Below are 144,179 nucleotides of genomic sequence, written 5' to 3'. Positions count from 1 at the left end.
ATGGACTACCCGTTGCATTATTGTAATGTCGAGTATCCCTGGGACGGTTCTACCTCCTGGATATTCATTGAGATTATTTATTCTCAAGCCCTTTATGTGGTGTCGCCCAGACGCCCGACTGTGGCATTTCTTTTAAAGCCCTTTATGTGGTGTCGCTCAGACGCCCGACTGTGGCATTTCTTTTAAAGCCCTTTATGTGGTGTCGCTCAGACGCCCGACTGTGGCATTTCTTTTAAAGCCCTTTATGTGGTGTTGCTCAGACACCCGACTGTGGCATTTCTTTTAAAGCCCTTTATGTGGTGTCGCTCAGACGCCCGACTGTGGCATTTCTTTTAAAGCCCTTTATGTGGTGTCGCTCAGACGCCCGACTGCGGTATTTTATTCCCACTCTATTATTGCTTATTCATGCTGCATGAAAATAACCTGCTTGCATGCATAAAAGATATTTTATTTATGACTGACGATGTGATCATAGAATTTTTCCGTGCATGATTATCAATTATATTATACCTGTGTTCCTAATGTTTGCGAGTACATTCAAAGTACTCACTGGCTTGTCCCTGGCTATTGTCTTGGCCAGATTTCTTGCTTGGAGAGGAGCGTGGCGATTGACAGCCTCGAGAACTGAGCAACTGTGATAGCAGCCTCGCGAAGATAGGAGTTAACCTGGTCAGCTGTTCCCGTGGGAAATGGAGTCCCATACACTGATGATTCACAAACCGCTTCCGCCATCGACCACTAGAAAACCATTTGTTGTACTCACAGGCCAGAACGGTCTTGTGCTACATATGTTGTACTTTGCTTGGAATTTCTGTATCAAGTGGAGCCTCATCAGCTAACAGTAATCCTGGGGCTGATGAGCACAACGGTCTTTTTTCTGGAAATTTATGTCCGGAGAACCGGTCGTGACACGCGGTCGGGGTGACGGCCGATCCTTCCTTCTCGCATGGCTAAGAGCTCTTGACATTCGTTGGTGTTGTGGGTGCGGAGGTCATGGTACACACAGTATCGACTGCCCTTGGGAGGTTCGGGCAGATCTCTGCCCCGCTTGGTGTCTGGTTCTGCCGCGAGCACGGCAGCCCCCTTGCGCTTCACATCATTGCCTTGGACTTCTTCTCTTCTGGGTCTGTGGCAGGCAGCTCAAGGAGGGAGAGACGCCCTTCCTCAACCCTGGGGCACTTGGTTGCCAAGTTGAACAGCTCCAAGGAAGTGCACAAGTCTTCATGCATCGCCAGCTCCTCCTTCATCTTGACATTGCGCACGCAGTCGGAGAAGGCTGAGATGATAGCCTCCTCAGTCACCTTGGGAATCTTGAGGCGTGCGTTGTTGAAGCGCTGGATGTACTTCTGCAGGGTCTCCCCGGGTTGTTGCTTGATGTGGCGCATGTCGCTCACGGTGGGTGGCCCGTCGCGAGTACCTTGGAAGTTGGCGATGAAGCGGGTGCGCATCTCGTCCTAGGAGGAGATCGTGCCTGGGGCCAGGTTCAGGAGCCAGGTGCAGGCCCTGTCCTTGAGCGCCATGGGAAACCAGTTCGCCATGACCTTCCCATATCTGTTGGCAGCTTCGATGCCCAGCTCATAGAGCTGGAGGAACTCCGCAGGGTCGGCCGTGCCGTCGTAACGAGGAGGCAGGTCTGGTTTGAACTTGCCGGGCCACGCGACGCTGCGTAGCTCGGTGGTGAAGGCACGGCAGCCTGCTGTGGCCACGGGAGGCCTTGGGTGACGGAGAGCTTGGTCTTGCATGTCCCCACGCGCTGCAGTTGGGAGCAGCCCGGGGTCTTGACATGCGGGAGCAGGAGCATGGTCGCGACGTGCTGGAGCAGGGAGCGCCCGGGCAGCTTCTTGTGGGTGAGGGACTTCTTGGCAGCTCTGCTCTTGCCGCACTGGCACCTGACGGAGTGGGTTCCGCCCTGGGGCCACGCGCCTTGGAGCCATGGCACCTTCTTGAGGTGGAGGCGGCCGGGGCGCCGCCGGAGCTTCGTCGCCCGCGCGGGGCGGGGTGCGGTGCAGCGGAACGGACGGCGCAGGAGAGCCCCCTGCGGCGCGGACGAGCTCGGCCACGCGGTCGAGCCATTCTTCGTAGACGTCGTCGACGGGACGGTAGCGCAGGAGCTCGTTTGCCGCGATGAGCGCAGCTCGAGCCTCCATGGGCGCGCGGAGCGCGCTGGACGAAGAACCAGCTGGGGTGAGCGAGGGAGTAGCGGTGCGGCCGTCTTGCCGCACTGACGGATGCTGAGACGATGCTTGCTGCTCGTCCCCCGCCGGGCCGGTGGCGGCGTTGATGGCAGGTGACGGGGAACGGCGAGGACGCCCGCCGACAGGAGCCGTCTGGGCGACGCGGGAAGCGAGAGCGGCCCGGCGCTCGGCGCGGGCCCGACGAGCATCAGACATGGGCGCGATGGTCGGAGGAGAACGGGGTGGTGGAAGACGAATTCTGGCACACCCCTGCCTGGCGCGCCAAATGTCGGATTTTGGGTTCCGGCAGACCCTTGAGGTTCGAACACTGGGGTGCGCGCGGAGATTTCTCCTCCTACCTACCTGCACCCCTCCGCCTCGATAAGATCTAAGCTAAGGAAAGAACAACACAAGAGACACGGGGTTTATACTGGTTCGGGCCACCGTTGTGGTGTAATACCCTACTCTAGTGTGTGGTGTGGTGGATTGCCTCTTAGGCTGATGATGATGAACAATACAAGGAAGAACAGCCTCGCGAGGGTCTGTTCTTTGCTAGGGGGGACGAACTGCTAGGAGGAGTTCAGTCACCCTTCTCTCTCTGATTTCGATCCGATCCTTGATCCTCGATCTCGATCTCCAACCTTCACCTCCACCCCCTGTGGGTGGCTGGTCCTATTTATAGGCAATGGCCCTGGGCCTCTTCATAAATATTGAGCGGGAAGGGTGCCAACAATTGGCCATTTTGAAGGGGAACATCTAGTACACTTATCCAGACTAAAGTTGGTCCTCGCCTGCACAAAGCTCTGGTGGTGATGCCGTCTTGGGCTCCACGATGACCTCCGTCTTGCAGTCCTCCTCGTCTTGGTCTTGTTGCACCGAAATGGCAACCTTTGCCTGATGCCTCGGTACTCCGGGGCTACGCTTGCCCCTTTTGCACCAAAGGGGAAAGGAGGACACTGCGCGGGCTGGCGCCCGCCTGGCGCCCTTGCTCGTCATGGCTTGCGTCACGGGCACCTCGTGAGGTACCCCGCCTTGATCTCTTCGCCTCTTCGCAAGCCAGCCTGGTGAGGCCGTGCCTGAGGAGGCTCCATGTCGTCCGCCCCGCGAGGCTAGGCCCCTCGCGAGGGTCTTGGGTCTGTGTTGATGAAGATGGGCCATGCTGGGCCCCCCTTTGAGCCACGCCGCAGGCCGCAGGCAGGCAAGTCTGGGGACCCCTGTTCCCAGAACGCCGACACGGAGGCATCGGTTAGTCCATTATAAAAGATATCAAGTATTTCATTTTTCTTAAGAGGATGATCAGGCAAAGCATTTAGTAATTGGAGAAGCCTCCCCCAAGCTTGTGGGAGACTCTTTTCTTCAATTTGCACAAAATTATATATATATATATATCCCTTAAAGCAGCTTGTTTCTTATGAGCAGGGAAATATTTAGCAGAGAAGTAATAAATCATATCATGGGGACTACGCACACAACCAGGATCAAGAGAATTAAACCATATCTTAGCATCACCCTTTAATGAGAACGGAAATATTTTAAGGATGTAAAAGTAATGAGTTCTCGCATCTTTAGTGAACAGGGTGGCTATATCATTCAATTTAGGAAGATGTGCCACAACAGTTTCAGATTCATAACCATGAAAAGGATCAGATTCAACCAAAGTAATTATATCAGGATCAACAGAGAATTCATAATCCTTATCAGTAACACAGATAGCTGAAGTAGCAAAAGCAGGGTTAGGTTTCATTCTAGCACTTAGAGATTTCTTACTCCATTTAGCTAATAACCTTTTGAGTTCATTTCTATTTTTGCAAGCTAAAATAGCAAAAGAAGCTTCTTGACCAAAAACATAACCCTTAGGAATAACAAGTGATTCTTCATCATCACTTTCATCAGTATCATCAGATTCAATATTTTCAATTTCTCTAGCCCTAGCAATTTGTTCATCAAGAAAATCAGTAAGTGGCACAGTAGTATCAGGCATAGAGGTAGTTTCATCATAAGTATCATGCATAGCAGAAGTGGCATCATCAATAACATGCGACATATCAGAACGAATTGCAGAAACAGGTGGAGGTGTCGCAAACTTACTCATAACAGAAGGTGAATCAAGTGCAGAGCTAGATGGCAGTTCCTTACCTCCCCTCGTAGTTGGGGGATAGATCTTGGTTTTTGGATCTCTCAAGTTCTTCATAATGATAAGCAGATATATATCCCAAGTGACTCAAAGAATAGAGCTATGCTCCCCGGCAACGGCGCCAGAAAATAGTCTTGATAACCCACAAGTATAGGGGATCGCAACAGTTTTCGAGGGTAAAGTATTCAACCCAAATTTATTGATTCGACACAAGGGGAGCCAAAGAATACTCTCAAGTATTAGCAGCTGAGTTGTGAATTCAACCACACATAGAAACTTAGTATCTGCAGCAAAGTGTTTAGTAGCAAAGTAATATGATAGTAGTGATAAAGGTAACAATAGTAAAAGTAATGTTTTTGGTATTTTGTAGTGATGATAGCAATAGCAACGGAAAAGTAAATAAGCGGAGAGCAATATAAGGAAAGCTCGTAGGCAATGGATCAGTGATGAAGAATTATGCCGGATGCGGTTCATCATGTAACAATCATAACCTAGGGTGACACAGAACTAGCTCCAGTTCATTGATATAATGTAGGCATGTATTCCGAATATAGTCATACGTGATTATGGAAAAGAACTTGCATGACATCTTTTGTCCTACCCTCCCATGGTAGCGGGGTCCTTATGGAAACTAAGGGATATTAAGGCCTCCTTTTAATAGAGAACCGGAACAAAGCATTAACACATAGTGAATACATGAACTCCTCAAACTACGGTCATCACAGGTAAGTATCCCGATTATTATCACTTCGGGGTTAACGGATCATAACACATAATAGGTGACTATAGACTTGCAAGATAGGATCAAGAACACTCATATATTGATGAAAACATAATAGGTTCAAATCTGAAATCATGGCACTCGGGTCCTAGTGACAAGCACTAAGCATAGCAAAGTCATAGCAACATCAATCTCAGAACATAGTGGACACTAGGGATCAGACCCTAACAAAACTAACTCGATTACATGATAGATCCCATCCAACCCATCACCGTCCAGCAAGCCTACGATGATGAAATTGGTGATGGAGGATGGTTGATGATGACGATGGCGACGGATTCCCCTCTCCGGAGCCTCGAACGGACTCCAGATCAGCCCTCCCGAGAGGTTTTAGGGCTTGGCGGCAGCTCCGTATCGTAAAACACGATGATTTCTTCTCTCTGATTTTTTTTCTCCCCAAAACACAATATATGGAGTTGGAGTTGGAGTCGGAGAGGCAACAGGGGGCCCACGAGGTAGGGGGCGCGCCCCCCACTCTCGTGGAGAGGTGGTGGGCCCCCTGGCCTTCATCTTTTGCAGGTATTTTTCGTATTTTCTGAAAAGTGGCTCCATGATGTTTTAGGTCATTCCGAGAACGTTTGCTCTTGCACATAAATAACACCATGGTAATTTTGCTGAAAACAGCATCAGTCCGGGTTAGTTCCATTCAAATCATGCAAGTTAGAGTCCAAAACAAGGGCAAAAGTGTTTGGAAAAGTACATACGTTGGAGACGTATCATTCCATTGTGTCGTCGACAAAAGGTTCGATGGCCCTGATCAATCGTCAATAATGACGTTACCCGAGGAGGAACCTTCCTCCACGGACTGATCCTCGTATTCAGCGGCTTCGTACTGTGGGCCAATTTGCTTGGCCATCTGGAGCAGATTGACATCTACACCCCTGGCCATCAGGTCGGATTCGAAAGCTTGAACCACGCCGCGGATGTCCGTGGAGACTTGATCTTCATGGGACTTGAGCCCGCGGCGATCGCTCCCCCTCATCCCGATGAACGTGACTTAAATCTGTCATCGGATCACACCTAGGAGATAGTTCCTGCGGCTGCAACGACCTTAGAGCCGAAGTAGATCGAGCCATCCGAGGCCTCAGAGTCCGCGATGTTGGAGCCGCACATGGACTTGACGCCCTGCAATATTCGCTTTAACAGAACTTCGGACTCATCTCCGGCTATACGTTCCGGACTGTGTACACCCGCGGACACCGAGCTAGATCGGTTACTGATCTTCGAGTTCAGCACAGCTGATGTTTTCCAACACTCGCCTTTGGGTGACGTGCTAAAATCTTTAAAGAATCTATCCTTGGAGAAGGACTCCCAGCCGAACTATGTCCGGTTCGAGCTAGAGACGGATGATGAGGAATTTTGCTTCCCACCCGCCACCCACTTCATAGCCACCGTCGATGACTTAACCGACGTGCTTGACTATGGCTCCAAAGACATCGACGGCATGGATGAGGATGCCGACAAAGAGCAAGGCCAAGACCCACCATTCACTAGACGTTGGACGGCTACCTCTTCGTACAATGTGTACATGGTTGATACAGCTAAAGGATCTGGCGACGACAAAGAAGAGCCAGACGTGAACAAAACCTCCGAGACACAATCCAAGCGCCGGCGGCCCCAACGCCGCCCTAAGCCCTGTCACTCAAAGGACGGCAACACTAGCACCGCACAAAATAGTACTCCGGGCGACGCCGAAAACAGTGAAGACCCCGCTGGGGCTACATCCGAACAGGAACACGACAGCAGGCAGGACAACACTGACGAACAGGCCATAGAAGATGACCCGGGGGATGATAGTTACCGTCCACCCTCCGAGGAGGAGAAAAGCCTTTGCAACGAAGACTTCATCGTGCCTGAGGATCCTCTCGAGCAAGAGCGCTTCAAGCTTTAGCTCATAGCCACTTCAAGGAGCTTGAAAAGGAAACAACAGCATCTTCAAGCTGAACAAGACCTGCTCGTCGATAGATGGACTACGTCCTAATAGCCGAGGAATATGTCCTCAACCGCGCAGCCAAGAGCTACCCGAATCGCAGACTGCTACCTCAATTCGGTGAGGAGGCGCTGGAGCATATATCTCCCTCGCGCAATGCGGATCGACCCCCACGTGGTCAGGACAGGGCGGCGGAACGGCCAACCCACAGTCGAGATAAAGCAGCAACTCAGGCCAAATAGCAAACCACCCCACCACCCTATCAAAATAGGGACGGAAGAGTCCGGGGCCATACGTATGACTTCCGACAGACCCTGGATAGTAGAGCAGGACACACAAGATCGATCTACGGATCACGAGGACGTGTCTCAAGGCGCGACAACGGCTACGTATTCAGACGTGACAAACCTAACCAAGCTCGAGCCGAATGCCGCAGACGGACTCCTTCAAAGCTCCGCCACGATGCAACCCGATATAGAGGCGCCGCACACCTGCTCTGCTTCACAGATGAAGTACTGGATCATGAATTCCCCGAGTGGTTCAAGCCCGTCAATATTGAATCATACAACAGCACAACTGATCATGTAGCATGGATCGAGGATTTCATTCTCCACATCCACATGGCCCAAGGAGACGACCTCCAAGCCATCAAATACCTCCCATTAAAACTCAAAAGACCAGCTCGGCACAGGTTAAATAGCCTGCCTGAGAACTCAATCGGCAGCTGGGAGAACTTGGAAGAGGCTTTTCTCGACAACTTCCAAGGAACTTATGTCCGGCCACCAGATGCCGATGACCTAAGACACATAGTCCAACAACCCGGAGAATCGGCCAGAAAATTTTGGACTAGGTTCCTAACCAAAAAGAACCAGATCGTCGACTGTCCGGACGCCGAGGCTCTAGCATCCTTCAAACACAGCATCTGGGATGAATGGCTAGCACGCCATCTCGGACAAGAAAAGCCGATGTCAATGGGAGCCCTTATGGCACTCATGACCCGCTTTTGCGCAGGAGAGGACAGCTCGCTGGCTCGTAGCAAAACCACCGCCAGCGAGGCAGGCCCTATAGAGGCCAAGAACAGCACCGGCAAGCTCTGGCGCAATAGACACAAACGTAGAAGCAATGGAGACAACACCGAAGACACCACAGTCAACGCCGGATTCAGTGGCTCCATGTCCGTCCAACGGAAGAAACCCTACAAAAGAAACAACAATGGACCTTCCAGCTTGGACCGCATACTCGACCGCCCGTGCCAAATTCACGGCTCCCCGGATAAACAAGCCAATCACACCAACAGGGATTGGTGGGTCTTCAAGCAAGCTGGCAAGTTAAATGCCGAAAACAAAGAAAAGGGATCACAAAGCGAGGATGAGGATGAAGAGCCCCGGCAGCCGAACATCGGGGGATAGAAGAAATCCCCCCCCAAGTCAAAACGGTGAACATGATATATGCCACGCACATCCCCAGAAAGGAGCGCAAACGAGCACTCAGGGACGTCTACGCAGTAGAGCCAGTCGCCCAAAGTTCAATCCATGGTCATCATTTCCGATCACCTTCGATCGACGAGATCATCCGACTAGTATCCTCCATGGCGGTTCGGCCAGACTAGTCCTGGACCCAATCATCGACGAATTCCACCTAACACGAGTCCTGATGGATGGGGGAACCAGCCTCAACCTGCTGTATTAGGATACAGTACAGAAGATGGGCATTAATCCCTCGCGAATTAAACCAAGAAAGACTACCTTTAAAGGAGTCATACCAGATGTAGAGGCCTGCTGTACGGGCTCAATCACGCTGGAGGTGGTCTTCGGTTCTCTGGACAACTTCCGAAGCGAAGAGTTAATCTTTGATATCGTCCCCTTCCGTAGCGGCTACCATGCACTGCTCGGACGAACTGCGTTTGCTAGATTTAACGTAGTGCCACACTATGCTTATCTCAAGCTCAAGATGCCTGGTCCACGCGGTGTCATAACAGTCAATGGCAATACGGAACGCTCCCTCCGAACAAAGGAGCAGACCGCCACCCTAGCACCTGAAGCACAGAGCGGCCTTCTCATGTAGCATTATAACCCAGCTGCCGAGCCCCCGGACACCATCAAGCGGGTCCGGACTACACTGCAACAGTACAGCGCAGCTCGTGAAGAGCTCGATTTGCAATTCGGCCTCCGTCCCAGCCCCAACAAGGTAGTGGCATTCGTACCATGCGTACAAAATTACGCACTCAAAATTCCATGGACATCGATAGAGGCACAAGATAACTCGGGGTTTACAATCCAGCCAGACCGATCCCGGACACACATACTTCTACTTCTTTTTCTTGTTTCTGGCACCCTTTTCCGCGGGCCTGATGTCAAGTCCTTTAGAAGGACTGAAATACAACGGAGGCAGGCAACACAGGTGTGTGGGGTAACCTTTATACGTTCTTCTTGACGGTATTCATACTTATTTCTCAGGACCCGCACGTTGCGCCCTATTGATGTCGGCATGTTAAATGGCCGGATACTTCTCGCACCATCTGTATAAGATACGCCTTGACGTATCCATCCAGTTATAATAAAATGGTTCGTGGCCCAGTTCCTGTGGTTTTCTCTTCTTACTTCGTTTTTATTTTCGATCTGCTTATTTGCTGCATTGGTTGACGACGTGGGTCACTGTGGAGTAGTTGGGTGTCGGTGCAACAGACCTTGGGTCCATTGCCCAGACTGTGCATAGGCACAAGAGCAGAATTGAAGCCTCGGCTTGAGTCAGAGATTGAAGGACCAAGAGATTTGAAGAACCAACATGCAGCTCAGAGTGATCAAGGTCAAACCAGAGGAGTAGTATATCGGCAAGAGAAGGGCCTCCCTTGCTGGGCAGGCAAGCCCAACAAGGGGCAGAGCCACCGCCAGAAGAAAGCAACTAAGGCGCCCCAGCAGGGCCTGCCGGGGCTCGTGGGGGCAAAACCACCCCACCAACCACTCAAGCATGACCCATGTCGTCAATTAGTGCGGTGTCAAGCCGCAAGGTGATTAAGTGGCAGCCATTCGCCACATGGCGGCTGTTTCCTACAGAAGGAAGATACAGATGACACCCATGCCACGATGTGTCAAAAGAACAAGCGTGGAGCAGGCGAGATAGCCCGGCAAGCCTTGCCGGGCAACCAGTGATGTGACACTAAGCGGTGCATTTAATTCACCCTGTCAGCCCACAGAGTTAGCTATGATAGCACTATTTGATATCATATCAGTGGATAATGACCACTTTGCCATTGTGGTGACCCCTTAATCCATAAAAGGAGGCCCATGGCACCCGTAGGAGGGGTTGGAAGTTGAGGAACCTGCACCCCCTGCCCGGCAAGGGAGGCCCTTCTCTTGCCGATATACTGCTCCTCTCGTTTGACCTTGATCCCTCTGAGCTGCATGTTGGTTCTTCAAATCTCTTGGTCCTTGAATCTCTGACTAAACCTGAGGCTTCAATTCTACTCTTGTGCCTGTGCCCAGTCTGGGCAATGGACCCAGGGTCTGTTGCACCGACAGAAGCCCCGGGGCCTGCCCCGAACGCGCTGCTGAGCGTCGTCCGAGTAGGGCCTAATAAGTGCGCATGCATGGTTGCTGAAGGGGTTGGCCCCTTGAGATTTCAATTGATGCTTCATTAGCCTTGATTTCAGGACAGTTTTCGGGTTCCCTGCGTGTGGCATAAAGCCGATGGTGGTGGGGCCGCTCTAGTAATGGCCCGTGAATGACTTTATCGCACGGGGTAGAAACTGCCAATTTACTCTTCCCACTGCCCACTCTTATCCTTGGCCACGTATGCTGCATGCATCACACGGGGTATGTAACGGAGGCGCGGGGCGCGGGAGAGCATCCTGGAGAGGGCCCGCCCGCCTTGAATTGGTGGAGGAGGACAGTGGCCGCCCCTTGATGGAGGAGCTGCCCTCCTCCGCCCGGCCTATAAAAGGGAGGGGCGGAGGAGGCCGAAGTCATCCACCTTCACATTCCTCCTCTTCTTCCTTTGTTTTCTACTTCTGCCGGTGATGCCGAAGAGAAGAGCCCGGGGCCACCCCTAGGCTCCTGCTTGGGGCTATTATTGCCCCATGCTGGTGCTGATGCTTGGGGAGTGAGCCTGGTCCTTGGTGTGGCGAATCTCTTGATATCTTCAAGGCTCGGCCAGGACGGGGGGCTGGAGATCAATAGAAATCCCAGCATTGCCTTTCCGGAAGTCTCAAGGTTGTTGCCGACGAGAGGCATGCCTTCATGCTCGCCAAGGTGGCGCGCAGCGTACCTAGAGCCTTCTGGCCGCTCTGGCCGCTCACTGTCTTCATGAGGGGGTGCTGGACTGGAGCCTCCACTTTCCTCCGGGATGGTGTGGATGGAGATAAATCCTGGGGGGAAGGAGAAGACAAAAGGCAGGCCGTCTAGTAGGAGTACGACCGCATAGACACGTTCATCTCATGTTGGCGACCTGTTGCCCGTCTGCCTGGCTCTTCCCCCTTTTTCCCGGCACCGTCATCACCGTTTCTTCTGGCTGCCGGGAAAAATCTTGTCCCCCTGGTGCTTCCGCTTCCATTTGGGGCCTTCTGGCAGAGCTTCGGTGCCTTCCTCTGTCGGTGCTTGTGATGGAGCTCCCCTTTCGGTCCTGGGGGCGGTAACTAGGGGGTCGTCGTGGTGCTCCGCACTTGGCAGCCTCGCCACTCTCGATCTTTTCAGGCTGGGGTTGCTAGTTCCTGACAAGGATCATGGTGGCGTTGAGCCGGTGCGGTGCCCGTCATTTCCTCTTCCCAGCGCAATATCTGGGATAAGAGGAACAGGGAGAGGAGTTTACAGAGCACTTATCTTTTTTCAATCTTAAATTGTTAGGCAATCGCCAAATTTTAATCCAAATAATGTAATCTCTCGAGTCCATCTTTGTGTTCTGTAATGCTTGTACTTGTATCAGCATATGAATGAAAAAGAAAAACTCTGCCAGGAACCCGTGCATGTGTATGACCATGCAGAGGTGGAATGCCTCTTTAATGTAAATAAACGAGTTTTCCCCGGCAGGATTGAGGGAGTCCTGGACTAACGGGTCCTCGGGTGTCCAGGCTGTTTGATATGGGCCGGACTGATGGTCCATGAAAGTACAAGGCAGAAGACCTTCCCCCGTGTCCAGATGGAACTCTCCTTTGCATGGAAGGCAAGCTTAGCATCCGGATGTATAATTTCGTTTTTATGTAAACCGACTCTGTACAACCCTAGACCCCTCTAGTGTCTATATAAACCAGAGGGTTTATTCTGTAGAGGCTATCAGAATTCTTACAGGCTAGACATCTATGGTTTAGCCATTATGATCTCGAGGTAGATCAACTCTTGTAACCCTTATACTCATCAAATACAATCAAGCAGGACATAGGGTTTTACATCCATTAAGAGGGCCCGAACCTAGGTAAACATTGTGTCCCCCTTGTCTCCTGTTACCTTCGATCCTCAGGCGCACAGTTCGGGACCCCCTACACAAGATCGCTCAGTTTTGACACCGACATTGGTGCTTTCATTGAGAGTTTCACTGTGCTGTCGACAGAAGGTTCGATGGCTCGTTTGATCATCAACAATGATGCCATTTCCGGGGAAACTTTCCTCCTCGGCCAGATTATGTTTGGCGGCTTTGTTCTGCGTGCCAACTCGATTGGCCACCTCGAACAGATTGACAACTACGCCCCTAGTCATCAGATCAGTTTCAGGTACCTAAATTATGTCGCTGATATCCGAGGAGATTTGATCTTCGAAGGATTCGCGGCCTCGACCACTGCTCTGGCCTTAGATCTGGAGCAAACTGCTGGATCCAAAGATGGGAGTTTGAAGCCCACCGGACTCTCAGCTACAAAACTCATAATCGGGGATCCGGAGGCGATTTTGTCTTCGGCCAGTCCGGAGACTAACTGGGTTCCCCCTATCATGGAAAGGTCAGACTCGCCCCAGGACTCTACCTCCGAACTCTTGAAGCCCGCGCCCAGCAAGCAAGGCCAAGAGGCCTTTGCCCTGGCCAGCCCTGCGGACTCTCATTTCCCCGTCCACCCCTCGCTGTTAAACGAGGCTCTAGACTTGATGCGGTCCCTCGCCATTATAGAGTAATTGCCTCCAAACTATGCCCAACCCGGACTAGGGGCTAAGAACAGGGAATCTTACGCCACCCACCACCCACTTCATAGCCACCATCGAGGACTTCACCGACATGCTGGATTACACCTCTGAAGACATTGACGGCATGGACGACAATGCAGGAGAAGCACAAGGCCAAGACCTACCGTTTACCGGACATTGGACGACCACCTCCACATACGACGTGTATATGGTGGATACACCCAAAGAGGATAACGGTGCAGAAAGGAAGGATCCGGTGGAGTACAAACCTGATGAGGCACCGCCGAAGCGTCGACGCCAGCGACGCCGCTCAAAATTGCGTCATGGCAAAGACAGTAATACGGGCACCAGAGACAATAAAACTCTAGAGGACGCCGAAGACCCCGAAGCCCCCATCGAGCCCACATCCGAACAGGACGATGTGATGGAGGGGCAAGTTAACCCCGACGATCCGGTCGGGAACGAGGACTCGGAAGATACTAACTATCTACCACTCTTCGAGGATGATGTCAGCCTCGGCAACGAAGATTTCATTGTGCCAGAGCAACCCCTCAAGCAGGAGCGCTTTAAGCGCCAACTAATCGCCACTCTAAGAAGCCTTAAAAAGCAGCAACAATGGCTCCAAGCCGAACAGGTCCTAGCTGCCGAAGAATATGGCCTACAACACCCTATAAAGATTTATCCACAGCGTCGGCTACTGCCACAATTCGACGACGAGGCCTGCGAGACAAACCCGTCGAAATGTGACCGCGCTGATGAACTAGACCGGCCACCACGTGGGCGAGATAAAGCGGCCACCTATGCCGAACACCAACCCGCACCCCTTCGCTGTAAGGGTAGAGAGACAACGGCTCTAGGATACACCTACGATTTACGACAAGACCTGAGCAATAGAGGAGGCCAAACAAGATCAATCTATGGATAAAGGGGGCATGCCCCAACACGAGAAGACGACCGTCAAGCTTGGCGCGACATGCATAACCTCACCAGGGCCGAAAACCTCATACGGATGTCATCCAACTCCGTCGTGACGTTGCCCGATACAGAGGCGCCACACACCCCTTATGGTTTACCGATGAGGTAATGCAGCACTAGTTCCTAGAAGGGTTTAAACCCGTAAACATCGAATCATACAACGGCACGATAGATCCCGCAGTATGTATTGAAGATTTCCTTCTCCATAACCACATGGCCCGCGGTGACAATCTCCACGCTATCGAATACCTTCCCTTAAAACTGAAAGGACCAGCAGGGTACTAGCTAAATAGCCTCCCAGAGAACTCTATTGGTAGCTGGGAAGTTTTGGAGGATGCCTTTAGAGACAACTTCCAAGGTACCTATGTCCGGCCTCCAGACGCCGATGACCTCAGTCACATAGTCCAGCAACCCGGATAGTCAGCCCGCAAACTCTGCACTAGGTTCTTAATTAAAAAGAACCAAATCATCGATTGTCCGGATGCTGAAGCCCTCGCAGCCTTTAAGCACAGCGTTCGTGATGAGTGGCTCGCCCGACACCTTGGCCAAGAAAAGTCGAAGTCCACGGCAGCTCTCACCAGACTCATGACCCGCTTTTGCATGGCAGAAGATAGTTGGTTAGCTCGTAGAAGCAACAGCACCAGCGACCCTGGCACCTTCGAAGCCAGAGATGGCAATGGCAGGCCATGACACAACAAACACAAGCGTCGAAGCAACAATGAAGATACCGAAGACATGGCGGTCAACGCCGGATTCAGTGGCTCTAATCCCGGTATGCGGAAGAAGCCATTCGAAGGAAACAAAGACGGTCCATCCAGTTTGGACAGAATACTAGATCGGCCTTGCCAGATTCATGGCACCCCTGACAAGCCTGCCAATCATACCAATAGAAATTGTTGGGTCATTAAACATGCCGGTAAGATAAACACCGAACATAAGGGGAAAAGGCCGCCTAGTGAGGATGACGATGAGCCTCCCCCAACAAACACAGGGGGCAAAAGAAATTTCCCCCCGAGGTAAAAAGAGTGAACATGATCTATGTCACTCATATCCCCAAGCGGGAGCGCAAGCGCGTAATAAGGGACGTTTACGCCATAGAGCCAGTCGCCCCAAAATTCAACCCATGGTCAGCCTTTCCGATCACTTTTGACCGCAGAGACCATCCGACCAGTATTCATCATGGAGGTTCGGTAGCATTGGTCCTCGATCAAATCATTGACGGATTCCATATCACACGAGTCCTCATGGATGGCAGCAGCAGTCTTAACCTACTTTATCAGGACACTGTCCACAAAATGGGCATTGATCCGTCAAGAATCAAGCCCACTAAAAACACCTTTAAAGGAGTAATATCTGGCATAGAGTCCTGCTGCACAAGGTCAATAACGCTGGAGGTAGTCTTCGCCTCACCGGATAACTTACGAAGCGAAGATTTAATCTTCGACATCGTCCTGTTCCACGGTGGTTATCATGCACTGCTCGGACAAACCGCTTTCGCCCGCTCAAATGTAGTCCTGCACCATGCCTATCTAAAGCTCAAGATGCCCGGACCACACGGTGTTATAACAGTCAATGGAAAGATGGAGCGCTCCCTTCGTACTGAGGAGCATACCGCGGCTGCCGTCAATACCCCACTTAATCGCGGCATACGCACCACGCATACTTAACTACACACTAAAAATACTATGGGCAAGGACGGAGGCAGACTAAGGACAAGGTCCACAATACGGATCGACCCTATTCGGACCTTCATTTTTTTCCTTTATTTTCCTTTTTTCCTTTTTATTTTTTAGGTTCTTCAAAACCCAGATCACATTTTGATGGTACCAAGAGCCCTTTTCCAGGTCCCTTTTCCAGGTTCCCAGGTTCTTCAAAGGATCCTACATCAAGGTGAAAAGCAGCGCAGATGTGCGGTAGGGTGTCCAAAGGAACTTCAAGGCCACCCTTTCTTTTTTAGGACCTGTATACAACTTTCCCTTGTTCTCAAATTCTTGGCTTGTAAAATAGCCTTGATGATTTTGGCATTCTCTGTAAGAGCACGTTTGACGTATCAATCAGAATATAGCGGAAACGGTTTTGTCCAACCTTATTCGGTATTGGCCTATTTCATAATCTGTATTCCGTCTTCACAACAAATTGACATACACACCCCAACATAAATTGTCAGGGGCTCTATTTGGCCACATATATTTTTCAAAAAAAAGTCCGAACACTTTTGCAGTACATTTCAGCATCCCAAATACCGCATTATATGCATCGGCTCCGAATCATGTCTTTGGTCAATAGTTGGGTTGCTCGGCTCCTGTGGCTACCACCTTACGTTCTGCTTGTTCGGCTAATGTGGTAAAGGGAGAACTACTGCAATTGTGTTTCTGGTTCGTCCGGTCACACACCTCAGTAGAGAAAGCCGAAAACTGATTGTCATGATACATCGAGAACTGGTCAGCGGTTCGGTGACTTACTAAATATTTTGCGATTTTTTCCGTATTGCACAAAGGACTGGCATCACCCGGTCAAGCGCCTAAAGCATCAAACTTCGGAAAGTCACACGCGCACTAGGGGCTAGCTCATAGTCCCTTTGTTAAACTCCTATGGCTAAGTGAGAGTGATAAAGCCGCATAGTCTGATTGCCTAGTTCCCCGCATAATCACCTCCTTTACGGACCAAGACGTAGGGTCAAGAGAGGCCAAGTGCTATTCTGAACACCCCCGTAGTATCTATGTGGGGGCTGAAGCCGACGACTGGCAAACTTTCAGATATAAAAACGGCCGCATTGGAGGGAAATAATTTTAGATAAAAGCACAAGTATACTATACAAGCATTGTTTCATAACATAAAAGTCTGGGCAGCCCGGATACATTCATTCAAACATAAGATCCTTCGAGCATTGACCCTCTATTAAACAGGCACCCTCTAGGACGTCTTAAAAATAACGCTCTGGCTTGCGATAGTCCTTGCCTTCGGTTGGGCCCTCAACCACTACGACGGCAGCCTTCATCTTTGCCCACTACATCTTGACATGGCCAAACGCCATCCAGGCACCCTCAATACACGAGGAGAGCTTAACAACTTCAATTCAGGGTAGGGAGTCGGTGAGCCACTTGACTAGGCCAATGTAGTTGTTAGGAATAGGTTCGGTCGGCCATAACTGGACTACGATGTCCTTTGGACAGTCCGGACATCCTATGCAGCTCCGCCAGTTGCATCATCTGGTTGTTCAATAGCGCTGGACGCTCCGGCGCCAGGTACTATGACCAAAAGAATTTCTCCGTCGTGTTCCCCTCTTGGGCCCGGAAAAACTTCGCAGCATTGGCGGTGCTCTTCGGAAGATCCGCAAACGCATCTGGAGAACTCCATAATCGAGTAAGCGGGGCATATTCTTGACTGCCAAATTTACTCTGCATATTCTTAACGTCCTTATCCATGATGGAGGAGGCCACCCACTTGCCCCGAGAGCCTGATCCAGACATGGTTGCAAGGATTGGGCGGTGGGAAAGGTGGAAACTTGGGCACTGGAGCTCGAAGATCGGAAGGCTGAGGAAGGAAGAAGGAGTGGGGTAAAAAGATGGATCTTTATCCGCTTATATAGGCAGTGAATACCAAACATCCCCTCCGCTAACTAGCCTTAAAACTCGCCTATTCCCAAGGGGTCGTATTGATGAAAATCTCGCAATAAGGGGGCACGATCGCTACTTTGACAAGACGTGTCAATAGAGGTTGCCCCTCGAAGCATGAAGCGGGAGGCCAAAAAATGGTTCAAAATAATAAAAAGTCCAGATGTGACGTTTCCCTGAAAAAGCTGTCAGTAGATATGCCTTATTATGTATTATACCCTTGTGGTTGAGGCTTGTGACTATTATATAGGGCCGAATATAGTTCTTTTGCTCAGGCATCTGCTTTGTATGCAGAAAAGGAACCCGCCTTGCAATGCCGAAGACAATCTATGTGCCAAACACATCGTCATTGAAGACTGGTTCAGGTGCTACTAAGGGAGTCCTGGACCAAGGGGTCCTCGGGTGTCCGGGCTGTCTGATATGGACCGGACTGATGGGCCATGAAAGTACAAGGCCCCGTGTCCGGATGGGACTCTCCTTTGCGTGGATGGGAAGCTTAGCATCCAGATGTATAATTTCCTTTCTCTGTAAACCGACTCTATACAACCCTAGGCCCCTCCGGTGTCTATATAAACCGGAGGGTTTAGTCCGTAGCGGCTATCAGAATTCATACAGGCTAGACATCTAGGGTTTAGCCATTACGATCTCGAGGTAGATCAACTCTTGTAATGTAACGCCCCGGATACAACTTTCCATATTTGTAACTCTGACTCTTGCCATTTTCGACTTTATGTTATGAGATTCCCTTCGTGGTTGGGTTTTTGTCTTTCGTTTCGCATTTTGTTCATGTGTATCTCATTTGCATACGTTTTCGTCTCATGCATCCGGTCATTTTCCCCGTTGTCCGTTTCGCAATCCAACACTCCCACATGCACCCGGCGCACCCCTCTTGTCTCTTTTCGTGAGCGGGAGAAAAACATTCTCAAAATGGGTCGAGATTTGTCAAGTGGCCTTGGTACACCACCGGTAGACCGCCAGTCAAATTTCGTTTCATTTGGAGGTCGTTTGATGCCCCAACGGTTTACCGGGTAACTGCAAAAGCCTCTTTTGTGTTGCAGCGCAACACCCCTCCAAAACAGCCCAATAACCCATCTAAACCACGTCCATGTTCTCTGTCGTCGGATCACGATCGTGTGGGCGAAAACTGCACCTCGTTTGGACACTCCTACCTCCTTCTACCTACAAATATGTGCCCCTCTCCGAAAATTCGCGGATGAAACCCTAGATCCACTCCTTCATTGCACATCCGGACGCGTCCGCGCCGTGCCGGACCCGTCCATCGCCGCACACGTCGCCCAGCCGATACGAGGCCGCCACGTCAGCTCCAACCGCCCCCGCATGCAACCCCGCCGTGCCACGTGTTCACCCGCGCGCCACTTTGCTGCCGGGCCGCGGAGCCCATCTATGGCCCACTCCGGGCCGCGGCGGGCCTGATCCGCCCGAGCGCCCGTGCCTCCACTCGCCCGCCTCGCGCCGCCGCCTCCCATGCACCGGCCGCCACCGCTACCTTCACCGCCGCCTTGCCCCATGCTGGCCGCCGCCTCGCCGGCGTGCGCCACCGCCCCGCTGCCGCCGACCCTCCGCGCCGCCGCCCCGCGAGTCGCCGCCCGCCTCCGCGCGCTCGCAGCCGCCGCCGCCTGCTCCGCCGCACCACCCGCGCCACCTCTCATCGCCGCCTACCACCGGCGTGCTCCACCAACGGAGCTCCGTCGCACCCCTGCGCCTCGCGTCGTCGTCCGACGACCGGATCCGGCCGTTCCCGATGTGCCCCGGCCCTGCTCCGGCCTCCCTCGACGCCTCTCCTCGCGTGCTCCGGTGACATCTCCGGCGGTCCTCGAAAAGCGTGCAAACCCTATATCTGTTTTCTAGGAGGTGAATTTTTCCACTACGTCTTTCCCCTGATATTTTTATGCCCTGTTAAACATGTCATATCTACACGCTCGTTGATCGTAATCATGTATATGATATGTCAAAATGTTAGTCTTATTGAGGTCTTCATGGTAGCAGCATTTCCATGCATTTTACTGTCCATTATGATTCCACTTTCATTGTTGCAAGAGTGCTATAAAATGTTAACTGCTGGTTCTTAACAGAACATGGTGATTTGTCATTTTTGTTGCATTTGATGTGTGCATTCTATGAGCATGAGTTCTACATGTGTTTTGAACTACAACATGTCATCTTTCAGGGGTGCAAGTATTGTATTTTTGTGATCTATGTGGTGACTAGAACAAGCATGGAAAGTAGGCTTCATAATATTGATGTTTTCAGGGACTTAGGATTTTGCTAAGTCCTGTTCCTGCTGTTATTTTGATGTTATGTAAACATGATGCTACCATGAGGTCCATGCTTATTTTGGTATACTTCAGTAAGGATGTTTTAAAAAAGTGGTTATGATCTATCCATTCAATCCCCTGGTTGAAATTATGGAGTGTTGTAGCATGTCATTTTCTTGATCTACTCTTGCTATAAAATGTTCCTGGCAGATTGTTAACATGTTAATCAATATTTCCATGGTTGTTGCTAGTGATCCATCCATCCTATTAACATTTTCTTGCCATGTTTAGCTTCATGAAGATGTCGTCATACTATTTGTATGCTTGTGTTGTCATGCAATTCTTTGTGGTGAGTGGCATGAGCTTGCAAAATTGCTATCATGAATCTTTTTATGCCATGCTCTGTTTTTGTTCTAAGTCTGAATCTATTAACAAAACTTGCTATGTTTACATGGGTGCCATCATATCTTCTGTGCCTTTTAGGCTCATGTTGAGTAAGGGTCATTTGATCTATGATTTTAGTAGAATCATGTCATGTCTTTGTTTACTTTGTTATGTTCCTGTAGCATGTTGTTTGCTTGCTCTGAATAGTGCTTACTAATGTTGTTTTTGACATGTTAGTATTTTCACCAAGTCTGTGAAGCTGATATCTTTTGCACTTTTGCCATGCTTGTTTGAACCTATTCTATTGTGGTTTAGCCATAGCTCATTGTTCATGTTTTGTGAAGCATCTCTTGTACATCACTTCCATATGCCTTGTTGATATGTTGGAGTGCAGTAGCTTAGTTTCTTGTTGCATTCTAAGTGTTATCATGTTGTTAATCGCAGTTTTGCGTCATTCTTGTGTTGCTTGTCATTTGCAAACCGCGCATCCGTTTCCAGTGATCCTTATATCGATTTCGACCGAAATCATCTCATCTTTCTAGTGGCATACTTGGTTTGTCAAGTTGTTGCCTTGGTCATTCTTTCCCTTCCGGAGCACGCATATGCATTGCATATCATATCTTGCATATCATGACATGTATTACATCATGTTGCATGTGCATTGCACCACAATTGATTGTTGTTCCATTGCTTGTGTTCTTGCCTTGGGTAGAGCCGGGAGACGAGTACGTGACTGAGGAACATGTTAAGTACGCTAACGAGGATCAAACTTTCGACAAATCTGAGAACTTTGCACGCAAGATGACCATACCCTCGAAATCACTTCTATCTTTGCTTGCTAGTTGTTCGCTCTATCGCTATGTCACGCTACCTACTAGTTTTTATATCATGCCTCCCATATTGCCATGTCAAGCCTCTAACCCACCTTCCGAGCAAACCGTTGTTTGGCTATGTTACCGCTTTTGCTTAGCCCCTCTTATAGCATTGCTAGTTGCAGGTGAAGCTGAAGTTTGTTCCATGTTGGAACATGGTTATGTTGGGATATCACAATATCTCTTATTTAATTAATGCATATATATACTTGGTAAAGGGTGGAATGCTCGGCCTTATGCCAGGTGTTTTGTTCCACTGTTGCCGCCCTAGTTTCCGTCATACCGTTGTTATGTTCCTTGATTTTGTGTTCCTTACGCGGTTGGGTGTTATGGGAACCCCTTGACAGTTCGCTTTGAATAAAACTCCTCCAGGAAGGCCCAACCTTGGTTTTAACATTTTCCACCACCACCTATTACTTTTCCCTTGGGAGTCGCGCTCCTGAGGGTCATCTTTATTTGAACCCCCCTGGGCCAGTGCTTCTCTAAATGTTTGTCCGAACCGGGCAACCTACGGGGCCACCTCGGGGCAACTTGAGGGCTGGTTTTACTCGTAGCTCGACCTATCCGGTGTGCCCTCAGAATGAGATACGTGCGAATCCTATCGGCACTGTTGGCACATCAGGCGGCTTTGCTGGTCTTGTTTTACCATTGTCAAAATGTCTTGTAACCGGGATTCCGGGACTGATCGGGTATTTCCGGGAGAAGGAATATACTTCATTGACCGTGAGAGCTTGTGATGGGATAAGTTGGGACACCCCTGCAGGGTATAACCTTTCGAGAGCCGTGCCCGCGGTTATGTGGCAGATGGGAATTTTTTAATGTACGGTTGTAGAGAACTTGACACTTCACTTAATTAAAATGCATCAACCGCATGTGTAGCCATGATGGTCTCTTTTCGGCGGAGTCTGGGAAGTGAACACAGTTCTTTTGTTATGGTTGTGCGTAAGTAGTTTCAGGATCACTTCTTGATCACTTCTAGCTTCACGACCATTGCCTTGCTTCTCTTCTCGCTCTTATTTACGTATGTTAGCCACCATACTTGCTTAGCGCTTGCTGCAGCTCCACCTCATTACCTTACCCTACCCATAAGCTTAAATAGTCTTGATCTCGCGGGTGTGAGATTGCTGAGTCCTCGTGACTCACATATACTTCCAAAAAGTTGCAGGTGTCGATGATACTAGTGCAGGTGATGCAACCGAGCTCAAGGGGGAGCTCGATAAATATCTTGATCGTTGTTTTGTGTCTGTTCCGGTTGATCAGTAGTGGTGCCCAGTCGGGACGATCGGGGATCTAGAATTTGGGGTTGTCTTCTTTTATTTTGGTTCCGTAGTAGGACCTTGATTGTACTCCGGATGATGTATGTTTAACTATGTTATTTGTGTGAAGTGGCGATTGTAAGCCAACTCTTTACCCCTTTCTTATTCAGTACATGGGATTGAGTGAAGATTACCCCTCTTGCGACAAAACTACCATGTGGTTATGCCTCTAAGTCGTGCCCCTGACACATGGGAGATATAGCCGCATTGTGAGTGTTACATGTAACCCCTATACTCATCAAACACAATCAAGGAGGACGTAGGGTTTTACCTCCATTAAGAGGGTCGGGACCTGGGTAAAAATCGTGTCCCCCTTGTTTCGTGTTACCTTCGATCCTCAGACGCACAGTTCGGGACCCCCTACCCGAGATCGGTCGGTTTTGACACCGACAAGGATGTCCCGCCGGCACCCTCTTTGTCTGCCGAAGAGCTATGTTTGCCAGGGAAAAGACAAAGGGGCTAGCCCCCCGCCAGCTCCCTTTTTACCAGAGGCTACTGCGACCATCCTAACTGAAGCAATGTTCGAGTCATCGATGGGATCACCTATGTTTCAAAAGAGGGGCGAGGTTTTCTCATGCAAAGTTATAGCTTTACAGAACACTAATGGACAAGAGATAAAACTTATATGTTTGGCTTGCCGGGGATCACCGTGCCGTACAATCTTTTTGCCCTTTGTCGAAGCCAAGTTCACGGCAGGAACCTGAAACTTCATATATATGAGAATGAATGCAGGATGCAATCCTATCTATATGCATATGCAAATGCTCATGAGATGCTTATGCAGTGATCTTGGTGTGCTCATGCATGCATGCAATCATAGTTGGGGGCCCCCGCTACAGCGCTTCTTTATTTTCTCTTGCACGGGGTCATCGCCCCGACTTTGTACAAGGGGTTACATGCAGCTGAGGCAAGGCCTGTATAGAAGGGTTGCTGCCGGGCAGTGCCTAGCAGCCTCGCGCCTAACAGGTAGTACTTGCGGAGATGCTCAATATTTCATGAGTTTTGCAACTAAGTGCCATCTCCGGTCTCTAGATGGACTGCGTCGGGTCTGTTGACTCGTACCACCCAATAAGGGCCTTCCCACTTTGGTGACAACTTGTTTGTACCCTTGGCGGAATGAACGGGCCTAAGGACAAGGATACCTTCATCAAAACACCGGGCATGAACGCTGCAGCTGTGATAGCGATGCAGGGCTTTCTGGTGCAGCACACGTAGCAGCCCAGAGACGGTTCTCCTTGAGTAACACAGCATCGTCGCACTGGTGCTGATCTAGCACTACTTCATCGTAGGCAAGCACTGGAGGAGACCTGTAAATGAGTTCTGCCTCATAGACTAGGGAGAAGTGAGTCTGCATAGTAGCTCGATTAGGTGTCATTCCGAGGGACCAGAGAACTACCGGCAGCTCCTCGATCCAGTGCCTGTCGTGCTTCTGCAGCGTATCGAAAGTTCTTGTCTTGATCCCACGCAACACTTCAGCGTTCGCCCTCTCAGCTTGTCCATTGCTCCGGGGGTGTGCCACAGAGGCGAACGAGATCTTGCATCCGACGGTACGAACATATTGCATGATGGCGTGGCTCATGAATTGGGTGCCATTGTCGGTGATGATCCTCGCCGGAACTCCAAAACAACACACCAATTCTTTCAAGAACTTGATAGATGACTGAGCAGTCACCTTTCTCACGGCAGTCAATTCTGGCCACTTTATAAACTTTTTGATAGCGATGAACAAGAATTCAAAGCCCCCGATTGCTCGAGAGAAGGGGCCGAGGATATTGAGCCCCCATACCGAAAATGGCCATAATAAAGGGATTGTCTGAAGAGCTTGGGCAGGCAGGTGTGTTCTCTTGGAATGGAACTGGCAGGCTTCACATGTCGTGATGAGCTCGACCCCATCTTGGAGGGTTGTGGACCAAAAGAACACTTGCCGGAATGCTTTCCCAACTAATGCCCTTGATCCCATGTGTGAGCCGCACATTCCTATATGAATCTCAGCCAACAGTTCCTTTCCATCTTCCTGGCAGACACACTTCAATTTCACACAGTTGGGCCTCCTTCTGTATAGAGTGTCGTCGACAAACTGATACATACTGGCCCTCCGGGCTACTTTCTCAGCTTCATCTTGGTCGTCGGGAAGCTCTTCGGTCAGGAGGAAGTGGACGATGTTCCTTGCCCAAGTCGGAGCCTGGGGTTCAACAACAAGGACTAGGGAACCTCCTCGGTTGCGGGAGCACCAGCCTCATTCGCGGGTCCATTGGCCCGGCTTGAGGGGGTGGTCCGGCAGGCTGTGAGGTGTTTTTTCCAGCAGGGTCTCTGCCGAGAGTGGATGGCTAGATCAGGAGAGGCTTACCATAGTCCATCTTTCTCCTTTTCCGGGCCATTGTGGTTGGTGATACGGAGGGTTGATAGAGACGAGTGTCAGTGTCAAAACCGGCAGATCTCGGGTAGGGGCTCCTGAACTGTGCGTCTAAGGATCAAGGATTACAGGAGGCAGGAGACACAATGTTTACCCAGGTTCGGGCCCTCTTGATGGAGGTAAAACCATATGTCCTACTTGATGAGTATAGGGGTTACAAGAGGTGATCTAGCACGAGATCGTAATGGCTAAACCCTAGATGTCTAGACTGTATTATTATGACTGCCTCCATGGACTAAACCCTTTGGTTTATATAGACACCGGAGGGGGCTAGGGTTATACAAAGTCAGTTTACAGAGAAAAGAATCTTCATATCCGAATGCCAAGCTTGCCATCCACGCAAAGGAGAGTCCCACCCGGACACGGGAGAAAGTCTTCTATCTTGTATCTTCGCAGCCCATTTGTCCGGCCCATGTTACATAGCCCGGACGCCCTAGGACCCCCTAATCTAGGACTCACTCAATAGACCCTGAACTAGGCTTCAATGACGATGTATCTGACGTGCAACTTGCCTTCGGCATTGCAAGGTGGGTTCCTTCTCCGAATACTCCAAAGTAGTTGACTGACAAGAAACTTTGTCCGGATCTATTTTAACAGGTTAACCCTCCAACCATAAAAGCATAATACTTAAAATAAGATATATCCATCGACAGCTTTTTCCAGCGAAATGTTCACGCTTAGCTTTGCTATCATTTCGATCCATTTTTGGGACTCCCGTCTCGCGTTTTAACACGCAACTCCTATCGACACGTCATGTCAAAGCAGAGATCGTGTCCCCTTATTGTGGGATTCTCATCAATACGAGTTTTGGTAATCTAACCATGCCATTCGCACGACCCCTTGGGAACAGGCGAGTTTTCGGGCTCAAGGGAGGGGGGACGCTTGATATTCACAGTCCATATAAGTGGTTAGAATCCAACTCTTCCGTCCCACATCTCATTCTCTCTCTCTCTCTGCCTACAATCTTCGAGCTCCAACACCCAAGTTCCAAGCTTTTCCCCCCTCCACAACTCCTCCGGCCATGGCTGGTTCTCAGGGCAATTGGATGGCTTCCTCCGTCACGGAGGAGAATATCAAGGAGCTGTGGGAGGCGTGGTATCTAACCGCGGGAATCAAGCATAGGCTTCCCGATCCAGCTCAGGTCATCCCCACTCCGAAGCCTGGCGAGAGGGTGGTGTTCATCCCCCAGTTCCTTCGCTGACTCAAATTCACCCTCCACCCCTTTGTGAGCGGTCTCATGTTCTACTATGGGCTAGATTTTCATGATCTGGCCCCAAATTCATTCCTCCACATCTCGGCATTCATCTCATGTGTGAGGCCTTCCTCCACGTCCCTCCACACTTCGGCTTATGGCTCCAGATTTTCTACGTGAAGCTGAATGTGGTCGACGGGCAACACGCGGACTGCGGCCACGCCATGGTGAGCAAGCTCCCCAAAGTCAACTGGCCAAAGGGAGTCTTTGTAGACACCGTCCGGATATGGAAATAGGAATGGTTCTATATGACAGAACCCCGTGGCTCTAAGTGGGTAGCTGCACTAGCCTTCAGATCCAGACCCCCGCTAAGGCTCACATCCTGGACCGACAAGGGTCTGGATTGGGGGTCGGTCAATGATGTGCTGCTGCTGCATAAGCGCGTCCAAGGCATGATAGTGAAGGACATTACCCTCGCTGATGTGATCCAAGTGATGTTTATCCACCGAGCACTTCCCTGGCAGCGGTGATCCCTTAGGATGTGGGAGTTCAATCCGGACGGGCCACAGATCCTACAACGGTTCTACATCACAATCCATAAGGGGATCTGGAAGATGCTTTTCAACGACACCGGCCTCGACTACAATCATCCAGCCCACGAGGTAAATTTTAAAACCTCCGTACACCAATTAGTGCGTCTATCCTAGGGAGAAGTATTGAATAGTCCATCTCCAAAACAGGTCTGGATTAAAAAGGCAGCGCAGAACTGGTGTCCGGCTCTGCTCCCCAAAAACCCAGCTGATCATGTACTAATGAGGATGCTGGTCCTGGCGCCATACCAGGCACCAGTAAAGAAGGACAAGAATAAGAAGAAGAAAGAGGAGGGCGCTCCGGACGAAGTGTCCAGAGAAGCTGATGCCCAGTCCTCCCATGAGGGCAATGACGACGACGACGAGGAGGAGGAGGAAGAAGATGATCCTCCCCCCAAGGGCAAGAAGAGCGCGGCCTCTGAAGACCTGGAGGCCGAAGCATCCAAGAGGGACAAGATTACCCTCTCCAATGACTCGGAATCAGACGCTGAGGCCATCCTGAAACACCGTCGCCGGACCCAGCCCCAAGCCGACTCGTAAGTAGTCCGGATTTTTTCTTCACATACATCCAATCTCTGTGGACTGTTATGATAACTCTAAGTTCTATTTTTTCAGTCCGGCCCGCAGTCTCCCCCAGCAATCCTCATCCTCGAGGGATCTGCCGCCGGAGATGACGGAGAGCGAACCGCCCCCTAGCCTCCACACGCGCCTAGGGCAGATGACACCAATGTGTTATCGCATAGGCCCTTCCCGGGCCTCGAATAGATGCGCGCGGGGGGGGGGGGGGGGGGGGCTTAACGGCCCCAGAGGGAAACACCTCGGCTGCCGAAGGACTGGGGGGTATGGCCCCCAGAGAGACCGGCGACAGGGGCCCCGGTCAATCCGACCCACAGCCGCATACTACTACGAAGACCCAAATGGCTCTGTAGTCTAGTGAGCGACTCCCTGCAGGGGAAGGGGGAGCGGTGTCCTCTGTTAATCCAGAGGCGCCGAATACCACGGAGGACGTACTACAGTCTACAAAGTGCATCCGTCCTGGATGAGCACCGTATCTTGATGGGTACGGTGGTTGAGAAGATTCAGTCCGCCAAGAGCGGGCAGAACGAAGCCTTCTCCAGCCTGTTAGCAGGCTTTGAGGTACGCAATGTAATATTTTTGGCCATTTTTTCGATGAGGTGTGCGGCTTGACAAGGCCACTTTGCATTTCGGCCGCAATGGCCGCGGTATGCTCCTAAGTACGGAGGGAGTGTTCCATGTTTCCGTTGATTGTAATGATGCCACGTGGACTGGGCATCTTAAGCTTTAGATAGGCATAGTGCGGGACCACATTGAAGTGGGCGAAAATGGTTCGTCCGAGCAGTGCGTGATAGCCGCTGCGGAACAGGACGATGTCGAAGGTCAAGTCTTCACTTCGGAAGTTCTCCGGCCAACCGAAGATGACTTCCAGCGTGATTGAGCCTGTGCAGCAGGCCTCTACGCCAGGTATTACTCCTTTAAAGGTAGTTTTAGCGGGCTTGATTCTTGACGGATCGATGCCCATTTTGCGGACAGTGTCTTGATAAAGTAGATTGAGACTGCTGGCGCCATTCATGAGGACTCGCGTGAGATGGAATCCATGAATGATTGGTTCAAGGACCAGAGCTGCAGAACCTCCATGACGGATACTAGTTTGGTCGTCCTTTCGATCGAAGGTGATCGGGCAAGCTGACCATGGGTTGAATTTTGGGGCGACCGGCTCTATGGCGTAGACGTCTTGTAATGCGCACTTGCACTCCCTCATAGGGCTATGATATATGGTGTGACATATATCATATTCACTATTTTTACCTCAGGGATGAGGGAGTCCTGGACTAAGGGGTCCTCGGGCGTCCGTCCTGTTATCTATGGGCCGGACTGATGGGCTGTGAAGACATGAAGGCCGAAGACTGCACCGTGTCCGGATTGGACTCTACTTGGCGTGGAAGGCAAGCTTGGCGACCAAATATTCCTTCATATGTAATCGACTCCATGTAAACCCTACATCCCTTCGGTGTCTATATAAACCGAAGGGGATAGTCCAGAAAGGACAACACATATACTCATTACCATACTCACATAGGCTAGACTTCTAGGGTTTAGCCATCACGATCTTGTGGTAGATCTACTCTTGTAACACTGATCTTCATCAATATCAATCAAGCAGGACATAGGGTTTTACCTCCATATAGAGGGCCCGAACCTGGGTAAACATTGTGTCCCCCGTCTCCTATTACCATCGATCCTAGACGCATAGTTCTAGACCCCCTACCCGAGATCCGCCATTGTTGACTCCGACATTGGTGCTTTCATTGTGAGTTCCACTGTGTCGTCGACAAAAGGTTCGATGGCCCCATCAATTGTCAATAATGACGCTACCCGAGGAGGAACCTTCCTCCTTGGACAGATCCTCGTATTCAGCGGCTTCGTACTGCGGGCCAACTCGCTTGGCCATCTGGAGCAGATCGACATCTACGGCCCTGGCCATCAGGTCGGATTCGAAAGCTTGAACCACACCGCGGATGTCCGTGGAGACTTGATCTTCAAGGGACTTAAGCCCGCGGTGATCGCTCCCTTCTCATCCCGATGGACGTGACTTAAATCTGTCATCGGATCACACCCATGAGATGGTTCCTGCGGCTGCAACGACCTTAGAACCGAAGCGGATCGAGCCATCCGAGGCCTCAGAGTCCGTGGCGTTGGATTCGCACATGGACTCGACGCCCTGCAATATTCGCTTTAACGGAACTTCGGACTCGTCTCCGGCTACATGTTCTCGACTGTGTACGCTTGCGGACACCGAGCTAGATCGGTTATTGATCTTCAGTTCAGCACCGCTGACGTTTTCCAACACTCGCCTTTGGGTGACGTGCTAAAATCTTTAAAGAATCTGTCCTTGGAGAAGGACTCCTAGCCGAACTATGTCTTGTTTGAGCTAGAGACGGATGATGATAAATTTTGCTTCCCACCCGCCACCCACTTCATAGCCACCATCGATGACTTAACCGACGTGCTTGACTATGGCTCCAAAGACATTGACGGCATGGACGAGGATGCTGACAAGGAGCAAGGCCAAGACCCACCATTCACTGGACGTTGGACAACTACCTCTTCGTACGATCTGTACATGGTTGATACACCTAAAGGATCTGGCGACAACAAAGAAGAGCCGGATGCGAACAAAACCTCCGAGACACGGTCCAAGTGCCAGCGGCCCAAACGCCGCCCTAAGCCCCGTCGCTCAAAGGATGGCATCACTAGCACCGGAGAAAATAGTACTCCAGGCGACGCTGAAAATGATGAAGACCCCGCCGGGGCTACATCTGAAGAGGAACACGACAGCAGGCAGGACAACACTGACGAATAGGCCATAGAAGATAACCCAGGGGATGATAGTTACCATCCACCCTCCGAGGAGGAGACAAGCCTTGGCAACGAAGACTTCACCGTGCCTGAGGATCCTCTCGAGCAGGAGCGCTTCAAGCTCAGCTCATAGCCACTGCAAGGAGCCTGAAAAAGAAACAACAGCACCTTCAAGCTGAACAAGACCTGCTCGTCGACAGATGGACTGACGTCCTGACAGCCAAGGAATACGGCCTCAACCGCGTAGCCAAGAGCTACCCGAAACGCAGACTGCTACCTCAATTCGAGGAGGAGGCGTCGGAGCATATATCTCCCTCGCGCAATGCGGATCGACCACCACGTGGTCGGGACAGGGTGGCGGAACAGCCAACCCGCAGTCGAGATAAAGCGGCAACTCAGGCCGAATTGCAGACCGCCCCACCACCCAATCAAAATAGGGACGGAAGAGTCCGGGGCCATACGTACGACATCCGACAGACCCTGGATAGTAGAGCAGGACACACAAGATCGATCTATGGATCACGAGGACGTGCCTCGAGGCGCGACGATGGCTACATATTCGGACGTGACAAACCTAACCACGCTCGAGCCGAATGCCGCAGACGGACTCCTTCAGAGCTCCGCCATGATGCGGCCCGATATAGAGGCGCCGCACACCCGCTCTGCTTCACAGATGAAGTACTGGATCATGAATTCCCCGAGGGGTTCAAGCCCTTCAATATCGAATCATACAACGGCACAACCGATCCTGCAGTATGGATCGAGGATTTCATTCTCCACATCCACATGGCCCGAGGAGACGACCTCCACACCATCAAATACCTCCCACTACAACTCAAAGGACCAGCTTGGCACTGGTTAAATAGCCTGCCTGAGAACTCAATCGGCAGCTGGGAGAACTTGGAAGAGGCTTTCCTCGACAACTTCCAAGGAACTTATGTCCAGCCACCAGATGCCGATGACCTAAGCCACATAGTCCAACAACCCGGAGAATTGGCCAGAAAATTCTGGACTAGGTTCCTAACCAAAAAGAACCAGATCGTCGACTGTCCGGACGCCGAGGCTCTAGCAGCCTTCAAACACATCATCCGAGACGAATGGCTAGCACACCATCTCGGACAAGAAAAGCCGAAGTCAATGGGAGCCCATACGGCACTCATGATCCGCTTTTGCGCAGGCGAGGACAGCTGGCTGGCTCGTAGCAAAACCACAGCCAGCGAGGCAGGCCCTACAGAGGCCAAGAACAGCACTAGCAAGCTCTGGCGCAATAGACACAAACGCAGAAGAAATGGCGACAACACAGAAGACACCACATTCAACACCGGATTCAGTGGCTCTAAGTCCGGCCAACGGAAGAAACCCTACAAAAGAAACAACAATGGACCTTCCAGCCTGGACCGCATACTCGACCGCCCGTGCCAAATTCACGGCACCCCAGATAAACAAGCCAATCACACCAACAGGGATTGTTGGGTCTTCAAGTAGGCTGGCAAGTTAAATGCCGAAAACAAAGAAAAGGGATCACAAAGCGAGGACGAGGATGAAGAGCCCCAACAGCCAAACACCGGGGGACAGAAAAATCCCCCCCCCCAAGTCAAAACGGTGAACATGATATAGGCCACGCACATCCCCAGAAAGGAGCGCAAACGAGCACTCAGGGACGTCTACGTAGTAGAGCCAGTCGCCCCAAAGTTCAATCCGTGGTCATCATTTTTTATCACCTTCGATCAACGAGATCATCCGACTAGTATCCGCCATGGCGGTTCGGCCGCACTAGTCCTGGACCCAATCATTGATGGATTCCACCTAACACGAGTCCTGATGGATGGCGGAAGCAGCCTCAACCTGCTGTATCAGGATACAATACAGAAGATGGGCATTAATCCCTCGCGAACCAAACCAAGAAAGACTACCTTTAAAGGAGTCATACCAGGTGTAGAGGCCCGCCGTACGGGCTCAATCACGCGGGAGGTGGTCTTCGGTTCTCCGGACAACTTCCGAAGCGAAGAGTTAATCTTCGATATCGTCCCCTTCCGTAGCGGCTACCACGCACTGCTCGGACGAACCGCGTTTGCTAGATTTAATGCAGTGCCACACTGTGCTTATCTCAAGCTCAAGATGCCCGGTCCACACGGTGTCAAAACAGTCAATGGCAATACGGAATGCTCCCTTCGAACAGAGGAGCAGACCGCCACCCTAGCACCTGAAGCACAGAGCGGCCTTCTCATGCAGCATTATAACCCAGCTGCCGAGCCCCCGGACACCATCAAGCGGGTCCGGACTACACTGCAACAGGACAGCGCGGCTCGTGAAGAGCTCGATTTGCAATTCGGCCTTCGTCCCAGCCCCAACAAGGTAGTGGCATTTTTACCACGCGTACACAATTACCCACTCAAAATTCCATGGACATCGACAGAGGCACGAGATAACCCGGGGTCTACAATCCGGCCAGACCAATCCCGGACACACATACTTTTACTTCTTTTTCTTGTTTCAGGCACCCTGTTCCACGGGCCTGATGTCAAGTCCTTTAGAAGGACTGAAATACAACGGAGGCAGGCAACACAGGTGTGTATGGTAACCTTTATACATTCTTCTTGACAGTATTCATACTTATTTCTCAGGACCCGCATGTTGCGCCCTATTGATGCCGACATGTTAAATGGTCGGATACTTCTCGCACCATCTGTACAAGATACGCCTTGACGTATCCATCCAGTTATAATAAAATGGTTCGTGGCCCAGTTCCTATGGTTTTCGCTTCTTACTTCGTTTTTATTTTCGATCTGCTTATTTGCTGCATCGACACTCTTTTACGTTTAATATTCGCCAGGGGCTACCTGTCGCCCCACAATACGGCAGCACAGTCTGAACACTTTTTATATATGTTTGGCACCCTGAATTTAGCATTATATGCATTGGCTCCGAATCATGTCTTTGGTCAATAGTTGGGTTGCTCGGCTACTGTGCTTGCTACCCTACGTTCCGCTCTATCGGCTAGGGTAGTAAAGGGAGAACTACTGCGATTGTGCCCTGGCTTTGACCAGACGAGCACCTTAGTAGAGAAAGCCGAAAACTGACTGTCAGGATGTGGCGAGAGCCGATCAGCTACTCAAGTGTTACAAATCGTTGGAGATTTTTTCCGCGTTACGCGAGAGATCGGAACTTCCCGATCATATGCTGACAGTACTCTGGATTAAACTAGGGGCTGCGCCCATGCTTTATTATAAAACTCCTATGTCTAAGTGAGGGCGTTAAAGCCATAAAGTATGATTGCCTTGTTCGTTGCGCTAAACAACTCCTTCAAGGACCATGTAATTGGATCAAGATTGTTTATACTCCATCCCGAAAACCTCTGTACTATCTATGTGAGGGAAGAAGCCGACGACTGGCCAATCCTCATATTACACACAACACGGCCGTACAGGAGGAAACAATTCCAAGGATAATAAAATTACTTCACAAAAACCGGCTTTGTTCCCATAATACAAGGGAAAGGCAACATGAATACATTTATTCAAATGCAATGTCCTATGAACATTGTGCCGCTACAAGTCGAGACCCTTCTACAACATCCTCGAAATATCGTTCGGGTGTGCGGTGCTCCTTGCCCTCCGGCGGCCCGCTGGTGACTTCAACATCGTTCATCTTCGCCCACCACATCTTGCAGCGAGCGAAGGCCATACGGGCATCTTCAATACAGACGGAGCGCTTCATAACATCCAGCCGAGGATAGGCATCCATCATCCGACTCACGAGTCCGAAGTAGCTACTAGGCATAGCTTCGGCTAGCCACAGCCGAATTATCACATCCTTAATGGCTAGTTCGGCCACCCTATGCAGCTCCACCAACTGTTTAGCTGATCGGTGAAGGACACGGGATGCTCTGGTGCCGCATACTGTGACCAGAAGAGCCTCTCCGAAGAACCCCCTCATTCGGCTCGATAGAACTCCATGGCGTCTGATACACTCCGTGGCAAATCCGCAAAAGCCCCTGGGGAACTCCGAACCCGGGTTAGTAAAAGGTACTGCTTCTCCGCATACTTGCTTTGCATCTTAAATGCCTTACCCGATGTGATCTTCTTGGCCTCCTGGATCTCCTGGAGGGCGGCCTGGGCCTCATTCCGTGCGGTCTCTGCTCTTTGACGAGCCTTGGTGAGTTCGGTCCCTCGAACCAACACATCATGCTCCAAGGCCTCGCGTTTTCTCACCGAATCTTGGAGCTCCTGGTGGACTTCTTTGACCCGGGCATTTAGCTTCTTAAGGGCGGCTTGCTGCTGGACAACCTGCTCCTTGGCCTCGCCCAAGGCCTTCCTCAGGGCCTCGACTTTGGTCGCGGCTTCTGCACATATCACAATACCGCTGTCAATATACAGGCGCTTATCCCTTCCCGAACATATAGAAAGTCGTTCCTCACCTTGCTTCTCCTGGAGCTGAACCTTAACCTCGCCGAGCTCCTTCTCGGTCCGCTCCAGCCTCCGCTTCAGCTCGGAGACCTCGGCAGCATGCGAGGTCGTGGCCAACAAGGACGCCTGCTTATAAATACAAATTCAGTTAGCCTCTTTTAATTAAGGATTGATCCCCTGTCCGGTCCTCCTCGCCGAACACCGGACAGCGTCTCAGGGGCTACGGTCTATACGGGTTTTTTCTCTTTCTTACCTCGAAACCTGTTAACAGGCTGCTGCAGACTTCATTCAGTCCGCTCTTGGCAGACTGAACCTTCTCAATCACCGCACCCATAAGGATACGGTGCTCGTCGACGATGGAGGCGCTTTGTAGTGCCCCCATCAGGTCATCTGGTGCTCCTGGATGGACAGGAGCCACCGTTGGAGGCGATGCACCCCCTCCTTCAAAGGGGGCTGCTCGCCCGATTCCGAAGCCACATGGGCCTCCGGAATCATATTCGGCTGAGGGCCAAACTGGATATGGCCCTCTTCGCCAGTCTCCATGGGGATTGACTCCCCCATGTGTCCGGTAGTGGAGGTCCCTCCTTGTGGCGCCTCCCGGACAATGTCCTGGGCTCCTCCCTTCGGAGCAGTCCTCCGGGATAACACTTCGGTGTCATCCCTGGCCCCGGGGGAGTATGCAGGCGGTGGCGACATGCTCTCCATCTCCGACAGAGCCAACGAACCTCCAGATGAGGATCACTGGATAAGGTCACGGGCCGGACTGCAATAGTATCGATTAACCATGTTAGAATAATAAAAAGAAAGGGCTGGATGTGCGCATAAATAAGTCATGTCACTTACGATGCGGCCTGGGGCCCGGCTCCTGTGTCAACTGCTGGGGTGCCCTTACTCTTTTTGGGCGCTTGCGCCTCCACATGTGTCGAGGCCACCCTCTTTTTCTTCTTCTCCTTGGTAGGAGGGTTGTTTTCCTCCCCCCTACTCTTCCTCATCATTATCCTCGGGGACAGAGGAATGGGCCTCATCGTCTTCGGATGCCGCGCCCGAAGTACCCTTGCGACGGGGATCGCTCTTGGCCCCCTTGGCTTTTTTCTTAGCCTTCTTCTCCGACGCTGTATATGGCGCCGGCACCAGCATCTTCGCCAGGCGCGGGATGACTGGTTCTTCGGGCAACGGAGCCAGACACTGGATCCACTTTGCCCTCTACACCCAGTCCTGAGGAAGCAATACTAAAATCTCAGACATCATCCTCGAAACATTTAATTTGGGAGTACATCAAAAGTAACATACCTCGCTGGCGGGGCGGTTATAGTTGTGACCACGGTCTGAGTCCGTGGCCGGTGGCCTCTCGTTGCCCTTAAAGAGAAACTTCCAGGCCCCTTTGTCAGAGGTGTTGGAGAGACTTTTTAGGGTCTGGTGCTTCTTTTGATTGAATTCCCATAAAGGAAGGCTGCGGCGCTGGCACGGAAGAATCCGGCGGATTAGCATCACCTGGATAACGTCGACGAGCTCGATGTCCTTGGTCACCATGCTTTGAACGTGCGTCTACAGTGCTATCAGGTCATCAGGTGCACACTAGTCCAGAATCTTCTCGACCCAGGAGGTGAGTCACATGGGAGCGCTGGAGCGGAATTCAGCAGCGGCGGCCCAGGTGGTGCCGCAAGGTTCTGTAATATAGAACCACTTCTTCTGCCAATCCTTTACTGTCTCAACAAAGGTGCCTTTGGGCCATGAGACGTTGGATAGCTTGCTCACCATGGCCCCTCCGCACTATGTGTGCTGTCCCTCCACCACCTCCGGCATCACGTTGAAGACTTTGAGCCACAACCCGAAGTGGGGATGGACGCGGAGGAAGGCCTCACACACGACGATGAACGCCGAGATGTTGAGGAAGGAATTCGGGGACAGATCATGGAAATCTATCCCATAGTAATACATCAGCCCGTGGACGAAAGGGTGGAGTGGAAACCCTAGCCCGCGGAAGAAATGGGGGATGAATACCACCCTCTCTGTGGGCTCCGGCGTGGGGACAACTTGTCCCTTGGCTGGCAGACGATGGGCGATCTCCTTCGTCAAATATTCGGCCGCCCGGAGCTTAGTAATGTCCTCCTCTTTGACGGAGGAGACCATCCACTTGCCTTGACCACTAGATCCGGACATGGTTGCTTGAGTGGAAAGGAGATGAGAGCTTGGGCGTTGAAGCTTGATATTGGAAAGACGAAGGCAGAGAGAGAGTGGGGAGAGGAAGAGGGAATCCTTATCATCTTATAAAGGCAGCAAATATTAAACGCCTCCTCACTCGCCTTAGGATTCACCTGTTCCCTAGGACTGTATAAACGGCGCGGTTGAGTTACCCATGCCCACATTCATGAGAATCCAGCAATAAGGAGACACGATCTCTATTTTGACAAGACGTGCTAGTAGCAACCACGCCTCGTAACGTGGATTGGCTGAAGAAAGACGGTTCGAAATTATATCCGGACACACGTGATGTCGTGTTGGGAAAAAGCTGTCAACAGATTAGATTCGTGCAAATATTATATTCTCTCTGCGGTTGTGTGTGTGACAGGTCCGGATACCATCATTACATCCGAAGACTATCTTGGAGTTTAGAGAAAGGGGAACCCGCCTTGCAATTCCGAAGATAATCTGCATGCCGGACTCCTCGTCATTGAAGCCAAGTTTAGGGGCTACTGAGGGAGTCCTGGACTAAGGGGTCCTCGGGCATCCATCCTGTTATCTATGGGCCGGACTGATGGGCTGTGAAGACATGAAGGCCGAAGACTGCATTGTGTCCGGATTGGACTCTACTTGGCATGTAACCCGCCTTGTCCTTATGTAACTGACTCCATGTAAACCCTAGATCCCATCGGTGTCTATATAAACCAAAGGGGATAGTCCGGAGAGGACAACACATATACTCATTACCATACTCACATAGGCTAGACTTCTAGGGTTTAGCCATCACGATCTCGTGGTAGATCTACTCTTGCAACACTCATATTCATAAATATCAATCAAGCATGACGTAGGGTTTTACCTCCATAGAGAGGGCCAGAACCTGGGTAAACATTGTGTCCCCCGTCTCCTGTTACCATTGATCCTAGACGCACAGTTGGAGACCCCCTACCCAAGATCCACCGGTTTTGACACTGACAGGGGGGAAATTGCTTCTGTCCCCCTATGTTCAGTTGACGAGGCTCTTGGTCATCATCGTTATTAGGCGACCCTTTCCCCTTGTGTTCGGCGTTAAGTTTGCTGGCATGTTTGAAGACCCAACAATTTATGTTGGTGTGATTGGCGAGCTTGTCGGGGGTGCCATGAATCAGGCAAGGCCGATCAAGTATTCGGTCTAAACGGGATGGGCCATCTCTATTTGCCTTGAATGGCTTCTTCCGTTGACCGGGTTTGGAGCCACTGAATTTGGCGTTGACCGCTGTGTCTTTTGTTCCTTCATTATTGTTTCGACGCTTGTGCTTGTTGCGTCATGCCTTGCCATTGCCATCCCTGGGTTTGTAGGTACCAGGGTCACTGGTATTATTGCTTCTACGAGCAAGGCAACTATCGTCTCCCGCGCAAAAGCGGGTCATAAGTGCGGTAAGGGCTGCCATGGACTTCGGCTTTTCTTGGACGACGTGTCGGGCGAGCCACTCATATCGGACGCAGTGTTTGAAGGCCGCGAGGGCTTCGGCGTCCAGACAATCCACAATCTGGTTCTTTTTGATTAAGAACCTGGTCCAGAGCTGCCGGGATGATTCTTCGGGTTGCTGGATTATGTGGCTAAGATCATCAGTGTTTGGGGGCCGAACATAGGTACCTTGGAAGTTGTCTCTGAATGCGTCCTCCAAGTCTTCCCAGCTACCAATAGAGTTTTCTGGTAGGCTATTCAACCATTGTCGTGCCGGCCCCTTGACTTTTAGGGGGAGGTACTTGATGGCATGTAGATCATCACCGCGTGCCATGTGAATGTGGAGAAGAAAATCTTCAATCCATACTACAGGATCTATTGTGCCATCGTATGATTCGATGTTGATGGGTTTAAACCCTTTTGGGAACTGGTGCTCCATTGCCTCATCGGTGAAGCATACGGGGTGTGCGGCACCTCTGTATCGGGCGATGTCGCGGCGTATTTCGGATGAAGTACGTATGCGATTTTCGGCCCTGGTGGGTTGTGTTTGTCACGCGGGGCCTGATGGCCGTCTTCTCGTGCTTGGGCACGCCCCCTTGATCCATAGATTGACATGGTCTGGCCGGCTCTATTTTCCAGGTCCTGACATAGGTCATAGTGTATCCCCGAGCTGTTGTTACAGCGAGGTGGTGCGGGCTGGCGTTTGCACTACTAGGGAAAAGGCTAGCAGCAGCGCGGGTTCTAGGTATATCAGTAGCACGGGGACCGGTGCTACTAATAAGGCGCTACAGCTAACCCGTAGCAGTAGCGCGTGCACACCCACGCTACTGCTATACAAGTGTAGCAGTAGCGCGCTTCGTGGAAGCCCGTTACTGCTAATAGCTCTAGCGCGCTTTGCCCGGACGCGCTACTGCTACTATGGCGCTGGTGCTAACTTTTCTCCACTCGCTACTACTAAGTTTAGTAGTGTTTTTTTTCTGCATATTTGTTTTGTATTTGAATAGGCTTTATACAATAATCTTTAGCATATGATACACATACAAATGTAATCATAGCATATACATACAAATAGTCTCATCAAATCATGTCATCATCATAATCATCATCCAACACAAAGTGGTCTCTCGTCATCATCTCGAGAATAATAGCGATAAAAATATCGATTACATGCAACTACATCGTCATATATCTAAACAATGATATATGCGAGAAGACCTACCACCTTGCGTGAACCTAAACTAACTACGGGCTGTCGCTCGGAAACCGGAAACTGGTACACCTGGGCCTGACATTCCGGCCACTCGTTGTATACTCCTGGCGTAGCACTTCTTCGCCATCGATGATCTATACACCTGCATCGTCACATGAGTCGATGATATGCAACATATATAGTTGAGCAACACAAAGAGGCAGACTTGGCAAAAATAGACGGTTTAATTACATCACAAATAAAGTTTCGTCGTGCATAATTCAAAGTTTCATCATACAGATAGTATGGACTTAACGGACACATTGTCATATATCGACAATCACTCCATGTCGTGCCATCCATCCAAGTTAGGGAGATAGTCCCCGAGCTTAGTGAAAGGCTTCAGGTCGAGACGCTGAGCGGCTACATGTGTTCGGACATCTTCCCGCGACATTTGTCCTTCTTCGTAGAACATCCCTCTTTTCTCGACGACCTCTTTCATGATGATTTGGGCAAGTTCACGCTGGATGTGATAGAACTCAGCTCGAAGTCGATGATCCTCGATATCTCCTAAGTTCTTTTCCCATTGCAGAATATGGGCATCGCCGGATCTCGATGGCATGCAAAGGTTCTGGTGATCCCGTCTGTACTCCAGCATCTTGTGTAGGACATAGAATCCATCATTAAGAGAATCACTCGGTTGCTGGATGCAGAAGAAGTCGGTCTTATGGCCAAAGGCGGGCTTGCCATCCTTTTTCGTCTTGTCCTTGACCTCTCCACCCCGTGCGCCGTAGTAAAACATAGCACTATCGAGAACAGACTTGATGTGGGTGTAATCCTTTTTGTTAATGTTCTTCGACGAGTCCAAGTAAAGAGCGTGGGAGTATCGGGGGTAGAGGATGATGAGGACGGCGTGCCCGCCGCTGCGCAAAATAAGTACACCTCAAATTAATTAGCCTCCACCGTGCAAATGAATGATTGAAATCAAAGGAAGGATATCCGCGCGGATGACTTACATGGGATGATAAGGCACGAGAATAGCCTCCATGTCCTTATTGGCGAGCATGAAATTGATGATGTATTCCCTTGCGTATTCACAGTGCTTTGCGCAGACTCCCAAGAAGGCCTCGTGCATGAAGTACAGGTCAGCGACACAGATATGAGGGATCTGCTCAACCCCGATGAGGTAGTTCATGTGCAAAGCATAAATGCGGACAAACGCAAAATCCATCTTGTTCAAGTGAAACATGTCGAAGATGTAATCGAATTGAATTAAGAACTTCTCCGTGGCACGTTAACCAAGTAGAGTGGGTATCCTAGATTTTTTGAGGCGATGAGGCCTTTCTCTATCCGTAGCACATCGTCATGAAGTCTCCTTAAATCGCTGAATCTGGCCCACGGCGCTGCTTCAGGTAAGATTGGTTGATCGGGGATATGCCATTTTGCCACACCGGGGATATCTATATGGTCTTGAACCCGAGGCTGCTGAGGCGGCTGGATCATAGAAGCCGCCTTTTGCCTTTCCTCGGTCTCTTCCTACTCTTCTTTACTACCGAAAGGTTGTCCATAATACATTCAGACTCCAGAGGCGGCAATTCAGGCACTGATTCATGACGCTCAACCCCTAAGTAGGCACCAGTATAGACATACTCTTGAGTGTCATCGTCATCGTCATCCTCATCTATGGTGATGTCACCAGCGACTAATGTAGTAGGCGAGGTGTTGATGTTCATACCTAACTGCGTGCTCATGGGTGTGCTCCCGGCCGCCTTCAGACGAAGCAGACTCTTTGGCCACAACAGGACCCACCCATTGCAACAATCACCTAATAAAATGAATAATGACAAAAAAGGCCTATGTTTTGCAGGAACATTGACTCCTTCCTGGTGCGGCAAATCTCGGGTGCTCGATATGTCCTTGTTTGTAGCACAAGTCATGCCAAAATTCACGGAAAATTTTGGCATGGCCTTTGCTAAAAAATGGACAAATTAAGAACCTGAAATTTGCTGGTACGGCAATGAATCAACATTCCGACAAAACATAGGCCACTCAGCTTCATTCCCTGGAAACAACAAAAGGCCACTTGGGCACAATCGAAACCTGGGCAAACACAATTGACGAATTTGCATATATCCTGACCACTTCAAATTTGCATGTCCTAGCGTTTAACACTTCAAGAAAATCTACATAAATCTCATGCTCTCTCAAACTCAATTAAAAAAACCAAATATAGATTATATTTAGTTAACTACTGAACTAAACTTTACTCTAAACTAAACCCTACCGCCCTAATTAACATCTAGTTAAACAAACTCAATTCAAAAACTAAACCCTACTGAACTAATTAACATCTACATTATCTACTGCTTAATATCGTCTATTATTACCCTAACTAAAAAACATCAACATTATCTACTACATAACATTAACATCTATTAACTAAAAAAGGATGGCTGAGGGGGCTTACAGAGTGGGGAGAGACGATGGCAGGGAGGTGCTCAGCAGTGGAGGTAGGGGCGGAAATGGAGGGTTCAGGATCGGGACGGGGCGGTCCTGGAGGGCTCAGGGGCGGTGAGGTCGAGGGAGGCGACGGTAAGGTCGAGGGTGGCCCAAGAGGCGGCAGCGGTGAGGCTAGGCGGCCTCGGGCGGTGGCTGTCAGGATGAGCGCGGCATTGACACCGGCAGGAGATGGCGGCGAAGTGGGGGCGACGGCGAAGTGGGGGAGACGGCGGCGAAGTGGGGCGAGGGATCGATTTGGGGGAGAAGTGGTGGCCGGGGGGAAACCTTTTTGGTTAAGTCAAAAGTAACAGTAGCGCGTTACAGAAAACACGCTATAGCTAAGTTAGCTACAACGCGCTACTGCTACGTCTTCATCATTTTTTCCCTTTTTCATTTATTTTTCTTTACATTTTATATTTTTTCCTTTCTCCTTTTTCTATTTCTTTCATTTTCATTTACTTCTGTATCTATTTTTCATTTTATTTTATTTTCTTTAGCAGTAGCAATTTACGCATAAACGCGCTGCTATAAGTTTATTAGCGGTAGCGCGGTTTTTACTATGTGTAGCCCATCAGCTAAGTGATTGGAATTTTAGTAGTAGCGAGTTTTCTGTTAGACGCGCTACTGATATATGTGCATCTACAGCGCACTTATTTTGCACGTGCTACTGCTGTCGAGCAGTAGCGTGCTCTTTCAACAAGCGCTACTGCTAAAGTTCTGTGTATAATGTCTTCCCTAGTAGTGTTGGCTTGATTTGTTGTTCTGTCCCGACCATGTAGTGGTTGGTCAGGTCCGTCCGCCGCGTTACACGCGGGTGGAATGGGCTCCAGCGCCTCATCGTCGAATTGGGGTAGTAATTTATGCTTCGGGTAACTCTTTGTTGGGCGTTTAAGGCCGTATTCTTTGGCTGCGATGACATTAGTCCATCTGTCATTGAGCAGGTCTTGGTCAGCTTGAAGCTGTTGCTGCTTTTTCTTTAGGCTTCTTCCAGTGGCTATTAGCTGGCGCTTAAAGCGCTCTTGTTTGAGGGGTTCCTCTGGCACGATGAAATCTTTGTCACTAAGGCTCACGTCGTCCTCGGAGAGTGGTAGATAGTTGCTATCCTCCGAGTATTCGTTCCCTGCTTGATCGTCATGGTCAATTTTCCCGTCCTGCCGATCATCCTGTTCGGATGTTGGTTCGATGGGGTCTTCTTGGTCTTCAGCGTTTTCCGGTGTGTCATCATCTCCGGTGCCGGTATTGCTGTCTTTTTCGCGACGCGATTTAGAGCGGTGCCGCTGACGTCAACGCTTTGGTGGTATCTTAGGAGGTTCGTCCTCGACTGGATCTTTTTCATCATCGCCATCACCTGTTTTAGGTGTGCCCACCATTTACACGTCGTATGAGGAAGTGGTTGTCCAGCGTCCCGTGAACTGCGGGTTTTGGACATGCTCCTCTCTGGCATTGTCGTCCATGCCGTTGATGTCTTCGGAGGTGTAGTCGAGCATGTCGGTTAGATCGTCGATACTGGCTATGAAGTGGGTGTTGGGTGGGAAGTAAAATTCCCTATTTTCAGCCCCTAGTCCAGGCTCGGCGTAATTCAGGAGCGCTTCCTCTGTGATAGCGAGGGATCGCATTAAGTCCAAAGCCTCATTCAAGAGTGAGGTTTGGATGGGGACAGAAGTTCCCGGGCCGAGCTTGCATGACACGGACTTCAAGGATTCGGAGCCGATGTCCGGAGAAGAGTTCAGTCTTGAGATGACCACCGGTGACACTATTCTCTCCGGTTCTCCAATGTTGAGGTCTATGGCCGTAGAGGGTCCGGCAGGCTCCAGACTCCCGTCTTCGGACCTGCTGACGCGCTACGGATCTAAGGCCAGGGCGGTGGTTGGAGTTGCGAACCCTTGGAGGATCAAGTCTCCCCGAATATCAGCAACATAGTTCAGATTTCCAAAACTGATCTGATGACCAGGGGCGTAGTTGTTGATCTGCTCCAGGTGGCCAACTGAGTGGGAGCGTAGTGTGAAGCCACCGAATACGAAGATCTGGCTGGGGGAAAATCTCTCTCCTGGCCGAATTTTTGTAGATGATTGATAGAGCCATCGAGCCTTTTGACGACGACACAGGGGAACTCTCAATGAAAGCACCAATGTCGGTGTCAAAACCGGAAGATCTCGGGTAGGGGGTCCTGAACTGTGTGTCTTAGGATCAAGGATTAGAGGAGGCAGGGGACACGATGTTTACCCAGGTTCTGGCCCTCTTGATGGAGGTAAAACCCTACGTCCTGCTTGATTGACTTTGATGAGTATAGGGGTTACAATAGTTGATCTACCACGAGATTGTAATGGCTAAACCCTAGATGTCTAGCTTGTATTATTATGACTGCCTCCATGGACTAAACCCTTCGGTTTATATAGACACCGGAGGGGGCTAGGGTTATACAAATTTAGTTTACAGAGAAAGGAATCTTCATATCCGAATGCCAAGCTTGCCATCCACACAAAGGAGAGTCCCACCCAGACACGGGAGAAAGTCTTCTATCTTGTATCTTTGCAGCCCATTAGCTCGGCCCATGTTACATAGCCCAGACGCCCGAGGACCCCCTAATCCAGGACTCCCTCAATGAGAACAAAAGTTTTTGGTTCCACAGGAAGCTTCTACGCAGCACACTTTGAAAGGTGATCAGCTATGCTGTTTTCCGCACGGGGTACGTACTCCGTTTGCAACTCATTGAAGTGCTCCTCCAATCTCCTAACTTCCTCGACATATGCTTCCATCAATGGGCTTTGATAATCCATGTTGACTTGTCTCACCACAAGCTATGAATCTCTTCATATGATCAACTTCTTGATTCCCAATTCTACTTCAATTCTGAGCCCGGCAAGGAGCCCTTCATACTCGGTTGTATTGTTGGTGGCTTCTTCTCGGGCAAAGTGCATTTGGACGACGTACTTCAAGTGCTCCCATGAGGGGGCAACAAGAAGCACGCCAGCCCCTGCACCCTGTAGGGAAAAAGCACCATCAAAATACATAATTCATTCTTGGTGTGATTCCTTGCCGGGGATAGCTGTCTTTGTCACTTCCTCATCAGGGGTTGGCGTCCATTCGATAATAAACTCTGCAAGTGCCCTGCTCTGAATGGTTGATGTGCTCTCAAACTTCAAACCAAAGCTGGATAACTCCAAAGCCCACTCGACTATTTTGCAGGTAGCCTCAGGGTTTCAAAGTATCCTTTGCAACGGAAAACGAGTAACAACCGTGATCTCATGGTCTTGGAATTAGTGGCACAGTTTCCTTGAGGCCATAAAGAGAGCAAAAATCAACTTTTGCACGCCAGAGTACCTCGATCTAGCCCCCTGCAACAAGGAGCTGATGAAGTACACTGTGCGCTGCACCACCTTCTTCCTTGCCGTGTCCCTGGGGTTGTTCTCGTTGCCGTGCTCACTACTACTCTGATCCTTTTCTAACTCTACCATTATCTGTCCACTTTCTGCCTCATCCACTTCTCGCTGTGCTACCAAGGCTGCACTGACCACTTGGTTGGTTTCCGCCAAGTACGGCAACAACGGCTCTTGGGGTTTGAGTGCAACCAAGGTAGCCACAGACGATAGGTAGGCCTTCAACTCCTGCAGAGCTGCATCTGCTTCTGGGGTCCACTTCATAGGCCCTGCCTTCTTCAAAATTTTGAAGACCAACAGGGCATGCTCCATAGACTTGGAAATGAATCTACTTAGCGTGGCAATGCATCCCATCAAGCGTCTCTCATCCTTAACTTCCCTTGGTGCTTGGATTTTCTCGATGGCCTTGATCTTGTCGGGGTTAGCTTCGATCCCCCGATGGGACACGAATAAACCAAGTAGCTTGCCGGAGGGGACTCCAAACACACACTTCTCCGGATTAAGCTTCAAGTTGATCTTGCGCATATTAGCAAACGTCTCCTCCAAATCCTGGATAAGATTGGTCTTATCCTTGGTCTTGACCATGATATCATCCATATAAGCTTCTATGTTTCTATGTTTCTGTGTAACTGTGGCTCAAAACCAATCTATACTGCCCTTGTAGAAGTGGACCTGACACTTTTAGTCCAAACGACATGCGGACAAAGCAGTACATACCACATGGGGTGATGAATGATGTCTTCTCTTCACCTTCTTTCGACATGAAGATCTGGTAATATTCAGAGTACGCATCCAGAAAGGAGAGCAAATCACACCCTGAGGTGGAATCCACAATCTGATCGATACGCGGCAAGGCAGATGGGTCCTTCGGGCAAGCCTTGTTGAGGTCTGTGATGTCAATGCACGGCCTCCATTTCCAATTAGCCTTCCGGACTACCACTGGATTTGCTAACCATGTTGGATGCAGTACTCCTCTGACTAAACCAGTTGCCTCCAATTTCTTGATTTCCTCGGCAATGAACTGTTGCCTCTCCAAGTCCTGCTTCTGGAATTTCTGCTTGACAGGTCTGGCGTGTGGGCAGACATCAAGGTGGTGCTCGATTACCTCCCTAGGAACACCGGGGATATCAGATGGTTTCTAGGCAAACCCATTGATATTCGCCAACAGGAAGGCAACGAGCGCGCTTTCCTATTTGTCATCAAGGGTGGCGCTGATGGTGAAAGTACCATCAACATCACATAGCCCTGCTGGGACCTTCTTCACTTGGGGTGCAGCAACCTTGGATCGCTTGCTGTTGGAACACTCCGGCACGCCGTCAACGGGTGCCGTGCACTCGGAGGGGGCATGCTTCCCAGACTCCTTACCGGAGGTCCTACAATCCCTTTTCTTTCCTTTACTTTCCTTGGCGGGAACCATTGCTGCCGCAACCTCTGCTGTGATTGCATCCCGGTACATCTTGTCCACGCAGATAATTGCATCCTTCTCATTTAATGGGATAGTGATGACTCCAAGTGACCCAGTCATCTTCAGGGTGTTATAAGCATAGTGGGATGTTGCCATGAACTTGGCTAGGGCCGGGCGTCCTAGAATCCCATTGTATGGCAGGGGGAGATCAACCACGTCAAACACAATCTTCTCTGTCCGATAGTTTAGTTCTCCTCCAAACGTCACCGGTAAGGTAATATTCCCTTTAGGATGGCTCCTGCTGGGGTTAACTCCTTGAAACGTGCCGGTAACTTCTAGCTCTTCCTCTCCAATCTGAAGCTTGCTGATTACTGCTAGGGAAATCAGATTCAGACCGGCCATGCCATCCACTAACATCTTTGTGACCTTGAGGTTGCGAATTGTCGAGGAGACCAATCAAGGCAAGCATCCTACCGCGGTGTTGCTGTTAGGGTGATCCTCCTCATCAAACATGATTGGCATTAAGGACCATTTGAGCGGTTTCCGGGCCTCTGGCGCTGGCTCGACAGCACCGATCTCTCGTGCCCATCGCTTGAGCTGGCTATGGGAGGTGTGGAAAGATGCACCCCCGTCAACACATAGGGCATCAGTGGCCTTCTGAAATTCCTGCTCACTGGTTTACTCTTCATTCCCCTCATCACTCCCATCATCACAAACTTCCTTCTCTTGACCCTTGGAGGGTTTTCCTTGGTTCTTATAGGGCTTGCCAGGGCGATCTGCTTCACCGCCTTGGCCCTTTCCGCCAGCGGCATTCTGACTTTTTTCCTTATCATGCTTGTCATATGCCGCCCTCTATTTCTTGATAAGCTGCACAACTTGGTAGCATTCCTGAAGATCATGGCCCTTGGTCTGGTGGATATTGAAGTACGGGCCATCACCTTTCCCAGCTTTCTCAGAGGCAGCAACTTCTCGGCAGGCTGTGCAAGCGGCAACTTCCTTACTGGGGGCCTCGGCCTTAGCCTTCTTGCCGGTATTAGGTGTGCCCGAACCTTCTACAATCATCACTGCTTTATCCCTTGGCTTCTTATTGCGCTTCTTGCACTTCCTCTGGCTAGTTGATTCATCTTCATCCTTTGAATCAACGTTGATGCAATCCTCCTCTCCGGGCAACTTCCTTCCTCCATCCGAGCACACTTATCCACTAGCGTATATAGCTCCTTCACAGTCTTGGGCAACCGCACATTCATCTTATAATGAATGCGATGGTTGCGCACATTGGACTGGAAGGCTGCTATAACGACTGCCGGGTGGATATTTGGAATATTCCTATGGACTTTACTAAATCTCTATAAATACTTACAAATAGTTTCTCCTTCTTTTTGCTGTAGAAGTTGTAGGTTGCTAGGTCTGCCGGGTTCTTGGTGGCCACCGGTGAAGGCACCGATGAACTTGTGGCACAGGTCCGCCCAAGACGAAATGGAGTTCTCCATTAGGTGCATCAGCCAAGACCTCACGTTGGACTTGAGGGCCAACGGGAAGTACTTGGTGAACACATTCTCATCTCTTCCCCCGACAGCTTGAACATCGATGTTTTAGATGCTTAGGAACTCTGCCAGGTTCAGCCTTCCGTCGTACTTCTCAGGTATCTCTGGCTTGAACATGCCAACGGACGGCCAATGGACTTGCCGCAGCTCTCATGTAAAGGCAGGGAAGACAACCTCACCCGCCAACACCGAGTGCAGGTTCGTCGATGTCGAGGCCGTCGCACCCGTCGGTCTGGTGGAGGTTGTCGCGACATCGATTTATGTCGACGTGTGCATCTCCCCGTCACCTATCCTCCGGGCTCGACATTGGCCTGGACGTGCTCGAGGGTTGGAAGAGGCCATCGAGACATCATCGGGGTATTGATTCAGCTGCGCCTGTGTTGGCTGTCGTAGTGGGAACCATACCGTGGGGATGGCCCCCTCCGTTCGGCCAACAGTACGGGCGGTTACCATTGCTTGGGGAGGTCGTGGCGGCCCAGCTCGTCATGAGCCCCCAGCTTTGGTGAAACTGAGCAGGCTCTGGATGGTGGCACACCATTCATCCATCTGCTCGGCCATGGGTGGAAACCTTAGCAGCAACCATGGGGCGACCGTCTAGGCAGCGGGGTCGCGCGGCAGTGGTGCTCGAGATTCAGCAGCTCCGCCGAGCACAGCAGTTTGGTCGACTCGTCCTAGAGGAGACACATGGGCCGCTGTCGCTCCCGCGATGGGGGCGGTCGGAGGGCGATGGCTCACCCCGGACCGAGCGTCATTGCTGCGGCTATGCCCGTTAGTGGGGGGAAAGGGCGCAGACGGAGCGCCACCCTCCCCCACACCTTGCAGAGCGCGACCGCCAAGGCATTGTTGATGCAGTTCTCCTCCGACATCTCCAGCCCTCGTGTTGGCCACAGGGGGAGTGGCGATGGCGCCACCTACTCCAACCACGCCCCCAGCAGCGTTCACATCTTTGCTCGCCTCCGCATCCTCCGAAGTGCCCGAGGCTGTGGGTGGCGAGCCTTCGAGGTGGACGGATGGGCCGAAGGCACTACAAAAAAATACACTTCTGTGATGATACGTGTTTGTCACAGTAGGTCACATTTTCTGTCATGCATGTACATCCATGACAAATTTATGACAGAATCAAGATAGTCATACCTGTGCTATCGTAGAAGTGTTCCATGACATTACCAAAATTATCATCACGGAAGTGTCCACTTCCATGATGATAAATCGCACGTCATAGAAGTGCTTTCGTCAAGGGTGACCGACACGTGGCATCCACCGTAACGGCACGCCGTTATGCTATCAGTTCCGATTTTAGATCCGATAACCCGTCAATAGCCCGGACCAATGGGAATTTTCCATGTGTAAAATTCTCATTGGCCCGAGGAAACATGTGTCGGCTCAACGTTCGGACAGATATCATCCACTCATTGGACAGAAGGCGCCTATGATACGTCGACGCGTGGTACGGCCCAACAAAGGCCCATTCCGCTGAAAAGGCCGGGCTTGTCAAAATAAGAGGGCCGGCCCATTAGTGGCCTACTTGAGTCAGGCCCATTTACATGTACGTCCCATACAAGTTACACAGAATCGGCCCATCAAAGGCCCATTCTAGATTCGACAATTTCCAGACCATCGTCAGTTTAAGCCCGTTAAAAGCCCGCTACATTTTTGGGCCCAATTGCGGCCCGAGCTTCTTTAGGCCTGTTAGTAGCCCATCGTCAGTTCCATCCCTTTAACGGCCCGGAACGTCTTTCGGCCTTTTCTTGGCCCATTCTGCAGTTGGGCCAATTCTAGCCCGCTGTGACTTTAGGCCTGTCCTCGGCCCATTCGGTAAAGGGGCCAACTCTTAGCCCACTTTGTTTCTCGGCCTGTTAAGGGCACGCACAACAGTTGGGCCTTTCACTTTAGGTCCACTAGGGCCCACGTTCCACAGGGCATCATTTTAGCCCAACGCGACTTTCGGCCTGTTAAAAGCCTAGTTTGCAAATTGAGCCTCCTGTGGCACATAACACTTTCGGCCTCTTACTGGCCCGTAATGAGCATTTACTATGTCTCCACTATGTAAAAAATGGGCATACTTTCGAACTGGATCTCCAGGTACTCTTGGAGAGCCTACTTTAGTGTACAGCCAAATTTTCATGTCACCTATGAGTTAGACAATGCCCCACTACAGCAACCCTTATTGTTTAAATCGTTGACAAGCTCTGTTGGAGTGTTAGGTCAAGAACAACAAGTAATCAAAGCAAATAGTCCTAGTATGGCTGGCTGATGCAAACAACAATAGAACATATGTGTGAGCAAATCTTACATATCAAGAAAAGAAGCAAAGAAGGAGGCTTAAAGACCATCACTTGACTGGCCAGATTTAAGGGGCATTTAAACATCATGTGCAACACATGAACTAACATAAACATTGCATATTCTAGATTCTACAATGGAATGCACATGTATTAGGTTATGCCATGTATGATGATGCCTAAATGTACACTATAGCAGGCAGGAGTAATTCATCATTGCACGCACAATTGAATTGCAGGTTAAGGGCCAGTTTGATTCCGCCTTTTCAGGGCTTATTGTCAAAATAAGCCATAAAAGATGTAGAGAAGTTATTTTTGAGTTATGGGCTTGGGCTTAACTTATTTCGCTATGGAGGTGGGTGTTTCGAGTAGAAGCTCACTAAAAATTCAAGGGAAGGGGAATAGTGAAATGACTCTGTTGTCTGCCTATATTACACTCAAAATGCAACTGCTCATGCCCGCGTCACACCTGACCCTCAAGTAAAAACAAACACGCAAGCGTTCATTGCCTTTCCTACTTGCATCTCCTCTCCCCTTCCCCTCTAGCTCTATCCCCTGCCTGCAGCCCTAGGGTTCCTCGAGCGAACTGTCGCCTCTGGTCCCATCTGGCCTGGTCCTCAAGATGCTCTGTCCAGCTAGGCTACATGGCTGGCATGTAGGGGCAAATCTCCCTTGCTGCTCCTCCCTATGGCGCCGCCCCACATTCTGAGGGTCTCTAGCAGTTGCTCCACTGTGGTCCGTCCAACGCACTACTCCGGCGGGCGCCGCACAACTAAGGCTGATGCCACTCTACAGTAGAAGGCACCTTATTCCCCCTCCCCTCCTCCCAGGCCGTGGCCTTGAGGTGCTGTTGAAGGATGAGCTCATCCAACAAGGTGAGGATCTCCTCTGATTTTTGCCAAATTTTCATTCTGATCCACTATACGATGAATTGCTATGAGCTACTCCTGCTGCTGCTATATGATGCATTGCTATGAGTTGCTCCTGCTGCTGCTATATGATGAATTGCTATGAGCTGCTGCTACTATATGATAAATTGCTATGAGCTGTTGCTGCTGCTATATGATGAGTTACTATAAGATGCTCCTACTGCTGCTGTATGATGAATTGCTATGAGCTGCTGGTGCTATATGATGAATTGCTATGAGCTGCTGCTGCTGCTATATGATGAATTGCTATGAGCTGCTCCTGCTGCTGCTATATGATGAATTGCACACTGCTGCTGCTGTATGATGAGTTTCTATGAGCTGCTGCTGCTATATGATGCTTTCAGGTGGTGCTGCTATATGATAATAACTAGCCACTTGGACCATCGGGTTTCAATAAATAATTGTTCTTCATTTAAATGTGGGTCACGCGTTCTTCGTTTAAATTAGGCAATGGGATCTCTATGGAAGACATTGACCAAAGTAGATTGTGCCAAGTAGATGGTATCTCTGTATTTGCATTTTGAACAAATAGTGATGGTCTGTTTTCTTATCATGTTAATTACCACACTGGGTTCAATTTGTGATGTTTGCAAGTCAAATTATTTTTCATATAGGCAGCAAAATGAAAAAATATAATGCAATCTAGACTTTTCAGTGATCATACCAAAGATAAGCTGAAAAGAAAGGCAATGAAAAGAACTGGTTGGCTTATTACCTAGAGCTTATATTCACACGTGTTTATTTTCTTAGGATAACTCGTAATAATTGTCCATAAGAAACTTGGCCAATAGAACTGACATACAAATAACATGTCACCATGATTGCAATGGAGTGACCTACCATAGCACACTGTATAGGCTCACCGATGCCTCTCCTTTTTGCGATGTTCCATGAAATTGCCACATACATCTTGTAATTTTTCATTGTGTAACCCTATCTGCAAGTTGACACGGCTAATTTCAGACATCTCTGCATGATAATACATTGCATATCCCTTGCGCATATTTAAACCACCTATTAATGATTGTGTGCGCAGCATAAACTAGACATGACTCTGTGTGCTGGACTAGCAAGCACTCTAAGGGAGCCTAATGTAGTGCACTGGAATTCCTACATGCCACCTACGATTTTGTGTAATGTACTGCCTCTATTCCTAAATATATGTCTTTGTAGAGATTCTAGTATGGACCACATACAGATGTATATAGATGCATTTTCGAGTGTAGATTCACTCATTTTGCTCCGTATGTAGCCTATAGTGGAATCTCTAGAAAGACATATATTTAGGAACAGAGGTACGAGGTAGTATCATGTATGACATCTACATATCTAATTTAGCAGCCAGTAGTAGAAATCATTGTCTGCACAAAGGAATTACTAGCCGAAAATCCTAGCAAAGCACGCCGGCAGGCACACAACAATACAAGAGAGAGATGCACTTACAAGATCATAGCAATGCCTGAGTCCAGGATCTTGGTTGGCCAAGCTGTTAGATCCAAAAGAAACATCGTACTTGTAGTTTCTGCCAACTACATAACTGTAACAGTGACCTGTTATTTTATTTGAAGTACATCGGGCAGGTGATGCTGGACAGGTTTAAAGGTGACAAGTACCTAGGCCGTGGCGCGTGGTTGGCATCTTGCCAGACGGTGGGACTCAGGTTAGAAACTTCAAGGGTGATGACGGTGCGCTGGCTGTCGGGGTCCGGTAAGGAGATCTAGAACCGTCGAGTAGGTATTTCTGGAGCGGCTCTGGGTATGGTGTACTATGGTGTGGGTGAAGTGGATCTATGGTCGTGGACGAGGGTGTCGGTGAAGCTTCTCCGGTGGTTGGGTTAAGGATTGTCGATGATGCGGATCTGCGGCCGTGGAAGGGGCGTCATAAGCTGCTCCAGTAGGTTGGACGAGGGTGCGACAAAGCGGATCTATGGCCGTGGAGTTGGCAAAGCGGCCCCGGTAGGGTTGAGAATGGTATAGGCGAAGCTACTCCGGTAGGATTGACAATGGTGTCGGCGAAGCGGCTTTGGTAGGGTTGATGAAGGTGTCAGCGAAGAGGATCAAAGGCCGTCGGTGGGGCGGCTCCGGGGGGTGTGGACGAAGCGTCTCCGGTGGGGAGTATGAATGACCCGCTGTAGATGCGCTGCGGTTGAAGACAATACCGGCGAAGCAGATCCGGCACCGTGGACAAGGCCGGCACTGAATGGGCTGTGGTATAGTGGTGGACAAGGCCGGCACTGATGCGTGCCACTTGTTTCTAGTGGAGGTGGGAGGGGTAGATGCGGCAGCAGAAGCAGATCCGACGAGGTGGCCGCCACTGGAAGTGAATGGGCTCTGGTACGCCGGTGGATGAGCAGTCTAGGGTTTCCAGATGGGAGGGTAGAAAGGCCGATGAAGTATGGAGGGCGTGATGCAAGATGCTCTGGTGCTGTGGAGTTAGTCGTTTTTGCGGGAGCGGAGAGGAAATGGGGGTGCCATGTGGTAGAGGGAACCAGAAGTTACCAAAGCAGCCCCGACCTATTATGTAGATGAGGGTGGTATTATTACTGTTGTTCTCCATGCACCAAGGACAAGAGGGGAATTTCGCATGCTAAAGACTAGGTGGCGGAAATTTTAGAAGGAGGCGGGAGATTTTGCCGCCCGTGGGATCGTTCATATCCAGTTTCAACTAATTTTGGACCATGCTAGCGGGAAGGTCATGCGAGACTGTGTACACGGGGCACGCGTCAGCAGTTAATAACTTGTGTGAAGTCCACCCTAGAAAAAAGACAATAAGTCGGGATGATGCGCCAATAACTTGGGCGTTCACACGGGCGCGGCCAATCGTACAGGTGTAGAGGCGCGTTACAAAAAAGGGATCAAACGCTGAGCCTATGTATTTCTCGTGCAAATAGATAATTGAGTGCCATTGGTTATTTACATTAAACATAATGCATTGACGTTTTACTGTAGAGGTGCACAAAAAGAAATGGATATTGTAGTCCCACAAAAGAAATGGATAATGTAGTCCGCTACTTAAAAGTGTTACCTCATATGATTACATAGCCTCCATTTCATAAATTGCATACCCGTTGAATTCATATATGAATATTACATATATTATTTCATAATAGAACCTTAAATCATCCAAGACTAATGAATTTGAATGCAAGAGTAACAATGGTGCATGTACGTGATAGCTACATTGGTTGTTTGAAGAAACATCACTGTCACTTTGGCATGCACAATAGAAAAGGTTTATTTAGATAGAAAAAATTGTGATATGTGAGTGTCCAATCTTTATAGCATTGATTCGATATTGTACCTTTAGCCATGATACGAAGTAGATATTGATTTATGTTCAAGCGATGCACGTCCACGATTGCTAGATAGTGATACGTGAATGAATTATGCAATCTCTCTCACACGCATACATATCTCATTTCCCCGTGGGCATCAGAATCACACACGCGCACTTCGTGTATTTCTCTCCCTCCGTCAAGGTTAGAATTCGTCTTTCTACCCCGTCCTACAAGTCTCTCACACAGAAACACACACGCTCTCTCTATCGAACATGCCCACCCCTTTAATTCCGCCCACCCACAGCCACTAATGTCTCAAAGGATAGTTATGTCTCTCACACATATGCCTAAGGTTAACTCAAGTTCCGGAACCATATGCATACATACAATGGGATTCCAGCAGAGCATCTTTTGTTTTGAGATCTCGCTCTCTCTCTCTCTATCCCTCTCTGTCTCTCTCTCTCACACTCTCTCTCTCTCACACACACACACACACGCACGTAGACATTGTTTATCGCTTCATTTTTTCTGGCACTTGCATGCACACTGTTTGTTTTGTCTCCATGATGCTTTAAGTATGCCTCGCACACATCCTATCTACCTATCCCTTAATATAGATATGGGTCACACAAACTCCTTCTCCCTACTAGCAAGATGCCCATGCGTTGCACGGAACATCAAGATGCATTTGTATGATTAGTTTATCTTGTGGGAGAAAAAGATGAATGAGGGAATGCCTTATTTGCAAATGTGGAGAGGGGTGTGGGTATCCTTTTGCAAAATTGCCTTAGTTTCCTTCCTATCCATCAGATATAAATCAGATGGCCTATATTGCAGGATGGCAGGAACACCATCATCACCAACTCTATTTTTTATAAGAGTAGAGATATGTAAGTGTCACTGCCCCCCCACACACACTTCCCGACACAGAAGGAGTAGGGTGACACCTCAATCTTGATACTAATCTATTGGTTGGCTTCTCTATCTCTCTCTCACACACACACACACACTACCCGACACCAAAGGAGTAGGGTGGCACCTCGATCTTGATAGTAATATATCTACTCCTCTTTCAAACACACAAAGATACACACACACACACACTCGCTAGTTGTGCCTCTGTGCCTACCGCGCACACTCTCGATACGTCTTTCTCTCCCTCCCCTTCCCCGACCCCCAACCCCAACAATGACAGCAGAAGGGTGACAACTTGATCTGATCTTAATTTGTCACTCAGTTTCTCTCTAAAACATTGTGTCTCTATGCCTCGCTCAAACACACGAGATACATCCTTTTCTCCGTAGCCCCCTTGATATGTAGACTTCTCGCATGCGCAAAGCTGTAGTGGCGATGACGCTGAACTCAATGTGCCTTGTTTTCACCGGCCTCATGTGATAGTTTTCACCCTATTTTCTGTTAATTAACAAGACAACCTTTTATTTGTTGCTACTAGTGAATCTGAAATCATCTGGGACAAACATATAATATATCACTTCAACCCAATTACCGCAGTAACTACTTTAAAAGAAACTAGCTAGATGCTTGTGCGTTGCACAGAACATCAAGATGCATTTGTATTAGTGGTTTATCTTGTGAGAGAAAAGGATGAATGAGGGAAGGCCTTATTTGCAAATGTGGAGAGGGGTGTGGGTATCTTTTTGCAAAATTGCCATCCGTCATTTTTGACCATCAGATCTGCATCTGACGACTATGATGTAAGTCGTGGCATTTCTGCAACAAGACCCCACTTCTCTGCTCCAATTTGCAAAAGCCCCTTAGTATCTTGAAACCAACCACATCCCTCCCCGAACTCATCAAAACAGCCACAAGGAATATATTTTGAGTGAAACCTAATACGAATATATTTTTAGTGATATATACACCAAACTAGAGTCTTTTTCTTTCAAGTTTGTGAACATGTATTATTCTATTTTGGATCCGTTGCAATGCACGGGCACATTGCTAGTAAGAGTAGAGAAAAGGATCAACGAGGGAAGGCCTTATTTGCAAACGTGGAGAGGGGTGTGTGTATCTTTTTGCAAAATTGTGATAGTTTCCTTCCTATCCATTAGATATAAATCCGACGGCCTATATTGCAGGATGGCACGCACACCATCATCACCAACTCTGTTTTCTACTCCCTCCGTTCCTAAATATTTGTCTTTTTAGAGATTTCAACAAGTGACTACATACGATGCAAAATGAGTGAATCTACACTCCAAATATGTCTACATACACATCCGTATGTGGTACTCCATTTGAAATCTGAAAAAGACAAATATTTAGGAACGGATGGAGTATAAGAGGAGACATGGAGATATATCTCCAGCACGGTCTACAACAAAAATGTGCTGGACTGGTTAGCGCCGGATGCTCGCAGTGCGATGACCTGAGTTTGAATTCTGTCTTTAACTTTAGATTTTTATATTATATATTACTTATTTAATATATACTTCTTTCGCTACTGTACTGATAGTGGAACCTACAGAGTACTTAGAATACAAGATTAAGGATGGACTTGTTTCTTTTTGACTTTCTGTATGAAGCTGTAGCCACCCTGCAAGTCACGTGTACACTGTACATGCAATTAACTTTTTATAGAGGGAGAATCATACACGCAATTAACTCAAATGGATTGGATGTGACTCTATTATTACCAGCATAAGAGCATCTCCAATGGCAGCCGGCAAATTTCCTCCCGCTTCCTTCCACGGAGGACGACATCAAACTCCAGCGGCATACATTTTCACAACCCTAACCAACTAGATGAAATTCGTGCAAACACGGACTATTTTCATATAAGCATCCAGGATTTCATATAAAAATCTGGATCTTCATATAAACATGATGGATTTCATTACATTTACATGAACTAAGTGGTGTTAATCCGTCTCTCTTCGTATAATTAATACTAACTCCATCCAGAAATACTTGTCCTAGAAATGGATGTATCTAGACTTATTTTATTTATAGACATATCCAATTTATCCATTCTCAGAACAAATATTTCCCGCCAACAGGAGAGGGAGTACCTAATATAAATGGCCGCCCGCGGATCCCATTGTCTTCCTCATGTCCGACAGACACTTGCGGGGTCGACGAAGGTCCTCGGAAGAGACAAAGCATCAAAGAAACCACCTGAATGCGCAGTCGTCGCCTCGACGGTGGACTAGATGGGACCCAAGTGGCGGTGGCCTCCCGTGTTCTACTTCTCCTTGATGATGGCGGTGGACACAGAGAAGCTGGCCACCGACTCGTCGCTCTCCACACACTCGGCTTCTTTCTCTGCCTACATGGCATTGCCGCAGGCATGGGAGGCGCGCCCAGAGACACGGGAGGCGCGGCCACCGTAAACACTGGTGGCGCAGTACGACACGGCAGCGATGATGCCCGTACCGGCGTGCTCGCCGTCGTGCCAGCGTGCTCGCCGCCATGCCGGCGTGGAGCAACTCGCCACTCCTCATCGAGCTGAACTGGAGCGGCAAGTTGCTGAACCACGTGCCGGATTGGGGCGACAACTGGCTCTGTCGGGCCAAGCAAGGTTGATGAAGCACCGAGCGACCTCGCCCGTATCCGGAGGGCTCGGCGGGCCACCCAGCCGGGTAGTATGCTAGAAATGGCTCCTGGGAAGCCATCGGAAGACTGGAGAAAATGGTGGAGGAGGAGATGGGGAAGCGGAGGGGTGCGATTCTTGCCCGCTGTCTATCTGGCCTCGTTTAAATAGAGGGCGAACAGTAGGAGCTTGGCTAGCGTCTGGCCTAGTTTAAACTGAGGGCAAACAGGAGGAGCACGGCCGGTGTTGCGTTTAATTCTGGCCCGATCATGAATGGACGTGTGGCCAGAGTAGGTTTGTCGGTTTGCATGCGGGTTTAACAGAGGGGTTTGATGGAGGCGAGGATGCTTGTTAAGCCGGGCGTGCAGCGGGCGAAGTAGTACTATTCGAATTGACAGCGGGCGGCACAGTTCCCAATACGGCTTTAATGCATACGAGGGAGCGGTAGCAGTTCCCGAAATGTTGAATGGCCAATGATGCATCCTCCTTTAATTAACATCATGCATGCATGAGGGATGTAATGGGAGGAGGACCAGGAAAAGAGGCTGCACGATGTGAATGCAACGCAGTTTGCACTCATATAAAGGCGCCCCTCCATTCCACTGCATCTACCACATTGTATGCTCCTAAGCATTTGCCTAAGCACCTACACTAAGCGCAAAAGTGCTCACTCCAGACCCATGGCGGTGATGCGCGCGAGCGGCAAGTGGATGTGCCAGATGGTCCACGACGCCGGCCTGCGGCATGGCTCCGAGGATCATCTCTAGACGGTGGTTGCTACCAGCTGGTGGATGGTCGCCGTCGACGCCAACGACGACTCTTAGTTGGAACAGATAATCGTTGCCACCACCAACTAGTTCACCGTCCTCAAGAAGCTCGGGGACGACATCGCCATACTCCTCTAGCCCGCGCGCTGGGGCTCCTCATTGCCTGCCACCCTAATCGGCCTCCATGGCCGGAACCCCTTTCAAGCACCGGTGGCCCTGCGACTGCCCGCCGACGCCACGAAGAATGTCCACCTGGAGGTCGCGCTCACTGCGAGGCACCTTGCCCTGGAAGAATTCGTCGACCTACACATCCACATGTACAAGAAAATCATGTACATAGGTATCTACAAGGCCATTGAGGACGCTACGACGTTGGCCTTCCTCAACCGGCTGGAAGCCTTGGATGCCTTTGCTGAGAAGCACCTTGACCTCGCCACAAAAGCCGCCACTCCTTAGCTGCCGGTCGGTGGCCCGGTGCACTAAGTTGAGGAGGAGGAGGTCGTAAGTTGATGGATGCATCTTTCTTCTTCCCTCCTGTAACCACCACTGCGATCGCATCATCGTGGCCTTAATTCTTATTGTGCTATTGCATTCTCGTTCCAGTCAACATCGACATGTGCGATCCCTTTGCTTAATTATATGCATCGCTGTAACTAGTACTCCATCCGTCAATTTATAAGTTGTGCTTGCCTTTTCCATCAACTTCGTGCAATGCATGGGCATCTTGCTAGAAACACTAGAACATGTCAGACCGCATGTGACCAAACCGACGATGTGCCAACCTAGCTACTACATACCCTGCTTATCTGGCGGAAATAGCCCCGCCCTAGCATTTCCAATCATTATTTCTATCTATCGATCGTGCCAAGGAGCAGAACCAAATGTTACAATTTATACATTTTTCTCTACTCCTACTCCTATAAAAGACTCAGCTGGTGATGGTGGTGTGTCTGCCATCCGTCATTTCTCACCATTAGATCTGCATCTAACGGCTATGAGGTAAGTTGTGGCATTTGTGCAACAATAGCCCACTTCTCTTCTCCAATTTGCAGACAACCCCTTATTATCTTAAAAGCAACGACATCCCTCCCTCGCCTCATAAAAAACATGATAAATATATTTTGAGTAAAAAGTAATATATTAGGAGTATATCAAAACAAGAGTGATTTGTTTCAAGTGTGTGAACAAGTACTACTATTCTACTACTTTTGATCCGTCGCAACGCACGGGCACGTTCCGAGTAAAAGGAAAAGCCCTGCCGCGTTCGCATCGCACCCCCACACGCCAGGGAATCGGGAGTATTCCACGGCCCATCCGGCACACCACATAGCTAGGGAAGGTGTGTTGCCTAGAATTTTCACTTTCATGTGGGACCACCGTTGGGCAAACCGACCATTGGCAAACCGCACCCCGCCCGCTGCCGGGTTGGAAAAAAGAAACGAGGGGAAGATCTAGCTGTAGCACTTAAACATGTGGACCCGATAGGTGGCTGGTCCACATGTAATGCTCCTAAAGGCAGAGGGGCAGTGGGGATGAGAGGGGTGAGCCGCAGGTCGGGGGACGTATGGTGTCATGGGTTCGAGCGGCGTCGTGGCAATCGCGTGTGGCCGTGGTAGAAACTTGATGCTGACCGCATTTCAGTTGGCCCCCATGTCATGCACACAAAGGCAGAGGGGCAGTGCAGCCGAGAGGGCTGAGGCGCACGTCGAGGGACGTGGTGCCGTGGGTTGGAGTGGCGCCGTGGGAATCGCGAGTGGCAGTGGATGAAACGTGATGGTCGCCGTAGTTGAACTTCCATGGACAAGCTGTCATGTCTACGGACACATGCATTGCATACCGAGCACTGGAAGGAGTAGTAGAGAAAGCTAGGCGGATAAATAGTTCATTATAGTCAAGTGGACTCACGCTACTACTTATTCCAAAGACATGCACACCATCGAAATAGTCCATCTATATCAATATACATAGAGAGGGAATTTTTTTACAAGAGAGGAAATAGTTCATCCATCCATAATGCCCTGCTGCTGGTGCATCTTCTTCTTGTTGTTGTTCTCATTTTCTGTGGGAGACGTCTTTGCAACAAGCTCTCTGGACCTTGCAGCTATCTCGAAACTCACACGGACATCGAGGCCAGCATATTTTATCCGCTTGTACATCAAGGGATAATTCTCCCATCCATATGACCTTAATGCCAGCGTCTCGTCACCCTTCTGAAGATTTGTTCCGAGCACAAAATTTGCTATGTCGAATGGGATGGTGTCGGTTTATCACAATCTTCTACAAGAATTTTATTTTGGTTTGTAGGTCAGCGATGCTTTTCAAATCAAGGTTGTATGTCACAACCCTAGTTAGTGCATGCATTAGAGGGTTTGCATCATGTCTACTTTACTCATAAAGTTGAAATGGGGATGACAGGAACCCCCATCATGTTTACTAAAATCTTTTTCAATGAATCCGAAATGCCCTTCTAAAATGTTCATCATCTTTGCCTTGGTCTAGAACCTTTGTCAAAAATGGTTCACATTTTTCTAGGACAATATTGGGTCATTGAATTAAATCATACCTTCTTTGCATTTGGGCATTTAAATTTTATATATTATTTTAAATGTCCAAATATTCATGAACTGAAATGTTGGTTGTTCAAAATAATCCAAATAGTGGCCACAAGCAGTCTCATGATTTTTGAAAGTGCATAAGTATTTTTAATAAAGCCCTAAAGCTTGCAGAATAATAGAAAATGGAAATAAAAGAGAGAGAGAGAGAGAGAGAGGGAGACTTACTGGCTTACCTATGCAGCCCACCTGGCGCCCAAGAAGCCGGCCCAGCCCACTGGGCTCCTCCTATCGTCATCCTCGTTGCCAAGAGGATGGGCGCGTGCCCGACGCGCGCGCACCGCCGTGCGCCACCTCCTGCTTCGCGCTGGCGAGCTATCCCTGCCCCCCTCACACCACGGAGACGCCCTGAGACCTCTCTCCTCTCCCCCTCACTCGCTGCTCTCTCTCCCCTTCTCTGTTTCTCTCGTGCACAGCCACTCGAGCATGACCATCGCCGCAGCTCGCTGTTGCCGCGACCATCGCCGTACCTACGATGCCCCGAGCTAACCAAGAGCTCCGTCTCGTCCCCCTCTTCGTCATCACCTGTCCATGCAGCGTCGAACACCCTCGAACACCGTCCATGCCGTCTTCTTCAACCTCGGGTTGCCGGAGATCCGCTTCACCGCCCTGCCCAGCTCCGGCCTCCCCCGAGCTGGCTGACCTGCTCTTCGTCTCCGCCGTGAGCTCCTCCCCCGAACCCCACTCTTCCCCGTCTCCTTTGCACGCCGTATTCGCCCTCTTGCCTGAGACCGAACTGCGCCGCCGCCCAAGCTTCTCACCGCTGTGCCCACAGCCACCGCAACTCCCAACCGAGCACACCCATGTGCTCATCGCGTCGCGCAAGTGCCTTAGGAGCCAAGCATGCCACCCCACGACCACCGCAGCCCTGTTCCCGAGTGCGCCCGAAGTCCGGCCACTGCCGAGGTCGACACCGCGCTCAACACCGACCACCCCAGCTGCTGCCGCTTGCTGCACTAGATGCGGGAGAGCTCCAGCTCCCCGCGGGTGCCCTCCGCCGCTCGTTTTGGTCACCGGAGGAGCTAACCCAAGCCCTCCGCCGCATCTGCCGTCACCGGCGCCGTGACACCGACGGATTTGACCACGTTGACCAGGGGTTTGACCTCCCCTGGGTCGCTGACAAGTGGGCCCTGGCTCTAGCTAATCCTAGTTTAGTTTTTAATTAAGTTTAATTAACTCCACTAACATTTTTAGTTAGTAGTAGTTTAACACTAATTCACTTAGATTAATTAGTTAGTCACTGACGTGTGGACCCCACATGTCATGTTTGACCTGGACCGCATAGATGACCTGCTGATGCAATGCTGACGCAGTAAAGATTTTCTGGGATTTAAAGTAAATCAGTAATGATTTATTTATTTCAGAAAATTCTCTAAACTTCTAAAAATCATAGAAATTAATCTGTAACTCCAAATGCAAAGTTTTATATATGAAAAATGATCAGAAAAATCCAATCTATCCATCTGTACTGGTTTCATGCATTTTAAATTAACTTAAACTTGCTGTTTAGTGCAAAACATTATAAGGCACTATTTAATTCATAAGTTAAGTTTGGGATTGAACCTTTGGTTCGAAATGACTGAAACCCAGTTGGTTGTGGTTGCATTAGCCGAACACACTCATTTTGCCATGTCCTGATTATGCATCATATTGAGCATTGCATTGATTGTGTTTCCTTCTTTGTTGCCGGTAATTGTCCCCTCTCGATAGAAGTGGTTCCGACGATGAGTTCGATGACACGGATGAAGAACTATACTATCTTCAGAAGTGCCAGGAAAGCAAAACCCCCTTGTTCATTCCGATACAATCCCACTCTCTCGCTTCTGTTCTCTTTTACTGCATTAGGACAACAACGATTCAACTATTACATGTTGTGGTAGTTGAACCCCTTTCCTCTGCATGACCTGTCATTGCCACAGTAAATAGATGAAACCCACTAGCATGAGCAGGAATTGTTTCAGCCCTGATGTGCCTACTCATTCATGCTTATTATCGTGCCTGCTACTTCTTAGAGTTGAGTCAGGTCTGATTCATCGGGGATGAATTGGAATGGTGTTGAACATGTCCTATTGTGTGTGAGCTAAGGGTGTGAATACAATTTTGGTAAAGGTAGCGGTGAGAGGCCATGTAGGAGTACATGGTGGGTTGTCTCATTAGAGCCGTCCTCAGGAACTGAGTTCTATGTTTATGATCCCTGAACAACTACTACCACTCATTGGGATCCTTAATTGACCCTCTCGACTTATTAGACGCCCTTGTCCTCTGTCCAGGAGTTGCAAGTAGTTTCTGGTGTTTGTAGTTGCTGGAGACCGTGCGTAGGGCTAACCCGAGGGGTGGGCTGTGATGCGATAGGCATGTGGCCGGGTATGCCGAGCACCCGTTTGGTGTTGCGGAACCCTTTACACATCGTTCGGTGCCCTATGTGGAAACCTCGGCCGGACTCCCTATGGATGGAACCTGAATAGGCGATAAACTTGGACTAGGGACTTGTGTGGTTAGTCAGGTCATGGCCGACACCCTTGCCATGCTTCCTCTTGAAGGTTGCCAGGATACATGACGTGTACATGGCGGTAAATGGCGAGAGTGTTTGTGAAGAAGTACACCCCTACATGGTTAACATCATCTATTCGAATAGCCGCGTCCGCGGTAAAGGACCTTTGGGTTGCATGTATAGTTCATAGACAAGTGAAAGTGGATACTCTAAAATCCGACAACCTAGTTGTTTATTCTTTGTAGCCTCTCTTACTGGGAAATGTCTCCTAGTGCTTCCACTGAGCCATGGTAGCTTGCTACTGCTCCAGAACACTTAGGCTGGCTGGCATGTGTCCTTATTTGTTCCTGTGTCTGTCCCTTCGGGGAAACGTCACGCGTTGTTCCTTTAAGTCCTTGTAGCTTGCTACGACTTGGGTTCATACGTTGATGACCGACACGTTCGTTGCTAGGTCATGTATTCCTGTGGGAATACCGTGCATGAGGCTGTAAAGTGATATGATGTGTTACATGCTAGACTAGTGTGACTTAGGATCGGGGTTCTGACATTGTACGGCTCCAACTTCTGTTTGTCCCCTGCGATGGCTGCCCCACAGAAGTATATGTCCTCCCGAGACAAGAAATACTGAAGCTCACCTGGTATGGAGGACGCGTGTATGATGTGGTACACCAAAACATCATCTTCGAGGCTCAACTGAAGGATGACGGCATGTTGGATCTTCCCATTGGCACGCTCCGTGTACTCTACGTCAAGACCGATGACATTCAACTCCACCTTTTGGAGGGAGTTGGATACATTGTTGATCCACTTCCGAACAACCCATGGGTGGTCCATGACTGTGGCAACTATGCTCAACGAGCCTTCAACGAGGACATGTTGGATGCTAAAAACCTGCATCTCGATCTCTTTCGCCATTTGGAACCGCTAGACCGGAGGGCTATGGTTTGGAGAATTAGGATTAGATGGCTAGTCTAACTGAAGAAGATGATTATTTATAGGGACTTTGGAATTACTCCAGGAGGATGTGAAGAGGTTAAAACAATGTGAATGCAGTGTGGTTTGGATGCAAATGAAGATCAAGGCGTAGTGAAGAAGACGAGGAAAATCGGTTCCCGATGGAGAAGTAAATGGGAGAAGTGGCCTACAGGCAGTTGATTAGACAGCTAGGTAGACTAAACGAAAAGTCTACGCGGGTAGACTGAGGAGTGGGGCATGTCCCTGTACGTGCCCATCCTTCCAGCGCTACATGTGCCACTGGCTAGTTGAGGTCACTCTTTTGAATCACCATGGCGAGACATTTTATGATTCCTTTTTATTTCTGCACCCCTCCTGACAGGTGGGACCTATGCAAATGGATAAAAAAATGTGTCGTAGCTAGTTCGGATGGATATTGGAGCGTGCGTGGGAGAGACAACATTCTCTAGTTAAGGAATATGCAGTTATCCTCAAAAAAGAAAAGTCCTTCTTTGCTTTGCCGCATGCACGAGAATTTGGTTTTGCTCGCAATATGGATGATACCTGGAGGATGAAGTGAACCCAGAGGCATGCTAGAATAGGAGTACTACTCATGTTCCTACTACTCCTACTAGTAGTAGTAAAACCGTGGTACACTTGATGGTCAAAATACTATTATTCATCCGGTCCTCAGAGTGAAGTGACAAGACCCTGCGCCTGAGGTGACACCAGTCCAGGTGGCATGTCCGGGTTACCAAAGTCAGTCTCACCTTGTTCACTGTGCAGTCACTGTCACCGCCGGTGTATAGCATGCCTCGCCTCGTCTCCCTCTCCCCTAGCACCACTCCATCTCCTTCTCCATCTCACCAAAGATCCTGAGGTCACTCTTCATCATCTCACTTTGCCCCCGCGTACCCTCGCCTCGCTCGCCGCCCCCAGTACCACTATTCCCTCGCTAGCCGCTCCAGCACCGAAAGCCTTCTCCTCCGTAAATCAAGCCCCCCAAAACCCCACCTTCCAAACTCCACCATGTACGAACGTGAACTGTGCAGCATCCATATGAGTCGCGATTGGAGCAATCTCCCTAGTGACTTCCTCGACTCTGTTGTTCATGTATGGATATGTTGAGCGCCCAGCGGCTGGCTGCATGCTCAAGGGGCATGCACACGGCCATCGTCGAAGCGAGGCCTAAGCTTTTTGAGACACCCTCCTTGATGCTATCTGGTCTTGCGAGATTTTCTCACCATGATACGGAGGCGTACATGCTGCCCCTTGACTTCAATCCGAGCTCCATTAGCCGAAACTTCTTTGCAGGTATGTAGTGGGTTGCCGTACATCATTTCCCTCAACTTCGATCCGATCACCATCACTCGAAACTTCTCGCAGGTTTGTACTGGGTTGGCATCAACTCCCACTGGATGGCTGCCGTCGGAGAAGATGGGGAAAAGTTGGTGCTCGTGAACTTCCAGACCTCCCATGAGATTATCCTTCCTCCGTGATATAGAGTTTTACCTTCGCGGTCCAAGTCATCTAGATTACGCCGTCAGTTGGACGCACCTTTTTTTGCAGAAGATTGTAATCTGCCAAGTGCCCACACGACATGCGGATTACGCAGACCTCAAGCTAATTGTTTTGTTTGACAAGGGACTCGCCTATCTTTCCGCCGGTGCCTTCTTTAGCTGGAGACAACTCAGCTCGCAGTGGATCGTCGTCAAAGTTGATACACACTTCTGTGATGCTATTGAACACAATGGCATCATCTACGCAATCGACAAAGCAGATGGCACCACGTATTGCTGGGACGACGCGTGTAAGTTGTTTCCGTCTGATGTTAATGATGACGCCATGACACTGTTTGAACTTTTTGTTATGATTGACATATCCCTGTTTGAGAAGAATTTGAGTAGAACTATGGCAATGCATTAGAAACGTCGTAAATCAGCTATATTTGGAATGAGTTAATTTATGCGATTGTGACCCTGTCATTGCAGCCAATTTGTACCCCTGAATAATCAAACTACTAGGAAGATATTGATATTCTCCTTATTTTATAGTAGTCTATATACTACTAAATATGAGTGTGTATCAATGGCCATGTTAGTTTCCTCATTTTCATGATGTAGAAACATGCATCACATTGTTGATTTCATCTAACCATACATTAGGGAAGCAAATGTGCGTATGGAGAACTCTATATTTTGAAGTAGTGACATCCTGTAATGCTTACCATGTTTACATACCTATGTTCGCCCTTCAGCAATCAGTAGCTAGAATAATATGCTCACAAAAAATTTGCCCGTAGAACATGAGTATATAAAAATGCATGGTTTGTTAGTTTCGTTGAAGAATTTGTTTGTGAGGATAGAACATGATTACATAACATGCATGACATGGTAGTTTCCTGTGAAGAATCGATTGTGAGATAACATGAGTATAACCATGCATGACACTTCTATATTTTCGAACCCAGTACACATTTCCCTCTATTTTCCTCCCAGTTCCAACAGGGACATATCAATGTTGTTTCTTGCATTATCCTACTCATACTATGAACAATGCTGATCTTACATTAACAATACCTGTCATTTTTGCTATGATGCAGTGTCCCTATAGTTACTGCCCTTTGTAATCACACCACCTTTGCCAAAAACAGGGAAGCACAACTGGTTCCTCGTAGATCTCTGAGCCGGAGATCCTGAGGTCCGTCCAGCCTTCGGGCGTTGCGTGCTGTCGCTCAGCAGTGGCATGGCGGCGGTTGATGACCAGTTTGCCCGCAAAGTGCTGATGGTAACAAACAACGGCGACCAGCCTCCCGTCTCGCCGGACGAGCTTGTCAAAACTCTTGGGATTGCGCACGGCATCCAAATAAGTGACTTGCTCATCGAAGTTTGTCCACCACCGGCTGATTTCTTCGTCAGGTTCCGGACAACATTCGACTGCAGTCGTGTGTTCGAATCTTCCCGGCGTTTGTTCTGCGATGGCGCGCTGGTGAGTTCTGATCGGTGGCACCCAGGATGGGGCTCGGTGCCCTCTAAGCTTGAGTTTTTAACAAAGCTTACCTTCCACGGCATGCCTCGACATGCCTGGAATAGCGAGTCCATGAATGAGATTATCAACAACCTTGGAGGTGAGCTCGTAAGTATGTTTGTTCCTCCAAACAGCTGGGCTCTGACAGTTATGGCATGGATGAAAAAGTCGTCCACCATACCGAAGGTGATTGGTGTTGAGATACTGGTGCAGGAACTGGGGTTGTACTATTCATCGCCACCAAGGCCGCCGCGGACCATGTTAGGCATGTACCTGTATCGAGTGTTCGTGCATGTCGAAGAATTGGTCAATCCATCAATCGAAGTCCCGCCGCCGCCGCTGGTGCCCGGGTTCGTCGACGACGTCCATTATAGGAGTCACCGTCAGACTTTCCACGTGTTGCTTCGAATGATGGATAGCATAGGGCATACTCCATCGCGCGGCGGAGCCCACTACTTCTTTCAGAGAAGAGACAGGGCTGGTTGCCTGGATGTGCTCTAATTTGAGGTAACAACTGAATCTTGTCAGATGACCTATTCTATTTTTTTACCTTAACTTTTTTTAGAAAGGGATGTACATCAATTTAATGTTCTAGCATAACTTATATATTGTGTTGTATGTCTGTTTTCTTTGCACATCACTCAAGATATTTCCCCGTCATTGATAAAGACGATGAACTGTTATGTACGAGTTCGTTGGTTTCAACATAGCCCTACCCGTAGTGATCCACTGCTTCTACCGTAATTGTGCCGCCTGCGTGAAATTTTTGTATGCAAGTTCAGTGTGCTATGATGTTCTATATGAGTATGTCAACAATATAAGTTTTTCTGAGCATCATCAATGCATATGGCTGAAAGATGTATTTATGAGCATCGACCAATGGGTCTCTCTCTCTCTCTGACACACACACGCACAAGTGGGACCCATTGAATTATTTATTCACTCGTGACAGCTTTTAATTAGTTTCCACTGTACTCTAACTTTTTTCTTAAGTTATTAATTAAGCTCAGTGACTTCAAAAAGTTGTACAGAAGCCTTGTTTGGGCCTTTTCGGCGCCGCTGAATGTGGGCTGAGTAGCCATGTAAGGTTGTACCATACTACAAAGGCCTTTTTTTCAACATCAGCAATGCAACTAGGCTAACGGTTGTACACAATCCGAGTCAACTTGTTATTCTCTGCACCGCTGGGCTACAAATCTTTCCTAGGAGGGATGCACTAGGCTTAACAAGAAAATGGGCTTTAAGAAATAATAAATGGGATGTAATTATAAAAAATGGGCAGTAACTATTAAAAAATGCACCAAACACGTAATTAGTTTATAAAATATTACTTTTGGATTTTGAAAATATTAATTTCATTAATTGTCGCACGCGTAATGTTTCGTTGGTTTTTACGTAATACAAATTTATATTGAAATTGTATTTAATCTGACTAGAAATTTCAGGACAAAAATATTTCAGATCCTATCAAAATGTGGGAAATTTTATAGAATTCTGCTTTGAACGGTTGGTTGAAATTATTAATCGTTGTCCTAGCTAGAAAATGGATTGTACTTTTAACAAACTGTAAATGGGTTGTAGTAAATTCCATTAGAATTCAAAAATGGGTTGTGCATTCTTACAAATCGCAAATGGGCCTACTAAGTTGACGCGTATGCAAGGCTTTGTCAACTTATAGTCAACACGCGGTTCTAGCAGCAGTGTCCGTTAGATGTCCATCCAACGGATGTCGTGCTTCTTCTTCAATCTCGGATATTCTAGCTTCAGCCGCCCAAAAAATGATTCCTCCCCCTGACATCAAAGGTGCACTGTTTCAGAGGCTGGCCTGTGGGCCTACTAAGTTGACGCATACCAAGGGCTTTGTCAACTTAGTCGATATAAATGATTCTAGCTGCAGTGACCGTACGATGTCCATCCAACGGCCGTTTCGATTCTTCAACCTCGGGTCTTCTTCCTCCGGCCGCCCAAAGCAGCGTCGGTCGTGTCGCCTGCTCCTGCCTCCCGTGGCCGGCTATGCTGCCACGGAGGCCTCACCTCGCCCTACCACTCCTACCGCTGGCCAGGCCCTGCGGCGACGGCATCCTCACACCACAGCCGAACCAGTGAACCCTCGTACTCCTCTCTGCGTGGGCATCCACTTCTATGTCTTCCCCTTCATAGGCCTATCATCGTCCACCGCCTTGGCGCTCTCGGCATGGTGTGGTCAACGTGCTCAAGGAATGACTTCCATTGGAAGAGTACTGTACGTGGAGAGGCTAGCAGCTGGGTGCACGGCCGCTGCAAGGAAGTGCCTCCTTATTACACGCAAAATAATGATTCCTCCACCGGACGGGCCACCGTATTTCGCAAAAAAATCATTTCCCCTGACTGGTGGGACCCAGCAGCAACATCTTAGCAAGCAAGGAAGTGTGTCCATATTACGGGCAAAAAAATGATTCGCCCCCTGACTGCTGGGACCCACCAGCTACATCTTCGCACGCAAGGAAGTGCGGCCATATTACAGGCAAAAAAAAGATTCGCCCCCTAACTGCTGGGACCCACCAGCTAAATCTTCGCACGCAAGGAGGTGCCTAACAGTCGGGACCCACCCGGTCGAAGCGCACATAGCGTTTTCATTCTGGTCGCGAACGTGTATGTACATACTGGTCGATCGGTCTGTCTGCAGGCTGCAGCGATGAACCGTGGTAGTGTAAGGAAGGGCATGTGTGGTAGTAGAGGCGCGCACGTAGCATGTACACGTACGTACAGTGGCCAGGGAGCAAGAAAGTAAATACGACCACATACGTACATACTGGTGGGGTCTCGAACGCCTACTCGCGCATACGTACGGCCAGGGCTCGTGTACATGGCTGTGGCTGGGTCGGAATAGAGAAACTGCGTCATCGTCGTGTTCATGGGGAGGCAACGGAATGCATCATGTTCATCGGGAGGCAACGGAACGCGTGCTGTTCATCAGGAGCCAACCGGCTTGGACGGAACATGCGATGGAAATGAGGCCCGGCATACCACAGAACGGCGGAAACGACCTTGTGTTCGACCGGCGACGGTGGAAATGGGGTCCTGTTCATATGGACGGGTCTGGCGTATCGCAAAACGGAGGAAACGGACCTCCTATGTTCGAAACGCTGTCCTGTTGATCGGGAGGGGTGTGACGTACCACAAAACGGAGGAAACAGACTTGTGTTGGAGCGCTACAGTCGAAACATGGGTCTTGTTCATCGGGAGGGGTGTGGCGTACCGCAAAACGGGACTCCACGGGATACTGTTCATCTCCACCGTCGACTGCCTCCACGGGCTACTGTTCATCGACCGTCGAGCTCCTCCAGCCTCCACCTGCGACTGTTCATCCACGGGCTCCTATTCATCCATCCTCCACCGCACACTCCTCCACCGGCTACTGTTCAACCAGCCCTCTCCACGGGGATCCTGTTCAACCACCCCTCCACGGGCTACTGTTCATCCAGCCCTCCACCGGCTACTCTTCAACCAGCCCTCCACGGGGTCCTGTTCATCCACCGGCTCGATTGATCGGGGTACTGTTCATCCAGCGTCAACGGCCTCTACTACCATGGGTTCCTGTTCATCCAACCCCCCACCGGGAACTGTTCATCAAACCCCCTCAAAAACGCTCACTATTCATCCAGGGAAGGAGGCATCAGTGTTCGATCGGCTTCAGTTAGCAGCTGTAGCGAAGGAATCAAACGGATTCAGTTAACAACAAGGGATCGATCGATCGCTTGGGTTCAGTAATGCATAGCCTGCAGTGCAATCGCTCGGGTTCAGTTAGAGCCCAACCCCTCGCTCGGGTTCAGATAGAGCGCAATGCCTCGCACACACGCGCATACATACGAGAGAAACGCGCATCGCTCGGCCCCCGAGCAGCCACCGTAACCGGGAACACCCCTGATATTTTCCTCGCCCTCGCTTCAACCATGGATTTCTTTGTCATGGACGGCCCAAAGAATGTCATGCAGCTGCGTCTCCAGCCCGCCCAGCATGAAAAGCCCATTATCTGTCATGATTTTTTGTCATAGAAGTAGGACCCCACCACATCTATGATGATACCGGGTTTTGTCACAATTATCATCATAGAAGTGTCATAAGTATGACAGAAAAAATTCGTTCGGCCCAAAATGTCACGGATGTGTCTTTTTTGTAGTGAGGTCCGGACTTCTTCTTCTTAGGCACAATGGTCGAGGGTGCCGTCGAAGACGAAGATGGTGATGAAGATGACGCGCTGCACGCACTTTCAGGTTCGTGCAAGTGAGCCCCCTACCTGGCGTGCCAAAGATGTCGCGGGATATCCATGGCCACCAATGGGACCAGGAGGCCCCTTGCTGGTTTAGCAGGGGGGCGTCATGTTGCACATAAAGTAGACCAACGTGCGGCAGCAGGACAGAGAGCACACAAGCAATTTACCCAGGTTCGGGCTACCGCGAGGCATAAAACCCTACTCCTTTGGTGGATTGATGGTGGAATGTGGATAATGCAACGTAGTACACTTGCTACATGCGTATGCGAGCCGGACAAGGGGCAGGGACACCGCCGAAAGCAAGCAACCAAGGTGCCTCGGCAGGGCCTGCGGGGCTCGCGGGGGCAAAAGCACCCCACCAACCACTCAAGCGCGACCCATGTCATCAATCAGTGCGGTGTCAAGCCGCAAGGTGATTAAGTGGCAGCCATTACCCACATGGCGTCTGTTTCCTACAGAAGGAACATACAGATGACACCCGTCCTATGATGTGTCAATAGAACAAGAACGGAGCTGGTGAGGTAGCCCGACAAGCCTTGTCGGGCAACCAATGATGTGACACTAAGCGGTGCATTTAATGCGCCCTGTAAGCCCGCAGAGTTAGGTATGATAGCACTATTTGCTATCATGTCAGTGGATAATGACCACTTTGTCATTGTGCTGCCCCTTAATCTATAAAAGGAGGCCCATGGCACCCGTAGGAGGGGTTGGAAAGTTGAGGAACCTGCACCCCATACGCGCGTAGTCGCTGCTGCCATACGACGCCCCCTGCCGGGCAAGTGTACTACGTTGCATTATCCACATTCCACCATCAATCCACCAAAGTAGGAGTAGGGTTTCTCGCCTCGTGACGGCCCGAACATGGGTAAATTGCTTTCGTGCTCTTTGTCGTGCTGCTGGCGCTGCTCTGCTCTTTGTGCAACGCGACATCCCCCTGCCGAACCGGCAAGGGGCCTCCTGGTCCCATAGGTGGCCGTGGATATCCTACGACATTGGGTGAGGTGGTTTTGCCTCCATGAGCCCTGACAGGCCCTACCGGGACGTCGTGGACATTCTCTTCCTGGGGCAACCCCGCCTTCGCGAGCTCTCCTGCCCGGCAAGGGAGGCTTTTCTCCTGGTGGCATCTTACTTCTCTGGCTTGATCTGGGTCCTCTTGATCTGCATGTTGGTCCTTCGGAAATCTTGGTCTCTTGTACTTTGGCATAGCCTTAGCTTGTCCGTGCACGAGTCAGGGGAAAACATGTACCCCTTTCTTTTTCCCCCGACACACCATCATTTTATGCTTGTGGAGAGAGCAACCCAAGCAAGCAGGCTTGTAGCTTAGGCTCCTGGTAGTGTATATATAGTGGAGCGGTTTTCTTTTTCTCTCAATATCAACAATTTCATATTGCGTACTTGTCATTGAAGAGTGAAATGATGGTTGCTTGTTCCGACTAACTTACTTTGTGATTTGACTGCTCCTCAGTGGCCCATACACGTACTCCCCTTATGTGTATGACCGTTCCTGAGTCTCACTTGTACTTATCTCTATTTTCTTGCATGACATGTAGACAGGATGCGCATAGAGGAATTTTGTTACTACACATTGTTACATAGTACTACTAGTACCTACTCCCTCCTTCTGGTTCACTACTAGTACTCCCTCCGTCCTGGCTTATTGGTCCCCTTTGTACTCAATTCATGGGCTCATTTTCCTCAAGAATTTGTCTTTACCAACGTATTAATATCAGGAATGCATGCGTGAACAATGAATGATTAAACCTTGCATCCAACGTTTTCACAAAGCATTGACTTATGAACATATGAATGTGAGGGACTACAACCTCGTGCATGCATGCAACAGTCACACGTACACATGGACGAAAAAACACGCGCGACGCCCTAATGCATGCATGTCCGAGCACACGACAAAACACACACGGTCATGCTCAAGTGCACAATCTACACGTGCATGCACACACATACTCAACCAGGGTGGGCTAGTGACCGTATAAACACCAAAAAATGTTTATATTAAGCGCAATGAGCGTATTAAGAAGTCCACTGACCGTATTTTTACAAATATATAGTGATAGACAATGTATTTATCTCATTTCAAATTAAGCCATATTAACCGGAAAGGAGGCAGTATGGACTAGCATTACTTTGTTGTGTCCCTTCAACTTGCCGAACGAGGAGAAGCTTGCAAGAAAGGAGAAGCTTGCGCATGGTGGCTCGCAGGACAAGGAGAAACTTTTGACTAATGCAAGCTCTCCCTCGCTCAGCTGGTGGACGTGCAACGGTTAATTCGGTGTCTGATTGCCAGAAGCATACATTGTACTAGTACCATTATTGTTCGACTTCCCGAAGAGGCGAACAACCAAGCCCAAAGTTTACTACTAGTACTACTATACAGGTATGTACTGCTACGAACCGGATGGTGGAACGTCTGCACTCTTATTTATTTTAATCTGTGATAAAGCAATCTTCAACACATTTGGTTCTCTTCGAGGGTTCTCGCATGTGATAATAGAAGTTGATTGCATAGAACACTCGCCACAATTCTCGCTTAATTCTGGCTCCTGTCCTATTAGAAATAGGAGTGCTCGGTAATATTTTCTTTTTTTGTTATTTAGCATGTAAACAGGTCAGCAAACCTTGTGGTGCATCTTTGTGTGAACCGTTCTTGCTGCAATTTGAATGTGATTGAGAGCTGGCTTGCTGGAACACCTCACTTCCTTCTTCTTTTTTCCGGGGTACCTCGCTTCCTAGTGACCAGTCGCTTGGCTGATCGTCCTAAGAATGCTTATATATGAATAAAGCACTCTCATTTACCCGCAAAAGATTAAGCCATATTAACCAAAAAGGGGGGAGTATGGACTAGCACTACTTTTTGGTGTGTCCCGTCAACTTGCAGAACAAGGAGAAGCTTGCAGGACAAGGGGAATCTCTCTTATGCCCTCTCCATCTACCTCAAGCTTGGTGGCTCGAAGGACGAGGAGAAGCTTTTGACTAATGCAGCCTACCCTCGCCCAGGCATTGGACGTGCAGCAGTTTATTTGGTGTGAGATTGCTAGAGGCATACACTATAGTACCATCATTGTTCGACTTCACGAAGAGGCGAAGAGCCAAGCGCAAGGTTTAGTAGTACGAATAGTACTAATAATAATATATAGGTACTAGGAACCGCATGGTGGATCATCTGTACTCTTATTTTGTTTCAATCTCTCATAAAGTACACATTTATTCGGGAGAAGTGCGTAAAATGACAACCCAATAGTACTATTAAAAAACATTGAACATGTAATGATGACATCGATCAACCATGCTCGAATATATCTTGTCCTCCATCCGAGCACGTCTGTGCGTTCTCGTTCCTCGTCTCTCTCAAGGAACGGCGGGTTGGCCATTTTGCCGTCAATTGAGATTGGTTTGCTCACACTCCGTTCCCACATGTCAGTGATATGACAAGCGGAAGTGCATTGACCTACTAGCCATACTCGTACTTGGTTTTGCACCTTCATACTACTCCTCCCGCCGTCACAGTTTACCGGGCGCGCTTCATTCTCATGCATTTCTCTCCATGCATTTCCACCACCAGAGAGATTTTAGACGCGTTTGGTTTAATGCTCAGTTAATTTGCGTGTGGTAACCGCAATCAAGTCAGCAATTTTCTCTCGATGTACTACCTCCGTCCTGGTTTGTTGCACCCCATTGTATTTTGTGCCAAATTTTGACCATAAATTTAACTAACAAAATGTTCATGCATCTCACAAAAACTATATCTTTGGAAACTATGTTCAAATACGAATCCAACAATTTATTTTTTTGACATGCATTAGCATTTTGTTAGTTAAATATTTAGTCAAAATTTGGCACAAATTACAACGGGGACCAATAAACCATGACGGAGGTAGTAGGTGTGTACGTGGAGTGGAGTAAGTGCATGCATGGGTGCACCTGTGGTGGAAGCACTGCATGCATGTGTGTGCGCATTATTTCCTCTAGTAATAGATGTCAGGCTATAACTACCAATGATGTTTTCAAGCCGATTGCTAGTCGCCTTGGTCCCAGAGATTGTTGAAGCGCACTCTATAAACAGTGACGGAGGGAGTAGTACGAGTAGATTCAAAGAAGAGCATATTGATGGTTGCTTCTTCTGAGCAACTTACAGTGGGAAAGGTGGGGCTTATGATTTGACTCTTCATTACTCACTATTAGTGTGGCGCAACGACCAGGCTGAGTCTCCCATGCGGTTGTGCACTACTCCCCCGTTCTTAAATATTTGTCTTTCTACAGATTTCAACGAGTGACTACATACGAAGCAAAATGAGTGAGTCTACACTCTAAAATATATCCATTTGGAATTTGCAAAAAGACAAATATTTAGGAATGGAGGGACTATAATTTTGTGCAGGGCACATGAACTCGGATACTGAAGAGGCTTATGGCAATGCTATCAAGCTTCTAGCATTCGTTTAATAATTGATGTACTATACAATAATTTTCCAGCGACATGAAATTGTACAATGCTCTAAGCTTTTAGCTTTTGTTTTTGTGTCTTTCCATCCATGCTCTTTCGGAAAAAAATAAAAAACTAACTTCCTTGCTAATGCATCTCAATGATTAGTAGATCGGAGCTAATATTTACATCACAACTGAAGACAAAGTTGTGAGAAGGTGTTAAATTAAAATTGATCCATGCTTTCATTGGCAGCAACTTCCGCCTAGCTCTGTCTAAATCAACAAGGCATGTCGGGAAAAAAGTAGCTGTCAGGAGCATGCAACATTCCGATCATTTTGTGCAGTTCCACTAAAATATTGCTGAGCATCCCTGTTCCAAATATATTAAGTGTGATTACAATAATAGAGGACTATTGATGAAACAAAGCAAATAGTTGAAGATTAGGCTTTGCAGTCTCTCTTAAGACTAACTAGCTGGAGATGGTCACACAAATAGAAGATGGTCACCTTTGCAGTCTCTCTTAAGACTAACTAGCTGGAGAAAATAAAGCAAATAGTTGGAGAAGATTAGGCTTGGAGTTGGATGAGGAGGATAGAGCAAAACCAATCTCCCTTTGTGAAGTCGCACTGAAATGTAGAGACGTTGCCCGTGTGACATTTTAGTACAACTGCACAAAACACTCTTAAGAAAAAAGTGATTTGTGCAGTTCACCAAAAGGTCGTAGTAGCAACAAGGTGAACCGGATAGCCCTGTTTACAAAAAAAGAGGTAGAAATGGAACAATTACTGGCCAATAACAGTTCATGACACATACGACGAGAAAAAATGAGCATATTCCTTGTCCTAAGGGAGGATAACCACATGGTTGTGTTTATCTAAAATGGTGTGAGGACGAGATTGCAATATGGAAAGTACGTCGGACGAGCTACATTTTGGGCAAAGAACTATCGAAGATCCACATGCAAGATTTTCCACATGGCTCGACATGGGCAGATGGGCAGTGGAGCAAGGCCAGAGGGGATACCTGGGGGTCGTCGGGATGTAACTAGGAGCAATGGAGCAAGGTCAGGATCTGCCCATACTACGGCAGCGAGCAAGTGGCACATGCCCTATCGCGCCGGATCTTGGTGAGAGAGAACGACGGGTACCGTAGATCGGAATGTGCTACCTCGGCACCGTCGAACGGAGAAACGATGAACATCCTCCCTTTCCGCTGGCGGACGAGATGCTGCCAGATCAGTGACCAATGGTAAGAGAGAGAGAGGCCACCGCCGCCTTGTGTGAGATACTCTGAAGAGAGACAAACCTTGGCAGGCGGGTTCCATTGTATACAATGGAGCGGACTATGTTTTTCTCCATAAATATCATTTTATATTATGTATATGTGCCATTGAGTGATATAACTTTATTTAAAAATAACGCGCCAACGCATCAAGTTGAACTTTGTTTCGTGCACGCGTGGTACACGACCTCCGTAGGTAAACAAGCGCTACATGCGCTCAAATTAGCACGTGGGCTTCCATTTCATACAGAAATGAGCTCCACCATGTACTCGCGCGGGTGTGGCTGAGCACGAAGCATGAGTACGTGCACCTATTCTCTTAGTGTATGTACACCACCTACGTGGGGTTGTGTGAGAGAGAGATACAAACTTAGAGAGATATAGTGTGTGGGTTCGTGAGTGGTTTTTTTGGGGGAGCGTGGGAGATAGATAGGGAATATGTGTCGATGATATTTCAATCAAAAAATGTAACATATTCAATGTGTGTGAAATAGAGGCATGGATATATCATAATATTTTGCATAAGATTAATAAAAAACTTATTAGGTCGTCCTAATTTTCATGATTTTTGGAGTTACAGAAGTATTTGAAATCTCCAGATTGCTACAGAGTGTTCTGTTTTTGATAGATTATGTTTTCTATGTGTTGTTTGCTTATTTTGATGATTCTATGGCTAGTATCGGGGGGTATGAACCATGGAAAAGTTGGAATACAGTAGATATTACACCAATATAAATAAAGAATTAAGTTCACATCAGTACCAAAAGTGGTTATTTATTTTCTTATACTAACGGAGCTTATGAGATTTTTTGTTGAGTTTTGTGTTGTGATGTTTTCAAGTTTTGGGTAAGGATTTGATGGACTATGGAAGAAGGAGTGGAAAGAGCCTAAGCTTGGGGATGCCCAAGGACACCAAAGAGCCTAATCTTGGGGATGCCCTGGGAAGGTATCCCCTCTTTCGTCTTCGTCTATCGGTAACTTTACTTAAGGCTATATTTTTATTCACCACATGATATGTGTTTTTCTTGGAGCGTCTTATATGATTTGAGTCTTTGCTTTTTAGTTTTCCACAATCATCCTTGCTGTACACACATTTTGAGAGAGACACACATGAAACGTAATTTATTAGAATACTCTATGTGCTTCACTTATATCTTTTGAGCAAGGCAAATTTGCTCTAGTGCTTCACTTATATCTTTTTAGAGCACGGCAATGGTTTTTATTCTATAGAAATTGATGAACTCTCGCACTTCACTTATATTATTTTGAGAGTCTTTAAAACAGCATGGTAGTTTGCTTTGGTTATAAATTTAGTCCTAATATGATAGGCATCCAAAAGGGATATAATAAAAACTTTCATATATAGTGCATTGAATACTATGAGAAGTTTGATTCCTAATGATTGTTTTGAGATATGAAGATGGTGATATTAAAGTCATGCTCGTGAGTAGTTGTGAATTTGAGAAATACTTGTGTTAAAGTTTGTGAGTCACGTAGCATGCACGTATGGTGAACCATTATGTGATGAAGACAGAGCATGATTTATGTATTGATTGTCTTACTTATCAGTGGCGGTCGGGGAAGAGCAATGTTCTTTTCCTACCAATCTATCCCCCTAGGAGCATGCGCATAGTACTTTGTTTTGATGACTAATAGATTTTTGCAATAAGTATGTGAGTTCTTTATGACTAATGTTGAGTCCATGGATTATACACACTCTCACCTTTCCGCCATTGCTAGCCTCTCTTGTACCGCGCAACTTTCACCGGTACCATAAACCCACCATATACCTTCCTCAAAACAGCCACCATACCTACGTATTCTGGCATTTCCATAGCCATTCCGAGATATATTGCCATGCAACTTTCCACCATTCTGTTTATATGACACGCTCCATTATTGTCATATTGCTATGCATGATCATGTAGTTGACATCGTATTTGTGGCAAAGCCACCTTTCATAATTCTTTCATACATGTCACTCTTGATTCATTACACATCCAGGTACACCACCGGAGGCATTCATATAGTCATATTTTGTTCTAGTATCGAGTTGTAATTCTTGAGTTGTAAGTAAATAAAAGTGTGATGATTACACATCCCGGTACACCACCGGAGGCATTCATATAGTCATATTTTGTTCTAGTATCGAGTTGTAATTCTTGAGTTGTAAGTAAATAAAAGTGTGATGATCTTCATTATTAGAGCATTGTTCCATGTGAGGAAAGGATGATGTAGACTACGATTCCCCCACAAGTCAGGATGAGACTCCGGCGAAAATAAAATAAAATAAAAAGAGGCCAAAAAAATGGGAGAAGTCCCAAATAAAAAATGAGAGAAAAGAGAGAAGGGGCAATGTTACTATCCTTTTAACACACTTGTGCTTCAAAGTAGCACCATGATCTTCATGATAAAGAGTCTCCTATGTTCTCACTTTCATATACTAGTGGGAATTTTCATTATAGAACTTGGCTTGTATTTTCCAATGATGGGCTTCCTCAAATTGCCCTAGGTCTTCGTGAGAAAGCGAGTTGGATGCACACCCACTTAGTATTGTTTTTGAGCTTTCATAAACTTATAGCTCTAGTGCATCCGTTGCATGGCAATCCCTACTAACTCACATTTATATCTATTGATGGACATCACCATAGCCCGTTGATACACCTAGTTGATATGAGACTATCTCCTTCTTTTCGTCTTCTCCACTACTACCTTCTATTCCACCTATAATGACATGTCCATGGCTCATGCTCATGTATTGCGTGAAAGTTAAAAAAGTTTGAGAACATCAAAAGTATGAAACAATTGCTTGGCTTGTCATCGGGGTTGTGCATGATTAAAGTATTTTGTGCGATGAAGATGGAGCATAGCCAGACTATATGATTTCATAGGGATAAGCTTTCTTTGGCCATGTTATTTTGAGAATACATAATTATTTTGTTAGTATGCTTGAAGTATTATTGTTTTTATGTCAATATTAAACTTTTGTTTTGAATTATATGGATCTGAACATTCATGCGACAATAAAGAGAATTACATGGATAAATGTGTTAGGTAGCATTCCAAATCAAAAATTCTGTTTTTATCATTTACCTACTCGAGGACGAGCATGAATTAAGCTTGGGGATGCTTGATACGTCTCCAACGTATCTATAATTTTTTTGTTGTATCATGCTATTATATTATCTGTTTTGGATGTTTTATATGCATTAATATGCTATTTTATATATTTTTGGGACTAACCTATTAACCTAGAGCCTAGTGCTAGTTTTTTGTTTTTTCCTTGCTTTAGAGTTTCGCAGAAAAGGAATACCAAATGGAGTCCAAACAGAATGAAACTTTCATGATGATTTTTCTTGGACCAGAAGACATCCAGAGGCTTGGAGTGCACGTCAGGAAAGCCATGAGGCGGCCACAAGGTCGGGAGGCGTGCACAGGGGGCTAGGGTGCACCCCCACCCTTGTGGGCCCCTCCTGACTCCACCGACCTATTTCTTCCACCTATATATTCTCAAATATCCCAAAAACTTCCAGGGGAGCCACGAAACCACTTTTCCACCGCCGCAACCTTCTGTACCCATGAGATCCCATCTACGGGCCTTTTCCGACGTCCTGTTGGAGGGGGATTCGATCACAGAGGGCTTATACATCAACACCATTGCCTCTCCGGTGAAGCGTGACTAGTTTACCACAGACCTATGGGTTCATAGCTAGTAGCTAGATGGCTTCTTTCCTCTCTTTGATTCTCAATACCATGTTCTGCTCGATGTTCCTGGAGATCTATTCGACGTAATACTTTTTTGCGGTGTGTGTTTTGTCGAGATCTGATGAATTGTGGATTTATGATCAGCTTATCTATGAATATTATTTGAATCTCCTCTGAATTCTTATATGCATGATTTGATATCTTTGCAAGTCTCTTCGAACTATCAATTTGGTTTGGCCAACTAGATTGCTTTTTCTTGCAATGGGAGAAGTGCTTAGCTTTAGGTTCAATCTTGTGGTGCTCGATCCTTGTGATAGAAGGGGAACCGACACATATTGTATTGTTGCTATCAAGGATAACAAGATGGGGTGCTCATCATATTGTTTGAGTTTATCCCGCTACATCATGTCATCTTACTTAATGCGTTACTCTGTTCTTATGAACTTAATACTCTAGATGCAAGCAGGAGTCAGTTGATGTGTGGAGTAATAGTAGTAGATGCATAATCATTTTCGTCTACTTGATACGGACGTGATGCCTATATTCATGATCATTGCCTTAGATATCGTCATAACTTTGCGCTTTTCTATGAATTGCTCGGCAATAATTTGTTCACCCACCATAATATTTTCTATCTTGAGAGAAGCCTCTAGGGAAACCTATGTCCCTCGGGTCTATTCTCCATCATATAATCTTCTATTTTCCATCATATAAGTTTCCGATCAACAGTTTTAGTTTCTTATTTACTTTCTTTGCAATCTTTTACTTTCCGATTTATAAACCAAAGATATTACTTTACCATTTATCCATCTATATCAGATCTCACTTTGCAAATAACAGTGAAGGGACTGACAACCAATTTGTCGCGTTGGGTGCAAGTTGGTGTTTGTTTGTGCGGGTATTCGGCGGCTTGTGCGTTGTCTCCTACTGGATTGATACCTTGGTTCTCAAAAGCTGAGGGAAATACTTACTCTTCTTTGTTTCATCACCATTCCCTCTTCAAGGGAAAAACCAACGCAAGCTCAAGAGGTAGAAATCATTATGCTAAACTAACGGATGGGTATTGTCCATCACATGATTCTGCTAATGATGTGATCCCATTATCAAATGACAACACATGTCTATGGTTAGGAAACCTTAACCATCTTTGATCAACGAGCTAGTCTAGTAGAGGCATACTAGGGACACGGTATTTGTTTATGTATTCACACATGTATTTAAGTTTCTGATCAATAAAATTCTAGCACGAATAATAAACCTTTATCATGAATAAGGAAATATAAAATAGCAACTTTAGTATTGCCTCTAGGGCATATTTCCTTCAGTCTCCCACTTGCACTAGAGTCAATAATCTAGTTCACATCGCCATGTGATTTAACACAAATAGTTCATGTCCCGTGATTAAAACCCATACTTCACATCTCCATGTGACCAACACCCAAAGGGTTTACTAGAGTCAATAATTTTGTTCACGCCGCCATGTGATTAACACCCAAAGAGTACTAAGGTGTGATCATGATTTTCTTATGAGAGAAGTTTAGTCAAGGGGTCTATCATATTCAGATCTGTATGTATTTTGCAAATTTCTATGTCTTCAGGCTCTGCATGGAGCTACTCTAGCTAATTGCTCCCATGTTCAATACGCATCCAGATTGATACTCAGAGTCATCTGGATTAGTGCCAAAGTTTGCATCGACGTAACATTTTACGATAAACTCTTTATTACTTCCATAACTGAGAAACATTTCCTTATTCCTCAAAGGATAATTTTGACCACTGTCCAGTCATTCACTCCTAAATCACTCTTGTATATCCTTGCCAAAACCATGGAAAGGCACATAATAGGTCTGGTACACAGCATGGCATACTTTATAGAACCTATGACCGAGGCATAGGGAATGACTTTCATTCTCTCCATATATTCTACCGTGGTCGGGTTTTGAGTCTAACTCAACTTCACACGTTGTTACACAGACAAGAACCCTTTCTTTGACTGATCCATTTTGAACTTCTTCAAAACTTTCTCAAGGTATGTGCTTTGTGAAAGTCCTATTAAGCATCTCGATCTATCCCTATAGATCTTGATGCCCAATATATAAGTAGCTTCACCGAACTCTTTCATTGAAAAATTCTTATTGAAGTATCTTTTTATGCTATCCAAAAATTCTATATCATTTCCAATCAAAAATATGTCATCCACATATAATATCAGAAATGCTACAGAGCTCCCACTCACTTTCTTGTAAATACAGGCTTCACCATAAGTCTATATAAAACCATATGCTTTGATCACTTCATCAAAGCATATATTCCAACTCCGAGATGCTTGCACCAGTCCATAGATGGATCGCTGGAGTTTGCACACTTTGTGTCAGGACCCCGATCCTAAGTCACACTGATCTATCATGTAACACATCATATCACTTTGCAGCCTCACGCACGATATTGCCATGGGTGCCACCTTACCTGGCCCGAGACCATTTGCGCCTTTTGGCTCACGTATATGATAGTGTCGCTAGCATCCATATGACAAAAGAACCCAGGCCAACATGACTAGTCATGAATCCAAAGTGGCACTATCTTACAAGGATAGGCATACATGACCCAGCAACGAACGTGTCGGTTATCAACGTATGAACCCAAGTAGTAGCAAGCTACAAGGACTTAAAGCAACAACGCGTGACATTTCCCCGGAGGGACAGAAACATGAACGAAGAAGGACACATGCCAGCCAGCCTAAGTGTTCCGGAGCAGTAGCAAGCTACCATGGCTCAGTGGAAGCACTAGGAGACATTTCCCGGTAAGAGAGCCTACCAAGAATAAACAACTAGGTTGTCGGATCCCATACATACCAAGCATTTCAATAACATACACAAAATATGCTCGATATGTGCAAATACAACATGGCATCACAACTAAACTCTATGACTCAAAGTATTTATTCATTAGGCTCCGAGGAGCCAGATATTACAAACATGGGTTCGATGACCCAGCATTCAAGTCATACAAGCAATAAGCACATGCGGAAGCTTAACTTGTCTATGAACTGTATAGGCAACCCATAAGTCCTTTACCGCAGACGTGACTATTCGAATAGATCATGTTAACCCTCCAGGGGTGTACTTCTTCACACACGCTCTCACCACTTATCATCGTTTACACGACATGTACTCGACAACCTTCAAGCGAAATCCTGGCGAGGGTGTCGGCCATGACCTGACTAACCACACGAGTCTCTAGTCCAGGTTCATCGCCTATTCGGGTTCCATCCGCAAGTAGATCCGGCCAGGGTTTCGTTCACGGCCCCAAACGATGAGAGCAGGGTTCCCGAGGCACCAAACAGGCGTCCCGGTACACCGTGCCTCGTGTGTCCACTGCATCATAACACACGCCTAGGGTCAACGCTACACATGGCCTCGAACACATATCCTACAAACACCAGAAACTAGTCACAACTCCTGGACAAAGATCAAGGTGATTAATAAGTCGAGAGGGGCACTTAAGCATTCCAATGCGTGGTAGTAGTTGTTCATAGATCACAAACACAGAACTCAGTTCCTGAGGATGGTTTCAATGAGACAACCCACCATGTACTCCTACATGGCCTCTCACCGCTACCTTTACCAAATCGTGTTCACACACTTAGCTCTCAAGAGTAGGACATGTTCACCATATTCCAATTCATCCCTGATGAATCAGACTTGACTCAACTCTAAGCAGTAGCAGGCATGACAAAAAGCTTGAATGAGTAGGCACATCAGGGCTCAAACAACTCCTACTCATGCTAGTGGGTTTCATCTATTTACTGTGGGTCATGCAGAGGAAAGGGATTCAACTACCGCAGCATGTAACAGTTGCATCGCTGTTGTCCTAATGCAGTAAAGGAGAGCAAGAGTGAGAGAGTGGGATTGTATCGGAATGCTCAATGAGGGTTTGCTTGCCTAGCACTTCTGAAGATAGTAAAGCTCTTCATCGGTGTCATCGAACTCATCGTCGGAACCACATCTACTGAGAGGGGATAAATACAGGCAACAGAGAAGGAACACAAGCAATGCAATGCAACAATATGAAGCATGATCATGACATGGCAATATGTTGTGGTTTGAGCTAATGCAGCTATCATTGATTTAAATGAAGTTGGTTTGAACCGAAGGTTCAAATTTAAATTCCATATGTGAAATTCAAATGCCATTTAATTGATTTGACCTGATCAGCAGGCATAAGTTTCTCAAACATGCATGGAAATGGTACAGATGGAAAGATTGGATTTCTCTGATCATTTTTCATATATATATATATATATATATCTTTTCATTCTGAGTTGTAGATTATTTTCTATGATTTTTATAAGTTTAGGTTATTTTCTGAATTAAATAAATCATTTCTGATTTATTAAATATCCAAAAAAAATGTTTATGACATCAGCATTGTGTCATCCCTGCGTCAGCAGGTCAACTGACCCGTCCAGGTCAAACCTGACCCGTGGGGCCCATGTGTCAGTGTCAACACTAATTAACAGGGTTAAATAGTGGTAAGTTAATCCTAACTAAACTGTCAGTGGGGCCTGGGGCCACTAGTCCGTGAGTCAGTGGGTTAATTAAGTTTCATTGTAAACTTAACCCAAAGTTAGTAGTGCTGGGGCCCACATGTTAATGACCAAGGGGGTCAAACCCTGGTCAACTCGGGTCAAACCTGCCGGCGACTCGACGCCGGCGAGGCCAGACACGGCGGCGAGGCTAGGAAATCTCCCCGCGATGAGCAAAACAACGGCGGAGCCCATCTAAGAGTAGCTGGAGCTCGCGCGCATCGAGTGGTGCTCTCAGCTTCACCGGACATGGCCAGAATGACGGCGGTGATGGCAAGTGCGGCGGCCGGCGTTCGGGCGTCGAATGAATCGACGGTGCAGGGCATGGTAGGAGTCGCGGGTGGGCGCGTTAGACTAGTGGGGGTGCAGTGAGCTCAGTGGTAAGCTCGGACGCGTGCTTTCACGGCCGTAGCCGCGGTGGTGACATGGCCGGCGGTGAGGGGCAATCGGCTCCAATGGCCACGGTGGTTACAGGATGCGGACGAGCGTGGGGAGAGAGGGGAAACGGGCAGCGGCTCACGGCGAATCAAGCAGAGTCAACGTCGAGGCCGGGGAGGGTCTGGAGCTTGTGAATCCACGTCGGCGAGCTTCAGTGGCCGACGATGAAGAAGATGGAGATGGCGTCGATGTAGAGCTTCCAGGGCCGCTTGGCTCGTTAAGGACGTAGCAGGTGGCGAGGCGGAGCTTTGGAGCAAGATGAGAGGGCCAAAGGGGCACGGTGCCTACAATGAACGACGTCCGTGGCGACGAGCCCCACTCGGTGGTGAGAGACAGAGAGGGATCCAGGGGAGGGGAAGGACGAGGGAAGCAAGGGAGAGGACCAAGGGCTTCATGGCGATGTCCAGAGCCTCCGGGGCGTCGAGGGGCAGCTAGGTAGGCAAGAGGTGGCCTGGGCGCGTGCCTCCGCGCTCCGACCACGCACCCGGCGTCCTATTTTCTGAGGAGGAAGCTGACAGGGGTGGTTGCGGTGCTGGGATGGGCCTCTACAGTGGCCGCGTCAGGTAAGCTGGCCCAGATGGCGTTTCTCTCTCTCCCTCTCTGTCCTATTTCCTTTATGTTTTCTATTTATTTGCTCTGTTTTTATTTAGTATGAAATACTAAACCAGCTTTAAAACTGTTGTTTGTTGGTACTGTTGAAATTATTCCCAACAGCCCTCAACTAGTTTCAGAATTATTAGAGCATTTATAATATTTATATGATTTAAATGCCCTAATTCAAATACAATATCAGTTAATTCAAAAATCCAGAATATCCTAGAAATATGTTCATCATTTTTGGCAGAGGTTTCCACCTTAATAAAAAATCATGAACTTTTCTGGAGGGCACTTTGGGTTCATTGAAAATATTTGAATTTGATCCTAGTTGAAATTCATCTGGTGCTAGGGTTGAACATCCCCATTTCAAGTTTCTTTGGAATTTAAACATGATGCATTGATCCTTATGCAGTGACAAACAAAGACTAAGCTAGGGCTGTGACAACTCACCCACACTAAACTAGTATCTCGTCTCGAGATTCAAGACGTGAGGTTAGAAGACAGAGGGGACACTAAATCTCACAAACTTCATGATCCAAGTTGCACCTCATAAGAACGTTGATTCGATCATCATCTTTGTCTTGACGTCTTGCTCTGAGAACTCCATCCAACATGGCAACGAGAAGAAAGGGAAAACTCTAGAAAAATCAATCTTCATGAAGATCGAGCAACTCAGGATCAACTCAAGGAGTGAGACATTGAAACATCTCTCGAACTGAGACCCAAAACACACATCAGAGATGATGGTAAGGATCTGAGGACGAAGGTTTAATTTGGTAGGCAAGGATTCCACGCTTGAAAAGATGGTGCACTAGTTTCAGAGTAGCAAGGAGATAATTTCCATGATTCCATAACATGACACCTTAGGGAAGGTGACTCGTAGAATTATTCCCTTAAGTGGCAAAAATAATTACTTTTGATGCATAGATCATTGAAACTCGCTATATTAGCATAAGGAAAATCTCAATCGATCGTTTGAAGGAGTTCAGAAGAATGGCATACTCAGAGTAGAATGGATGATGTGAACTACCTTGTTGAAGACAACACAATGAGTGATTTTTGCTTATCATCAGAAATGGATGGGGCCCATGGTAGGACCACTTTTGAAGATGATCCCAAACAGCAATTACTGAGAAGGGCGACCCATGTGAAGTTGTCACAATGGCGGTGCAAGCTGGGAACAAAGTGCAAATGTTGGGAATGTTCCAACCATCATATATGCCTGAGTTTTAGATCTGGTTAGTAACATGATACTTCAGACTCAACATGTCTGAAAAGAAGAGTTGCAACACAAATCAATGAGATAACGTTGCGAGATTCTCGGGAAATGGACTATGGCAGCAAGCTCCAAAACATGAGCTGGTTCTACTACACACATGTGAACACGCTGTCGAAGACAAGCATGACCACATAGTAGTCTTACAACAAAACACTACCGAGTTTGGGTGGGGAACCATCATCGAGGATTTCAAAATCTTTACGCAAGTCCATGGATTAGATCCCAAGCATAGACTTCTTTTCCTTGAACAAGTCAATCAGTGGCTTCGTGTGCTAGGGAATACATATGGAATGAAGGTTGCAAGTCTCCAAACCACAGAATACTTCGCATGTATGCATGGCTAACTTGGGATGATTCCAGAGGAAGCAAACAATCTTTCTTGAATCCACGGAGACAACTTACATAAAGTGCACGTGAATTAGAGGAAGTCTCTTCTTTCATCAAAACACATACCTCATGAACGAGGCACAAAGGCAATGCTTACAAAGTTTCCGACACTAGTTTAATGTCCAAAGAAATCATGGAGAAGATAAGGATGTTGTCGATGGGATCAATAACAATTCATCCAGGCTTCCATAAATATGGAATTCCACAATTACATGAACAAAATGATATCATTGGTCAGTCCAAAAGATGTAATGGTGTATGCTCGAGGGATCAACCACGAGTAAGACAACATTACAAATATTGTTGGTTCTGATTTGATTTGACAACAACCCACACTCAAATCAAAGTTTTGGCAAGGCGATAGATCCAACAACTGATCACGAGGACCAATCGATGAAGATATCATCTTCCTTCAGCACACACACACACATATGATATTCCTTTGAGATGAACTAGGTTAGGCAAACCTTTTATCTTCCAACTCTCCAAGTTGTTGTTTAGCTTAACCAACTAGCTCAGGGGTATAAAACATAGATTCTTGGAGAAGGGATGGTTTACAAGAAACCAAACTTGATCACAAGCTCAACATAACAGCCAGTGGACAACCTGGTGATACTTCTGAGAAGATATTAGGAAAATCACGAACCACCGATATGTTACTAAGCTCGAGAGCAATCTTGCTTTTCAAAAGAGCAAGGGATTAATACAATCCTAACTCATCGATCGAAGAGTGCACCAGAAATAAGGACTAGGTAGCACGGTCAATCTTAGAATGATGGTTCAGTAACCAACACGCTATGAGTGAATTTATCATCCATTAACTACCAAGCAACGGAGTTTCTAGGAGTATTTATTTCACAAAACACGGTTCACTTGTCGAGATTCTGGTTACAATAGCACGGGAACCGAGGGACGAATAATGATGGCAAAAAGTATGACTGCGTCAAGAATCCATAAAAGGTGGTGCAACTATCATGACATTCCTGACATAAAGTGAATAATACTTCAGGGTAGAGTAGAATCAAAAACTGGATTGGCATTTTGATCTGCGGAATACAACTTCTTTGACCCAATCCTAGATATGAATGAGGTACTCGAGTTTGTTTCTCGTAGATATTCCGGAATGGAATGGCTTGACGGACCATGAGAATAGTGTGCACCGAGAAACACGAATGCACACGTAAACTTGACTATCCACTGATAGACAAGGATCGGAATACAACTATAGAGGAACAACTCAGAGGAACATATGGTTTTCTAAGTTGTGGATGCATAGATTAGCATGTCGAACGAGTTCAACATATTTCTTCCGGATAACCAATGCAGAAAGACAGAACTGGCAGAGTCACAACATAGAATCGAGAACTCATCAAGAGCACTCTTATTGTGATCTTTCAGTTCAAAAAAACTTCTACCAAGGATGATTCATGGTATTTGGAAGAAGGATATACCACGAACCTCGAGGACTATCGCAAAGGTTACTAATAACCTAAAGGAACTAGCAAACACTATTAACATGAGGTAAGTCAGGTGAATCTTGGGTTCAAAAACCCAGGAGTAGAATACCTACTACTAAGTGGCATCACGGGATGCTTTCGAGAATAATGGCCAGAATCATCACACTAGAGATAAGACACGGCTAGATTACTAGATGATCCCCTAAGACACCTAGGGTCATGATAATAGTTCCAACATATATGTCGGGGCAATAGAGTACCTCGACTCACTGATTAGTGTGGTTAACCTGGACTAAAAAACATCGAAACCAGAGGGAAAGGATTTTGCGAATGCATCAGATTGTTTAGAAACCTGGGATGACTCAGACAACATAACGACTGAAATGCTCAAAATGATTTCAGACATCCTACAAAATGGTGGCATAACCACTCAACATCACAATATCAAGGTTCTGAGGCCAACTATGAACATGCGTAAGTAGTAGAGACTGAATTGAGGCTTGAATCCATCAATCCTATAAGTCTACGGATTAGTAACATGTTATCCTGATAGAAAGAAGAGGAAGCCTAGTTACTTAACCTCGTAAGAAAGATAGGATGACTCGGATCACAAGGGCATAAGGTATAAGGAGTAAAAAGAGCCTTACATTCCCTTCCACAATCAATTCCCTTACATAAATAAAGAAGTTCTAGACTCGACTTCGACCAGTTTGGCTTGGTAATCCTACACGCAGTTAGGCTCTGATACCAAAGCTGTCAGGACCCCGATCTTAAGTCACATCAATTTAGCATGTAACACATCATATCACTTCGTAGCCTCACGCACGGTATTCCCACGGGTGCAACCTTACCTGGCCCGAGACCGTTTGTGCCTTTTGGCTCACGTATATGATAGTGTCGCTAGCATCCATATGACAAAAGAACCCAAGCCGACATGACTAGTCGTGAATCCAAAGTGGCACTAACTTACAGGGACATGCATACATGACCGAGCAACGAACGTGTCAGTCATCAACGTATGAACCCAAGTCGTAGCAACCTACAAGGAATTAAAGGAACAATGCGTGACATTTCCCTGAAGGGACGGACACAGGAATGAAGAGGGACACATGCCGTCCAGCCTAAGTGTTCCGGAGCAGTAGCAAGCTACCATGGCTGAGTGGAATCACTAGGAGACATTTCGGTAAGGAGGCTACCAAGAATAAACAACTAGGTTGTTGGATCCCACACATACCAAGCATTTCAATAACATACACACAATATACTCGATATGTGCAAATACAACATGGCATCTCAACAAAACTCTATGACTCAAAGTATTTATTCATTAGGCTCCGAGGCCAGATATTACAAACATGGGTCTGATGACCCAGCATTCAAGTCATACAAGCAATAAGCACATGAGGAAGCTTAACTTGTCTGAGTACAAACAACTACGAATGAAAAAGGCTGAGAAGCCTAACTATCTACAAGACCCTGCCGAGGGCACAAGATCGTAGCTGAGGTAACGTGCTAAACATCGAAGTCCACGCAGAACTACTAGTGAGACTAACGTCTCTCTACAAAACATAAATTAAGCAAACATGAGTACAAATGTACCCAGCAAGACTTACATCAAAACTAGCTACATATGCATCAGTATTAACAATAGGGGGTGGTGGAGTTGACTGCAGCAAGCCAGCTTTGACTGAGTGGCTATCCTGTACTACGACTGCAAGTAACTCTTTTGAGGTGGCGCACACGAGTACACATATTCAGCAAATCAATACACCTCTATGGATCCGCTCTCGTCTCCCTACGAGAACCGCCATACATAGCACTCACGCTTATCTTGCGCATTTTAGAGTATCCACTTTCACTTGTCTATGAACTGTATAGGCAACCCAGAAGTCCTTTACCACGGATGCGGCTATTTGAATAGATCATGTTAACCCTGCAGGGGTGTACTTCTTCACACACGCTCTCACCACTTATCACCGTTTACACGACATGTACTCGACAACCTTCAAGCGAAAGCCTGGCGAGGGTGTCGGCCACGACCTAACTAACCACACGAGTCTCTAGTCTAGGTTTATCGCCTATTCAAGTTCCATCCGCAAGGAGATCCGGCCGGGGTTTACCTCACGGCCCCAAACGATGAGAGTAGGGTTCCCGAGGTTCCAAACGGGCATCCCGGTACACCGTGCCTCGTGTCTCTACTGCATCATAGCCCACCCCTAGGGTCGGCGCTACGCACCGCCCCCAACACATATCCTAGAAACACCAGAAACTAGTCGCAACTGCTGGATAGAGATCAAGGCGATTAAGAAGTCGAGAGGGGCACTTAAGCATTCCAATGCATGGTAGTAGCTGGTCATGGATCACAAACACAAAACTCAGTTCACGCGGACGGTTTCAATGAGACAACCCACCATATACTCCTACATGACCTCTCACTGCTACCTTTACAAAATCGTGTTCACACACTTAGCTCTCAACAGTAGGACATGTTCACCACATTCAAATTCATCCCCAATGAATTAGACCTGACTCAACTCTAAGTAGTAGCAGGCATGACAACAAGCATGAATGAGTAGGCACACCAGGGCTCAAACAACTCCTACTCATGCTAGTGGGTTTCATCTATTTAGTGTGGCAATGATAGGTCATGCAGAGGAAAGGGGTTCAACTACCGCAGCATGTAACAGTTGAATTCTTGTTGTCCTAATGCAGTAAAAGAGAGCAAGAGTGAGAGAGTGGGATTGTATTGGAATGCTCAATGAGGGTTTGCTTGCCTGGCGCTTCTGAAGATAGTACAGCTCTTCATCAGTGTCATCGAACTCATTGTCGGAACCACGTCTACTGAGAGGGGACAAATACCGGCAACAGAGAAGGAACACAATCAATGAAATGCAACAATATGACGCATGATCATGACATGGCAATATGCTGTGGTTTGAGCTAATACAGCTAGCAATGATTTAAATGAAGTTGGTTTGAACCCAAGGTTCAAATTCAAACTCCATATGTGAAATTCAAATGACATTTAGTTGATTTGACCTGATCAACAGGCACATGTTTTTAAAACATGCATGGAAATGGTACAAATGGAAAGATTGGCTTTTTCTGATCATTTTTCATATATAAATCTTTTCATTCTGTGATGTAGATTATTTTCTATGATTTTTAGAAGTTTAGGTTATTTTCTAAATTAAATAAATCATTTCTAATTTATTAAATATCCAGAAAACATTTATGACGTCAGCACTGCTTCATCCCTGCGTCAGCAGGCCAACTAACCCGTCCAGGTCAAACCTGACCCATGGGGCCCACGTGTTAGGGTCAACACTAATTAACAGTGTTAATTAGCGTTAAGTTAATCCTAACTAAACTATCAGTGGGGCATGGGGCCACTAGTCAGTGAGTGAGTGGGTTAATTAAGTTTAATTATGAACTTAACCAAAAGTTAGTATGGTTGACGCCCACATGTTAATGACCCAGGGGGGTCAAACCCTGGTCAACTCGGGTCAAACCTGCGGGTGACTCGATGCCGGCGAGGCCAGACACGGCGGCAAGGCTCGGAATTCTCCCTCCGGTGACCAAAACAAGTGCGGAGCCCATCTACGAGTAGCTTGAGCTCACGCGCGTCGAGTGGTGCTCTTAGCTTTGCCGGAGATGGCCCAGAACGACGGCGGTGATGGCAAGTGCGGTGGCCGGCGTTCGGGCGTCGAACGAATCGATGGTGCAGGGCATGGCAGGAGTCGCGGGTGGGCGCGTTAGACTCGTGGGGGTGCAGTGAGCTCAATGGTAAGCTCATATGCATGCTTGCACGGTCGTAGCCACGGTGGGAAGGGGCAATCGGCTCCGATGGCCATGGTGGTTAGAGGACGTAGACGAGCGCGGGGAGAGAGGGGAAAAGGGCAGGGCTCACGGCGAATAAAGGAGAGTCAACGTTGAGGCCAGGGAGGGTCTGGAGCTCGTGAATCCATGCTGGCAAGCTTTAGTGGCCGACGATGAAGAAGATGGAGATGGCGTTGATGCAGAGCTTCCTGGGTCGCTTGGCTTGTTAAGGATGTAACAGGTGGCGAGGCGGAGCTCTGGGGTGAGATGAGAGGGCCAGAGGGGCACGGTGGCTATGGTGAATGGAGTCCATGGCGATGAGCCCCGTTTGGTGGTGAGATAGAGGGATCCAGGGGAGGGGAAGGACGAGGGAAGCAAGGGAGAGGACCAGGGGGCTGCGTGGCGATGTCCAGAGCTTCCAGGGTGTCAAGGGGTAGGTAGGCAGGAAGGAGGTGGCCTGGACGTGTGCCTGCACGCTCCGACCACGCGCCCGGCGTCCTACTGTCCGAGGAGGAAGACGACAGGGGTGGCTGCGGTGGTGGGCTGGGCCGCTACAGTGGTCGCGTCAGGTAAGTTGGCCCAGGTGGCCTTTCTCTCTCTCTCCCTCTCTGTCCTATTTCCTTTACGTTTTCTATTTATTTTCTCTGTTTTTTGTTAGTATAAAATACTAAACCAACTTTAAAACTCCTGAAAATATTTGTTGGCACTGTTGAAATTATTCCCAACAGCCATCAACTAGTTTCAGAATTATTAGAGCATTTAAAATATTTATAGGATTTAAATTCCCAATTCAAATACAATATGAGTTAATTCAAAAATCTAGAATATCCTAGAAATATGTTCATCATTTTTGGCAGAGGTTTTCACCTTAATCAAAAATCATGAACTTTTCTAGAGGGCACTTTGGGTTCATTGAAATTATTTGAATTTGATCCTAGTTGAAATTCATCTGGTGCTAGGGTTGAACATCCCCATTTCAAGTTTCTTTGGAATTTAAACATGATGCATTGATCCTTATGCAGTGACAAACAAAGACTAAGGTAGGGTTGTGACACTTTGTTAGAACCTTTAGGATCGACAAAACCTTCTAGTTGCATCATAGACAACTCTTCTTTAAGAAATCCATTAAGGAATGCAGTTTTGACGTCCATTTGCCAGATTTCATAATTTTAAAATGCGACAATTGCTAATATGATTCGGACTTACTTAAGCATCGCTATGGGTGAGAAGGTCTCATCGTAGTCAACCCCTTGAACTTGTCGAAAAACTTTTCAGGACAAGTCGAGCTTTGTAGATGGTGACATTACCATCAGTGTCTATCTTCTTCTTGAAGATCCATTTATTCTCAATGGCTTTCCGATCATCGGGCAAATCCACCAAAGTCCACACTATGTTCTCATACATGGATCATGTCTCAGATTTCATGGCCTCAAGCCATTTATCAGAATCTGGGCTCATCATAGCTTCTTCATAGTTCCTAGGTTTGGCACGGTCTAGTAACATGACTTCTAGGACAGGATTACCGTACCACTCTAGTGTGGAATGTGCTCTGTTCGACCTACGAGGTCCAGTAGTAACTTGATCTGAAGTTTCATGATCATCATCATTAGCTTCCTCTCTAGTTGGTGTAGGCATCACGGGAGTGGATTTCTTTGATGTGCTACTTTCCAAATTGAGAGAAGGTACAATTACCTCATCAAGTTCTACTTTCCTCCCACTCACTTCTTTCGAGAGAAACTCCTTCTCTAGAAAGGTTACATTCTTGGCAACAAAGATCTTGCCTTTGAATCCGTGGTAGAGGGTGTACCCAATTGTTTCCTTAGGGTATCCTATGAAGACACACTTCTCCGATTTGGGTTCGAGCTTATCAGGTGGAAGCCTTTTGACATAAGTGTCGCAACCACAAACTTTGAGAAACGACAGCTTAGGTTTCTTGCCAAACCATGGTTCGTACTGTGTCGTCTCAGCGGATTTATACGGTGCCCTATTTAACGTGAATGCGGCTGTCTCGAATGCATAACCCAAAAATGATAGTGGTAAATCGGTAAGAGACATCATAGAACGCACCATATGCAATAAAGTATGGTTATGACGTTCGGACACACCATTACGCTGTGGTGTTCCATGTGGCGTGAGTTGTAAAACAATTCCGCATTGTTTTAAATGAAGTCCAAACTCGTAACTCAAATATTCGTCTCCGTGATCAGATCGTAGAAACTCGTAACTCACATTGTTTTAAATGAAGGCCACATTGTTTCAAATGTTTCAGACTTGGGTTTCATTAAGTAGATATAACCATATCTGCTCAAATCATCTGTGAAGGTCAAAAAATAACGATACCCGCCGCGTGCCTCAACACTCATCGGACCGCATACATCAGTATGTATTATCTCCAATAAGTCATTGGCTCGCTCCATTGTTCCAGAGAACGGAGTTTGATCAATCTTTCCCATGAGGCATGGTTTGCAAGTATCAAATGATTCATAATCAAGTGATTCCAAAAGTCCATCAGCATGGAGTTTCTTCATGGGCTTTACATCAATGTGACCTAAACGGCAGTGCCACAAATATGTTGCACTATCATTTTCAACTTTGCATCTTTTAGCATCAATATTATGAATATATGTATCACCACAATCAAGATTCAATAGAAATAGACCACGCTTCAAGGGTGCATGACCATAAAATATATTACTCATATAAATAGAACAACCATTATTCTATGATTTAAATGAATAACCGTCTCACACTAAACAATATCCAGATATAATTTTCATGCTCAATGCTGGCACCAAATAACAATTATTCATGTCTAAAACTAATCCCGAAAGTAGATGTAGAGGTAGCGTGCTGACGGTGATCACATCGACCTTAGAACCATTCCCGATGCGCATCGTCACCTCATCCTTAGCCAATCTTCATTTAATCCGTAGCTCCTGTTTGGAGTTACAAATATGAGCACCCGAACCTTTATGAAATACTCAGACGCTACTATGAGCATTAGTAAAGTACACATCAATAACATGTCTATCCAATATACCTTTGCTCACTTTGCCATCGTTCTTATCTGCCAAATACTTGGGGCAGATCCACTTCTAGTGACTAGTCCGTTCGAAGTAGAAGCACTCAGCTTCAGGCTTGGGTCCAGCATTGGGCTTTGAGGGAGTCCTGGATTAGGGGGTCTCCGGACAGCCGGACTATATCCTTTGGCCGGACTGTTGGACTATGAAGATACCAGATTGAAGACTTCATCTCGAGTCCGGATGGGACTCTACTTGGCGTGGAAGGCAAGCTAGGCAATACGGATATGTATATCTCCTCCTTTGTAACCGACCTTGTGTAACCCTAGCCCTTTCCAGTGTCTATATAAACCGGAGGTTTTTAGTCCATAGGACAACATACAATCATACCATAGGCTAGCTTCTAGGGTTTAGCCTCTTCGATCTCGTGGTAGATCAACTCTTGTAATACTCATATCATCAAGAATAAATCAAGCAGGACATAGGGTTTTACCTCCATCAAGAGGGCCCGAACCTGGGTAAAACATCGTGTCCCCTGCCTCCTGTTACCATCCACCTTAGACGCACAGTTCGGGACCCCCTACCCGAGATCCACCGATTTTGACACCGACATTGGTGCTTTCACTGAGAGTTCCTCTATGTCATCGCCGTTAGGCTTGATGGCTGCTACGATCATCGATAGCGATGCAGTCCAGGGTAAGACTTTTCTCCCCGGACAGATCTTTGTGTTCAGCGGCTTCGCACTGCGGGCCAACTCGCTTGGCCATCTGAAGCAGATCGAAAGTTAATCTCCTAGCCACCAGGTCAGGTTTGGAAGCTTAAACTACACGGCCGATATCTGCGGAGACTTGATCTTCGACGGATTCGAGCCCCTGCCTTGTGCGCCACACGACCATGATGAGTACGATTTCGCTCTACCATCTGACCGTATTCAGGAGATCGTACTGGTAGCCGCTTCGACCCTCAATTCGGAGCCAGTTTCATCCGAGGGCGGGTGGATAGACCCCGTCACGGAGGCCGTACCCTCTGCTGTGATCGAGCTGAATATCGACCTTACCCTTCACGAGAGCCGTGTTGCCAAACTGCCGGATCCTTCTCCGACCACGGACTCCGAACCGCCTGCGCCCGTTCCTATCGAACGATTGGGCGTTGATCATGGAGTTCACCTCCGCGGATATTTTTCAGCACTCGCCCTTCGGCGACATACTGAACTCATTATGGTCTCTTTCCTTGTCAGGAGGATCCTAGCCGAACTACGTCCGGCAGGATTGGGATGCGGATGACGAAGAAATTCACCGCCCATCCACCACCCACTTAGTAGCCACTTTCGATGACTTAACCGACATGCTCAACTTCGACTCCGAAGACATCGACGGTATGGACAATGATGCGGGAGTCGAAGAGGAACCACTGCCCACAGGGCACTGGACAGCCACCTCATCATATGATATATATATATGGTGGACACAGCCAAAGAAGGCAATGGCGACGAGACAACGGAGGATGACCCCTCCAAGAAGCAATCCAAGCACTGGCGTCAACGGCGCCGCTCTAAGTCCCGCCAAGGCAAAAGTGGTGATACCGGCACCGGAGATAATAGCACTTCGGACAGTGCCGAAGACAACAAAAATCCCCTCCAGCAAGATTTAGAGCAGGAGGATGGAGGAGCCAGCCCTCCTGGGAGAACGGCAGATGGAGAGGCGGAGGATGATAATTACATGCCCCCCTCCGAAGACGAGGCAAGCCTCGGCGATGACGAATTCTCCGTACCAGAGGATCCCGTCGAACAAGAGCGCTTCAAGCGCAGGCTTATAGCCATGGCAAATAGCCTTAAGAAAAAGCAGCAGCAGCTTCAAGCTGATCAAGATTTGCTAGCTGACAGATGGACTGAAGTCCTGGCGGCCAAAGAGTATAAACTCGAACGCCCCTCCAAGAGTTACCCAAAATGCAGGTTGCTACCCCGACTGGAGGAGGAAGCACCAAAACCCACATCCCCCGCGTATGACGCGGCTGATCGGCCACCTCGTGGCTGCGACAGAGAGATATTCCAGCCAAAAGCTCAGCCCGCACCCCGACGTCATTCAAATAAAAAGGCATGGGGAAATACGCCAGACCTGCGAGATGTATTGGAGGACAAAGCAAAACAGGCAAGATCAATCTACGGATCACAAGGGCGTGCCACTATGTGAGACGATAATCGTCACGCCGGATACAGTAAAAGTAAGTCCGGCCGGGCCGAACACAGCGGGCAAGACTCATTCAAACTGTGTCGCGATATAGCCCAGTACAGAGGCGCCGCACACCCGTTATGCTTCATAGACGAAGTAATGGACCATCAAATCCCAGAGGGTTTCAAACCCATAAATATAGAATCATACGACGGCACAACAGATCCTGCGGTATGGATCGAGGATTTCCTCCTGCACATCCACATGGCCCGCGGTGATGACCTACACGCCATCAAATACCTCCCACTCAAACTCAAAGGACCAGCTCGGCATTGGCTCAACAGCTTGCCAGCAGAGTCCATTGGCTGTTGGGAAGATCTGGAAGCCGCATTCCTCGACAACTTTCAGGGCACTTATGTGCGACCACCAGATGCCGATGACTTGAGCCACATAATTCAGCAGCCAGAGGAATCGGCCAGGAAATTCTGGACACGGTTCCTACCAAAGAAAAATCAAATCATCGACTGTCCGGATGCAGAGGCCCTAGCAGCCTTCAAGCACAACATCCGCGACGAGTGGCTAGCCCGGCACCTTGGTCAGGAAAAGCCGAAATCTATGGCAGCCCTCACGACACTCATGAACCGCTTTTGCGCGGGAGAAGACAGCTCGCTGGCTCGCAGTAATAACATATCAAAGAACCATGGTACTTCGGATACCAAGGATGGCAATGGCAGGTCATGTCGCAACAAACATAAGTGCCGCGTTAACAGCGACAATACCGAGGATACGGTAGTCAATGCCAGATTCAAAGGCTCTAAACCTGGTCAGCGGAAAAAGCCATTCAAGAGAAGCACTCCGGGCCCGTTCAGTTTGGTTCGTATGCTTGATTGTTCGTGTCAAATACACGGCACCCCCGACAAGCCAGCCAATCACACCAACAGGGATTGTTGGGTGTTCAAGCAGGCCGGCAAGGTAAATGCCGAAAACAAAGATAAGGGGTCACATAGCGATGACGAGGAGGAGCCCCGGCAGCCGAACAACGGAGGACAGAAGAGGATCCCCCCACAAGTGCGGACGGTGAACATGATATACGCAACCCACATCCCCAAGAGGGAGCGGAAGCGTACGCTCAGGGACGTATATGTGTTGGAGCCAGTCGCCCCAAAGTTCAACCCATGGTCCTCCTGTCCGATCACCTTCGATCGCAGGGACCATCCCGCTAGCATCCGTCATGGTGGATTTGCCGCACTAGTCCTAGACCCAATCATTGACGGATTTCACCTCACTCGAGTCCTAATGGACGGCGGCAGCAGCCTGAACCTGCTTTATCAGGACAAAGTGTGCAAAATGGGTATAGAGCCCTCAAGGATCAAACCCACTAAAATGACCTTTAAAGGCATCATACCAGGTGTAGAGGCCCATTGCACAGGCTCAGTCACACTGGAAGTGGTCTTCGGATCTCCAGATAACTTCCGAAGCGAAGAGTTAATCTTCGACATAGTCCCGTTCCGCAGTAGCTATCATGCACTGCTAGGGCGAACCACATTTGCAAGATTCAATGCGGTACCGCATTAGGCATATCTCAAGCTCAAGATGCCAGGACCTCGGGGGTCATCACAGTCAATGGGAACACACGGCGCTCTCTCCGCACGGAGGAGCACACTGCGGCCCTCGCAGCAGAAGCGCAAAGCAGCCTCTTAAGGCAATCCACTAGTTCGGCGATTAAGGACCCGGACACCTTCAAGCGCGCCCGGAGTAATTGGCAACAGGACCGCCTGGCACGTTCTGAGCTCGCATAGCAATGCGCCCCCACCCCGGTCCCAGCCAAACGGCGAAATCCGTGCCATGCATACATAATTACGCATTAAAAATACCATGGTCACAGGCAGGGAGGGGGGCACGACGGCGGCACGCCCCAAGTCGCGGCTTAAACTGCACTAGGGGCTTCCCGCTTTGTTATTTTTCTCTTTCAGGACTTTAATCTCTAGAAACCCTGTCTGGCAGCGTGATTGCCGAACACATGATGAAGCAACCAAGGAGGCAGAAAGCTACGTCGCACCACAGAACTCCCAGGTGGATTACGATAATGAGTGAAATATTTGCTTTAATACTATTCCTCAACTTGCCCTTGGAAGGGATATGTCAAACAGTCCTACTTTCGGCTTCTTGCACTACTTGTATTATTCTGCTTTAAACGCACCTTTTTGAATAAAAATGCATAGCATTAAGACTATTATTGCATTCTTCCTTTTTATATATATGTTCATTCATGACACCCAGCACCCGTACACTCTGGTACGGCCAATACGCTAGGGGCTTAAGCATACCCCATAATACAGCGTGAGAAGTCTGAACACTTTTGACAGTGCGACACCCCGAACTTATAGCATCATATGCATCAGCTCCGAATCATGACTTGGGTGAATAGTTGGGTTTGCCCGGCTCCCATATTTTGGTACCTTACGTTCAGCTATATCGGCTAAGGTAGCACTGGGAGAACTACTGCGATTGTGCCCCGGTTCTGCTGGGCTAAGCACCTCAGTAGAGAAAGCTAAAACTGACTGTCATGATAAGGCGAGAGACTGGTCGCTGTTCGAGAGGTTTCGAGTCCCTAAAGGCATATCCCGCTTAGAGCGAGGAGTCGGCCCTGTCCGGCTTAAGGCATGTATCGCGCCCCGAATTCGGCCTTCCGAATACTAGGGGCTTCGCCGAAATTTAAAATTATAAAATTCTATGGCTAAGTGAGAGTGATAACGCATTATAGTTTGATTGCCTTGTTCGTTGTGCTGAGCACCTCCCTCGAAGGACCCAACAATGGGAACAAGAGTGCCCAGGTTTATCCTGAACACCCTAGCACTCGTGGCGTGGGGGCGGAAGCTGACGACTAGCCATCTCTCAGATTTGATAAACAGCCGAACAAAAGGTAATGTTTTAAATTCAAACAAGCATTGCATAGCGCATATGAACAAGTTTTAATAAATACAGGATTACACGAGCGAGTTCACTCGAATGTTATATCTTTCGTACACTCGTCCTCTACGAGACGAGCACCCTTCAGGACACCCTCATAGTACATTTCGGGGTGGCGATGCTCCTTGCCCTCCGGCGGCCCTTCCTTAATCAGCTTCACAGCGTCCAACTTGGCCCATTGCACCTTCACACGGGCGAAAGCCCGGCGTGCACCTTCGATGCAGACAGACCGCTTGATGACTTCCAACCGTTGGCAGGCATCCACAAGCCACCTCACCAGGCCGAAGTAGCTATTGGGAAGGGCGTCGCCAGGCCACATCCGGACTATAAAGCCCTTCATGGCCTGTTCGGCCGCCTTGTGCATCTTGATCAGTTGCTTCAGCTGGTCGCTCAGAGGCATCGAGTGTTCGTTCCCAGTATACTGAGCCCAAAACAGCTTCTCTGTTGAGCTTTCCTCCTCGGCCTGGTAAAACTGTGCGGCATCCGACACGCTGCGGGGCAAATTTGCGAATGCTCCTGGAGAGCTCCGGATTCGGGTAAGTAACAGGTAATTTACTTTCACATGTTTTCTTTTCATATAGAATGCCTTACCCGCCGCTATCTTCTTCATCGCATCAATCTCCTGGAGGGCCTTCTGTGCTTCGGCCTTGGCACTCTTTGCACTTTCAGGGGTGGTGGCAAGCTCGGACTCTCGCGTCTTCAAGTCAAGCTCCAACACCTCGTGCTTCGTCACGAGAGCATGGAGCTCTTGCTGCACCTCGCCCACCCGTGCCTCATGCCTTTCCCGCTCGGTGCGCTCCTTGGCCGCTTCGTTTTCGGCCTTGGATAGCGCTCGCTTCAGGGTCGCCACCTCGGTCGTGGCCCCTGGCAAATTTACGATGATCCTGTCATTTTGCAATCGCATTATTTTTATATATATCCATAGACTAGGTACTACTTACCTTTTTTCTCCTCGAGCTGCCTCTTGGCAAGGCCGAGTTCTTTCTTGGACCTTTCGAGGTCCTGCTTCAGTGTGGCGACCTCCGCAGTCAGTGCGGCTGAGGCCAGCAACGAAGCCTGCATACGCATATAGACATACTTATATCAGACTCCTGCAATATTGTTTGATCCTCTGTTCGGCTTTTCTTTGTGAACACCGAACAGAGCATCATGGGCTACTATCTATGCGGTAATATTTTTCCTATAAACTTACCTCAAAGCCTATTAGAAGGCTGGCACAGGCTTCAGTCCGCTCTTGGCGGACTGAACCTTATGGACCACCGCACTCATAATAGTGTGGTGCTTTTCATCGATGGAAGCGCTGCAAAGCGCTCCCAGCAGACTGTCCAGTACCTCTGGATGGACAGAGGTCACCGGCACAGGTGTCTTGCCCCTTTTAGAAGGAGGCCGCCTGCCCGAGTCCGGAACCACTGGGGGTTCCGCCGCGGTGTTCGGCTGAGGGCCAAACTCGGAGCCCTCGGGAGCCTTGCTCCCTCTGCTCCCAGAGTCCAGAAGGTCGCCTTGAGGTGCCTCCGGCAATGTCTCCCCTCGACCCGGTGCCTCTTGAGACAATACCTCGGCTTTGTCCGTAGGGCAGGGGGAGGTGGCGGTCGGAAGTGGATCGCTATCCATATCCAACGACCCCAGGGAGCCGTCCGACGATACGTCGATACGGGCTCGTGGCGGTCTGCATAATCATAATTCGGCGTTAGAAGAAACAGTGCGACAAATGAATGTTATGAGTTACTCTGGCATCCGAATACTTACGACTTTGCCAGGGGCTTAGCCCTGAGCAGCCACTCGTCTTCGCCTTCGGCGGCGGTGGTGGAGTACTCCGGAAGGAGAGTCCTTCCCTTCTTGGACCCTTTGCCCCCCCCCCGGTTGGGGCGGACTTCCTTTTCTTGTCTCCCCCGACTGGAGGGGGAGTATCTTCATCCTCCTCCTCGTCTTTGGGGGAGGAGTGCATCGCAGAGTTATCGGACGATGAGTCCGATAACACCTGGCGTCGGGAACTCTTTCGGGTTCCCTTGGCCTTCTTGGTCTTCTTCGGCACCTTGTAAGGAGCCGAAGTCAGCATCTTCGTCTGGAGAGCGTCCGTAGTGTCTTTGGGCAGAGGGGCCGGACAGTTAATCTGCCCCAATGTCTCCACCCAGTCCTGTCAAAGGCATGGAGCTCAGACCCCGCACATGATTAAGCTAGGGAAGATAAATATCCTATCGGATGTATAGAACTCACCGAATGCGCTCGACGCTTCGCGCTTAGCCCGCGGTCCTCGGTGAGAGAGGGAGGGACCTCGGCGCCCTTGAACAGCACCCTCCAGACGTCCTTGTGCGTCGTGTCAAAGAGCTCGCTCAGAGTCTGGTGTTGGGCCAGGTCGAACTCCCACAAGTTGAAATCCTGTTGTTGGCACGGGAGGATCCGGTGGATGTGCATGACCTGGACTATGTTGACAAGCTTGAGCTTCTTGCCTACCATATTCCGGATACATTTCTGGAGTCCGTCCAGCTCCACCGATGGACCCCAGGACAGGCCCTTCTCTTTCCAGGAGGTGAGCCGCGTGGGGATTCCGGATCAAAACTTGGGGGCAGCCACCCATTTGGCGTCGCGTGGCTCGGTGATGTAGAACCACGCCGACTGCCACCCCTTTATGGTCTCCACGAAGCAGCCTTCAAGCCATATAATGTTGGGCATCTTGCCCACCATGACTTCGCCGCATTCTACTTGTTGGCCGCCCACCACCTTCGGCTTGATATTGAAGGTCTTTAACCACAGGCCGAAGTGGGGCCAGATGCGGAGGAAGGCCTCACACATGATGATGAATGCAGAAATGTTGAGGACGAAGTTCGGGGCCAGATCATGGAAGTGCAGCCCGTAGTAGAACATGAGACCACGGACGAATGGATGGAGGGGAAACCCCAGTCCACGGAGGAAGTGGTGAAGGAAGACTACCCTCTCGTGAGGTTCAGGGGTAGGAACGATCTGCCCCGCAATGGGCAGCCGATGCGCGATATTCGCGGCCAAGTATCCGGCACCGCGCAGCTTCTTGATGTGACCCTCCGTAACGGAGGAAGCCATCCATTTGCCTCCCGCTCTGAACATGATTGTGAAAGGTTGAGGGGAGGATGTAGGCTTGGGCGTTGGAGCTCGAGAGCGCAAGAGTGGATGAGCAAGGAGGAAGAAGGCGTGGGTAGAAAAAGGTTAAACCTTGTCCCTTTATAAGGGCAGCCGAAACTATGCGCCCCCACTAGCCTGGTAAAACTCGCTTATCCCCCAAGCGCCGCAATCGATGGCGCGGTTGGGTTACCCACGCCCGTATTGATGAGAATCTCGTAATAAGGGGGACACGATCTCTGCTTTGACAAGACGTGTCAAAAACCTGCCTCGCGTTATGTGCGGGGCTAGTTAAAGGAAACGGTTCGAATAATCACCGGACCATGGCATAATGTCGTGTTGCCAAAACAAGTCAGCAGATTAGATTTGTGGAAATATTATTCTCTCTACTGTGGTATGTGGAACTTATTTTGCAGGGTTTGACACTATCCTTGTATTCAAATTCTTCTGTGGTGTATTCGGAGGAGAAACCCGCCTTGCAATGCCGAAGACAATACTGCACACCGGACTCATCGTCATTGAAGCCTGGTTCAGGGGCTACTGAGGGAGTCCTGGATTAGGGGGTCTCCGGACAGCCGGACTATATCCTTTGGCTCGACTGTTGGACTATGAAGATACCAGATTGAAGACTTCGTCTCATGTCCGGATGGGACTCTACTTGGCGTGGAAGGCAAGCTAGGCAATACGGATATGTATATCTCCTCCTTTGTAACCGACCTTGTGTAACCCTAGCCCTTTCCGGTGTCTATATAAACCGGAGGGTTTTAGTCCGTAGGACAACATACAATCATACCATAGGCTAGCTTCTAGGGTTTAGCCTCTCCCATCTCGTGGTAGATCAACTCTTGTAATACTCATATCATCAAGAATAAATCAAGCAGGACGTTGGGTTTTACCTCCATCAAGAGGGCCCGAACCTGGGTACAACATCGTGTCCCCAGCCTCCTGTTACCATCCGCCTTAGACTCACAGTTCGGGACCCCCTACCCAAGATCTGCTGGTTTTGACACCGACAGGCTTCTTCCCGGGAGTGGAAACTTGCTTGCTGTTCTTCTTGAAGTTCCCTTTCTTTTCCTTGCCCTTTTTCTTGAAACTAGTGGTCTTGTTGACCATCAACACTTGATGCTCCTTCTTGATTTCTACCTCCACGGCCTTAAGCATTGCGAAAAGCACAAGAATTGTCTTGTTCATCCCTTCCATATTATAGTTCATCACGAAGCCTTTGTAGCTTGGTGGTAGTGATTGAAGAACTGTCAATGACACAATCAACTGGAAGATCAACTCCCAGCTAAGTCAAGTGATTATAATACCCAGAAATTTTGAGTATGTGTTCACTTGTAGAACTATTCTCCTCCATCTTGCAGCTATAGAACTTTTGGAGACTTCATATCTCTCAACCCGGGCATTTGCTTGAAAATTAATTCAACTCTTCGAACATATCATATGCTCCATGACGTTTAAAACATCTTCGAAGTCTCGGTTCCAAGCCGTAAAGCACGGCACGCTGAACTATCGAGTTGTAACATCCCAAAATTCTAAATTTTGGAATGTTATATAAATTAAATAGTTTTGATTGATTGTTTGATTGTGATAAGGATTGCATGTGTGATTTGTTGTGTGAAATTGAGTGAAATTTGAAACTTTTTGAAACTTAAATGACAGGAAATAAAAGGACTTTCCCAAACTATCATCTGGCATTTATACTTTCCATGAAATCCAAATTCTTTTCATCACAAAACCCTAGAGAGAAGATAACATGACTTCTTCGATTTTAAATAAATGAAAAAGGGTTTTTGAAAAGATTTGAATTCCATTTGGAACTATTTCAAATTCAGAAACTTTAAGCAACTCAATTATTTTCATGAGAGAAGATAAAATGACTTCTTTAAATCATATGAAATATGAGTTGGAAGTTTCAAAGAAACAAATTTAAAGTCCTTTTGAAATTATTTTCAATTTGGAGTTATTTGGGTTTTATTCAAATTAATTTTCTCCAAAAATAGAATATATGGAAAATAGGATAAAATGATTCCCTACATTATAAAATTGGAGAGAAATAAATTTGAAATTATTTTGGTATTTTAAAATATTTTATTTGGTTTTTATTTGAATCAGTAGCACTCTTTGATTTATATAAATTTTTGTGTATTTTATTTCACGTTAGAAAAATGTTCATGTGGTAGAAAATGTTTTTCTGAAAATTTTGATATATTTTATTTGGCTTATTTTATTTTTTTAACGTCGGTAAAAAAATATGTTTAAAAAAATCCCGAGCCACCGAACTGGGATGAAGCCTAGCCGCCCCAGTGCCGCCGCCGCCTTCTTCCCCGTGGCCGACCGGGACTCTCCCGGAGTCCGGCGCCAACGCGCCTTGCCCCTCGCCCACGCCTCTCGAGGCCCATGGCCTTTAAAAGCCGAGGCCGGCTCCCCCCTCTCTCTCCTCACATCACTGCTCTCGCCCCGCACTTGCGCAGCCGCGCATCGCCGCAGATCACCGCCGCTGCTGCTCCACCGCAGCCCCTGCGTAGCCGTGCCGCCGCCACTCAACACACCGCCTGTCGTCGAGCCGCCGCGCCAGAGCCACCTCGCCTCTGCCCGATCCGCCGCTCCTCGCCGCCGCCCGCCGCCGGAGTTGCGCCGCCGCCAGAGCCTAATCTGCTAACCATCACCATTTTTTACCGCAAAACCATCGAACCGACGAACCAACAAAACCGTCACCCCGTTGTGATCCGGTTTTCCTTCTGGTTCGGTTTTTTGTTTAGAACCATTCGGTTTTTCTTTTTAGTTAGATTTATTTGGTGAACGTTCATTTGATTAGCTCATTTAGTGAACAATTTTCGTCGTTTAGGTTCTGCAGCGAACGTTCGTTCGTTAGGTTTTTCTTTTTATTTTAGTTTTTCTGCCAGGGACCTATCCGTAGTTTTATTTTTACAGTTTAGCCCCTAATATTCAAACCTTCGCTACTTTTCACTCGTTTATCCTAATCCAACGAAACCAACGCCCACTTCTTCATTATGATCTCCTCTATCCATATAAACAATTTAAACATATTTTTGAAAGTTTAAAACTTTGTTTTCAAACAGTTTTGAATTCAAACTTCTTTTTCATAACTCGAGTTTTATAACTCTGATTCAGTTGATTCTTTTTGCTAATTGAAGCTCTCGACCTAAACTTTCTGATAAGACCAAATCCACCTAATTTTGGTACCATTAGAAATTGTTTTATGTTGCAAGAGTTAATTGCTTGTTTTTGAAGTTTTTTGAGATCTTTTCTTCGATTCTTTTGCATGATTGCTTATGTGTGGTTACTATTGCTTGCTTGCGATAGATTGAACGGAGTGTGACGAGTAGAACTATCAGGAGTTATGAGTGCGAATCATCTTCATCAACAGTACACGGCAAGTTCACACCTAGTTTTTATGCATTAGTTTTACCCTCAAACATTGCATGAGTAGGTTTTTATAACATGTGGGTATTGGGAAGTAGTCGATGAGGTAGGAACATATTGTCTTGCATTCAACCCCTGGGTACTACTACGTTATGCTTATACTGCTATGATATGCTCGTAGACGTGGTTTGGTTTGACAGAATTCATGACAAATGTGAGATTTATTATTAACTAAGGCTTAACTTAAGGTGGCTACTTTAATACACATCTGGGTGGATTGGTTGGGGCACCCTGGAGCACCCAGTGGTTTGCCCGGGCACCTGGAGAACCCAGTGCTTGCCCAAGGGAATCTCGGAGTACCCGTGTGATCACCTTATGGAATGCCACCCAGGCTCAAAGGGATCATAAGATTATTCATGCTAGAAACTTCCATGTGCAGCCACAAGCCATTATGGGCTCTGTCATAGTTGAGTAATTTGTGGGAAACCGTTCCATGATGGGCTAGCAGATGTAGGGGATTGTAGGTGTACCAGCCTATCTATCAATTAAGGGGACCTCTTTGGAAAGACTGTGTCTCGGTCATGCGTTTCTCAAACATCATGCAGTGCGAGAAATACAATGGAGGAGATCGAGTCTTGTGGGGAAAGTGCGCGAACCTCTGCAGAGTGTACAAACTAATCATGATTAGCCGTGTCCCCAGTTATGGACTTCTTGAGTATCTGGTAGTTGAATTATTGATTTGATCTCATAACTTTACGTAAATAATTTGTTGGGTTATAATTATTATTTTGGGATTGAGTTGGAGGAACCTTCTCAATTATTTCAATGAACTTTTTAGTTAAATAAAATATATTCCTTTGTTGTAGGGAAAAATTAGCTTTATGCAAAAATTAAACTTAGAGCCTCCACCAGCCGAATATGCATGTAGTGATAGCTATTATTCATCATTGCTCTATGGTGTGAATTTGCCCGTACATTCAATGTACTGACCTACATGGCTGCAATGTCTCATGTTGCAGGAATCTTACAACGAGTAAGTGATATGTTAGGGTTACGATTTCTACACTCAACGTTGCCATTGGTATTGATGGGAATCCACAACCTTTTTGTTACTTCCGCTACTTGGATTGAGGTAATAGTATTTACGTTACTCTATACATGTGATTTACCTCTGTTATAAATCCTCGAGTACTATGTGTGTCAGCATACCGATCCAGGGATGACACTTAGGCACAGAGACTTGACCGTCTGAGGTCGGATCGCTACAAGATGGTATCAGAGCACATGCTGACTGTAGGACGTGACCCCTAGAAACTGGCAAGCCCATAGGAAAGATTTTCTCTAAAAATTATTTTCAAAAAGATCTTCTACCTCTCTTCTTTTTTAAGCTTTATCAAATATTCCCTTTTAGTTAGACTATACCCCTTTCCCTTTTGACCACACGAACATTCGACTGATGAGATCACTCCAAGAAGTACAAGATATCGGATAACTAAGACCACTTTGGAATGAAGAGGATTTTACTGAGCATTATAATAATGAAACTATGACGGTTGAAGACTCTGAAGACAAGGAAAATTTGAAGGCTCTGAATAATTTCCAGATTGGTATGACCTAGGAAGGCTACCCCTATGGAACTTATCAGACTATTGAAGTTGTCAATACCCGAGATCAAGGTGTGTCGGAGAAAGACTGGAACATGGAGTGTTATAACTCAAAGTTTTGTCAAGAAAACACTAAGGCAGGAGATATCAACTATGGACTGATAGCTCATGGCAGAGACATTGGCATAGACACGGCTATCCATTATGTTATCGCCCGCTTATGCTATTTGTCACCATGCTGAGTTAAGCATACATTTCTTTGGAAGGATTGGATGAAAAAAGGGCTAATGGAGCACCTATCAGCAAAAGATGAAATTTTAACCTTAGCCGGTGTATCACCAGGATCTGGAGTGGTACATCAAGAATTTTAAGATGGAGCTCCAGGAAGCCGTATTAGACAAGGAATCATTTCATGAAGAACTCAGGACCTAGAAGCTGAAAGTAGCCAAGCTGGAGGAGCAAAACCTCGAGATACTGGAGATTCGTCAGGACTAAAGGATAGTAGGACCATGGTTCATGACAAGGAAGTTGAAACCCAGAAGTTTGGAACGCAACTACAGAAATATTAAAGGACGTCACGAGAAACTTCACGTCAATAGAGATGAACTGGCAAAAGAACTTGAGAAGGAAAAGCATGATCGGAAGAAGCCATCGGAGACATAAATAATACTTGAAGAGTTTGGTGAATTTGAAGATTTATTGACCTTTAGAAGACCAAACCCCTATTATATACGTACGTTAGATGCGATGATTGTGAGCTCTCATTTGTTTGATGTTTTTCCAACAGCCACAAAATAAAAATCTGTCTTTTCAAAACTATTGTTTGTATTGTGTGTATCCCTCTCTATCTCTCTTATCTCACCCCAAAACCCCTGGACCCAATAGAGGATGAATGGAGATGAACTCACATTTCCGGGACCGATAAGTCAATTGGAGATAGATCGATGGATTCCGAACATGGAAGATCACATGAAGAATAACCCTTTAGCTGGAAAGGACATGACCCAACATGCTCTCTATGCTTTGAAAGAGGTGCTTCTACTTGGTGGAGGATGTACCAAACCATCAATGGATGGCAGGGAGTAACCACTTGGGAAGAATTTAAGTCGACTCTGCAAAGGTCTTGTCTTGTGTCCCAAAAGTTGAGGCCTTACGGAAATGATGTGAACATACCTTGCGCATGCAAGCTCTGTGGAGAAATAGGACACAACCATAAAGAACACAAGGATGAATGCCCTCATTGTGAAGAAAGTCACCCAGCTGAAGAATGCCCAACTAGGCAGATTACTTGTTTCTTATGTGAAGGAACTACCCACTACCCTGCTCAGTGTCACATTTACCCCATGGTACAAAGAACCGTACAACATAAGAAAGAGGCAATGAAATGAGCCCTCATGGAAATTTTAGAAGAACCTGTGATGAAGGAAGAGGTGGAGGACACACCCAAAGAAGACCCAACTAAAACCTGCACCATGCCGTGCTATTCGTGTGGAGAAGAAGGACACATCTCCCAGAATTTTTTGAATGGGGATCTAGTAGAATTCCTGACAGAGGAAGTAGGGTATGACCCACAGGAAATAGAAGCCCTGATTGGAACGGAAAAATCTAGCAAGCGAAATAGATTGGATTCCAGGAAGGACCTGAGTCATATCACCTATTTCAGGTGCAAGGAGTCATGGCACTACTTCAGTGGTTGCCCAAAAAGGAAACCGAGGACCCAAGGAGGCTTTGAAATCACAAAGAAACCACGAGACTTGTCAGAAGTAATATGTTTTCGTTGTAATGAAGCAGGACACTTTGCCACAGATTGTCCCAATGAGAAGGAGGCTTGTGCTAAATAGTTGAGTTCGCAACAAAAGAAATATAGTAGTAGTAGTAGTGGGAACAATTCTTTTATATTGAGGTGTTGAGTTGATACATGTAATGAAAATGCAGGAGGTTGTAATAATTTGAGACTCAATAAAGTTAGCATCGTTAGTACTGATTTGGATTTTACGAGTAGTTACTCTATGAAGAAAGATTTTGACCATTTTCGAGGATATGAGAAATATGGTGTATGGATAAATTTGTGCATTTCAAGGATGGTAGTACCATGTGAGGACACTTGACCTCTGGAAAGGATTATGATATTCCACGGAGCGGACTTTGGACAAAATAAGTACGAGTTTTATCTTGATATGTGGGATATCCCAAGAATATGAAGGGATCAAGTATTATTGGACGTAAAGGAGGTATAATGTTGGTGATATGGAGCAATTGTAAGTCCATGATGAGTTTGAGTAATCCCGTCTTAGTTTGGTACCAATAGAAGGAAGGGGGACAATACAATTGGATGGATTTAAGAATGCTAGGAAGCTGGATGTTGGAATAATGATCAGTTGCCCCAATGATGATTTCAAGTTTTGCAAGTGATGAGATGGGCCATAACCCAGAGGCCCCAGGACCTGCCAAGAAGCAAGCACACTCTTGCTGAAAGGAAAACCCTAGAAGAGGATATGCCTTTATCAACAGATGATCTTATAGGAGTAACATGAGAGTTGTGAAGGAATGATAGATGTTTGTTTGGCTTGCAAAATCTGTGGATTTATCCGAACTTAGTTCGTCTACAAGAGAAATTCTGCAATTCTTGTGAGGATGACCGAGTGTTAGAATACGAGATTCGCTAAACCATATACAAGGTAATGATTTGGGTGCGGGATGGATTGATCACCATACAAACTTACTCTTATTGTTCGCCTTGCTATATGGGATGGTAAATCTGAGTGACTTACCCATAGTAGAGCGACGACAATCAAAACCTTGTTTAAACCTTAGAATGGTATGACAATTTTTTCCCTTGTACCAGGCAGCTACTGCCAATCGTAGGTCATACGGTGAGAATGAAGCCCAGACCCATTTCCTGCAGGAGAAACCATAAATTGATGACCACCATGAGATATCGATAGTTGTTTAGTATTGGCGCCAGACCCATCAGCTAAGAAGACCCAGTCATAGAAGAACCGTACTAAGATGAAAGGCCACAAGGATTGAGTAAAAAGGTTATGCGACTACCGGAAGAGCCAGAGAAGGAATTTTCATGAAGATCTGAGAAAAACGACACTATCAACGATAACGATGGAGTATATGAGTTTTGATGGAACCGTAACCATGTTTCTAAGGGTGGTAGCACCCCAGACCCCCTGTGGCAATCAATGGATTTTGAGAAGACCCCGAACCTAACCTATTTCTTGCTAGCCTCTCCGAATCTTGAGGATGAGATCCATTTTAAGTGTGGTAGGTTTGTAACATCCCAAAATTCTAAATTTTGGAATGTCATATAAATTAAATAGTTTTGATTGATTGTTTGATTGTGATAAGGATTGCATGTGTGATTTGTTGTGTGAAATTGAGTGAAATTTGAAACTTTTTGAAAGTAAAATGAGAGGGAATAAAAGGACTTTCCCAAACTTTCATCTGGCATTTATAATTTCCATGAAATCCAAATTCTTTTCATCACAAAACCCTCGAGAGAAGATAACATGACTTCTTCCATTTTAAATAAATGATTAAGGGTTTTTGAAAAGATTTGAATTCCATTTGGATCTATTTCAAATTCAGAAACTTTAAGCAACTCAATGATTTTCATGAGAGAAGATAAAATGACTTCTTCAAATCATATGAAATATGAGTTGGAAGTTCCGAAGAAACAAATTTAAAGTCCATTTGAAATTATTTTCAATTTGGAGTTATTTGGGTTTTATTCAAATTATTTTTCTCCAAAAATAAAATATATGGAAAATAGGGTAAAATGATTCCCTACATTAGAAAATTGGAGAGATATAAATTTGAAATTATTTTGGTATTTTAAAATATTTTTATTTGGTTTTTATTTGAACCACTAGCACTGTTTGATTTATTTAAATTTTTGTGGATTTTATTTGACATTAGAAAAACGTTCATGTGGTAGAAAATATTTTTTGAAGGTTTTGATATATTATATGCCTATAGTTTTATTTTATTTTATTTGGCTTATTTTATTTTTTAATGCTGGTAAAAAAATATGTTTAAAAAAATCCAGAGCGCCGAACTGGGCCGAAGCCCAGCCGGCCGAGTGTCGCCGCTACCTTTCTTCCCAGTGGCCGACAGGTACTCTCCCGGAGTCCAGCGCCGCCGCGCCTTTCCCCTCGCCCATGCCTCCCGAGGCCCCTGGCCTTTAAATGCCGAGGCCGGCTCCCCCTCTCTCTCTCCTCGCGCCACCGCTCTTGCCCCGCACATCCGCTGCCGCGCAGCGCCACTGATCGCCGCCGGTGCTACTCCACCGCCACCCCGCGTAGCTGCGCCGCTGCTGCTCCACTCGCCGCCTCTCGCCGAGCCGCCGCGCCAGAGCCACCTCGCCTCACCTCTGCCCGATCCGCCACTCCTCGCCGACGCCCGCCACTGCGGGAAGCCACTGGAGCTGCGCCGCTGCCGGAGCCCGATCTACTAACGCCAACAGAGTTTAGCATCGCTATGATTGATAAAGTCTCATCATAGTCAACTCCTTGAACTTGGCAGAAACTTCTTTGCAACAAGTTGAGCTTCATAAATGGTTACATTACCATCAACGTCTGTCTTCTTAAAGATCCATTTATTCTGAATGACCTTTTTCCCTTTAGGTAATACTTCCAAAGTCCATACTTTGGTTTCATACATGGTTCCCATCTCGGATTTCATGGCCTCTAACCATTTGTCAGATTCCAGGCCCACCATTGCTTCTCCGTAGCTCGTAGGTTCACCATTGTCCTACAACATGACCTCTAAGACAGGGTTACCGTACCAATCAGAAGTTGTACATACCCTTGTCGACCTACAAGGTTCGAAATCAACTTGATCCGAAGCTTCATGATCATCATCATTAGCTTCCTTTTCGACTGATATAGGTGCCACAGAAACATCTTTCTGTGCCGCGCTACTCTCTGGTTGAAGTAAAGGTTCAACAACCTCATCAAGTTCTATATTTCTCCCACTCAATTCTTTGGAGAGAAAAATCTTTCTTGGGAAAGGACCCATTCTTAGCGACAAACACTTTTCCCTCGGATCTGAGATAGAAGGAATACCCAACTATATCTTCTTCGTATCCTATGAAGACACATTTTTTCGCTTTGGGTTCGAGCTTTTCCGGCTGAAGCCTTTTGACATAAGCAACGCAAGCCCAAATCGTAAGAAATGACAACTTATGTTTCTTGCCAAACCACAATTCATACGGTGTCATCTCCACGGACTTAGATGGTGCCCTATTTAAAGTGAATGTAGTTATCTCTAAAGCATAACCCCAAAACGGGAGTGGCAGATCGGTAAGGGACATCATAGAACGCACCATATCCAATAAGGTACGATTACGATGTTTAGACACACCATTACGCTGTGGTGTTCCAAGAGGCATCAGTTGTGAAATAATTCCACATTGTCTTAAGTGATTGCCAAACTCATAACTTAGATACTCTTCCTTTGATCAGATTGCAGGAATTGATCATCTTGCTATGATGATTCTCAACTTCACTCTAAAATTGCTTGAACTTTTCAAACTTTCAGACTTATGCTTCATCAAGTAAATATACCCATATCTTCTCAAATCATCGGTGAAGGTGAGAAAGTAATGATATCAGTATGTATGATTTCCAACAAGTCACTTGCCCGTTCCATTGTACTGGAAAACGAGGTCTTAGTCATCTTGCCAATGAGGCATGGTTCACATGTGTCAAGTGAGTCAAAATCAAGTGACTCCAAAAGTCCATCAGCATGGAGTTTCTTCATGCGTTTTACACCAATATAATCTAAGTGGCAGTGCCACAAGAAAGCGGTACTATCATTATTAACTCTACATCTTTTGGGCTCAATGTTATGAACATGTGTATCACTACGATCGAGATTCAATAAACCATTCACATTGGGTGTATGACCATAGAAGGTATTATTCATGTAAACAGAATAACCATTATTCTCTGATTTAAATGAACAATCGTATTGCAATAAACACAATCTAATCATGTTCATGCTCAACACAGACACTAAATAACATTTATCTAGGTTCAACACTAATATCGAAGGTAGAGGGAGCGCGCAATGGTGATCACATCAACCTTGGAAACACTTCCAACACACATCGTCACCTCACCCTTAGCTAGTCTCCGTTTATTCCGTAGATTTTGTTTCGAGTTACTAATATTAGCAAATGAACCAGTATCTAATACCCATGTGCTACTAGGAGTACTACTAAGTTACACATCAATAACCCGTATATCAAATATACTTTTGTTGAAGTTGCCAGCCTTCTCAGCTACCAAGTATTTGGGGTAGTTCCGCTACCAGTGACCGTTCCCCTTACAATAGAAGCACTTAATTAGTCTCGGGTTCAGGTTGAACCTTGGGTTTATTCACTGGAGCGGCAACTAGCTTGCCATTCATGAAGTTTCCCTTCTTGCCCGTACCCTTCTTGAAACCAGTGGTCTTGTTAACCATCAACATGTTGGGGAACGTAGCATGAAATTTCAAAAAAATTCCTAGGATCATGCAAGATCTATCTAGGATATGCATAGCAATGATAGGGGGAGAGTGTCTCCATGTACCATCATAGATCGAAAGCGGAAGCTTTAGGTTAATTTGGTTGACGTAGTCTAACGTATTCACGATCCAACCGATCCAAGTACGGAACATACGACACCTCTGTGTTTAGCACACGTTCAGCACGATGACGTCCCTCGAACTCTTGATACAGAAGAGGGTCGAGGGAGAGTTCCGTCAACACGACGGCGTGGTGACAGTGATGGTGATGTGATCCGCGCAGGGCTTCACCTAAGCACTACGACGCTATGACTGGAGGAGTAAACTGTGGAGGGGGGCACTACACACGGCTAAGAGAACTATTGGTGTGCCTTTGGGGTGCCTCCTCCTTCGTATGTAAAGGAGGGGAGGAGGAGGAGGCCGGCCAGGGGGCGCACGCCATGGGGGGAGTCCTACTAGGAGTAGGATTCGCCCCCCCCCCTTTCCTTTCTTTCACCAGAGGGAATAGGAAGGAGAGGGAAAGGGAAAGGGGGGCAGCGCCCCCTCCTCCTTGTCCCATTCGGACTCCCTATGCGGGGGGCGCACGCAACACCCGTGGGCTTCCCTCTCTCTCCCTTAGGCCCATGTAGGCCCAACACTTCCCCGGGGGGTTCCAGTAACCCCTTGGTACTCCGGAAAAATACCCGAAGCACTCGGAACCATTCCGATGCCTGAATACTACCTTCCAATATATGAATCTTTACCTCTCGACCATTTCAAGACTCCTTGTCATGTCTGTGATCTCATCCAAGACTCCGAACAAACTTCGGTAACGAAAACACATAACTCATAATATAAATCGTCATCGAACGTTAAGCGTGCAGACCCTATGGGTTCAAGAACTATGTGGACATGACCAAGACACATCTCCGGTCAATAACCAATAGCAGAACCAAGATGCTCATATTAGTTCCTACATATTCTATGAAGATATTTATCGGTCAAACCGCATAACAACATACGTCATTCCTTTGTCATCGGTATGTTACTTTCCCGATTTGATCATAGGTATCATCATACCTAATTCAATCTTGTTACCGACAAGTCTCTTTACTCGTTCCATAATGCATCATCCTGTAACTAACTCATTAGTCACATCTCTGGCAAGGCTTATAGTGATGTGCATTACCGAGAGGGCCCAGAGATACCTCTCCGATACTCGAAGTGACAAATCCTAATCTTGATCTATGCCAACCCGACAAACACATTCGGAGACACTTGTAGAGCATCTTTATAATCACCTAGTTACGTTGTGACATTTGATAGCACACAAGGTGTTCCTCCGGTATTCGGGAGTTACATAATCTCATAGTCAGAGGAATATGTATAAGTCATGAAGAAAGCAATAGCAATAAAACTAAACGATCATAATGCTAAGCTAACAGATGGGTCTTGTCCATCACATCATTCTCTAATGATGTGATCCCGTTCATCAGATGACAACACATGTCTATGGTCAGGAAACTTAACTATCTTTGATTAACGAGCTAGTCAAGTAGAGGCATACTAGGGACACTCTGTTTTGTCTATGTATTCACACATGTACTAAGTTTCTGGTTAATACAATTCTAGCATGAATAATAAACATTGATCATGATATAAATAAATATAAATAACAACTTTATTATTGCCTCTAGGGCATATTTCCTTCACAACACTTGATGCTCCTTCTTTATTTCTAGCTTCACGCTCTTAAGCACCGTGAACAGCTCCGGGATCATATCCACCCATTTCATGTTATAGTTCATCACGAAGCTCTAGTAGCTTGGTGACAGTGACTGGAGAACTCTGTCAATCACTATCTTATCTGGAAGTTTAACTCCCACTTGATACAAGCGATCATAGCACTCAGACATTCCGGGCACATGCTCACTGGCTGAGATATTCTCCTTCATCTTGTAGGTAAAGAACTAGTCAGAGGTCTCATACCTCTCAACACGGGCATGAGCCTGAAATACCATTTTCAGCTCTTGGAAAATCTCATATGTTCCATGGCGTTCAAAACGCCTTTGGAGCCCCGATTCTAAGTTGTAAAGCATGCCGCGCTAAACGATCAAGTAGTCATTAGAACGTGTCTGCCTAATGTTCACAACATCCACAGATGACGCTAGAGGGGTTGGTACACCGAGCGGTGCATCAAGACATAAGCCTTCTATGTAGTAGTGAGGACAATCCTCAGACTATAGACCTAGTCCACATAATTGCTTACAATATCTTTCAACTTAGTCTTTCTCTAGGAACATATTAAAACAGGGAGTTATAGAGTGAGCTATTGAACATAATTTGCAAAGAAAGTTTAGACTATGTTCATGATAAATGAGTTCAATTAATCATATTACTTGAGAACTCCCACTCAAATTGACATCCCTTCGGTCATCCAAGTGTAACATGATCCAAATTCACCAACCCAAGTTCGATCATCACGTGAAATGAGGTGGTTTCAATGGTGAACACCTCCATGTTGATCATATCTACTATATGACTCATGTTCGACCTTTTGGTCTCTTGTGTTATGAGGCCATGTCTGTACATCCTAGGCTCGTCAAGTTTAACCCAAGTGTTCCGCATGTGCAAAACTGGCTTGCACCCATTGTATGTGAACATAGAGTCTATCACACCTGATCATCACGTGGTGCTCCGAAATGACGAACTTTCGCAATGGTGCACACTTGGGGAGAATACAATTTTATCTTGAAATTTTAGTGAGGGATCACCTTATAATGCTACCGTCGTCCTAAGCAAAATAAGGTGCATAAAAGGGTTAACATCACATGCAAATCATAAGTGACATGATATGGCCATCAACTTGTGCTTTTGATCTCCATCTTCAAATCACCGGCTTGATCTCCATCATCACCGGCATGACATCATCATCTCCATCATCCTAATCGCCATCATCGTGTCGCCATCGGGGGTGTCACGCCAACCATGCTTCTACTACTATTGCTACTGCTTAGTGATGAAGTAAAGCATTACATATCTCTTAATAATTGAGCCACAGGTCATACAATAATTAAAGACAACCATATGGCTCCTGTCGGTTGCGTATGCATCGACATGCAAGTCGATATAAACTATTACAAAGATGATCATCTCATACATCAAATATATTTCATCATGTCCTTGGCCATATCATATCACAACATACCCTGCAAAAAACAAGTTAAACGTCCTCTAATTATTGTTGCTTGTTTTACGGGGCTGCTATGGGCATCTAGTAAGAACGATTCTTACCTACGCAAAGCCACAATGATGATATGCAAGTTGCTATTTAACCTTCTACAAGGACCACCTTTGTCGAATGCGATTCAACTAAGGTGGGAGAGACAAACACCCACCAGCCATCTTTATGCAACAAAGTCACATGTCTGTCGATGGAATCGGTCTCATGTACGTGGACATGTAAGGTTAGTCCGGGCCACTTCATCCCACAATACCGCCGAATCAAGAAAAGACCAAGGAAGGAAGCAATCTAAATATCAATGCCCAGAAACTCCTTTGTATTCTACTCGTGATGTCATCTGCACATAGATCTAGCACATGATGCCACTATTAGGGAACGTTGCATGGGAAACAAAAAATTTCCTACGCTCACCAAGATCAATCTAGGAGATGACCATCTACGAGAGGAGTGATTGGATCTACATAACCTTGTAGATCGCTAAGCGGAAGCATTAAGAAACGCGGTTGATGTAGTCGAACGTCTTCACGATCCAATCATGACCCGTTCCGCGAACATCTTCATGATCCAATCATGATCTGTCCTGTGAACTCCCAATCCAAGTGCCGAACAGACGGCATCTCCGCATTCAACACACGTACGGCTTGATGACGCCTTCACCTCCTCGATCCAGCGAGCGATGGTGAAGTAGTAGCTCGAGTCCTCCGGCAGCACGACGGCGTGGTGGTGGTGGCGGAATCTCAGCAGAGCTTCGCTAAGCGCTATGGAGAGGAAGAAGACTACGAGGGAGAGGAGGGGCAGAGCCGTGGCATATGAGGGTGCTCCAGGATGCGGCTGCCCTCTCTCTACCTCTCTATATATAGGGGAAGGGAGGAGGGGGTGGCACCCCAAGGGTTTCCCTAGGGGGCGGCGGCCAGGGCAGATGGGATCTCCCCTAGGGTGACTTTCCCCCCAAGCATGGTGGAAGGAACCCAAGATGGGTCGCCCCACCTCTCCTGGTTACGCGAGATGGGGTGAGAGGGGAGCTCAGCTCCTTAGTGGGCTGGTTTGCCCCCTCCCCTTGGCCCATGAGCCCCCCAACACTTGCCGGGACCCCCCGAAGCCCCTTTCGGCCATGTTGGTCATTACCCGGTACCCCCGGAACACTTCCGGACTCCAATACCCTTCGTCCAATATATCAATCTTCACCTCCGGACCATTCCAGAGTTTCTCGTCACGTCCAGGATCTTATCTGGGACTCCGGACAACCTTTGGTAACCACCATAATGACTCAACTGTACTTATATCGTCACCAAACGTTCTGTGTGTAGACCCTGCGGGTTCGAGAATTATGCAGACATGACCGAGACACCTCTACAGACAATAACCAATAGCGGGATCTGGATGCCCATATTGGTTCCTACATATTCTACGAAGATCTTATCGGTCGAACCTCAATGTCAAGGATTGAGCTAATCCCGTATGCAGTTCCCTTTGTCTATCGGTATGTTACTTGCCCAAGATTTGATCATCGGTATCCCCATACCAACTTCAGTCTCATTACCAGCAAGTCTCTTTACTCGTTCCATAATACAAGATCCCGTGTCTAGCCCATTAGTCACATTGCTTTCAAGCTTACAATGATGTTGTATTATCGAGTGGGCCCTGAGATACCTCTCCGTCCTATGGAGTGACAAATCCAAGTCTTGATCCATGCCAACTCAACAGACGCCCTCGGAGATACCTTTAGAGCACCTTTATAGCAACCCAGTTACGTTGCGACGTTTGGTACACACAAGGTACTCCTCCAGTGTCAGTGAGTTGCATGATCTCATGGTCATAGGAACATGTACTTGACATACAGAAAACGATAGCAATAAACTTGATACGATCATATGCTATGTTTATAGTTTGGGTCTTGTCCATCACATCATTCTCCTAATGATGTGATCCCACTATCAAATGACAACTCATGTCCATGCCTAGGAAACCATAGCCATCTTTGATCAACGAGCTAGTCCGGTAGAGGCTTCATAGGGACATGTTGTTGTCTATGTATCCACACATGTATTTGAGTTTCCGATCAATATAATTCTAGCATGTATAATAAACAATTATCATGAACAAGGAAATATGATAATAACTAATTTATTATTACCTCTAGGGCATATTTCCAACACAACGACGTTGGGGGGACTGTGGGGCGCATGAAGATGCGGACGCTGCGGGAGACGTGGTCAACGTAGGCGGCGTTGTCACCACCTCCCCCACGGCCGAAGCAGGAGCGGGAGGCACCAGAGAAGGACAAAACCAACGACATCCCAGCGACTATGCTCCGCTAGGTATGGGTAGAGAGATAATTGCTTCTGTCCCTCCCTACCTAGCCGAGGGGAATAGCCTCGATGGTGACGTTCGCCCAGAGGCGAATCTCAATCCTCTGGCCACCCCCGCTGTGGGCATGGTCGCAGGACATGCACCGGCCCTGGAGCAAACTGGCCCAGCCAATGCTCAGGACGGGGTCGTTGGTCCACACATGCCACCACCTCGTCGCCACGCCATCCAAGCGACTGGCTCCCAACGACGGGAGCCTGGCGCTGCCACTGCAGGCACCATCAGGAGCCGGGCGACGTTGTGGTCTACATCATCCTCACCTATGCTAAGTACCGCTTCGGAGGCCATGGCGCGGGACTAGCTGCTGCTGAGATTTCCGCCGGAAGCTGATCAGATGGATGAATGGAGAGCCACCATTTAGAGCCTGATTGGCTTCGCCGAGGCTGGGGGCTCGTAGCGAGCTAGCCCGCTACGACCTCCCAGACGACGATGGCCGCTCATGCTGCTGGCCGTGCGGAAGGGGCCACCCCCACAGTGCAATCCCCACCACAGCAACGAGGGCGAGGGTCGCGCGACCAAGAGCTTGATGATGTCTCGATGGCTTCATCTGATCCTTATGCATGTCAAGGCCGACGACGAGCCGCGGAGGATGATGTCTACTACACAACCTTCTTCTTGTAGACGTTGTTGGGCCTCCAAGTGCAGAGGTTTGTAGGACAGTAGCAAATTTTCTCAAGTGGATGACCTAAGGTTTATCAATCCGTAGGAGGCGTAGGATGAAGATGGTCTCTCTCAAGCAACCCTGCAACCAAGTAGCAAAGAGTCTCTTGTGTCCCCAACACACCCAATACAATGGTAAATTGTATAGGTGCACTAGTTCGGCGAAGAGATGGTGATACAGGTGGTATATGGATGGTAGATAAAGGTATTTGTAATCTGAAATTATAAAAACAGCAAGGTAGCAAGTGATAAAAGTGAGCGTAAACGGTATTGCAATGTGTGGAAATAAGGCCTAGGGTTCATACTTTCGCTAGTGTAACTTCCCTCAACGATACTAACATACTTGGATCACATAACTATCCCTCAGCATTCAACAAAGAGTCACTCCAAAGTCACTAATAGCGGAGAACGAACGAAGAGATTATGGTAGGGTACGAAACCACCTCAAAGTTATTCTTTCCAATCAATCCGTTGGGTTATTCCTATAGGGTCTTTTACATTTGTGTCCCTAACTCGAACCCACTACTCAGATTTGCCCCTAATTTCGAAGTGTGCTCAAATTTGCCCCTCTGCCGTCATGTTCCCTTACAAATTTACCCTTCCGTGTCGTTTCCGTCCAGTCAAAGCTCTTTGACCGGTATCTGGCCGTTTATCTGAAATTTTTGCCCTTGTCTTCATGTGTCACTTACTAGTGGGACCCACCCTAAAAAATAAAATGAAAAAACTCTTTCACGCCCTCTCTCTCACACTTACATGTGGGGACAAACTATAAAAAAGAAAAAAAGATAAGGACTATTCAAACTAAATATTGGGCCCACATGTCATTAGCTAATCAATATTTTCCGAAATAGTTTGTTTTAATCTGACTCAGCCGTGACGAGTGGGGCTACTCTGCTTAGTATACCTAAACATGTCTCAATCAGAGGTTAATAATGCCAGTGGGACCATGTTGCTGTGGCTCAGGGGGCTATTAGCGGGGTAATTAATTCTTAATTAAGGATCTCATCGGAGATTATTCGTCTGTGAAAAAGATCCATGGCAGAGGCTCACTGGGAGGCCCCGAGGATGACGACTAAGGTGCGGGGTGGCTAGCGCTGCCTCTCCCGCTTCCAGGGCTGCTAGCAGGAGGGTGCAGGATGGCTAAATTCGCCAGCAGGAACAAGGCCAGCGGCGGCGCTGCCACGGACTCGGCGGGCATGGAGCTATGGCGTGAAAATGAACGGGGAAGGAGAGGGGAGAGGAGGAGGGTATCATGGCAGGTCTGGAGATGCACTCGGATCAGGCGGGATAACTTGTACGTCAACGAATCTGCACCGGCGGTCTTCGATCGGAGGTGATGAAGGTGAGGTCGATTTGCTTGGCCTGGGCTGTCCTAGCTCGATTTCTTCGATGGAGTGGTAGAGAGCGTAGTGTATGACGTCGGAGGCACAGAGGGTCGGTGAGTTTTGGCCGTTAGCCGTGCTAATGGCGCTCGGTGTCGAACACATGCTCTCAAGTGAATCAATTACATGATTGCGAGAAGGGAGAGCATCCAGAGAGAGGCAGATGATTCGGGGGGATGTGGCAGTCTTATCTCGCGGGATGGGGTCCAGTGGAAAGGAGGAGGTGGACGCCGGCAGCTGGTGCGCGCTGTCCAGTCGCCCTCGGTGCTACTGGCATGAAGTTGAAGATAACCTCGTCATGGTTGGGCTGGGCTGGACCAGGCCTGTGCCACTGCATCATGGCCCAATCGCTACAGTAGCCTTTCCTATTTTTCTGTTTCCTATTCGATTTGGACCCATGTGTAAGGACGCAAGGGCAAAAATGTCAAATAAACGGCCAAATACCGGTCAAAGAGCTTTGACTGGATGGAAACGGCACAGAAGGGTAATTTTGTAAGGGGGCATGACGGCGGAGGGGCAAATTTAAGCACACTTCGAAATTAGGGGCAAATCTGAGTAGTGGGTTCGAGTTAGGGACACAAATGTAAAAGTCCCATTCCTATAAGTGTCACAAACAGCCCTAGAGTTCGTACTAGAATAACACCTTAAGACACAAATCAACCAAAACCCTAATGTCACCTAGATACTACAATGTCACCTCAAGTATCCGTGGGTATGATTATACGATATGCATCACACAATCTCAGATTCATCTATTCAACCAACACAAAGGACCTCAAAGAGTGCCCCAAAGTTCTACCGGAGAATCACGACGAAAACGTGTGCCAAGCCCTATGCATAGGTTCATGGGCGGAACCCGCAAGTTGATCACCAAAACATACATCAAGTGAATCACGTGATATCCCATTGTCACCATAGATATCCATGGCAAGACATACATCAAGTGTTCTCAAATCTTTAAAGACTCAATCCGATAAGATTACTTCAAAGGGGAAACTCAATTCATTACAAGAGAGTAGAGGGGGAGGAGAAACATAAGATCCAACTATAATAGCAAAGCTCGCGATACATCAAGAACGTGCCAAATCAAGAACACGAGAGAGAGAGAGAGATCAAACACATAGCTACTGGTACATACCCTCAGCCCCGAGGGAGCACTACTCCCTCCTTGTCATGGAGAGCACTGGGATGATGAAGATGGCCACCGGAGAAGGATTGCCCCCTTCGGCAGGGTGTCGGAACGGGTCTAGATTGGTTTTCGGTGGCTATGGAGGCTTCTGGCGGCGGAACTCCCGATCTATCTTTTGTTCTGGAAGTTTTAGGTTACGTAGGTATATATGGGTGCAGGAGGTATGTCGGAGGAGCTACGGGGGCCCCACGAGGCAGGGGGCGCGCCCTAGGGGGGAGACCCCACCCTCATGAGCACCTCCCATATCTCCTGACGTGGAGTCCAAGTCTATCTGGTGGCTTTCGTTCCAAAAATAACTTCTCCAGTTGATTTCGTTCCATTTCGACTCCGTTTGATATTCCTTTTCTTCGAAACACTGAAATAGGCATAAAACAGCAAATCTGGGCTGGGCCTTCGGTTAATAGGTTAGTCCCAAAAATAATATAAAAGTGGAAAATAAAGCCCAATATTTCCCAAAATAGTAGATAATATAGCATGGAGCAATCAAAAATTATAGATATGTTGGAGACGTATCAAGCATCCCCAAGCTTAATTCCTGCTCGTCCTCGAGTGGGTAAATGATAAAAAGACAATTTTTGATGTGGAATGCTAGTTGGCATAATTTCAATGTAATTCTTCTTACTTGTGACATGAATATTCAGATGCGAAAGATTCAAGACAAAAGTTCATATTGACATAAAAGTAATAATACTTCAAGCATACTAACTAAGCAATTGTGTCTCTTCAAAATAACATGGCCAAAGAAAGTTATCCCTAAAAAATCATACAGTCTGGCTATGCTCCATCTTCACCACACAACATATTTAAATCATGCACAACCCCGATGACAAGCCAAGCAATTGTTTCATACTTTTAATGTTCTCAAACTTTTTCAATCTTCACGCAATACATGAGCGTGAGCCATGGACATAGCACTATAGGTGGAATAGAATGGTGGTTGTGGAGAAGACAAAAAGGGAGAAGATAGTCTCACATCAACTAGGCGTATCAACGGGCTATGGAGATGCCCATCAATAGATATCAATGTGAGTGAGTAGGGATTGCCATGCAACGGATGCACTAGAGCTATAAATGTATGAAAGCTCAACAAAATAAACTAGTGGGTGTGCATCCAACTTGCTTGCTCATGAAGACCTAGGTCATTTTGAGGAAGCCCATCATTGGAATATACAAGCCAAGTTCTATAATGAAAAATTCCCACTAGTATATGAAAGAGACAACATATGAGACTCTCTAAATGAAGAACATGGTGCTACTTTGAAGCACAATATATGATTCTCGCTATATCATGGTGCTACTTTGAAGCACAAGTGTGGTAAAAGGATAGTAGCATTGCCCCTTTTTATTTTCACTTTTTATATATATATATTTTTTGGGCCTTTTTTTTCTTTGGCCTTTCTCTTTTTTTGGGACAATGCTCTATTGAATGATGATCATCACACTTCTATTTATTTACAACTCAATGATTACAACTCAATAGTAGAACAAAGTATGATTCTATATGAATGCCTCCGTCGGTGTACCGGGATATGCAATGAATCAAGAGTGACAAGTATGAAAGAATCATGAACAGTGGCTTTGCCACAAATACTATGTCAACTACATGATCATGCTAAGAAATATGACAATGATGAATGTGTCATGATGAACGGAATGGTGGAAAGTTGCATGGAAATATATCTTGGAATGGCTATGGAAATGCCATAATAGGTAGGTATGGTGGCTGTTTTGAGGAAGGATATGGTTGGTGTATGATACATGAGAAAGGTGCGCGATACTAGAGAGGCTAGCAATGGTGGAAGGGTGAGAGTGCGTATAATCCATGGACTCAACATTAGTCATAAAGAACTCATATACTTATTGCAAAAATCTAGAGGTTATCAAAGCAAAGCATTACGCGCATGCTCCTGGGGGGGTAGATTGGTAGGAAAAGACCATCGCTCGTCCCCGACTGCCACTCATAAGGAAGACAATCAATAAATAAATCATGCTCCGACTTCATCACATAACGGTTCACCATACGTGCATGCTACGAGAATCACAAACTTCAACACAAGTATTTCTCAAATTCACAACTACTCAACTAGCATGACTCTAATATCACCATCTCCATATCTCAAAACAATTATCAAGTATCAAACTTCTCATAGTATTCAACACACTCATAAGAGAATTTTATTATTCTTGAATACCTATCATATTAGGATTTTAAGAAAATTATCTTGCTATTTAAGACTCTCAAAATAATCTAAGTGAAGCACTAGAGCAAATGACAAACTACTCCGAAAGATTTAAGTGAAGATCAATGAGTAGTTAAATAATTATTTAGCTATGTGAAGACTCTATAACATTTAATAATTTCAGATCTTAGTAATTTATTCAAACATAAAGCAAAGGAAAATAAAATGACATCTAAGAATAGAAAACATCATGTGAAGAAGCAAAAACTTAGGATCAACCGATACTAACCGATAGTTGTTGAAGAAGAAAGGTGGGATGCCCACCGGGGCATCCCCAAGCTTAGACGCTTGACACTTCTTGAAATATTATCTTGGGGTGCCTTGGGCATCCCCAAGCTTGAGATTTTGTGTCTCCTTAATTCCTCTCATATCAAGGTCTCCCTAAATCTCAAAAGCTTCATCCACACAAAACTCAACAAGGACTCGTGAGATAAGTTAGTATAAACCATTGCAAAAACCTTATCATACTCTACTGTAGAAAATCACTAAAATTATTATTCAACATTTCATACTAAATGCCTCTGCATATTTAATAGTCCTATCCTCAAATAGAATCATTAAAGAAGCAAACATACGCAAACAATGCAAACATAACAGCAATCTGCCTAAACAGAATAGTCTGTAAAGAATGCTGCAACATCCATACTTCCGTAGCTCCAAAAATTATGAAAGAAAATTCCCACTGTAGTAAATTTATCAGAGCTTAATATGAAAAAGGTTTCAACATTTTATCACATTCTGACTTTTCTAGGGAATTATTGCAACAGCGGTAAACTTTGTGTTTTCAAACAGCAACATGTATACTAGTAACATAGGCATAGTAAAGGCTATCGATGCCACTTTTATTGAAATAAAAGATGCAAAACATTATTCTAAATAACAGCAAGCAAATCCTAACAAAATAAATTGACGCTCCAAGCAAAACACATATCATGTGGCGAATAAAAATATAGCTCCAAGTAAAGTTACCGATGAACGAAGACGAAAGAGGGGATGCCTTCCGGGGCATCCCCAATCTTAGGATCTTGGTTGTCCTTGAATATTACCTTGGGGTGCCGTGGGCATCCCCAAGCTTAGGCTGTTGCCACTCCTTATTCCATAGTCCATCGAATCCTTACCCAAAACTTGAAAACTTCACAACACAAAACTTAACAGAAAACTCGTAAGCTCCGTTAGTATAAGAAAATAAATCACCACTTCAAGGTACTGTAATGAACTCATTCTTTATTTATATTGGTGTTAAACCTACTGTATTCCAACTTCTATATGGTTTATAAACTATTTTACTAGCCATAGATTCATCAAAATAAGTAAACAACACATGAAAAACAGAATCTGTCAAAAACAGAACAGTCTGTAGTAATCTGGATCAAACGTATACTTCTAGAACTCATAAAATTCTAAAATAAATTGCTGGACTCGAGGAATTTATCTATTAATAATCTGCAAAAAGAATTAACTAAATATCACTCTCCAAATAAAAATGGCAGCAATTCTCGTGAGCACTAAAGTTTCTGTTTTTGACAGCATGATCAACAAGACTTCTCCCAAGTCTTCCCAAAGGTTCTACTTAGCACAAACACTAACTAAAAAACTAAAACCACATCTAAACAGAGGCTAGATGAGTTATTTATTACTAAACAGTAACAAAAAGCAAGTAACTAAAATAAAATTGGGTTGCCTCCCAACAAGCGCTATCGTTTCATGCCCCTAGCTAGGCATGATGATTTCAATGATGCTCACATAAAGGATAAGAATTGAAATATAAAGAGAGGATCATGAAGAATATGACTAGCACATTTAAGTCTAACCCACTTCCTATGCATAGGCATTTTTTGATCAAACAACTTGTGGGAACAAGAATCAACTTTCATAGGAAGGTAAAACAAGCATAACTTCATAATTTTAAGCACATAGAGAGGAAACTTGATATTATTGCAATTCCTACAAGCATATGTTCCTCCCTCATAATAATTTCCAGTAGCATCATGAATTAATTCAACAATATAACCAGCACCTAAAGCATTCTTTTCATGATCTACAAGCATAGAAAATTTACTACTCTCCACATAAGCAAAATTCTTCTCATTCGGAATAGTGGGAGTATCATAGGAAACTTGAATACTATAAATTGTTTCCACATTAAAAGAGTAATGTTCAGAGAAGGGGTAATCATAACCATGACAAGTTTTATAAATATAATCACTACTTTTTATAGCATAAGTATCATCACAATAATCATCATAAGTAGGGGGCATGCTATCATCATTATAAACTTGCATATCAAAACTTGGGAGACTAAAAATATTATCTTCATTAATCATAGCTTCCCCAAGCTTGGGACAAACATTAATTGCAGCAAATATATTCTCAAATATGTCATCCTCATCAAACATAGCTTCCCCAAGCTTGGGCCTTTTCATATCATAAGCATAATCACTCTCATCATTAATAGTATAGATAGCACCGATAGTATAGCAATTATTATATTCTTCCAAGCAAGTGACAAAAAGATTTTCAAGATCATAAGAAGTATCATTATCTTCCACAATTATATTTTCATGAGGCACAATAGTAATAGGGGCAAAATTATTTGGGAGAGACATCTTTTTACCTCTCTTCCTTTTTCTTTTCTTCTGCTTCACCACATCATGTGTGGGTTCAATCCTCTTTTTGGAGCTCATTATTAATGAGATTGGTTGAATAGGAGGCTCCTCCTCGTTACCTGATTCATCATAAGAAATAATAGGAGGATATTGGGAAGTCTCTTACCTTTCATTATTATTCTCTTCATCTCCTATTTGTTTTCTTTTCTTTATGTAATTGGCAATAAGAATTTTCAATGCAATTCACCGCACAATACATATAAATCTTCTCTAGTTCAAAACCAAGAAGTTTATCGATATTAAATTTTGGAATACCCTCAGTTATACATTTCATTTCTTCATAACCCAAGAGCAAACTAAGTTCATTATGATGTGCAAGGGAAATCAAGTCATCACAATTTTTGGACACGATACGGTCATGAAACAATTTGCATTTGATATTTAAGTGACCATGTTCATTGCAAAGTTCGCAAGTATGGGTAAGATATCTTAAATTTTCAGCACATTCATCTAGCTCTTCTTGCAACAATTTAGTTTCTAAGTACTTATGCCTCTTGCAATATCTATCTTCCCTATTTGGTGTGTACTTGCAAACCCAGTCTACTCCGCAAAAATTGACATGTTTATAGGAGGCATTTTCATCATAACTAGTGCAATCATCATTAGCATCATGGATATTCAAAGAATTTGTACTAAGAACATTGCAATCATGCTCATCATTCAAATATTTAGTGCCAAACATTTTATAGATTTCTTCTTCTAGCACTTGAGCACAATTATCCTTTCCATCATACCCACGAAAGATATTAAAAAGGTGAAGCATATGAGACAAACTCAATTCCATATTTATTTTTTATAGTTTTTTTTTATAAACTAAACTAGTGATAAAACAAGAAACTAAAAGACTCGATTGCAAGATCTAAAGATACACCTTCAAGCGCTAACCTCCCTAGCAACGGCGCCTGAAAAGAGCTTGATGTCTACTACACAACCTTCTTCTTGTAGACGTTGTTGGGCCTCCAAGTGCAGAGGTTTGTAGGACAGTAGCAAATTTCCCTCAAGTGGATGACCTAAGGTTTACCAATCCATAGGAGGCGTAGGATGAAGATGGTCTCTCTCAAGCAACCCTGCAACCAAGTAACAAAGAGTCTCTTGTGTCCCCAACACACCCAATACAATGGTAAATTGTATAGTTGCACTAGTTCGGCGAAGAGATGGTGATACAAGTGGTATATGGATGGTAGATAAAGGTATTGTAATCTGAAATTATAAAAACAGCAAGGTAGCAAGTGATAAAAAGTGAGCGTAAACGGTATTGCAATGTGTGGAAATAAGGCCTAGGGTTCATACTTTCGCTAGTGTAAGTTCCCTCAACGATACTAACATACTTGGATCACATAACTATCCCTCAACATGCAACAAAGAGTCACTTCAAAGTCACTAATAGTGGAGAACGAACGAAGATATTATGGTAGGGTACGAAACCACCTCAAAGTTATTCTTTCCAATCAATCCGTTGGGCTACTCCTATAAGTGTCACAAATAGCCCTAGAGTTCGTACTAGAATAACACCTTAAGACACAAATCAACCAAAACCCTAATGTCACCTAGATACTCCAATGTCACCTCAAGTATCCGTGGGCATGATTATAAGATATGCATCACACAATCTCGGATTCATCTATTCAACCAACACAAAGGACCTCAAAGAGTGCCCCAAAGTTCTACCGTAGAATCACGACGAAAACGTGTGCCAACCCCTATGCATAGGTTCATGTGCGGAACCCGCAAGTTGATCACCAAAACATACATCAAGTGAATCACGTGATATCCCATTATCACCACAGATATCCACGGCAAGACATACATCAAGTGTTCTCAAATCTTTAAAGACTCAATCCGATAAGATTACTTCAAAGGGGAAACTCAATTCATTACAAGAGAGTAGAGGGGGAGGAGAAACATAAGATCCAACTATAATAGCAAAGCTCGCGATACATCAAGATCGTGCCAAATAGAGAACACGAGAGAGAGAGAGAGATCAAACACATAGCTACTGGTACATACCCTCAGCCCCGAGGGAGAACTACTCCCTCCTCTTCATGGAGAGCACCGGGATGATGAAGATGGCCACCGGAGAAGGATTGCCCCCTCCGGCAGGGTGCCGGAACAGGTCTAGATTGGTTTTCGGTGGCTACGGAGGCTTCTGGCGGTGGAACTCCCGATCTATCTTTTGTTCTGGAAGTTTTAGGTTACGTAGGTATATGTGGGTGCAGGAGGTACGTCGGAGGAACTACGGGGGCCCCACGAGGCAGGGGGGCGCGCCCTAGGGGGCACCCCCCCCACCCTCGTGAGCACCTCCCGTATCTCCTGACGTGGAGTCCAAGTGGAAAATAAAGCCCAATATTGCCCAAAACAGTAGATAATATAGCATGGAGCAATCAAAAATTATAGATACGTTGGAGACGTATCAAAGGATAGGCAGGTGGATGGCGCACGCGTCACCATCGAGCGACGCTGTGACAACCACCACCAGTCCAATGGGCGCGATGGCTCGACCGTCTACGGGCCTACGCTCGATGAAGGCAGGCTCCTGCCTTTCGAGGCTGGGTGCCCTGCCTTCACCCGTGAGCTGCGGCAAGTCCGTTGGTTGTCTGCTTGCACGTTTAAGCCAGAGATAACAGAGAAGTATGATGGGAGACTGAACCCGGTAGAGTTCTTGAGCATCTACACCATCGTTGTTCAAGCTACTGGGGGAAGAGATGAAAAGGTTTTTGCCAACTACTTCCCTTTGGCACTGAAGCCAAACGCGAGGTCTTAGCTGATGCACCTGCTGGAGAAATCCGTCTTGATATGGGCTGACCTGTGCCATGATTTTGTTGGCACCTTCCCAGGTGGCCAGAAGAACCAAGGCGGCCCAGCGATTTTCAGCTTCTCCCATAGAAGGAAGGAGAGACTCTGCCGAAGTACATGCGTAGGTTTTGCCGAGTCCACATAAATATTCCAAATATCCACCCGGCAGCTATGATAGCTATGTTCTAGTCCAACATGCGCAACCATCAGTTACGTTCGAAGATAAATGTTCGATTGCCCAAGACTGTGAAGGAGCTTTACACCTTGGTGGACAAGTGTGCTCGGGTGGAGGAGGGAAGAAACTCCCTGGAGAAGAAGATGGCATCGACATAGACATAGAGGATGACGATGGGGCCACCAGTCAGAAGAAGAAGAACAAGAAGCGCAACAAGAAGCGCAAGGATAAGGCAGTAATGACCATTGAGGGATTGGGCATGCCTAGTACCAGCAAGAAGGCTAAGGCCTAAGCTCCCGACAAGGAAGTTGCCGCATGCAGTGATTGCCGGGAGGCTGCGGCTGCCGAGAAGGCTGGAAAAGGTGATGGGTCGTACTGCAAGATTCATCAGACAAAGTTCCACGATCTCCAGGAATGTCATCAGGTTGAACAACTCATCAAGAAGCAAAGGGCTGAGTATGAGAAGCGTGGTAAGGAAAAGGGTTAGAATGGCAATGGCGGGAAGGGCCAAGGAGGTGAAGCAAATTGCCCTGGCAAGACTCCTCGGAACCAAGGAAAATCCACTAGGGGCCGAGAGAAGGAGGATTGCAATGCTGAAAGTGATGGAAGGGATGAAGAGGAAACCAGCGAGCGGGAATTCCAGAAGGCCACTGACGCCCTATGCATTGACGGGGGTGCATCTGCACTCCTCTCACCGCCAACTTAAACCGTGGGCGTGTGAGGTCAATGTCGTGGAGCCAACGTCAGATTCTCAGATGCCGCTCAAGTGGTCACGCACACCCATCATCTTCGACGAAGAGGACCACCCTGACCGCACCACCACCTAGAGTGCTTGTGGTTGTTGGTTTCACCAATGATCCGCAACCTCAAAGTCACAAAGATGTTAGTTGACGGCGGGGCCGGGTTGAATCTGATTTCCCCAAAGGTCATCAGCAAACTTTAGATAGCAGAGGAAGAGCTCAAGGTCACGGGCATGTTTCAAGGAATCAACACCGGTAGGAGTCATCCTAAGGGAAAGATCACGTTGCCAGTGACATTTGTGGGACAGTTTAATTACCGGACTGAGAAGGTTGTGTTTGATGTGGTCGACCTCCCCCCTGTCGTACAATGGAATTCTTGGATGCCTAGCTCTGGCAAAGTTCATGGCGGCATCCCACTCTGCCTACAACACCTTGAAGATGCCAGGGCTGGTGGGCGTCATTTCCATTCTATCAGACGAGAAGGACGCTATTATTTGCTTGGATAATATGTACTCGGACATAGTCATGGTAGAGGCCGCTAAAGCCGTAGTTCCTGCCAAGGAAAGAAAAGGAAAGAAGAAGGCTAGCAGGGATGCCATCAAGGAATCCGGGAAGCGTACCTCTTCGGAGTATGCTGCGCCTTTTGATGACTTGCAGGAGAGTTCCAATAGCAAGAGATCCAAGGCTGCTGCACCCCATGTGAAAAGAGGTCCCGATAGGGCTGGCTGGCGCTGATGGTACTTTCACTATCAGTGCCCCCCTTGATGACAAATAGGAAAGCATGCTCGTTTCCTTCCTACGGACGAATATTGATGCATTTGCTTGCAACCATCTGATATCCCCGGTGTTCCCAGGGAGGTAATCGAGCACCACATTGCTGTCTGCCACATGCCCGACCCATTAAGCAGAAGGTCCGAAAGAAAGCCTTGGAGCGGCAGCAGTTCATTACCGAGGAAATCAAGAAACTTGAGGTAGCTGGTTCGGTTAGAGGAGTACTACATCCAACATGGTTGGCAAACCCAGTGGTCGTGCGCAAGGCTAATGGGAAATGGAGGCTTTGCATAGATTTCACGGATCTAAACAAGGCATTCCTGAAGGACCCATTCCCCTTGCCGCGCATCGACCAAATTGTGGATTCCACTTCCGGGTGTGATTTTCTCTCCTTTCTGGATGCATACTCTGGATACCATCAAATCTTTGTGTCCAAGGAAGACGAAGGGAAGACCTCATTCATCACCCCATGTGGCACATACTGCATCGTGCAAATGCCTTTCAGGTTGAAGAGTGCCTGATCCACTTTTGCAAGAGCAGTCCATATTGGTTTTGAATCACAGTTACACATGAACATTGAAGCTTACATGGATGATATTGTGGTCAAGACCAAGGATAGATCAACCCTCATCCAGGACTTAGAAGAGACATTTGCTAATCTGCACAAGATCAACTTGAAGCTGAACCTGGAGAAGTGTGTGTTTGGCATTCCCTCCGACAAGCTACTTGGTTTCTTTGTGTCCCATCGTGGGATAGAGGCCAACCCTGATAATATCAAGGCTATCGAGTAGATTCAGGCACCCAAGACAGTCAAGGATGTGAGGCGTTTGACAGGATGCATTGCCGCGATTAGTAGGTTCATCTCCAAGTCTGTCGAGTGCTCCTTGTCGTTCTTCAAAATTTTGAAGAGAGGCAGGACCCATGAAGTGGACTCCGGAAGCAGACGCAACACTGCAAGATTTGAAGACCTACTTGTCATCTGTGCCCATTTTGGTTGCTGCCAAACCACAAGAGTCATTGCTGCTATACCTGGCGGCAACTAATCATGATGAGGACATCAATACCATTGTTACACCCACAACCCCTGCTGCTACACATACTAGACCAATTACTAGAGCTCGCGCACGCCAATTAAATTATCACGCACTTTCGTTTCTTCGTAATGATTCTAATGTTAATGAGAATATGATGCTTCCCAAATTGGATACATTTGTTTTTCTTACAAATGAAGGGCCTGGCTTGGATAAGAGGGATGAACACTACAGAAAGACCAAGCATGGAGATGATGCCATGTGCAAGGGGAACAAGAACGGCGTTACAAGTGATGATTTTAGGACTATGAAGCCACCATAAGGAGTGCATGAAGCCTTGGACGAAATATACAAGATGCAACTTCATAAATTTCGTCCAGAGGCTATTCTAGGTGCTATGTCACCTTATTATTGGGCCAGGCCCATGTATTTTCGAAATACTTAAGTATAGGCTGGTTTTAGAGTCCGTATGTGTGGGGAAACAAGAGTTAGGGTTGGTTTAGGAACCGTCCCCCAAGTGCAACGAATCGCCCCTCTTCCTCCATGTATACAACCCTTAGGGCGTCGTTTAGACTTTGGGTTTTGTTTAGATTAAAGTTTGCCATAGCTGCAACTTCGCATACTTCGTTTGTGTCAACGACCAGACAAAGGCGTCATAGAACCCCACCTTGATCAATAAAGCTTTCCTCTTATATTCGCAATATCCAGATTGCAATCTTAGTTTCTTGCTTGTTCTTTGTTTTCCTACAGGAAGCAGACCTTCGTGGTCAGGTTGATCGTTCTCTTGTGTGGTCAATAACCTCTTGGAGTTGGTTTAGTGATTGCTAAGGCACGACGTCCTCGCATGTTCGTAGTCGGATCGTCAAAGTCGAATTCCTCCAAAACGATAGCCACCATCTCATCGAAAGACGGGACACCTTTGCCTCTATCAAGTGGTACCATATTTCCAGGTTCCTCTATGAGATTTTACATTTTTCGTAGTTTAGATTGAGTCAGTTCTTCATACCTATAGTCTACGAAAAAGCAAAAAAAAAATTAGGGTTAGTTCATCCTATCCAAACCAATCTGAGCCTTTGCATAATCTTTTCTGTATTTGCTTTGTTGAATTTGCGGTTGCATCATCATGTCAAGTAGCTGGTCCTAGCGTCTAGTCCATTAGAGTTTCGAGTTCTGTTCACAGGTAGTCACGTCGCTGCTGCCATATATCACCACCTCATCATCATCATCGCTGCTGCCATATACCACCACCATACCAACTTCATCGCCGCTGTCATATACCACCACCACATATTCACTGCCAATTCGAGTCCATATACGCCACCACATATCCGCCGCCATCATGCCAATTTGAGTCCACCTGCAACATATATCCGCCACCAGTTCGAGTTCCACCAGATTCATCTCCGCCACCAGTTCTAGTTCCACCAGATTCATCTCCGCCACTAGTGCTAGTCCGAGTCCAGTATTTTGTTACTCTGTTTTCGATTTCCAGATCATGCCATACTCCGAGTCATGATAGAGTAGGACTCCCGTACTTTCATGCTACCCGCAGTAGAAAAATAGTTCCAGTTTAAAAAAAACTAAGTCGGGAAAATTCTGGCTAGGCAGTTTTTAGACCATTTGTAGACTTTTTCGAAAAAAATTGTTGCAGAGCAAAAAAAAGATGAAAAAAGTGCAAAAAAGTGAAAAAAGGAAAAAAAACAGAGCGTGCTCCTCCCTTGTTTACGTGCAGCGCTGTGATTTTGTTAGTGTTCTAGGCTCGCGTCTCTAGCACGGTCTAGCCTAGGACCAGCACAGTACCGTCGTTGAGCATTTATTCAACTTTGCATCTCTGAATTGATTATTGCTGACCCTTTTTCTACTATATTATAAGCCTTCCCAGCTCCACATACATCTATGTCATGCGTTTGACTCTCCCTGGTAATCGCTCTATCCAAGCTTTGAGAGTTTTGACTACAACGGTTGCCGATCACCGCCTGCTGCTGGGTAAGAACTGGTAAGAATTTGATATTCGCTTGCCGGATTTGTGATACACCACCACCACCACCACTTTCTAGTAGTTTGTAGGATCATATTCTTGTGTGTTTCTATTGCTGCTAACCATGGCAGGATCACAAGCCGATGATACAGATTGGGAGAACATGACGAACAAAGAGCTACATGATAAATTTCAGCAAATGATGAGTGGACAGGTGCAAGATGTCCTAAACAGATTTGAAGAGGCCATGGAGAAGATAGATGGAATTGAGAAGACGTGAGAAGAGGTTTGAAACAAAGGTCGATAACAAGTTTAATGAATTGCTCGCGCATCTTCACAACCACCGCCGGCTGCACCTATGGCACCTCTAAAACAACAACATCAACAACATCGCCTTCCAAATCAAGTGGGACGAGCGTTCCCATTGAGCCTGGTCAAACTTCTGGTGCCACTGCACCTCCTGTTGCTGCTTCTGTCGCTCCTACTACTGCCACTGAGGAGGATGGTTATGCGGGCGACTACAAGGATGAGGTTGATCAAAATCAGAACTACGTGCAACCACGAGCACCAGGTCATCCACATGCAAATAATCGCAATGGTAGGGCTGCATTACCAGCTCATGTACGAGATCATGACCATCTTCCTAAACTGAAATTGAATATTCCACCATATGAGGGTAGATATGTTCCTAATATATATCTTACATGGGAGTTAGAAACTGAACAACGTTTTACATGTTTACAACATCCCGAGAAGACATGTTGCTGCTGCTGTATGTGCTTTCAATAGTTTTGCATGTGTATGGTGGTCTGAACATTGTAGATTATATCCTATTCTGGCCACATGGGCTGCTTTGAAAACTGCTATGCGTACTCGTTGGGTTCCACCATATTATCAACGTGAATTTTACTTCAAAAATTGCCGCTCTTAAGACAAGGAAAAAATTATGTAGAAAAATATTATCAGGAATTACAAACTGGCATGATTAGATGTGGTATTATTGAGGAGAATGAAGCTATGCTTGCACGTTTTATGGGTGGATTAAATAGAGAGATTCAGACCATTCTAGAGTATAAGGAGTATAATAATATCACTCGTTTATTCCATCTTGCTTGTAAAGCTAAACGTGAAGTGCAGGATCGACAGGCATTGGCGCGGACTAACTTTTATGCAGGTCGACCTTCATCATGGACACCGCGTGCATCCTCGAGTTCCACACATTCTACTGCAGCGACACCTCCATCAGCTGTTACCTCTAGTCGTGATACAAGGAAGAAGGCACAACCACCATTATCTGCCAAGAGCACACCTATCGGGCCTACACAGAGTTCTTCTTCTTCCATGGCATCAATAGGACACACAAGTGATATTATTTGTCGTCGTTGTAAGGGAAGAGGACATTTTGTGAGAGAATGCAAATCTCAGTGTGTGATGATTGCTACTGAGGATGGTGGGTATGAGTCCGCTAGTGACTATGATGAGGAGACTTTGGCTCTTATTACACGTGAAGAACATGGTGGAGATGATTCTGAACATGAGACGCAATACACGGCTCCCGAAGAATGCGGACATGTATGAATGTTCAGTTTCTCAACGTGATTTGAGTGTGTAGGTCACACAAGTTGAGCAAAATCAGAGGCATAATTTGCCCCATACAAAGGGAGTTGTGAAGGAACGTTATGTTCGTGTCATCATAGATGCAGGGAGCTACAATAACTTAGCTAGCATGGAGATGGTGGAGAAGCTATCTCTCACCACAAGACCACATCCACATCCTTACTACATCCAATGGTTCAATAACAGCGGGAAGGTTAAGGTAACACGTACTGTTCATGTGCATTTTAGTATCTCCACATATGCTGATTATATTGATTGTGATGTGGTACCTATGCAAGCATGTTCCTTATTACTTGGTAGACCATGTCAATTTGATAAAAATTCTATACACCATGGTAGAAACAATTAGTATACTCTTGTTCATAAGGATTAAAATATTACTTTGCTTCCTATGACTCCTGATTCCATTTTAAAAGATGATATTAATAGAGCTAATAAAGCAAAACAGGAGAAAAACAATAGTGAAAATCAGATTGTGGCCAAAGAATTTGAGCAACACATGAAGCCTAATAATAAACCATCTAGTGTTGCTTCTGAAATTAAATTGAAAAGTGCATGTTTACTTGCCACCAAATATGATATTGATGATCTAGATTTCAGTAAATCTGTTTGCTATGCTTTTGTGTGCAAAGAGGCATTATTTTCATTCAAGGACATGCCTTCCTCTTTGCCTCCTACTGTTACTAACATTTTGCAAGAGTTCACTGACGTCTTTCCACAAGACATGCCACCAGAATTACCACCTATTCGAGGGATTGAGCATCAGATTGACTTAATTCCCGGTGCTTCGCTACCCAACCGTGCACCATACCGTACCAATCCAGAGGAGATGAAGGAGATTATGCGTCAAGTCCAGGAACTTCTCGACAAAGGTTATATTCGCGAATCCCTTAGTCCTTGTGCTGTTCCTATTATTCTAGTGCCGAAAAAGGATGGTACATCGCATATGTGTGTTGATTGTAGAGGCATTAATAATATTACTATCAATTATCGTCATCCTATTCCTAGGCTAGATGATATGCTTGATGAATTGAGTGGCTCTACAATATTCTCCAAAGTTGATTTTCGTAGTGGATACCATCAAATTCATATGTAATTGGGAGATGAATGGAAAACTGCATTTGAAACTACATTTGGTTTATATGAGTGGTTAGTCATGACTTTTGGGTTCACTAATGCACCTAGTACTTTCATGAGATTAATGAACAAAGTTTTACGTGCTTTCATTGGACGATTTGTGGTAGTCTATTTTGATGATATACTAATTTATAGTAAATCTTTGGAGGAACATTTGGAACATTTACGTGCTGTTTTTATTGCTCTACGTGATGCATGTTTGTTTGGTAACCTTCGAAAGTGCACCTTTTATACTAACCGAGTGTCTTTTCTTGGCTATGTTGTTACTCCACAGGGAATTGAAGTTGATAAAGCCAAGATTGAATATATTGAGAGTTGGCCGCAGCCCAAAATGGTCACACAAGTGAGGAGTTTTCTTGGACTCGCTGGTTTCTATAGGCGTTTTGTGAGAGATTTTAGCACCATTGTTGCACCTCTTAATGACCTTACAAAGAAGGATGTGCCTTTTGTTTGGGGTACCGCACAGGAAGAAGCCTTCATGGTGTTGAAAGATAAGTTGACACACGCTCCTTTACTCCAACTTCCTGATTTTAATAAGACTTTTGAGCTTGAATGTGATGCTAGTGGAATTGGATTAGGAGGTGTGTTATTACAAGATGGCAAACCTGTTGCATACTTTTCTGAAAAATTGAGTGGGCCTAGTCTGAAGTATTCTACTTATGATAAAGAATTATATGCTCTTGTTCGGACCTTAGAAACATGGCAACATTATTTATGGCCGAAGGAATTTGTTATACATTCTGGTCATGAATCTTTGAAAAACATTAAAATTCAAGCAAAACTGAACCGTAGACATGCTAAATGGGTTGAATTCATTGAGACTTTCCCTTATGTCATTAAACACACGAAGGGTAAAGAAAATGTTATTGCTGATGCATTGTCTCGTCGTTATACTATGCTTTCACAACTTGACTTTAAAATATTTGTTTTGGATACCATCAAAGATCAATATGTGCATGATGCTGAATTTAAAGATGTGTTTTAGAATTGTAAGGACGGGAGAACTTGGAACAAGTTCATTGTTAACGATGGATTTGTGTTTCGTGCTAACAAGCTATGCATTCCAGCTAGCTCCGTTCGTCTTTTGTTGTTACAGGAGGCGCATGGAGGAGGATTAATGGCACACTTTGGCGTGAAGAAGACGGAGGATGTACTGGCTACACATTTCTTTTGGCCAAAGATGAGACGGGATGTTGAGCGTTTTCTTACTCACTGCACTACATGTCAAAAAGCTAAGTCACGACTCAATCCTCATGGTTTATATATGTCTTTACCTGTACCTAGTGTTCCTTGGGAGGATATATCTTTGGATTTTGTTTTAGTTTTACCTCAAACAAAGAATGGGAGGGATAGCATATTTGTTATCGTGGATAGATTTTTGAAAATGGCACACTTTATACCATGTCATAAAAGCGATGACGCTCTTAATGTTGCTGATTTGTTCTTTTGTGAAATTATTCGCTTGCATGGTGTGCCAAATACTATTGTTTCAGATCATGATACTAAATTTCTTAGCCACTTTTGGAGATGTTTATGGGCTAAGTTGGGGACTAAACTGCTTTTTAGTACTACTTGTCACCCCCAAACGGATGGACAAAATGAAGTAGTGAATAGAACATTGTCTACTATGCTTAGGGATGTTTTGAAGAATAATAAGAAAATGTGGGAAGAATGCTTGCCTCATATTGAATTTGCTTATAATCGTTCATTGCATTCTACTACTAAGATGTGCCCTTTTGAAATTGTGTATGGTTTCCTACCTCGTGCACTTATTGATTTGTTGCATCTTCCATCTTCAGAGAAGGTTAATTTTCATGCTAAAGAACGTGTTGAATTGATTTTAAAAATGCATGAGTTAACTAACGAAAACATTGAGCGTATGAATGCTAAATATAAACTTGCTGGAGATAAGGATAGAAAATATGTTGTGTTTGCACCTGGAGATCTTGTTTGGTCACGTTTGCGTAAGGATGGATTTCCTAATTTGCGCAAATCAAAGCTAATGCCATGTGCTGATGGTCCTTTTATCGTGTTAGAGAAAATAAATGATAATTCATATAAACTTGAGCTGCCTGCAGATTTTGGGGTTAGTCCCACTTTTAACATTGCAGATTTGAAGCCTTATTTGGGTGAGGAAGATGAGCTTCCGTGGAGGATGATTTCATTTCAAGAAGGGGAGGATGATAAGGACATCAATACCATAATTACACCCACAACCCCTGCTACTATACATACTGGACCAATTACTAGAGCTCGCGCACGCCAATTGAATTACCAGGTACTTTCGTTTCTAGGTAACGATTCTAAATTGAATATGTTTGTTTTTCTTACAAATGAAGGGCCTAGCTTGGACAAGACAGATGAACCTTGTAGAAAGTTCAAGCATCGAGATGATGGCATGTGCAAGGGGAACAAGAACGGAGTTACAAGTGATGATTCCTGGACTTTGAAGCCACCATAATGAGTGCATGAAGCCTTGGACGAAATATTCAAGATGCCACTTCATAAATTTCGTGTAGAGGCTATTCTAGGTGTTGCGTCACCATATTTTTGGGCCAGGCCCATGTAATTTTGAAATACTTGATTATAGGCTGTTTTTAGAGTCCGTATGTGTGGGGAAACAAGATTTAAGGTTGGTTACGAAGACCTCCTCCAAGGGCCACGAAATTCCCCCCTCTCTCCTCCATATATATAGCCCTAAGGGCATCGTTTAGACTTTGGGTTTTGTTTAGATTAAAGTTCGCCATAGCTGCAACTTCACGTACTTCGTTTGTGTTCAACGACCAGACAAAGGCGTCAAAGACCCCACCTTGATCAATAAAGCTTTCCTTTTATATTTGCAATATCCATATTGCAATCTTAGTTTCTTGCTTGTTCTTCGTTTGCCTGCAGGAAACAGACCTTCGTGGTCAAGTTGATCGTGCTCCGGCATGGTCAATAACCTCTCGGATTTGGTTTAGCGAGTGCTAAGGCGCGACGTTCTCACACGTTCGTAGTCGGATCGTCAAAGTCGACTTCCTCCAAATGATATCCACCATCTCATCGAAAGACGAGACACCTTTGCCTCTATCAATAAGTCACGCCAACTAGGACGGCCATGCCGGAGTGTACTTACCGGGGTGTCAATCAACGGATTCGCAC

At 46.8% G+C, this 144,179-nt stretch overlaps 1 pseudogene; it reads right to left on the bottom strand.

Moving 5' to 3' along the window:
* Window positions 1-32,657: 32,657 nt before the first annotated feature.
* Window positions 32,658-105,547, bottom strand: LOC147959738 (uncharacterized; annotated as a pseudogene).
* Window positions 105,548-144,179: the final 38,632 nt, after the last annotated feature.

This window comes from Triticum urartu, chromosome 7A (genome assembly GCF_056163025.1).
Source record: "Triticum urartu cultivar PI428250 chromosome 7A, HENAU_Tu73, whole genome shotgun sequence".
NCBI lineage: Eukaryota > Viridiplantae > Streptophyta > Magnoliopsida > Poales > Poaceae > Triticum > Triticum urartu.
Note: the sequence above shows the minus strand (reverse complement) of the source record. Positions and strands in the feature narration are given on the sequence as shown.